Genomic DNA, 131,093 nt, shown 5'->3' with positions numbered 1-131,093 from the left:
TTTTATCGAATACATGTAAAATATTCGATCCTTTGGGTTTGCTAAGCCCAGCGGACATAGCTTCTCGAGGCATTGAACCCAGCGCGCTTGTTGATTCTGCGCTGTGGTGGAACGGTCCTCAGTTTCTGTCGAAACCTGAATCTGAATGGCCTCAGCAGCTAACTGGGCATTCAGAAAGTCAATTACCTGAAATAAAAGTCCATCATGTCCAAAACAATGATCAAAATATCGTAAAATTTGAAAATTTTTCTAATCCTTTACGGCTACAGCGAGCATTAGCATATGTATTCCGGTTCATAAACAACTGCAAAAATCATAAGAACAAAACTGTGGGTTCTCTTAATGAAACTGAACTTCATCAATCTCTTACCTTCCTTCTTAAAACCGCTCAGCAGGAGTCCTTTGGATTTGAGATAAATGCACTTCAAGAACACAAGTCGCTTAAAAGGTCCAATGTTCTGCAATTATCTCCCTTTATCGATGAAAAGGGACTGCTGCGAGTGGGTGGTCGGTTAAAACACGCGAACCTTAATTATGATGCCAAGCACCCTATTCTATTAAAATCAAAACACCATCTTACCAAAATCCTGATGTCAAGTGACCACTTAAGGTTATTCCATGCTGGTCCTCAACTGCTTCTCAGCTCTTTCAGAGAAAAATACTGGCCTATTGGCGGACGAACGCTAGCTAGAAGCATTGTGCATAAATGCGTCACTTGTGTCAGGATGAAAGGTAAGACGATGGAACCATTAATGGGTAACCTACCTACTGCTAGAGTGTCTCAATCTTATCCTTTCCAGGTTACTGGAACCGATTTTGCTGGCCCTTTCATGATTGCCAGCAAAACAGGTCGCGGCAGTAGAACCACAAAATGCTATCTGTGCATCTTTATTTGTTTCTCTACTAAAGCTGTGCACCTTGAGACGGTCAGTGATCTCACGACCCAAGCTTTCATTTCTTGCCTTAAGAGATTTATCGCTAGAAGAGGTAAACCTGATTACATCTGCTGTGACAATGGCAAAAATTACGTCGGAGCAAACAATGAGTTAGGCAGAGTGTTGCAGTCAAACCTAAGTAGCATAACTGACTTTGCGACTAATAGGGGCATAAAGTTGCTTTGCTTTGGTGAGTTCTTGTGGAAAGTATGACAAACTGTGAAGTTTTGATTGGTCAAGAAAGAGTTGAACAAGTGAAAGAGTTTGTGTATCTGGGAACCTTGTTCACTAGGGACGGTAAACATGATGAAGACATTGAAAGGAGAGTGAATGCTGGAAATCGTGTGAATGGGGCACTCAACGCTTTTATGAGCAGCCAGAAGGTGTCGCAAAAAGCACGGTTGGCTGTGCATAGAGGGGTGTTGGTGCCTACACTTATGTATGGTAGCGAAAGTTGGGTATGGCAGAAGAAACATCAGAGTCAAGTGAATGCAGTGGAAATGAGAGCGTTGAGAAGTGTGTGTGGTGTAAAATTACAAGATAGAATTAGGAACAGTGTGATAAGGGAAAAGTGTGGACTGAACGAAGATGTAGTGACAAAAATTGAGAAAGGTATGTTGAGATGGTTTGGACACGTGGAAAGAATGAGTGAAAGAAGGTTAACAAAGAGAGTGTATAAGGGAGAAGTAGAAGAGGGAGTTGGAAGGGGTAGACCTCGGCGGACTTTCTCTGATCAAATCGGGGAAATCCTGAAGAAAGGCCAGGTCAAGAGCACCCTAAACCGACGAGCGTGTATGAGGAATGTCATGAAAGTGAAGGAAGCGAAAGAGGTATTATATTAAAAATAAACACAAATAGGTGGAAAAACAATAATAGGTCAGGGATGATGGTAAGAGGCCTGATGGAATGACGTTGGTGCCTTGGAGTATGGGACGGCCCCTTGTCTGTGATGCTACATGCGTAGATACCCTGGCACCGTCCCATATTCCAGGCACCAAAGTTGACGCTGGTGCGGCTGCATCCTCAGCCGAAAGCCTCAAGCGTCGCAAGTATGTCAACCTCGGCAGTAGTTACATATTTGCGGCGTTTGGGGTTGAAACCCTAGGGCCGTGGGGGCCTAGCGCGCGCCGCCTCTATAAGGAGTTAGCAAAACGCCTTATAGAGGCTTCGGGTGATCAGAGGGCTGGCCTGTACTTCGCCCAGCGGATAAGCATCGCTATCCAGAGGGCCTTCTGGGCACCCTGCCAAGCGGTCTCGATCTGGGACAATTTTTTTATTTATAAGTTTTTTATTTAAGTTTTTAATTGTTTTTCCACCTATTTGTGTTTATTTTAGTATTTAATTTTAAGGCTAGTTTTTTTTTTTTTAGGTTTATTTTTTAAGTTTTGTATTTTAGTTAATTATAGTTATTTATTAATTTATTGATAATTGATTTTCCTTAAATTGTTGGTGGTTAATTTTAATTAACCTTTTTAATGTGTAATCTTTAATACCCAATTGCATTAACGTTCGGCCACAATTGTCACATAGTACGTTTTTAGTGAAAAAAATAGTACTTTAGTAGTTTCCTATAACAAAAATAAATTATAAAAGTCAGTGTTTTAAAAGTAAAATCTTAAATAATGGAGTCGCAATCTAAACTTAGGCTCCGAATCCGTATGTAACCTTAGGCTCTCAGCTTCCTTCATGATTCATTTTCAAACTTTTACCTTCTGCACTTTTGCTAATATTATCTCTTCAAGTGGCGTATGTCGTTCTTGAGTTATTGGAATATTGATTTTATTTCAATAAATCAAATTTGGAATTTAAAGGACAAAATCGGTTGGAAGTCGACCGCTTACCAGTCCAAGGGATATTGCCACGTTTTTATCGTCCAACTTAAGTAATGATAATAATTGAGTGTAGTAATTTAAGTGTAGAGGTAATTAAGTATAAAACGTTTCTGTAAATAATATTGTGTCAGGCAACAGTTCGCACTGACGTCCTGAAACAATATTATTTACAGAAACGTTTTATACTAATTGACCTCTACTCTCAACACAGTGTCAGATTTAAGTCAGTCAATTTGCATCTCAGGGTAATTCATTATAATTGTGATACCTGTAAAGCAGACAGGTCATGTTTTTGCAGCCTGTATGTTATTATGAGTAATACTGCATTTTAGGGATTAGTTGCATATTTGAAATGGTATTTCTCTTATTTATTGTGTAATATTTTCCATAATTTTCCCTTTGTAATATGTATCATTATCTGCTATTACCTCGTTTTCGTCGAGAAACACAAGACATTACTTACCACTAGATACTTTATGTACACCGCCACTTTATGGTCAAATGAATAAATAACCTGTCTGTAGTGCTTGGTGGGGAAATTACAGAAGAAGACAACGGCGTGAAACAGTATGATTTTTTATGAGACTCAATTGTCATATTTTAACTAATGTAATGTAACTGAGTAAAAGAGTAATCAGTACTTCAAAATACAACTCATTTCATTCATGAAACTTAACTTACATTGCTATACCTTAGAAGATAAGGAATATAGCGGCGCAATAATATAATAATATGTAATATAATTATGTAATAATATGTATATAATGACTATTTATAATAATTGAATAATATTTATTTATTAAGTTGTGACCTGTAAGTTATTGTTACCAATAAAGAATGTCTATGTCTATGTCAATATTTTACTAAGGGAGCGTTCCTATGAATGGTATCGCAGTGAGTCGTACTGCGGGATCTATTGGACAGTAATCTTTCCACGCAAATTATTCTTACGACGATAGCATATAATCTACCTAATCATTTAATTTTAATCATTGATGACACGAAGACGATTACGCAATTATTATGTAGTTTCATTACACTGATGTTTTTGCGTTTTAACATTACTTAGAACTCCTGCTGGGCAGGTACCTACTTGGAAAGTATTCGGCTAAATAAGTGAACGCATAAAATCTCAATCAATCTTATTCAATCAACGAGATAGTTAACATTATCACCAATTTAAAAGTTCGAAAGCCTCCTATATAGTGTGTTTCTTTAGGTATTGAACAACATGTAAACAAACCACAATAAGGTGATTTATTGGGCAAGAATATTCTTTAAGGCAATTATTTACAAAAAAAAACGAAATAGTTTTTTTGGATTAATTTATAATTAAGTATAACAATAGGTACTTGTGTCGGGAGACACCGCTTTTCCATTAGGAAGTACGTTCTTTTGCTTTCATAATAGTTAATCGTCCAGAACGCTCTACGCTGTGCGGCTGCCCTGCGCAAAGGGTTAGTGTCCAAGCTGATTCCCAGGAACACTAAGCTCCAGATATACAAAACGGTCATAAGGCCAATCCTTATGTACAGATGCGAAGCTTTGACGACACTAACACAAAAGGAAGAGCGCGCGCTACTACACTTACTTACTTTACGCGGTAGCGGAGAGAAAGACCAACCGAAAAATCCTAGGACCCACACGTGGAGAGGATGGAACCTGGAGACTCCGCAGGAACCAGGAGATTGAAGAACATCATTGTCTGAGCCGAACATCATTGGAGAAATGAAAGCCGCCAGACTGATGGCTCGGGCACGTAGTCCGGATGGGTGAGGATCGTGCAGTCTGGAGTTCCAAATGGCCGAAGACCGTCTGGACGCCCTAGGTGCCGCTGGATAGATGAAGTGCAAAAAGACCTTAGCGAACTCGGCACCGTCGACTGGACGGAAACGGTTTTGGAGAGCATGGCGATCTTTGGTGTCGGAGGCCAAGATCTACTTCGGGTCGCTGCGCCACAGCAATAAGTAAGTAAGTAATAGTTACTGATTTTTTTAAAAGCCTAAATGTTTTCTATTTGATTGGTTAACTGGTAAATGTTTTAAGTACCCGAAAATATAAAAACACGTCGCTTTCATTAATAAGTAGTTAACATTTATTAAGACAGGAAAACAAACACGAAAGTATTAGATTCGATAGATGAGCAGAGATCTCTGCTGAAAACGATTGAAAACAGGATTGAAATCAGTACTGCCAAATTCATTGGCAGAGAGAAGAACAGAATGGCGATTACTCCACCGACAAGAGCCAGGCTCTTAAAATTATGATGATGTTAATGATTACATTTATTTAACTAGCTAAATAAAATATTCTATCGGTCTTTTACCTCAGACGGTGAGTATTAACGAAGTTGGGAGGTGAATTAGCTGAGCACCTACCTAGCTGAGTTTTGGGACTAAAACTAATTGATATATTACAGTATTATTTACACACCATGAAACATAATTCACATAATGCAGTCAAGCCTTGAACCAGCCCGTAGCTGACCATAATATCTTACCGACCGCCTCAGTTAAACGGTACAGCTATAGCTAGACAATTATTTTTAATACCAACAATGAATAAGCAGAAAACAATGATATGACGTATTTCTAGACTATACTTTATGTTTTATGTTCTAAAAGATAACATAGTTTTATGTCAGCTTAGTTGTAAACTATAATTTATATCAATGCCAATTGAGCATTGAAGAAATTATGAATTTATGTATAATGCTCGTCGTCACTAAATGTAGGCAAATTCGACTTGCTTTTAAATTGTTTATTAAAATATTAATACAGAATCTCCTCCTTCATAGAGTATTCCTTATTAGAGTCATTTTGGTCATTAAAAAAAGATACAATTTATTTCCACCTTAATGTCAATTGTTATTAATTCTTCACTTTGTTCATTCTAGGCATGAGCACGACAATCGTTTTTTGTCAGAGATGTCATCTCAAGTAGGACTCAAATCTACAGACAAACAAACAATGAAGAGCGCAGTGCGTGACGTTTTTTCTTAGACCTATACTTACTTACGGCTGGCATTGCAATCTCACCACTCATCAAGCACGGGCGAGTTAAAGATCCCATCATAAGTGGGTCTTCGATGACACATAATGGTTACGGTTCTCGAGGTCGTGTGGCAGCGGTTTAATGGATTTGATCCACCTCTGCAGCGCGCCAATAAGAATACTCAGCGAGTATCCGGCCTTGTGCGCTACGTCCATAATGAATACCTAATTACGCAATGTTCTATTATAAAGTCAACATATTGTATTGTTTAAAACCGAGGGTCATGGATATCTTTCTTACATTTATTGGGAAATTATGGATAAGGTGTAAATTATTTGTTTAATTTTGTATTTCTAAAAAAGGTTATTTTATTTATACTTTCAATTACTACAACATAGGTACATGAAATTTTTGCCGCAAGAAATCAATAATGTTGTGACCTGCAAGATCCAAAATTTTGCACCATAGCAAAAAAACTGGAGAGAATTTATTTTATTTTATTTGGAGCCTGTCGTGTCCCACTGGTGGGCAAAGGTCTCCCCCCAATCTCTCCACTTATCTCTGTTCAGTGCTGTGTCTGGCCATTCCTTCAAGAAGGAGTCCAGTTCATCCAAAACAAAAACAACAAAAAAAATCGTTACTTCTGAACGGTAGAAGAGATTTGAATGCCTCTGAAAAATACATTTAAAAATAGAATCATAAATCGAAAACATAGATTTAAAAAAACTTTTTTAGTAATTTTTACTGGCTACGGCATTTTTCATACCCGCAAAAATTTTGTAACTCACAAAAAAATAATAAAAAAACAAAAATAGTTTATTTGGTATCTATAGTCTAAAATCTCTAAGAATGAACTTTTGACACATCGCAACGCCCGTAGAACGTAAACGCGCAAGACGCTTTGAAATTATAAACAAAATCCCATAACGATAACACCTTTTCATGTACGTAAACACAATATCTCACTTTTAATAAACATAACTTAATGAATATTACATTATAATTATGTTTATTATACCAGATATCATTATACCAGAGTAAGTGTAGGAGTTCAAAATAGAGTTCCGGTTACTCTGGTTATAATATTAGCGGAAAATCGTTGAGCATTAGACTTTTTGTTTGCCGCGATATCTACGAGTATTGTCGAGTACTGAGAGTTCCGCTACTCGATGCTAGATGTCGACTGGGTATATAATAAGCATTTTGGTTACCAAAACTGATGTGTGGTACTCCACTAGGTACACCTAGCACTCTATTTCTTTACTTCTTATTTCTCTATGCTAGTTTCTGAAAAAATAAAGAAATCTTAAAAAAGGGGTATATTTTCAAGGGTATAATTTTAAAAGAAAACAGGGAGGCCAAAGACTATGGGTGTCAAATTTCATTACTGTCACTATTGTTTAAACCCTACTTAAGGCCTAAGATAAGTTGTTTAACATCACATTCTTTGAACCTAGTGATTTCTCCCTCGATTATTATAGTAACATTAGTATTCCATGGCACTGGCATATTAATTAATTACTTAATAGTTTAAGCAGCGGAAAAAAAGTTTTGATTTTATATATGTAATTGGTGTCCTCTCGCGGCCACAATGATGAATTTTATTTAATGAAGTAAGCTAGAAAGTCTTTGTCCAGCAGTGGGATACTTCACAGGCTATTGAAAAAAAACTGTGATAAAAAAACCCAAAAAACTATTTTTTTAAAGAACCAGCCGCTTTCAAAAAACCAACCAACCAACTCAAAAGTACAAAATAATTTTTATATACCCCACCCCTATCCTTGTCCAGTCCCTATCCTGTCGTATCCTATCCTATTTTCTGCCAAAATTAATTAATACCCAATAATAATAAAAATAATAACCATCCAGGTAATTACTTAGTTTTTGAAGTCAGTGCCAGACCAAAATTTTAGACAATGAAAAACGCGGTACTTTTTTTTTGGTGCCAGCATGGAATGCACGCTGTTGGTGATGATGTTTCGCCATTACACAATGTTATCATACTTTCCAAACTAATTTTGACCTCAAATTGTTAATCACTTTTAATTACCTATAATTACATCATATTTTTATCCGCATCGCTAAATTATATTTACTACCTACCTATATTGAAACTGTTTAAGGGTACAAATATATAACAAAAAATACTTTGATAGGTAAATAAAAACCTAAATAAAAAAATGTTCTTACCAAAAAAAATTATACTAATTACCAAAAAAGTAAGGTCAAATATTACACGATTACAACGATAGCTCTTTTAATCACGACTGCACTTCAAATTAAATCTCATAAAATAAATAAATAAAACTTATCTTAGGTATTATATAATCTGTGCTTAGGTCCACTTCACATTGTATTGAAACACCAAATACAAGGAATGATCACCATATCATACTTATATCTTAACCTCTCACCTAACCTAAATAAACTACTATGATTACCATAAAATGTATACATATTACCAAATAAAGTAAAATGATCCTCACAGAACCGAACTGCTATCAGAAAAGTGGGGTAGGTTAGGTTACAACTGCGACCCTTACAGAAAAGAAATGCTACTAGAAAAGTGGGTTAGATTAGGTTTTAACTACGATCCTTACAGAATCAAACTGCTGTCATAAAAATGGATTAGATTAGGTTAGAACTACGACCCTTACATAAAACAAATGCTGCTAGAAAAGTGGATTAGGTTAGATTTTAACTGCGATCCTCACAGAACCGAACTACTATCAGAAAAGTGGTATAGGTTAGGTTAGAACTGCGACCATTTCAGAAACGAATTGCTACTAGAAAAGTTTTTTTTTCCTCCCTCTGATTTTTTCTCTCTGTTATTTCTTTTACCGAGCTTGTACTCTTTTCATTCTTTATAAACTTTTTACGATATTCTACTTACAATTTTTATGCTAACTATCCTAGCTTATCCTAAGGGGGGTGAGAGGCGATACATGCTATTCCTGCGGATACCACATGCCTCACCTTCCACACTTCCCTGTATATGTTTTTTCTGGGCTGGTTACCGAAGAAGATAGAAATGTAAAACAAAACTCTATTAAAAAAAACTATTTATTTTGAATCATACATATATATCCTCTTATCAATGTAACTTTTCTATTTGGGGTCCTTCTTCGTCATCTTCAGTCAGAACTTATATGCCCTTTGTACTCTTTCCAAGATCTCTCTTGGTGGGGCCTCGGAGGGCAGAATTTGTATGGGGTTTTGGTATTAAAATACCCGTAATAAGCGAATATTTGTGCGCTCTCATGGGCGCATGATCCCATGGATATTTTTCAGGTGTCTATGTATACTTCTTGACCTTATGGAATACCCACAGTCAATGCACTGCTGGTAATCACCCTCCATTATTTTAGGCGCACCAGTTGCTAGGGGGCCCTGGTAAAGGAGTTCCATCTCCCTCCATCTTCTAGTCGCAGGAGTGTCAGAGTTTGGGCTCACGGGTTCCATCTCAGAGGATCTATTCTCCTTCGGAGACTGGACGCATGAGCTGCCCGAGTCCTCGAATGGTTCTCCACCTCTTGCTCCTCCCCATTCTTCTCAGGCATCTCTTCCGTCATCTCCGACGCCGGCTGAGTTTCTCCTTCCTTGGAAGTAGGGGAGCCAGCCGCGCTTGGAGAGGAATCGGCCAGGCCGCCGTCTCCCGGCGGCGAAGACGCGAACGACGACAAAGAGGAAGACGAGGACGAGGAAGAGGCGGAATCGTCTGATCCAAGCTCTGCAAGTGGTTCCCCCGCGCCCATTGAATTCTTGACAAGACTCCACGGTATTGTTACCCGAATCCCCTCTCTTGCATTCGACCCCGGCGCAGGTGTCTCCCATTCCTCAACATCTGGTTTGGTTTGTTCCAGTCCGGGATTCTACCCTTGCTCCCCTGCGGGAGTAGGTTGGGGCGACAGCGCGGGTGGCCTTGTCTAACCCTCATTCGATTACAGAGTTCCCCGCTCCTGCTCTCTAAAAGTGGGTTAGGTTAGGTTAGAACTGTGACCCATACAGAAACAAAATGCTGCTAGAAAAGGTGACGAAGTGGATTATGTAATTTAATAGGATAACAAGGTGCAATCATTTAAGTATGTTTTTAATTAAAATGTTTGTTTGCATGTCATTTTTGGTTCTTCATTGACTATTTTGGGTTAACATTGATTAATTTGGTGTTATTTGCTTTAATACGATAGCAAGAAGTAAATATTTTGAATTTTACATTAAAATGGAGTTTTAAATTTGGTGATAATTTACTATTTTTTTGGCTTATCAATTATTAATTTGGTGTCATTTGCTTTAATAAGATAGCAAGATGTAAAAAAATGGTAATTTCAAATTAAAATGGAGTTTTCATTTTGGTGATCATTTACTATTTTTTTGGGTTAACAATGATTAGTTTGGTGTCATTTGCTTTAATAGGATAGCAAAATTAAAAAAATTTGGTAATCATTTCACATTAAAATGCAGTTTTAATTCTGGTTATCATTTACTATTCTTGGTGATAAATTGTACTACTTATATCTAGTGAATTTCTGATCAGTTAAATATCTGCCTTTAAGAAATAACATATATTTACTTCACTTACGTTATTCGCCATGCTACTTAAAATAATAACAATGCTGCCTGTCTGCTCATTATCTATTTTGGAGTTGCAATTGTGGAGCTCTGAAAAAAACTTGGTACTGAATTTAATATATTTTTTTATACTGACTACGTCAGTAACAAACAAGCATATTATACCTAAGCAGTAATCGCAGCCCGCAACTCCAGAAAAAAAGAAAATTTAATAAATGTTAAAAATTTTGATTTTAAACTTTATTCAATTTTGTTTAAAACAATAAAAAAAAACAGATAAATTGACTTTATAACAGTTTCAATGGGAATTGCATTGATTTTGGCAAAAATGACAAATTTTTGCCAAAATCAAATGGCAAATTTTTGCCGTGGCGCCTCGTCCGCGTGAAAGAAATCAGTCGTACGATCTATCCATCCATCCTGCTCGCACTCGTCGGCTCGCAACCGGGCTTGCTTTTTCGTCCCGCTCTAGGCGCTCTATCCTACAAACTGCAGTGCACGAGCGCGCGTTTACTAAACAACTTCAAGTGTATTATTAATATTATTTGACTAGTCGAAATACCTACTATTATTGTGTATTGAAAGTTTAATTTAATTTGTTTTAAGCGTATCAGTGAGTGTGGACTTGTTTGTTTGTTGTTTAAGTGTCTAATTCGTTAACAATATATGAAGTTGAAGAAGATGGGCATTGTGAATGTTATCTCGCTCTGTGTGGTAGGGCACAGCACAGCGGATGTCATTCCAGATCTAGAGCAGAGCCCAACTGGGTAAGTACCTCCACCTTACAGGAAATCGAAGCCAAACACTAAACCCTACTCATAGTGTTGTGTTCCTGCCGGTGAGTAGTAGTGCATTTGAGTGTGAAAAGTAAAGATTGGACAGGTTATTACGAAAACATATCATTCGGCTTGCCCTACTCCAAAACTCTAGGCACGCCACTGACTTTTCATTTATAACTACTCGTTTCGTATGAATTAGTGACACAATTTTTAAAAACATGTAGCTCCCTCGCGAGTTATAATTTATTTTTCATAATCCATAATTCCCACAGGAACAATACTTGCCTTTGGCCTTCAGTATACCTGCCTTAAATGAGATCTTTTTCGAGCAAGTGTGATGAAAAATATATCAATCTTCTCATAGCTGCAGTTCTTTATCTCTTAGATAGGTATTTAAATCGCGTGTTTCCTGGCCCCAAAGATTATAAACATGGCTGCCAAGGGTAAACACGGCTGGAGGCGGTGAGGAGCTAGTTATTAAGCCCGGGAGAAGGGTCTTGAGCATGTTTTTGTGTCCCAGGCTCCCAGGTACTTTTATAAGAGGTATTTATAGGCCTAGACAACCTACGTAAAACTCTAAAGTCGATGAACACTTTGTTTCAAAACAAAAAATAGAACAGAAGTACTAACATACTCGTACAGTAGGTTGTGTTTTGCAGTTTAAGTATCTACAATAGTGAAAAAAGGCCACTAATACATAATACAGGGTGGGCAAGAAGAAGTATACAATTTGTTTTTAAATTTTAACTATATTCAGTTCAAAGATTATTAATTATTGTTTTAAAAATATATTATTCAGGGTTGGCAAATACATGCGGAACATAATGTATGACAAATTGTCCATCACTAACAGCAGGCAAATGTGAGCCCATATCATCGCAATTTTCAGCACATTTTCGGCGTTATCTTAGTAAATTTGTGTCGGATGGTCGGTTTTAACTGTTTAAATTACATCAGCTTGTTAGCATAGACACGTTATTTTAGATAACCCCACAGAAATACGTCAGAAGCAGCAAAATTTGGGGAATTTGTGTGCCAATCACTGTCACTGTTTCACGAAATTAATCGAGCAAACTACGTGTTTTGAACAACACAAACATTTGAGAAAAAATTGCTTGCTGCTAGAGGTAGACATTTGGCATGAAATCCTCCGTAGATAATTGCCAAACCTGAATAATATATTTATGAAAAAATATTTAATAAATTTTGCACTTAACATAATTAAATTTAACCACAAAGTGTATCATACTTATTTGCCCAACCTGTACATACCTACTGCTAATATGGCAGGTTTTATTTATATTAAAGATAAGATAAAGATAGTTTATTATTCAAGTAGGCATATTACAATGCGCTTATGAACGTCAAATAAAGCTAGACCGGCTCTAACCCTACACCTCTGACCCGAGAAGATTTCAATCCTCCCTCAATTGGAGGAGGGTATCCCAATATGGACCGACAAGAAACTCGGCGGGACATATCTTTTCAAAACATACATCTTATAATTAACATGCATTAAATAAGAAAAATAAAATACAATTTAGATTACTATAGAAATCATGCAATTAAGAAAAAATATATATGTATGTCATATAGAATCATACAAATACGTAGCTCTTTCAGCGAATATATCGAATTCTTACAAAAGAAAAAGAAAAATGAAATTAATAAAGAAATGAGAATATACATTATATAAGTCTGACAGATTGCTATACCTACAAAAAATATTTGATGTGCTTTCTTACCTGAGCTGTGTCACCTATACAATGATTTTACATATACATATAGTACAATGATTTAACAATTTAACAAAAAAAAATTGAAAATTCGTGAAAGTAAATTGTGTATTTTGCAACCTATTATAGTTACTATACATAATTATCTTGCTGTTTCATAATTTTTTTGCGAGTTGATTATCGATGTTTTCTACGGACAAGTTGACTTTTTTTCGCAATATCGGAATTGGCTCCATATCACAAAGTTGTTTAGTACGACCTACACGTTCACTCATTAGTGTACGGCCCTGCGAGTCAAAGGGTTGGAGAGCGTGTATGCGTGAAGGCCCGATTGTTCCAAATAGCCACTGCAATGGCTTCTTTAGAATGCTAACCAGTAAAAAGCAAGTCTATTAGTAAGCGATGATAATAATAATAATAAATCCGTTTATTTAAGACAACATAGGTCAAATCGCATTACAATGTTGAAAAAAAAAACAAAGTTAAAAATAAATTAAAAACAGTATACACATTTAGAAATATTTAAACATTACTGATAAAGTAAAGTAAGTTACGTTTTTGTTTTTTATTTTCTTGTTCCTAGAACTTGTTACGCAGCTTCAACTGCAGAGTATCCTCGCAAATTTCAATATTATTTTCTCGTTTATAAAAGCTTTTATTTATCTTAGTTTTAAGCTCACCTACTTATCTAAATAATTAAATCCTAAATACTTAAGTTAAAATATATATATTTCACGTTCGTGTTTATGCTTACTTACAGCTTAGTCTGAGGTGACAAAACAAAAGTGCATACTGCTTTTATTGCCTAGTTTGATTTGTTACTTATCAAAATACAGATGACCTGGGCTAAATTGTCCGTTCAATTTTTTATTTAGTGGAAATCGCCACACTGTGATTGTGAAGGGCAAAATGGTGACCAAAATTCCAGAACAAATTCCCCTTCAAGCGCATGTTGTGCAAGCATCTGTTTGACAAGGTTCAAAGGTCGTCGTCATGATGTTTCACAATGGGTATATATTTATGTATATTTATTTATTTATGAATAATATTATTTATGTATGTATAAAATTATTTATGTATGTATAATATTATATAATTTTGTGTATGTTTTTTCCATTGTACTCTAACTCTATTCTGACCCTGCACCAACTAGATATTTCGGTTTAGCTCATGGTTGACTGGTAGAGAAGTCCGCCATTTGCACTCTTCGTGTATTGTGCAATAAAGTTTAAATAAATAAATACAATTATATATCACTTTTCATAAAATATTATTATTATTTAAATAATCGATTAATTTATAAATAAAACCCGAGGGTCCTTAATTTATAGGTACCAAAATTTAGCATTATATCTATAGGTATAAACCGAGCGCGACCTGGACCTGGACCTGGATCAGGTTGGTATGATCCAAGCATCATTCCCATCATTCCCAGCGGCATCGCATGAGACATAAATGCATACTCATTGCACTTACTTCCCCTGCTATTAGTAAGCTACTAACATAATGGTTGCCTGTTATAAATAAAATAACTAAACCATTGGTACTCAACCTTTTTTATGAGGGCCACAAAGACGGTTTTGCGGTTGTAGCCCCGGGCCGCAAGATTTAAAGACGTTCGGATGGCAAGGTTTTGTGTATATACCAGGATCACCTCGCGGGCCACGTAATCAAGCCCGGCGGGCCGCAGGTGGAGTACCTCTGAACCCTACGAATAGTACGACCTAAGGCTCCACAGTAGGCATCGGAGATTTTTTTCGCGCGGTAAGACTAATAGCGAGTTATGGAGTCGACATTAGCAATAAAATTTAACTCGTATAAACGATCCTTTTATAATGACCATAGCATGAGTCATGATAATCGTCAAATGGGAACTTGGATAGTAAATGCCTTTACCTTTCGTGATCTTAAAAGAAGTGTCGATTTAAAAAATATTAGTTATTACATTTGCATTTGAAAGTGCCACCAAAAAGGTAAAGACGAAGCAATTGTTTGAAACTGTTACATTTTGCGATATTTCGCTTATTAGAAACCGTTGCCTCAGCATGGTAACTCATGCCACATTCCATTCTCATTATCTGTTTTTAAAAGTAAATTGTAACACTTTATCGTATAGTAGCTTTGTTTATTACAGACTAGTCAGATTGCCTAGTTATCTAATGCGCACATTAAGTACTTCGTGCTATAACAGAAACTAGTTTTAATAATGCGCCTAAATTAATGCATAACTTGTTAATCTGCAGATTATTTGGAAGAGCACACTTACATGGATTGATTTTCAGTTCTTACATTAACTAAAGAATCTGCAGATTTACTAGATAATCTGTAGAGTAACTAGTAACGACCATGTATAGTCATAGTCAAGCTAGTAGAGTTAGGCTAGGTTCACACGGCGTTAATTTTTTCGGCAAAATTTGTATGGCTTCTTTCAAAATCGTTCACACGGCTAGACGGCTTTCCCGCATAGACGCCGTGTGAACGATTTTGAAAGAAGCCATATAAATTTTGCTGTCACTGCGGTATTCGATAAAATCCCGTATACGGTATACGGGAAAAATTAACGCCGTGTGAACCTAGCCTTAAATAAACCAAGCTACCATAACAATGATAGGCAAATCCTATTTCAATAATAAAAAAAAAAAAAACATTAAAATAACAACTTTGGTTTCTATGTCAATGGGAGTCGAATTTTAGCCCACATTGGAGCGAGCGGGCCGAGGCAACGAAACAGTGATTCACTCTTTGTATTTTTATTTACTTAGCACCAGTTTAAGCACAGATTGACTACATAAAATAAAACCCTTATACCAAATCTAGCAGGAGGCAGCTATTTGTTAAAGTGATATGGTTTCTCTCACTACTATTGGGTTCTTCTATCTAGAAGTTGATTGACCTACTGAAGGCCGCGGGAGTCCACCCTGTAGGAGTTGCAAAACCGACCGGTTATAGTATTTATAAGAATGTATATGTCATGGACCAAGTGATTAATGTGGGCATTATATATAATGCCCGGGCATTATGAATAATGGCAAGCTATATCGGGCCAAGTGATAAATTATTATCTGAACTTCATTATTTATCACATTGTCTCGTCATTATAAATATTGCTACGTGGTCGTTGATAATAAAGATACATTGGATGAGGTGCGAGGAGGAAAACAAACGCGTTACACGCGTTGACCAACCAGAGTCCGCGATAGCAACGTGCGGACTTCAAATGATTCACTGTTTACTGTAAAACGCTCACTGTTTTTATTTAGTTTTGGACTGAATTAAAACCGAATACTATAGGACGAATATAATAAGGACGCGGACGGATCTTATTTTCGTAATTCAGTTTCGAATTATAGTAAAAACCAACTTCATTTTTTTACTTCCCTTTCTGGGGGGTTTCAGGTGGCCATTTCTGGCCCTTTTTGGCGGCGCTCTAACAATCGCTTGGAGGCTCAGCGTCTGCTAGCAGGAGAGTCCTGGCAAGTAAGTCTTATAGATCCCCAGCTTTGTGCGTATGGGGGATGGCTGCTGTGGAGCAGTTGGTTGCATGGGCTGCTGTCGTGAGGAGCGGTTGCGTCTTGGTGACGTTCACCTAGAACCTCCGTTTGGTCAGCCACTCAGGTAGGATATCAAGCTAGCGCTGGATCTTTAGTGAGGCGTGGGTTGGTGTGATGGACGACGCGTAGTACGCTGCGTCGTCTGCGAACAGACCCAGCTTGACGCGGCCAACCACCGAGATATCATCGGTGTACCAAGCATAACAAGATGGTGATAGATAGCTTTCTTGTGGGACTCCCGCGAGGTCAACTGCCACTTGAAAGCGTCGCTTGGTGAGGAGTTGACAACGTGTATGACTCGACGTGGGGCCGATGACGTTGACAGCTTTGGCTTGCAGGCCCTCATGCCAAACCTTGTCGAACTCCTTCTCTGTTTCGAGTAATACTGCGACGACATGCTTCTTCAGGTTCATCCTCTCAACCATGTAGGAGGAGAAGACTCTGGTTAACTACATAAAAAAAACACTGGGTAACGCAGACAAGTGCACTGTACTTCATATAGGTAAAAAAACCCTAAGCACACATATAATATTGGCTCCAAAAGTTTACAGTGTTGCTTCGCAGCGAGATCTTGTTATCATTATAACTGATAACTTAAAATGGAAAGAACACATTTTGGGGTTGACCAAAAAAGCCAACTCTATATTATATATGATCAAGAAAGCTTTTCGTTATATGGATAAGAATCTTTTCATTAGGCTCTATAAGATATATATAAGACCCTTATTGGAATATGCCTTCCAAATTTGTAATCCATATATCTTATTGAAAAAGTCCAAATAAGAGCAACAAAACTGGTTTCATCTCTTCGCAACCGACCATATGAGGATAGGTTAAAGGAATTGGGCTTGACAACCCTAGAGCAGCGAAGACAACGCGGTGACTTAATAGAAACATACAAAATACTTACAGGACACTACAACGTACCCGCATTGAGTGATTTTTTCACTCGGAATATGTTTGACAGACTGAGAGGACATTCACTGAAGCTGACACGGATGCAGAGTAGTAGCAACCCAAGACGACACTTCCTGTCTAACCGCGTAGTGAAAGTGTGGAACAGTTTGCCCGAATCCGTAATCAGTGCACCCTCAGTGAATTATTTTAAAAATAGACTCGACAAACATTTTATAAATGGACAAAACACAAGTGCAGGACATTGATGTGCACATATCAGCTATAAGCTGCCTGTGCATTCATAAATAATAATAATAATAAACCTCCCTAACGCACGCCTCAAACCTCGTAGACCTATCTGGTCAGACTCCTAAATCCAGGGCCCAGTATGCTTCTACGTTAACCTGGAATAGATGGAAAACTGGAACTCATACTGCACACATACTCAGTTTTCCAACAGTATCGAGATCAATCCAACGAAATAACCACCTGGTCTAGACGAGCCACGAAAGATCTGAATTACAGTGAACAGAATAAGGTCCGACGTCAGCTGCTGTAAACACAACCTCCCCAAACTGTGAATGTGGCGCGCCAGACCAAACAACTACGCACATTGTGTAAGAATGCCGCAAGAGACGTTTTTCGAGAGGCATGAAAGTCTGCACGCAATAACTACGGATGCCAGGGATTGTCTGTCAAACTTATATAGAGCTATAGATGTACATATAAGATTAAACGCTGAAAATTTGATTTCAATAAAGCCTTACGATAATAATATTACAGCTAAATCCTTGTCACTTGCTGCTGGAGTTGGACCTGCGGCTTCAGGAGTTGTAGGCTTCGTCTTCTTTTTATTTTTCTTTGTAGCCTTTTTGGTGGTGTTGGTGGCCGCTGGTTGGTCTCTTTCGCCGCTTTGAGTAGAGGCGTTCGCCAGCGCCATCAGGGAGGCGGGCGCTGACTACTCCACCGTGGGTTTTGCAACGCTAGCCTTCGTCACCAGGCCTGGCTGTTTATGGACCATAATTATGTGTGTTCATGCCTGCCTTCCAATTATGGGCTACACTCAGATACACGGGGCATCTCCTGTAACTGGTTAGATGAGAGCCCGTGTAGTTGGCGCGTGTACGGGCTCTTAGGTCTGCACAATAGACGCACTTTTGCGGACTATGACAGTCCTTCGAATGGTGTCTGAAACCCTGGCAGCTGTGACACTGCGGTGGTCCAGATTTCCCCCTCCATGCTTCTATTATAAAGAGTTCAGGAAGAGAAACTAGTTCACCCTGTAGATCGCGGTATAGTCTCGCGAGGGGGGGGCGGCGAGCTGCAAGAAGTAAACGCAGCCCGGCTTGCCCTCTCTGGCGTTTATCTGCTTGATGTGCTCTACAGAGAATCCAAGGTCCACGCAAGCGTTCTTTATTTCGTCTAGTGGCGTGTCTGCTGGTGCAACTTGGAGCGCCACCTTCATCTTCTTCTCCGAGTCTAACTCGTATACGTTCCACTCTACGCCATTGTCCAATTTTTCGAGATGCTTGAGCACCGTACGGTACTCCTCTTCTGATTTGGGCTCGAATCGAAAGCCTGTCCTCACCGGATTGACGTTGATGGTTCGGCCCAACTCCGTGGTGATTCCCTAATTAACCACCGCTACCCAGTTAAGCAGCACCGGCGCCACGATGCTGCTGGAGTATCGGATCTTCTAGGGTTGTTGTTTTGTAGCAGCATCTTTAGGCTTCTTCTGGGTTATATGTCTAGTTGTATAATCATAGGTAAATGCATCTTAGGAAACGAAGGAATTTTACGTTCACTTTAATTTTAAAATTAAAAATAATAGTATTGAAAAATGTTTTTTTATTACTTTCTTATTTTTCTACTTATAGCGGTGCTCATGGTTTGATTAACAAAATATTTAATTATTCTTAACTGCAGTTGCTTTATTCGGTCCAAATACGATTTAAAGGTAAGCCCATAGCTACTGAGTCCATAGCTCATCAACGCGTCAGCGAGTGCATGGAAGACAATGTGCAGTGTGCGTCTATTAACTATTCGATTTAAATGGTAGAACTGACCCAATGTAGATGTTAGTTTATTGCATACTTGATTAATGTGTAAATTCCAGTTAAAGTGCTTATCAATCAAAAGTCCCAAATATCTAAATTCGTTAACTAATTCTATTTTATTACACATGCAGTTACATTTATTTATATATAAACATTGATATGGGTGTCCTATGACGTTAATATCATTAGGCAATATAGTTTTCGCCGCTTTATTATACGGAGAGTGTAGAATCATACATTTCGTTTTATTAATGTTTAGAAATATTCCATTGTCATGTGCCCACCTGGTTATATTCTCAAATCTAATTTACATACATATGTATGCAACCCCTTCATCGAAAACAAGAAAGTGGGTCAAATTTAACTTGCCAGATTTTGATCCGTACAAACATACATAGTTAAGTTTACATTTCAAGTTATTTTATTTCTTTTTGATGAACTGCGCGCCAACGGAGAATTATAGGATTCCGGATAGCACCCTTCAGATACGGAACCCTGATAAGTTTTAAGTTTTTGTCAATTATTTTGATGCAATTTTATATCGTTGACTGTACTTTTCTTTCTACAGGCAACTAATACTCATCGAGACAATTATAACAACTCCAAACACAATTAGGTTGCGTTGTTTTACTGAGTTCCTATGGTTACCTCCTGTCTTCATCATCAGATCAGCTCGATAGTAGCATAATATTATATTGTCGCTGTACTTAAATATGTATGTCAATTTTCAGCTTCATCAGAAACCAGGAAGTGGGTCAATATTTTGATACAAGTTTTTATCGTTGACTGTACTTTTCTTTCCACAGGCGACTAATACTCATCGAGACAATCCTAACAACCCCAAGTACAAGTAGGTTGCGTTGTTTTATCACCGAGTTCCTATGGCTACCTCCTGTCTTCATCATCAGATCAGCTCGTCATAGTGTCTATTTTAGATATAAGCTAGTTATAGTAATCATCTGTATATATTCATAGTGTTGTTAAAAGACTAGTCTTGAAGACTTTGAAACCTTAAAGATTCGCAAACCTTGAAGGTTCAAGCTTTAAACACTTAAGCGTTGAAGGTTTGAGATCAAAAACGGTTCAGAACCTTAACGACTCAAGTTTTTTACGAGCTCTTAAGAAGAAGTTTTTAAGACTCGGGCTTCATAGAGAGCTCAACGAACTTATTCATTTGAGGCTTATACGGTCGAGGCTTTAAGGTTCAAGGCTTCTAGACTCAGCAGTCGCGACTCGAGTCTTGTAGTTTACGCCTCGAAGCTTAAATTCACAACACTACATTGTCACCGTATTTATATATATGTATGTAAATTTTCAGCTTCATCGTAAACCTTAGAACACACATATAGGTACATTGCAAATTAAATAAAAGCTTGTAAAAAGGCGGTATTTAAGCTTAATTTATAAAATCCGACATCTTGATTTCTCCCAATGGAAAAGTACAAAAGAGACATAAAGTCGTATTTTCACTTGATTACACTAACATTTTGGTTATTTTATAGGCATAAAGTCTCAAGTTCAGATCCAAAATGTATTATTGTTACTAAACTTATAGGCAAACCATCGTATCTTATCTACTTATACACACCACACGATGTGTCTACATTTTAGTTTTAACCGTTTAACGTATAAACTAAAGTCTCAAGACACTTACCGCCAACCACAAAATCGGAACATTTGAGAAGCAAAAGTATGGAAAAGTCGGATGAGGAGAATCCTTTATGCTTCACGAAATTAAATAAAATCGTGAACTCCGAGTACTCCGACCTTATGCACTTTATGTATCCCGGAAACTAAAAATTATAGAAATACTCGTACTAGTCAGTTTTATAGAAAGATAATTCACTATTTACTCGTATTACCGTTATGTTAAAATATCATTTTGGTCGGAAGTTCACATCCCTCGTTATGGAATACGTGTCAAGATTTAAGTTAAAAAAAAAATACTACTTTATCTATGAATTCATTGATAGTTAAGTACCTTTACAAGGGGTTGATTTATTTAACACCATACTCTTTTCATTCTTATAGCGCAAATTTATTAAATGCCCCTCTCGTACCAAAGGTTAATTACTGGTGGCAGTCATACCTACTGACTAAACAAGTAGACAGTTAACAACATGACCTTTGTCCAAAGTTAATGGAAATGCAGTAAGTAATTACTATATAACAGCAAACAAGGAAAATATATTTTTTTGACCCATTATAGTTTATTGTCGTGAAAGATTAAGATAGTATAATAATTAAGATAAGATCTTAATCACGTTTCGAATGGATAAAATTACTAGAGATAGGACCATATTATAGTCTAAAAAAGCGCTTTTTTACAACTGCTGACTGAACACACTACATCCACACTTACTTTGGTTTAATCGAGATACACAGAAATCAACAAGTTCAATAACTGATGCTATTGTTACTGTGTTAATTGATATAAAAGATTGGAATTAAATGGGTTTTCACATTAAAATGTCTATATGTACTTCATTATGTAGCAGGACAACTCAAAGACAAATCACTTTTTTAATCTAAAAAAATAGAAGGTTGATTGTAAGTTTGAGCCAGACATATTAATATTTAAAACTAATACTGTAGGATAGGCTAGATGGCAATTTTTGGGGTTCCGCACCCTTATAGGATCATTAAGACAATGTTACTCGCGTGTTTTATTTATTTATTTAATCTTTATTGCACAATACATGAAGGTACAAATGGCGGACTTAATGCCTTAAGGCATTCTCTACCAGTCAACCAATGGGTTAAACCAGAAAGATTAAGTAGGTGCAGTGTCTTTTAAACTAAATGAATTTGTAACCGAGACTATATATAAATATAAACTATTAGATAAACTTACACATATACTTAATACAAATAAACATACATATATTAATACATACATAATTAGGTGTTTTGTAGTCAGGCGCGCGACATGTTTGGAGAGCCTAGTCTCCTAGTCTCGCACCAACAGAGCATGATCTCGATACAGACAGCCACGTCGCACTACCTACGATTCGACAAAGTGAGGTTACTAGTACGTGAAAAATGTTACGTACCTCGTTAAGACCCTTTATCCCAGGGACGCGTGGAGGTATCGAGTTGAAATTGATACCCCTTGCCCAGCCCCTTGACGCTGTAAAAAAATCAAACTTCTAGATAAGTTAACGTAAAAAAAAGATATGGTCGTTATCCCGCAATATACTTATATTTTGACACCTCAAGGGAATCAAAATTCATATGATACTTCCCGTCTACCTGGAACTATGAAACGTGGCAAGTAAGATCATCTTACACTACAAATATAATAACGACCGGTCTGGCCTAGTGGGTAGTGACCCTGCCTACGACGCCGATGGTCCCGGGTTCAAATCCTGGTAAGGGCATTTATTCGTGTGATGAGCATGGATATTTGTTCCTGAGTCATGGGTGTTTTCTATGTATTTAAGTATTTATAAATGTTTATTTATTATATATATCGTTGTCTAAGTACCCTCAACACAAGCCTTATTGAGCTTACTGTGGGACTTAGTCCATTTGTGTAATAATGTCCATTAATATTTATTTATTATTTATTTATTAAATATAGGGCAAAGAAAGATAAGTTAAATTTGTACGGAACCTTGGGTGGGTGAGTCCTACTCGCACTTGATAGATAGATAAATAGATAGAATCTTTATTGGCACACCTCAGTAAAAAGATACAATAAAATAAACAATTGATTAAATGTAGAGGCCGACAACAGGTGGTCTTATCGCTAAAAAGCGATTGCCTGGTTTTTAGGGTCCCGTAGTCCACTAGGAACTTTTATAGTTTCGCCTTGTTCTTCCGTATGTCTGTCATTTTAATTTTAAATAAAATATAAATAATATAAAATATAAATTAAAAAAAATAGATATATAACAGAAAAATTCTTGACCAGGCATTAAAATTAAATTAACTGAGCATTTGATAATTGATTAAAACTTTTTACAAAAAAAAGCAAACCGACTTCAAAACGTATAAAATAAAATAATACCTATCCTTTTTAAGTATATGCGTTACCAACTGATATGTTTGAAGTCGGTGCCAAGCCAAATTTTGAATCATACCATGATTTTGGTGCAATTCGATAAGGATGCGGCTATATAGGTAAGTATGTACAATATCGCAATGAACATAGTTTCTGTAGGTGGAACCCTAAGAACACACGGTCGAACCTTCTTAGCGCAGTTCGTACCATGTCGGTCGGTATATTAGTATAAAGCCATAGCTTTTATTTGCCGCCGTAATTTGTAAACAGCTATTTTTACTTATTTTCGAACTGTCCATAGCACGCAAGTGTGGAATTAAGACTGAGTTATTTTTAGTCCCTTATCCAAAAAACTTCGTTTCAAAATATAAAACAATTCAAGGAGCGTCTTAGGAGGAGGAGGCTTAAACTTTTTACCTTCATGCCAAATTTTACCTAGATCGATTCAGATGTTTAACCGTGAAAAGATAACAAAGAGACCGACAGAATTAATTCCAGTTTCCAATTTCCAATTATTATTACACTAACCAGTACAAAATCAGTCGCCTGAGTCCGAAACCGGCTAGGACGGGATGATGATGATGAATGTGATTTATAGACATAAAGCTGATTATTTTTGACCGGTATTTTTACTATTTGACTTGGCACCGACTTCAAACATATCAGTTGGTAACGCATATACTTAAAAAGGATAATATTGTATTTTATACTTTTTGTTCTTGTGTAAAAAGTTTTTATTTTACCATTTTTAGTTTAAAGGTTATGAGTGACGCGTGACGCATGAATGAAAATCACAAGCATGTTTTACACTTAATTCGTTAAGTTTCATAAATAATCAGGATTTTCCTGGGGAATTCATTCCTGCTACTACTCTAAATCGATCCTCCGCCCCGCCACTGATCACTGAAACCCTTGACCCTGAACCACCGAACATTCAACCACCATTCCCCGACCCCTCAACCCCTGACCATTTAACTCCTAATCCGAACCCCCAATTCCTCAACTTCCAACCCCCGGCCACTCATCTCCTACCCCCCGATTCCTCAACTCCCAACCCCTCAGTCCCCGACCCATCAACTCACCGCCCCCTCAACCCCCTAACCTCACAAACCCTGACTCAAGCACCAACCCCACAACCCCCAACCTCAGACCCTCGTCTACCTTTACTACCACCGTCTACCTCACAAACCTCTCACATCTACCCCTCACATCTTATTTCCAACACTACCGACATCAGAAATCATAATATACCCAATTATAAGGGGGAAGTTCCACATATCGCCCGTGGTCTTCATAATCAGTAATTAGTCTTACCACGAGTTTAACACTGACATATTCGCTAGAGCAACTTACTTTCTATGGATCTCGCTCATACTGGCATCCTATTTGTGCGAGCGAGATGTATCGGAAAGTAAGTTACGAACACGTCAGCTAATATGTAGAGTCAAACTCCTTACGGCTACAGTTGCACTACATCAAATTGGTAGTTTTCGAGAGGAAATGCTTGAGTTGCTTAAGAATACAGTCGAATCACCATACCTGTGCCTTTAAAAATTGAGGAGTTCCCTCTATTCCTCATGGATTCCATCATCAGATCAGAACCAAAAATATTATGCGACCACCTTGAAGGTAACTCACTTCAAACAAAAAAATGCTCGATTTGCTTAAGAAAACACCAACATCACCATACACGTGCCTTTAAAAAATGAGGAGTTCCCTCAATTCCTCATGGATCCCATCATCAGATTAGAATCAAATTAAATGGGATCAACTTGGAAGTAACTCCTTTCAAACAAAAAAAGAAAAACTAGTCGGTGAGCGTACATAAAAAAAATAGCCACAACCGAATACAGAACCTCCTCCTTCTATGAAATTGAAGTCGGTTTATAAAATAAATATAATATAATCATTAACATAGTTAATTTTGTTGTATACGATATTTATTTATTTAATTACTACTGTAATAATTTGTGTTGTATTTGCTGAATAAATGTTTTCAATAGTCTAAAAAATCTTAATTCATGGAGTTAATTTTAAATCTTACATAGTCTTACATGGCGTTGTCTTCATTTTGACTTATGTATTTGTATGAAAGGGATAAAACATAATTTAACTAAATCAGGCACGTAAAGTTTTATGAATAAGGGTGTTAGTATATAGTTTCTTGTTGACACTTGTAAAGGCCGCCGAATGAAACAAGTGAGGGAGTGTCATTAGAAACGTCATACTTTTGTTCATAATAAATGGAATTAAATTAATGGCATGGGATAAAATATAGCCGGTCAAAGAAGTTTGTCAGTAAAAAAAGGCGCGAATTTAAAATTTTCGATGGGACGATAACACTTCGCGCGTACATTTTTTTTCAATCGGCGCTTTTTTTCTACTGACGGTAATAGCTTGACAGACTATATTTAGCATGAATTACTTTTTAAAGATAAATGTTTCTTTTGGGAAAAACCTAAAAAGGGACACGTAAATCTAAAGCCCATTGTGCCATATTCAAATTGCTTACCCTGTATAAATATATTAAACTACAGTCCGCGGCATCCGGTCTTAACTGAAACTTAATAATACTCATCGAGACAATTCTAAAAACCTCTTTTTTGGAGAAATCGCGAAACGTCTGGTTGACGTAACTGGTGACCGAAGAGCTGGCGGCTTCCTCGCACAACATATCAGTATTGCGATACAACGAGGAAATGCCGCCAGCATCCTTGGTACAATGCCTCAAGGGCCTATTTTAGATATAAGCGAGTTATAGTAATCATCTGTATATATCCATTATGTATATTGTTATTGTCAATAAATAGATTACAGAAAAAAAAACCCAAACACAATTAGGTTGCGTTGTTTTATCACAGAGTTCCTATGGCTACCTCCTGTCTCCATCATCAGATCAGCTTGATGGTACCATAATATTGCATTATCACCCGACTTACAAAGGTATGCAAATTTTCAGTTTAATCGGAAACCGGGAAGTGGGTCAAATTTAACTTGCAAGATTCCAGGACACACATACAAAGCAAGCAACAAAGATACATACACGTGAAGTTAAATAAAAGCTTGTAAAAACAATCGTTACCACCAAAATTATAATAGTCATTACCACACCACCCCAGCCGTGACATGCGACCTAACTATATTTAATTACACAACAAACTTAAACTATCGTATAAAAATGCCAAACAATAAAAGGATGCTAGTGTCGGTTACGTCGTTAGTGAATAAGGGCTACAGATGTCATAGTCGCGACAAAATAAATAGTTCATTAGTTAAACTCGCGCGCACTGCTGCTGCGATCACTGTTGATACCGACATCGCCATGGCCGCTCGCGGGAGCGTGCTTGTCGCACTAACCTTAATTGTAACTATAGCCTGCGCGCGCGATTGCATAGAACTTACCCTACCAGAGTTTAACGACAGTATTCTAAACAGGACGTTTTTCAATGTCAAGCGGCAAGTTGACAGTGTGGGGGTGCTGGAGCTGTGGGACCGGTTCCCGAGGGTCGTGGTGCCCACCAACGGGACCAGCGAGCTGTGCCGCCGGGATAGCCAATTATACCTGGAGGGCTTGGAGCGCCTGGAACTTTGGGCTTTGAAAAGTACGTCGATTTTTCTATTACTAAGTTTAGTGATGTTAGTAGTGATGTTAAAAATACTGATTGTGAGAGAATAATCTTAAACAATGCATAGGTAATTTAATGCTTATGTAAAATAGGCCAAGGTGTCCAACACAAACCTGCAAGAAAAAATAAAAGGGGACCTAAGTAATTTATGCATTGTTGATACATTAGCAATGATAGTGTTGGTATCTACTTATATTTTCTCATCGTGTTGGGTATTTATTACATTGATCAAACAAAGTGTCACCTTTAAGTTTTCAAAAAACTACCCTACTAAATTAATATTATTCTTTCGGATATCAAGATAACATCAATTCAAACTTTAGTGACAACGTGAGATACAAGCTTTTACTTTACGAAAAAAAAAAACATTTTACTGACATAGGTATTTTTAAATACTTACAGTAGATATGATATGTAGTACGATTGTGGAAGCCATAAAGAATCAGTGCTAGGGCAAAAAAAACAATAAATTGGTGGATTGAATACAAACATTACTTAGAGGCTTCAAATAAATAAAGTACAAAATATCACTTAAGTCAGTTCTTGGCACCGTGGACAGGTGCCCAAGACTGAGCTGCTGGTGCTCAAGAGCTCATTACTCGAGTCGGCAAGCGTATCATATCATATCCCCTTCGTAATCTCTGAAATACTCCAGCCACTTGGATTCCTAACGAAATCGATTTCAAATATTGGTGGCCTTTTATCTACGCTCTACTCACCACATACGGTATAACGATCGAAACGTAGAGGTAAATTAGTTTTGTTCCGTAATACACCTTATTCAGTTTTAATAATATATTATTAAATAATATGCATAGATTACGAGTATACCCGTGTTAATATGCTGATGACTTGTAAATGTATGCAATAGGTTGAATGACATTATGTTACCTAATTGCAAAATTAATGCATACGTAAATAATGCCCATAACAACAGCTATGCAGACTGCGTGTTGGTAATAATGACAATACCGTATTGACCTTGTGATAACACTGATAACTGACGAGCGGCCCGATTCGAACTTAAAGATACGTCAAATATTAGGTCTACTAGATACTCATATTTGACGTATCTTAAAGGTCTTTACCCATCACGCACGGAACAACAGTGTTCCGGAATTTGAGAGGCGTGCGCGGAGCCGAAGCCAACACGTAGAGGCTCCTTTTGACATTTTAATGAGATGTAAGCGGTACACCGAGCGGATGCGGCCCTTGCCCGTGTCATGGAGCTCACGCAGAGGCAGCATCCGCCACGGTGTAAAGACTATTGGAAGCATTGAGTTATTATTACTAAGTATAGAGAAGCTATTCGCTATGTGCACGACTGTCACGCAACCTAGCGTCCGGAAGTCTAGGGAAAACGTCAATGCACTACATGTTATAAAACTACTCCAAAACTAAAAACTACGGAACGGATTTTCATACGACTTTGATCTATCAATAGAGTGATTCTTGGGGAAGGTTTAGGTATATAACCTGTTAAGGTATTGTGTAAATTGGTTGAAATATAACAATGTTGTCGGAAAAAATCACACTGGCTGGGAGCTTTAATCGAAAACGCTGCCTAATCCGTTTGAGCTATGACAACACAATGTATGGTGGGGTTGTCTCTCTTTCATGGGTCTACAAAAAAAGTCCGCGATGTTGAATGTCTATCTTTTAGGCTAACTTACTATACCCATCCCTAACTTTTATAAAAAGATCACATAGTATGTGGCATTTGCAAAGCTATTTACACGGCTACAGTATTAATAATTATCAAATTAAATACGTTATTTATATTAAGCATTTCATACAAATTACAATGGTCCCTTACACCATAAAATTTAAATGAATATTTCAGGAGTAATGGTAAATTAAAGTTTAATTTCGAGCCATATCACTTAACGAAATGCTAAAGACGCAGTTAGTTCTAATTTTTACTACCCTATGCGCTGGGATCGCTTTACTTAAATTGTCGCAATCACAACCTGTACCACGCGACCAAAACGTCGTAAGCGCTGCAAAATTCATGGCGTTTACGCGTTTAGGTCGCGAGATTCACGCTCCGCTTTATAGTTTGATGTCAAAACAACAACAGCTCATGGCGCAAAATACTGGTTCTCTGTGCCGAGAATCGGTATAATAATAATAATCGGGATAAGTAATAATAATAGTTCAGTGACTGGAAGTTGACCGGTTTCAAATCCTGGTAAGGGCATTTATTCGTGTGATGAGCATGGATATTTGTTCCTGAGTCATGGGTGTTTTCTATGTATTAAAGTATTTATAAATATTTATATATTATGTATATCGTTGTCTAAGTACCGTCAACACAGGCCTTGTTGAGCTTACTGTGGGACTTAGTCAATTTGTGTAATAATGTCCTATAATATTTATTTATTTATTTAAAATGAAGTAGGCTATTGGGTGAAAGCGATGGACTAAGTACTGGGCTACGGGATAAAAAAACCGGATGCCTGTTAATAAAAAAACGGTATGCAATTTTATTTCCACCAGACGATACACCCCCCACAAACAGCTAGGGGTAGAGAGATGTCACTGGACTTTAAACATATAGCCAACTCGCCACTTACGTTTTCTCATCTACACTCGAAAACGCAGCTCTCGCGACTCCTACAGAAAATCCTGTCCCACCCACTCCACTTCGGGTAACAGACTTCCTCGGAAGCACTCGGGTACATCGTTTGAGCTAAATAATTGTAAACGTATGAGACGCATGAGATTATGATAGATATTGTGTTTTCATTGAAGCTAGAATAACAATTGCATAATAATTATTAATTTAACAGTAAATGGTTGATTATAATTATGGTTGAATGTATTTAAGCTAATACCTTCAATCGTCTAAAAGAAAATAAACAGTCTGCAACATAAGCTTCAATATTCAAAATATTGCACTAATTACAAGATTCCTAATTCCTATGATCACTTTTATTTTGGGATGCATAATAAATAGTGAAGGATTTGCCACTTAATTTATCAGATCATTTAAATCAATTGCGAAATACCTCCTATAAAAGCCGGTCGGCTTTTTATCATTTGTCACCATGCCTGTCACGCTCTAACAAGTATGTAAGTGCAAAAGTGACCCTGTTAAAAAGCAGTGCTTAGTCGTTACAACACAGTCCAGCTTACCTACTGATTTCAATAAAACCATACTTTAAACAAGATTATTTATTTTTAGCAAAAGAGTATAAGAACTCAACTAACCCATCACCTGTATGCCGGTGATCTTTGCTACACGATATATTATTTATTTAATGTTAATCTTTCCAACTTTATTTATTACCCCATTTATAGGCAAATAGATATTCTGACATCGAAGGTGGGGCCCTATTATATGTATAATGTGGTATTTGAATGTCACCAATCAGAATATTATTCATGATAAGTAAGTAAATAATTATTGTAAAAGGAATTCCCCAATGTTTTTCGTTCTATATGGCAAATGTGAAATGTTTGCTTTTTAATAGTTATTTGTACAATAAGAGAGCAAAGTTTGATATTTCTTCGAGTGCTTGAGTCCCGTGCAAGCGAAAGATTCTATAATAGACACGAGCGTAGTGAGTGAATCTAATGTAGAATCTTGAGCGTAATACGGCGCTCAAAAGCGCACGAGATGTAAATAACTTTGATCTCGCATAGTAAGTACACAAAACTTTTCACATCAGCAGTGAGAACATATTTGGAAGGTAAAAATACAATCTGAAAAATGTAATCCTTCTTCATTACTATTTTACTCATGTTTTCTTAAGGTATTCTAACAATTAAGTTTAATTTAACAAGTAGTAAATAATTAGAACACTAATAATTCGGTAAAAAATAATAATATAAAATTTACATAATATAATTAACATAAGCTGCAAAAATTAAATTAAAGAAAATCCAAAAAAATAAGCACTATAAAAATATCGCACCCACACCTCGAGCGTGGTTGAATGCATGCACTTACTTAGCCACTTCCACGCTCTTTACATCCGCGCAATTCTGTTCGTCTTATCTACTGCGAGCTGACTGCGAGCACGTAAAAGTATGTGCGCTTGCATCGCGCAGCGCGGTACGCTCCTAGCAAAATGCGATTTTGCTCACTGTTTTTAAGCAGCAAATTACCCTTGTTCGAGCTGCTGAGGTGAATTTGTTTTTTTAATCTCTGGATGAAACAATCTATGCCTATAGATATAAAAATCTGCATTTTCTTAATATGAGATAAGAATGGTGTAAAATTGAGTTTTAATAAAATAATAACGTAATTTGTTTAGCAAAAATAACTTTTACGTTGTATGTTTTAAGTACCGATACCTTTGTCATAGTATTAGTTACCTTAAAATCTCAGCTTGAATTGTTATTGACAAGTTATTGATATGATTATGATACGAGCTTGAAACGACTCGCATAACACGCGTCAAGTAGCAACATTTGACAGATCGCTGATAACATAGACCTAAAGTCCCATTTAGACGGTTGAACTTGCATGTAATATTTGACACTAACACTTGCTAACTACAGAGTACAATTATTCAGTCGATTGACCAAACAACGCCATGTAACGAAAATCGCATGCAAGTTCTTGAACCGTGAAAATGGGGCTTAAATGTTATAAACTTGGGGCAAACTTAGGTAACGGACATTTATTGACAACGGGATATTAGCGACACTATGGAGAGTAGAGGTAAGGAGAACAATCTATGTGTATGACAAATTTCCATCAAAAAACCTTATATAGGTGGCGCCACAATACATCGCGAACCAATTATTGACTTGGATTTAAAAAAAATCACTGATAGCACTCTTCACTCCGTGTCCTTGTTCTACCTTAGCGCCACCGGAGAGATTTCGAACTAATATTTACAGCTGCCAGCTGGACACTTTAGCAACAGTTGTCCCATTGTATTTTTTCTTCTTACCTCTACTCTCCATAACCTAATACCCTTAGCAGCGGATATCAATACATCGTCTTTACGCTGGTTTTTTTAGGTAAAAAAAAAAAACATTTAGGCGGTGCGAAACCATGCATGTAATTTTCGTACCCCAGGTATTTGATTGATTTGAAATTAAAAAAATGTAGGCGCGAAGGATCGATTCCCATACAATTAATGAATTTCAAGGGTTTTACTACTATGTTGGGTTGCCAAAGTATGTGTATACCAGATGTCGGTATTGGTTTATTTATTTCATTCGAAACAAGAACAAAGCAAGGTTTATTATTAAAACATGATTGAAGTATTTAATAGATACGAGCATGCATTGTTTTTCAGCTATTATTAAGATGCAATTAATATAAAACGATTAGCTTATTATGGACTATTTAGTTTTGGAAATAAAGTTCTTAAACCATTCAACCAAAAATGAAATAAATTACCACCTTGACGCCCCGAGCGAGCGTTGCTTACCAAGATAAAACATTTTACAATATATTTTTAGTAATGTAACGAATATTGCTTTTACGAATACGAATAATGTACCTACGAACATAACTGACATGGCCACCAACTGCAAATATAACTTTGTCATCAACGAAGTATACCTAGAAAGCCTGACTCAATACAGTGGTAGAATCAGACATGGCGTTCGTGCGAACCGATTCAATTTGAAATTGAATTTATGTAAAAATAATGACATTTTAAACTACGTAACATAATTATGTATATTCCTTTCAATTTTAATTTATGTTGACATTGTACCTACTTGCAAGAAATAAAAGTCTTTTTTAATAATAATTATAAGGTTTTCGGATTATTTCCTTTACTTGTGTTATAAAACATTTCTTCTTCTCTTATTTCATGTTCATTCAAAATTTGTTAACGGGAAGCGTCCAATAAGTTTTTTTTTGAAATGTTGTTTTGTAAATGAAATATATTGACACAAATGAACATACTTTTTATTGCCTTGTCTTATAAATTTGATTTGATTACAGCTTCAAAGGTTAGTAGACCTGAGCATTTGAAATTAATTTTCACTTGATAAGTAACTGAAAGCCTATTGAAAAAAAATAACCAAAATCGCTTGCAAAACGTGTCTTTAATAAGTTTAATATCTGAATTTATTTAATTTTAACCCCCTGTGACAGTTACCTAAACAACGTACTTACGAGCTAAAACCTATACCGCAGGTTATTTTCAGACCCAATTTCTATTTAATAAATCCGAAAGATCTTTATAGAGTAGGTAACTTGACCGTGACGTAATTTTTCTGTATTTCATAGATATTGCGTAGTGGCTAATCGTTTTGACAGTTCGAAAAAGAAACTGATTTTATTTTACGTTACAGGCTGAGCCTAGTTTGGGGATCAATGTACTGCTGCTCTTGCAATGCCAAATTCTTGGAATAAAATAAATATATTCTTATTCTTAAGCAGTCAACTACTCTATAGGCGCTTGGCACACTGGATCCGATTCGCACGCGCTCCGATGTTAGAACGAGACAACGCTATTCGCGACATACCGCTCGCATATCGGAGCGACGTGCGAATCACATCCATTGTGCCAAGCGCCAAATATACACGATGATTTTTAATCGGTGATTAGGAACATTTTTTTCTAACACAGTGATTGATGTAAGTAGATCACGTTGAAGTCGTAGTTACATGGAAACAAACTTGTTTTTTTTAAATCATAATTTTAATTTAGAGATCAATTTTATCCTAAAATCCTTGTCACTGTACCTCCTGTGGGTGAGTATTATATTCTTTGCACTGTACTAATAGATATCTTTGAGTTATAGCCTCTTTACAAAGTTAATGGCGATTGATAATTTATGAGTAATAATAATAACTTGTCATTGTCATAGTCATATGCATAAATAAAGTCATAAGAAGTAAATATTGTATAAGAATGGTAAATTAATCTGTTACAAAAACCATCATGCCTGCACCATATCTGTACTCATATATCGAGCGTTACTATATTGTACGTTTATCAATATATACCAACGAACAGCTGAAGACGAACCCAAGAATTACTCGTATTTCATGAAATTCATCCTAACATACCCATTCCCACACATAATTTGATAAACCGCATGCACCAAAACCCAAAACCTACGTGACTTCGGACAGTTTACAGTTCCAAAACACGCTCAAGCACCCGGCCGATCTCGACGTCATCCTGACGATCTGGATCGACGCATCTTAAGATTCATTGCTCGGAATCCTCGATGGAACACTAGGCAAGCCGCGAGAAGATTTCGTGTAAGTCAATCCTTCGTGTGGCGGCTTCTTAACTCATCAGATTTACATGCCTTTCATTTTCGGCCAGTGCAAATTATTTTACCAGCAGATTTTGGAGGAAGGATTTAAGTACTTCTCTAATAATTCAGAAATAAGACTTTTTAGTTAAAGTATTCAAGTTATTCTTACGGCTGTTTCGAAAAATATCGCACCATCTAAATGGCCCCATATAACGCTGGGGGAGCCAAGGCATCAGTGTCAGTATTCCAAACACGCCGCCGAAGAGCGTACGCGCCAGGCATTCTACTTATCACTTTTTGAATGACATTTGACATAATGTTATTCAAAGGTCATTGACGCTTCGGGACTTTCTGAAACGACGTGCACTGGATTTCACACATGCCTAGAAAAACAATATATTTTTGTGGATTCAAGCTACAGCTTCGATTTTTTGACCGTGTAATTAATTAATCGTCAAGTACATTCTTTGCACTTTTATTTGGATCGAGACCCTGAATGTAGTGATGCAATGCATACGGTTTCAAGCTAACCTGGTAATGTGCATTGTCACTACTGTTACCAATAGGAATTAACCCCGACTGCTTATATTTTTTTCCTCCCCCCCCCCCCCCCCCCACCTCTCTTTTTTCATTTGCGGGCGCCATTTTCTAAATTTATATAGCCTATCCTAATTTATTTTACAATTCCGACGAATTCAATGACACCTCATATGTTAATACCCGTAGTACCTAAAATGTAAAGCATCATATAGATCGTGTCATCTACTATGACGCGCAGATTTGTCAAATCTAACCTTTAATAACATGATAATAGGACTCACAACACGCGTCTACATACTACATACGAGTATATGTACTTAAATAGTGCTTAAATATTTATTTTTGCCCATTCAAAAGCACGTGTCGATAGTAAATAAAATTCATCATCAAAATCAAAATCATTAAGTCAGAATGGCCGGTGGACCTTTTTCGTTAAATATCTCGTTTTAGGGAGAGGTACACTGGATTCTATTTAAGATACACTGAGGTACAGTTAGCGTCAAATACTTTGTAGCAGTCATCGTGTCCAAATAGTTCGGTACACCATACTAAATATATGGTGTACCGAACTATTTGGCTACTTTGGTTGCTACAAAATATTTGACGCTGACTGTACACCGAAGGTACAATATGTATATAAATATTTCGTTCAAATTTGCTAAGGTCCACCCGCCATCCTGCCGCTCATATTGAACTGTCATGTCATCTGTAGCAACGAAGCATACAGCCTGATAGTAAGCGGCTCCCGTAGCCTATTGACGCCTGGAAGGCCACTAAGGCCAGTTGTCATCGTCACACATTTCACCGTGGTGTCAACCTGACAAACAACAACTGCAATTGGCGGTTAGACACTGTGTTTGTTGCAAAACTGCAAATAATCAATTAAAAACTGTTTAAGTAGGTATTCGTTATTACCATTATGTGTCATTATAGCGCTCGTGCTGAAACACGCACTATTTAGTTTCGAAGACAAAGATTTAACACTTGGTATATAATCAAAATGTCATTTACATTAACACGACAAGTATCTTTACGCGACGAATTGCGTTATAGTACATTGTGCAACGAGGAGGGTAAGTGAAATATTGGATACGAGGGTGGTAAGAATATTGCAAAATAATTGGTATTACACACTCGGCGTTACACACAATGTTTTTCATCATACTTGTGAAGAAAAATCTAAATTTTAAGTGAATAATTCTTAAATACGGTGACATATCAAACATTCGTCCGCCATTTTGTAATTTCTTGATATATAGTACAAACTATTCGAAGGCACAGACTATTCGGCATTCCGCCACGATTGAAAATTATGTAAAAATATTTTTCACCTCAGCAGCTCAAACAAGCCTACTTTTTTCACTCCAGGGAGTGAGACAAGGAAGCTTTTTAATTTAGCGAAGGCCATGAATACAGGAATATTTCTAGAAGCTTTCGTCATAATGATGATGCCTTTCATTCATGAATGTAAATAAATGTGGTTAACTTGATGTTGAATTTTTTTAACCTTTAATATGTTCTCACTACTGAGGAGCAAAGTTATTTTACATCTCGTGTTTTTGAGTCCCGAGTAAGCGAAAGATTCTAAAATTGAATCACGAGCGAATCAACACTCGCAAGAAAAACCAACTTTCCTCTCTTGTTGCACAAATAACTATTAAACGGCTTTTAAATTAATCAAATCAAATAATTTTAAACATAAACAAAAAAAATTATAAACGTCAGTATTTTAAAAGTAAAACTCATTTATGCTACATGGTTTGTATGAATAAGTGATATAATTAAAAAAAAAAGCTATAACTCCCTTGGGAGTTCTAGGTTTTTCTTCCAAAATCCATAACTCTCGCGGAGACGATATACGCCTTTGACCTTCAGCTGCATGAAATAAGGTATTTTTCGAGCAAGTGTGATGAAAGCATATTATACTACATACTAATACTACTACTACTACTGGTGGTTTGTTTTTTTTTACCTACGCGTAAAAATAGCTTCCTACATTACATCTACTCTACTCGACGGAAAATCTATGTAGACCTTACTTTTTTCATCTTAATACTACTGTCAATTACGGATAACAAAGAGTAATATCGTTAAATAGGTCAAACACATTATCTCGCAACGAAGGGCTGTATTTGCCTACTTTAATAAGATATATAGCTTGGCGGAATCTGACGTGGATGCAAATGTTTAATCAAATAAGGTCGGAAGGGCTTTTCGCAAATTACGCCGCTTTTTGGATAAAACTCCGGCCTAACAAGGACGATAACAGGGACTGAAATGTGGATTTTGTAACAATTGTAATAATTAGAAAGCACAGGTACCTAAATAAATAAACAGGTACTTTTTTTTAATAGTACTGGAACATAATTATATACAAAAAAATAAACAGTATCTGTAAGTACTTACCAACAAGTAGTGTTAAGACAACTTAATATTAATTTAAAGTCAGATTTACGAGTAATCAAATATTAGCCTGTATTAAATATCTACACGGTATTTTTAACCGCCTTCAAAAAAAAAGAAGGTTCTCAGTTTGATGTGTTCGTGTTTCGTTACGTGTGTTTGATTCGTGTCATCTTAGGGAAGATGAAAATATTACACGATTAAATGACATACTCACAAGCCAGAACGATGAGGGACAGATCCAGGGCGTTTTCTATTTCGCTGGTTAACTGGTCAATGTTTCAAGTATCCGAAAATGTAAAAACACATTGTTTACATTTATTTAACTACCTACAGAAATAGACTATACTTCGTATTGTAGTTTGTTAGTTTGTTCCTGAATATCAATAGTAATTATTTCACAATACAATTTTACATCATCGCTCAATAATTTGTCTCTATATATATATATATATATATGAATCACAAATGACATAAACAATTTGTGTTAATGGAAAATCTATTTAGCTCGAAAAATCTATTTGTAAGGAATTTCCGTAAAACCGCGTCTAATCGATCACTACTTTTTTCGCCTTTTATTTTTTAAGAAAATCCATAGGGTAAAACTAGGTATAACCAATACTTGAAAAAGCCTGGCACCGTGCTCATGTTAGTACCAAGAGGACATATTTATTATGTAGAAATGTATAATTATTTTTTAATTGAATTTAATAAGCCAAAAGTACTCTCCAGCCTTCATTCAGAGTAGAAATGAAAACTGTCCCCTTCATCATGACGTTAAACCGTACAGCAGACATTCACGGTAAAGTATAAAAGCGCCCATTATAAATTGTTACATTAAAAAACGCAATTATTCCTACTAGTATCCAGCATGATGCGAAACTGTCCATCATAGTAGATAATTAATAAGGCAATTACCCTGTGACAGAGCTACACACCGGTGGCATCTCGCCTTTAAATTCCAAATCGGACTAAGGGCATCAAAACAGCAGTCGGCCAGTCAGTTCATATCCTTGCAATGTTGAGCAGATCGTCGGCATACTTGAACGATGCGTCTTCCACTACGTGGTGGTCACTCAAGAATCTTTTCGTCCAAAGACCCTAAGTTCAGAGACGAATGCGCCTGTAGTTGGGATACTTGGGGCTTGCAACCGGCTCCAAATTGTACAGTAGATCAAATAGGTGCGTCGTATCCGGAACCAGATCCGTAGAATTACATTCTAGTTGGGTCCGGATTGCAAGCCCTGCTCCACTAATTGGTAAGTACATTAAGATGTAAGCGTAAACAAACTGGTGGATTTATGTAATTGGTGACCAGTTTGATTGGTTTTAACGCTAAGGGCAATGTGCCACGCCCACTGTAATTTATAAGTATTCTCGGACCTAAGTCAAATCCAATTTGGGTTTTCTTCAATAATTCATCATTTTTTATTTTTTATTGTAGAAAAAATCCGAATATAGCTTATGTATTTAACTATCTGGCAGTTTTTTATATGACTTTCTTCGGGTACTATTAAAAAAAGTCCAGTATATATTTTTATACATAAAATAAGCGTGATTTCCCCATTTCCCCGCCGGGCACAGATGGGAATAGGCGCTTCATATAAATCATTCCCATTTGTCAGCGCGTCATATATGGCGAAGGTCACGTGAGACAAATGGGAATACCCTGAAATAAGCTATTTTAACACATCGCTTATATTTACCTACTACTATATTTGTAGGTACTGGTTACAGTAATAACATATACTAATCTATGGGTACTAAGATCATGTGAGTTTTTCTTTAAAACGTCTAAGAGTTGTTGCTGATTGTGCTGTGTTGCGTTGCTGTTCTAGAACCCTTTGAGTACAGATTTTCTTTACAACGTTGACACCGCTGATTTTAGGCGTAACCGTAGTGGTAAACGTAAATGGGCACTACCTAAACAGTCTTACTAAAGAAATACATAAAAAGCGGCCAAGTGCGAGTCGGACTCGCCCATGAAGGGTTCCGTACCATTTATGAAGTATTAAAAAAAAACTACTTACTAGATCTCGTTCAAACCTATTTTCGGTGGAAGTTTGCATGGTAATGTATATCATATATTTTTTTTTAGATTTTTCATTCTGTTATTTTAAAGTTACAGGGGGGGGGACCCATTTTTTCACTTTGGAAGTGTCTCTCGCGCAAACTATTCAGTTTAGAAAAAAAATGATATTAGAAACTTCAATATCATTTTTAAAGACCTATCCATAGATACCCCACACGTATGGGTTTGATGAAAAAAGATTTTTTGAGTTTCAATTCTAAGTATGGGGAACCCCCAAAATTTATTGTTTTTTTTTTCTATTTTTGTGTAAAAATCTTAATGCGGTTCATAGAATACATCTACTTACCAAGTTTGAACAGTAGAGCTCTTATAGTTTCAGAAAAAAGTGGCTGTGACATAAACGGACAGACAGACGGACATGACGAATCTATAAGGGTTCCGTTTTTTGCCATTTGGCTACGGAACCCTAAAAACCATTATCAGTGCGTTTTAGAATCGTAACTTGGTATAATATCACACTATTCAATTTGTCTACAGTCTGCATACTAATAACCATCTCTTTTGATATGAAGTAAGTGAGGAGACGCCAAATGAATGACAAGAAATTAAGAATAATTATGTACCTAACTCCAATTAAAATAAATGAGTATAAAGTTATGGCATAACCCAAATCTGTCATTAAACAAACTGTTTGTTCCAGTGTTCGACGCCACAGCAAAACCTCCATCTGGGATTTTGAGCGGGAACGCGAACCAATATGGCGACTTCGACGAATGCCTCGCCATCGACGGAGCAATACGGGGGAAGTACTGCCTTGCCTCGTTAGAAGTCAGTTTGGCGCGACCCGGATACATGCACCTCGACAGGATGATACACAGCGGACACTATCTCAGGAGCAATATTTCTGATGTAAGTACATAAAATCTACGTTTAGTCCATGTTTAGTCGTTATTTTAGATTTAGACCAGTGGTGATTGGACAAAGCAATACGCGGAGTCATTAACACGACTCGCAATATGTCAAGTTAGTATCATATATCGATAAATACAAATCGAAATTAATCACTTTGATGTTGATTTAATCCATAAATATCAGGAGTGAGTAATATAACGCTAAGATAGTTTATTTTCCAAGTAGGCATATTATAATGCGCTTATGAACGTCAAATAAAGCTACTAATGTATAATCTGTTCGGTAAGGACCATACAAAATGTGTATTACACATAGCCAATCTTATTCTAACGCTCTGGTGTGTCAGCGAGACAGAGATATGCACGAATCTGCATCCAATCTAAAACCGCCTACGTAATTATCTTCATGTTCTTTAAATATATTTAACTTTTTAACCGACTTTAGAAACAGGAGGAGGTCATCAATTCGACCTTTTTTGGATGTATTTTATCTCATTCTAAGTGATTCCTGAACCAATTGTTGTTTTTTTTTGTTTGAAAGTACATATATAGTTTCAAGTTGGTCCTATTTTTGTCAACGACCTATGAGGAATTGAGGTAACTCCTCAAATCTCATAATAATATAGCAATTTATGTATTTTCATCGACTAACCAAGCATTTGCAAAACGTGCCATTTGATGAACTGGAACTGCCGTTGAAGACCTGAACGGAATTCTTCTACGACGATAGCCAATTTGTCTATTTCGTTAAGTTTCTTACGCAACAAAGATTTTTAAGCAATATTTGTGTCAAGGTTCAGTTTGAAAATGTTTTTTCTTTTATTTTTAAAGGTATTTTTATGTATATATCTACAAATGTCGTGTCAGCTTTTATAACTACACGGACTAATTAGATGTGACAATGTGAGTTGAGAGGCAATGTAACATATTGATTCAGATGTAGGTAGGTATATTATTAATGTATAATCCGTTTGGTATAAGGACTATACACATAGCCATCTTATACAGTGTTTTGGATCTATTGCTATGCCACGCACGTTTTCTTTGAGATCAGTACACCATAATATTTTGATTTATTGTATATTCATTATACAAACATCATTGTAAACAATATACTCAAAGAATTAAATGATAGACTGTCCATATCAAAATTGGCTGCACTGTGCGTTGCCGACAAGTGAGCTATCCTAGATATAATCCATTACCTGGATGTGGATACTCGTAACACGCAGGCCATACAGGGAGAAACGGTGGTATCGGTTTAGCGGGTTCACTGCATCCTAAGTTGCGGGCAGAGGCTAGTCTAGATGCCTCTCGTCTACGGATCTTATAAATATAACTGAATCAAGTAATTAATGTCATTTATTATCTTCATAAAATAAAAAATACAATCATAAAAAATACTTAAGGACTAAAAATAAACTATCAATAAACTAGTCACATAAAAACTAGTCAAACAACCCACCCCACATCGCTCCCAACGCAAAGGTGCCCATCACGCTCGCTGCGTTTCCGCGTTGAACCGCGATGGACAACCTTTGCGCTAGGAACGACCCGGAGGGGGGTCAAGATCCCTCTCCTATGACGTAATGAGTAATTAATTAAAGTATGCGTACCTACTTATATGACTTTCTCCTCTATTCATTACAATTACTACTTCACACTTGCTAAAACAACCGAATGTCTGACACGTTAAAAAGAGATCCCTTATCGTGAGATTAATGGAATACATTAGCATTTGCAGGTTTCATGTAGGGGACGACCGTTCGTACTCATTTTTAGGTACCCTATTTGTTCAGAGATTATTATGTTTTCCCATTTTGTTAACATAACATAGGTCTAAAGCAAGTTACAGTTTGCAATACTACTCATAAAGGTTACTGAGCAAGGACAGGAGGGACAGACGAACTATCCTTATTCACTACGGAACCCTAAAAAAGCTTGATCATTATAAATCACGTTGCCTATCACAACACAAGCCTATCACATTAAATTTGCGAAACAATTATACCAATTACCAATACACCAATATTTATATTACAATAATATGTTATTAATATAATTATAATGAGGGATATTAGTTACCTACTTGAACCCGGAAACTCTGGTTTGCACAAAATACGGAATTGATCATTATTGATTCAACAGATTACAACATTTAAAAGGACGCGGTTCTTATATTTCGATTGAATGTTATTTCCCTCTGTGCATAACTATTAGGGCCGACGTTGCAGTTGGCGGGCAGTCGGCGTACAGTTCCCATACAAGTTGCAGTCGGGTTGCAGACCGTATGTCCCGGCCCTTATAGAAAGGCCCAGAAAGAAAAAATAAGAAAGGGAATCTATCAATTCACTATTTTAAACTAATTTTACGGTTTAACTTACGCGTTTTTAGTTTGTCGCGCGACAGGTTTGGAGAACCTAGGTGGCCGATTTTTATATTTGGATCGCTCGATTTCGTGTTCTCCCTTTGATACTATTTCCACTACGAGGCATTTCATCTTCATAAACTTAAAGAGTTATTCTCTTGTCGGTGGAGCATCTTCCAACTTTTTCTATCTTGCGCCAACTCTTTGACTTTTTGATACGACACGACCCCTACTCTTTCTTTCGCTTGGTCTAAGTAACTGCGTCTGAGCCTAGGCATTTAAATTCTACTAATAGAATTGAAAACGGGTGGTCTACCACTAGATTCCCAATTTCTGTCGCTCGTAATTCAAAAATAGCTTTTCTCCGTTGTCCATAGATTTTCGAGTGACGAAATCGAGCGCTTGAAATTCAAAAATCGGTCTCTAGGTGTCCATTTACAAGCACTAATTGTGCGTCAGTAGCGTTCACGATGGATGTATGGATGGTGATAGTGTGTTTCACAATAGTTTAAATTCGATCAATTTACTATTTTTCAAGCTGTGCGTTGTCGTGACTTGTATTTTATCCACCAGGGCCTTCACAGGTGTATCTTTTTAGGTATATCTTTTACGTGTATTGGCACATATGACATCGCTGTTTAGATTTTTTTTATAATGTATTTTATTGTTGACAATTCAGTAACCACAAAACATGGCACCGTTTAGCGTCATCTAGTTATGTGTGTATGATGATGATGTTTGAGAAAAGCACTATGTAACGGGCATTTTCTGACCCTCGGTGGGAAGAGGCTGCCGTGGCCTGACAAAAAGTCCGAGTCAGAAAATGCCTTTCTTGCCATCCCTTGCCAACAATGTACTATTACACGAAAAACGGACGGGAATATTTTCGGTAACGGCTTATAACTGTACGTGTACGTAGCCAATATAAAACTCAAAAAGTAAAATAGAAATATAATTAAGTAAAAATAACACTTTTGTTAAATATATATTTGTCATAGTTATTTTTACGATAGAAATTGAGATACTAATAACATCAAATACAATAAGGCCCAATCCATACGAAATATCTATACAAAACTTTTGTGGTCAGATTTTTCTTCGTCAACGCTGGCCGTAGTCTACGCATGCTGAATTTAATCACCGTTTCATTGTAAACATCATGCGCAAACAGGGACCAAGGCTGTGCTTAATATTCGAGCAGCACCTCTGGCTACTTTGTGAACATATTTGGTCGCCGATCGGATTTTGAATCACAATTATCTTGTGCAAGAGCGGCCCTTGACCGCATGTAAACTACGAACCCGCGCAGAAAATTCAGTCCACGTGCCTTTACTTGGTTAAAGTTTACCGTCGCCTATTTGAACCCTGGCCTAATTGTACCGTTATACCGAAGACGTCTGTCACCCAAATATAAGGCACTTACATACTTAAAAAATTAGATAAATAGAAACATACATGGGAAATATCCATAAGTAGGGCTCATCCGAATAATTTCATACAAGTTGTAGGTACTCGTATCTGGTTTGGAAGCCCGGGTCCATATTGGGTTGTATACAAGTTTAACTCATATCTTTGATACGCATAACAATTTGTACCATAATCATCATTGCGCATACAAATGAAAAGTCATATTATATTGTGTCATACATTTTTAGCAATAATATTTGATGACATACATAGCAGTTGTCATATATTTTTTGTGCATACCTAACGAACCTAACCTAAAATTATATGCGAATTAAATTAATGACTATAAAAATTATGACATACTTAACTAATTTATGACAAAAACCCAGTTATGCTCAGGAATAATTCTGACTAAAGATTTTTATGACTTACAATTTTATACATAAAGTGTTATATGACAATTAAAAATATGACAAAAGTTGTCCTGCGACCAGAGGCCCTATCCGTAGCTCAATGACAAATATTTCTTCTAACCATTTATATCTATGCCCTTACCGGGCGGGATATGAACCCAGAACCATCTGTATCGTAGGCAGATCATATTTTACTTAGGTACAGTCAGCATCAAAAGTAAGGGATCAGACTATGCATCAAAATTATTTCCCATTTTCTAATAGCTTAACAAAAATATTTAAGCCCCTTTATATAGAACAATTAAGTAGACTGTAACAGATATTTTAGAACGCGAACTGTAGTGATATATATTCGCTAGGTGCACAACTGTCAAGCCACCTAGCGTCAGCTAATTTTGCGGAAAACGTCAAACCACTACATAATTATTATAAAACGACCCTTAAATTCAAAAACTACTAAACAGATCTTCATAAGGTTTTTAACCATTCGATAGAAAAAATCTCGAGAAAGGTTTGAGTTACCGTCTTACCGTAAATTAAAAATTCCATTTCGTGCATATAATTTATACGAAATGTTACAGACGATAACCTACCTATAACCTTTCATAATTTTAAAAACTAATACGGGAATTAATCCTGCCTGACGTTTCTAACGTGACGTGACTTTACGTTCGTGGTCACAGGCAGACTGGCTAGGAATTGTATCAATATCTTGCTGAGCGGGTTTTGCGAACTACCTGCACTTGATCTTGATTAAGTATTCACTTGTACGCTAGGGTTGTCACTTTGCCTACACACAACATTCACGACATCTGTGTTTTCTGATTTCAATTGCTTCACGTACTTTCCTGTCGTAGTAAAGACATTCCGTTGAGAGGATTTTGGGATTGTGGAGCTCAATCCAGTGGTTTGGTCCCGATTGTAGCAAATATTCGGCTACCGCAGACTTATTTATTTGACGTTTTTTAACAGCCGCGATATGTTCCTTGACCCTTTCCGCAATGGTGCGTCTGGTTTCCGCAATATAGGAACTACCACAGCTGCATTCAGCTGTCAGGCCATATAATAAACGTAATTTAGTTTTAAAATTATGAATGAAAATCGTGTTGGTTTAAATCAATATACAACCTTTGTTAGTGCCAAAATGTACCACCGGATACGCTGCGATCATTTTATTATACCCCCACCATGCACTTCGCATGTAGCATATTTGGAAAATAATTCTAGAATGGCAGATACTTTTGGAGGATTTTCCGTACCCAAAGGGTAAAAACGAGACTCTTTTACTAAGACTCCGCTGTAACTCATAGCTAGCTATATCTATAGCTAGTTATGAGTTAGCTATAGTAGTTGAAGTTTTCACAGATGATTTTTGTTGCCGCACATCAAATACTAAAAACAGAATAACATAAATATTTAAGTATAGCTCCCATACAACAAACGTGATTTTTTGCAGTTTTTTGCGTAATGGTACGAAACCCATCGTGCGCGAGTCCGATTCACACTTAGCCAGTTTTTTCATCCGCTATTATTGATGCTGACTGTACCTACCTCAATATCACCAATAGTCGCATTAGTCGTAGACATTTATAATTCAATAGAATAGAATAGAATAAAACTTTAGTTATGGGCTATGGCCCGCCAATTTGTTATAAAAATGAATGCATTGCCCAACGAATGACATTTGTACTTTGCGGACACGAAACTTTCTGATAGAAAGCTTATTTTTATTTCTAGTGTTATAGTTATGGGTATCAGAATTCTTAGTGAAGGAGTCTAGATTCTTAAAAACATAAATAATACTATCATAGATGTATTGGGAAGCTACAGTCAAAATATTAATTTCTTTGAAAAGTTCTCTTAATGATTCACGTGCTCTTAAGTTCGAATGGCTCTCTTTTGTAAGACAAATATAGTCTGTATGTCAGCTGCTTTGCCCCAAACCAGAATACCGTATGACATTACACTATGAAAATAACTATAATAGACAAGGTGAGCTGTCTCAACATTGGTCAACTAGGTGTTGCAAGTACTTGCAGCTTCTGATTCTCATTGGAATTATTCTTCTTTTTACCTGTGTTCATTTTTGTGTACAAAGCTGCATTAGCTTCGTCTTATGTGACTTGTGTCACAGTCTGACCTAGAACTCTTTTATGAGCGCATAACTTCCCTAGTTCTCAACTGAGCATTTCTTCTTTGACCTAAACATCAAACTGAACTTCGGGTTCAAGATATTCTGAAGATAAAGTAAGGACAGGTAAAGTACACATTAGGAGAATTCCCGGTAATAGGGTTGTTTCCAATTTTTTGAAACGCTTGTATTACGTTCTATATTAACTAAAAGTTGCCCTACAATTCAACTTTTATACTAAAAACGGCTTTAAATATGTTAAATTAACAAAATATATTTTGACAGATGCTTTCGCGCCCAAAACGCTCTTTGAAATTGTGTGACGTCACAGTTTACGGTTTGACACAACTACATACACACGTAGAATATACGAACTGTCAACTGACATTTGTCATTTGTTGTTTATCGCCTAACTGTCAACAGTGTCAATCCGAGAGTTGTGACGTCATCAGAATCTTCAATGACGTTTCGAGTTTGGTCACGTGACGTGTGCGAAAAGATATTTTAAATTCAATATTTACAAAAATATGGTCATTACAGGTCCCCAAAAAGTAGTTTAACATGTTCTTATAATCAAAAGAATTTATTGGGATACAATTCTGCCCTATGATTTGTAGATGGAAACAACCCTATTTCGTCTCGCTCTGTAGCTCTGTAAACAATTCGCTCCAGATATTCTTAAAAATAAAGACATGAGGAATGATGTCTTAGTTCGGGACCTTCTTGTAGCTTTCGATGAATGTCAGGCATAGGACGTATGTCTTATCTACGCGCACGTACCTCCATAGATGCACTCTATCACGTCTTACTCGTAATTAGCAGAATCAAATTGCAAAAATCTTGGCGGTGTCATCGGCCGTGTTTGTCATTTTAAAGGTCTTTATTATAGTTAGCCTTTTCATCGCTGTATGAGCGCCAAGGATCGTATTTTCATATTACCTTTGAAGATATCTAAACCTCCAAGTTTTCTAACACTGGGACTATGTATTGGCATTCTAATTTCCCGATTTGAATTTTACACGTGTTTAATGCTTGCTCCGATTTTACTCTGCTCTGCTATGCACTTTAAAATTAATAGAGAAATAATAAGTTCATATCAATCATATCTCTGATGTTTACGATATTTATTTTTTCTGGTATTAAATAGCAGTTCAGAAAGGTACAAGGTATATGCAACCTTAATAATGTTGTATTCATGCCTTTAAATTGTATCAGTATTAAAGTGACATCTGGTGACGTAGTTTGCATAACCGGAAGGTAAATTTACGCAAAAGTATGTTGTCTGGAATTCGGGATCCAATTAATAGCCTCCATCTTAACTAATGTTAACTACATTTAATTTTCTAATTGTCGCCCCTCCTGGTAACTTATTACTATGCATCTGGCTCGTACTGACATATTAGTAAATAACCTAGACACTAGCGTATTCAGGGTGTAAATTTAGTCATCTGAAATGATTTACGATGTGAATATATATATAAACATACTGAGCAACTTTAATTATGGGTCAACCCCGAATACTCGAAAAACAAAAGACTCTCCTATAGAAAATGTCAACGTCAGGCCAGCCACATGTATGAAACAGACAAATTTTTTATGATTTCGGGGTTGGTTAACGTTAAAGTTGCTCAATATGACCTATATTTTCACATCGTAAATTATTGCAGGTGACTAAATTTACATTCTGTATATCACAGTGTTGATATTGTCGGTGACTCGTGGTACGGGTACAGGTCACTCCAATTACACCATGTATAGGTATCAATAAGTTTCAAAAACAGAAATTGCATAACAAATCCCGAGAAAACGTAAATGTGACTACGGTCATGTCGACAAAACGGAGATAGTTGGCAGATGCGACCAGCACAGGTAATAAAACCTCTTTTGATACTCGTCACATATTTAAAGTGTGTTCGTTATTCTAGATGGGCCACCGCGTGCCCCGCTACTCCAGCATCCTCTGGGGCGTGTGCATCCCCAGCTCCTGCAGCAGCTTCGACCTTGAAGAGGAGCTGTCCCACCGGGTCTCCGAGCTCGGCATCTCAGTCAGAGTCCAAAATACTATGTGTACTGTTAAGGATTTCAAACGACCTTATTCATTTGGAAAGACCCTATCAATGTAAGTACTTACAAATTTTAAAATAATTTTATTATGATAAGTTTATTGTCATCAAATAATAAGATGGTTACTACGTTTTTACCCTGCACATAATATTGTAAATGATAATAATTATTTTATTCATAACATATTTCAGTCCTTTACACTTTTGGCAACTTATAATACAGTCTGGTATTTTCTAGACCATTGTCTAACTAATTTAGTAAGTGTCGATAATATTCATCAAAGTATTCTATGACTGGAAAACAATAGGATTCCCATAACAGCCTTAGCTGTCCTTAAAAATAACTGATAATACATGCGCATAAAGAATACGACCAAGATGACGTTTATCGCATTACATTACACCGCAGTAGGTAATGCCGCCGTCAAAGATGATTTATACATTTTTTGCCTTATTCTACGGTAGAAAGGCGAGAAAAAAGTACCTAGGAACTTTTATTTATTACGTCAAACTTATCTACCTATGCGTAAAAGTTTTCTTACGCAAATGGTAGTATCCAAAGGAGATACAACTAAAAAAAATATAGGCATGGTTGTTTATTCCTGTACTTTGTTACTCTAATTAGTTCTTAATATATTGAAAGAAAATTTGGCACCGTTCCATATTTTTACAAGTGATATATTATTTTATTTACATTAATTTAGTATTTACTCAAAAGCTTTGTTCTCACAACCAAAGTTATTTATTTAACAAGCAAGCAAGTTTTTGTTTACCACTCATGATAATACTGAGACCAAAATTCTAAATTTGTGGAATCTTGAGTGAGCGAAGGTGTCAAAGCACGATAGGTACAGAATCTCTGCTTGTTTTTATTTTTATTAAAACCACAATTTATTTCTTTGGCTTAAATTAACTTGCTAAATATTTATATGTATCATTTAAGGTATCTGAATTAAAGCTATTGTTGCAGAACATTTTTCCTGGCGATCTTATTACTACTAAGTCTGGGTACGATCCTCGACGATGGTACGGACGGCGCGACAAACTTCGAGAAACTCCTCAATGCATTTTCACTGAGGCGCAATCTGAGAAAGGTATTCGAGGTATCGGATGAAACGCGGGTAAAAGGAGTCGACGCGTTCCGAGGAATCAATGCGTTGGCGCTTCTTATGGCTCATAAATCTATGGCGATGGCGCACAATCCGTACGTCAACAAGACGCAGTTCTCGGCGGTGAGTTATTTCATGTTTTGCGTGATACGCTTAAGCACTTAACGAAGTGCTTTTTCATCAAAATTATTATGTTGCTAGGATCGCTTGGATTAAGAAGATTTTTCGCAAACAATCATCTAATTGATAAGCCAATAAGTATGTTAATACGATTAGGGAAGATTATATAACTATGTATAAATTAAAATATTTTAAATATTTACTTATATAAAGCAGAATGGATTGAAAATAGTCAATATCACCTCTCGGTTGTTATATATTGAAAGATGTACATAAGTATTCGTTTTAAAACTTAATTGGAAAGCCGATCTCCTTTGAATTAAAAACATATAAAGCAATTAAGATTGTGTATTTTCGTTGTCGATTTCGTAGAAGTACCTACTGAGTTGACAATGGATTTGTGAATTGTTTTTCCATCGATTCCTTACTATCTAGGGCACAAGTACCTTGACAACTGACTCATTGATTAGCACACTCTTTGAAATTACAATCAGTACCGACAAATTAATTAATAAACGAGTAGAGAAGAGTATACACCGTGTTTTTTTTATTTCCGTTAATTTCAAGGGTGCGTCCCTTAGCTGAATTAAGGAACTTTCTCAAAGACACCGGTATTCTAATTAACTCCATTTCGGAGATAATCAATATTTATTTTTTATCTTATAAGGCCCTTACGAGCGTGTACACTTGCCTTAGGGCCTGTTTACATATTGATTAGTGACGTAAATACTATCGCGGACGATTGATGTTCGAAATGACATTGATATGTCACAGTCTTCAATTGTTTGGTTGAGTTAAATGTAATGTCCGTGTTACAACAGCGCTATATGCAACCTTTAATTACTGTTTATAAAGCAATAAAAATAAAAATAAAAGTTTTAAGAAAATTTAAAAGAGATTAACGTTAATTTATTTTTTTTACTGTTCAAACATTTTTTAATTATTTTAAGTACGACATTTATGGTCACCCACTTTGTTTCATCCATAATAAATGACAAATTAAATGTCATCGGAGTCTGATTACTTTTGAAAAATCGTATCTCACTCAATTGTGACATTTTATTGTCTTCATAATCAAACTGCTGTGTCCTCTGAAATAACTATATCAAGTAACTTATCATTTATAGTGAATGTTTTAGGGTATTTATATTTAAATACGAATTTAGGCTCAGTGATCACGTAAACTTTCTAGAGAAAACCAAGGGTCGTACAATTTGACCGGTTCCGGAACAGTCCAACTTGAACATTTAGTTAATAAATCATTTACATTTTGTGATGGAATATAAATATTAAGAGCATGTAAGATGTATTATCTGTTGTCTGTTGGTAATCCTAAATAAAGAAAATAAATAAATAAAGATTATGCCAATAGTTAGTCAGCAAGGAACAAATATGCATTTCTCTACTATACAGAATGAATTAATTTTTAACAAGCAGAAACGTCTGCCAGAGGCCGTGAGTTCAAGTCTCACCCAAGACAGTAATTTTTCCACTTTTAAATTTATTCTAAGCTTAATAGCATCGTTCGCAATCGCATCGTTTCTGCTTGTCAAAAATTAATTTAGTATGGGTAGCACATCGTTACTGGTGAATTTCCAATATGACTTTTTTTTTATACTACGTCGGTGGCAAACAAGCATACGACCCGCCTGATGGTAAGCGGTATCCGTAGCCTATGTACGCCTGCAACTCCAGAGGAGTTACATGCGCGTTGCCGACCCTAACCCCCTCCCGCCCCTCGTTGAGCTCTGGCAACCTTACTCACTAGCAGGAACACAATACTATGAGTAGCGTCTAGTGTTATTTGGCTGCGATTTTCTGTAAGGTGGAGGTACTTCCCCAGTTGGGCTCTGCTCTAGATGTGGAATGACATCCGCTGTCCTGTGCCCTACCACACAAAGCGAGATGACATTCACAATGCCCATACCTCTCTTGTGGACGTAGTTTAAGGACGTACCCGGGTACTTGAAAGTCCGGTAGCCGTCTAAGAAGTGTAACGTTCTTATCTCACTCAAGTGTGACATTTTATTTTCTTCATAATCAAAGTGCTGTCACAACGGTTAAAGAAGTTTTATCTTTGTTAATTAAGTGTAGTAATGTGTCCATGATTGTACATAATTTTGTCATTAAAAAAAGTTAGATAACAGTTAAAAGCGTAATTGTTTTACTTAAATATGACGGTGAACGATTCATTAACATTTACTGATTGTGTAGGCTTGGTCCTGGTCACGTCTCATGAATCATCCTGTATATGTATATATCCATCACATAAATAATGCCGGTTTCTTATTATTACCTACTTATATAACCTATACAAGTATTCGATAAATGTTTTTCAGGTGTTTGGTATGCCATGGGCAGTAATAGGACGGTCGGCCATCGTCTACACGGACAGCTTCTTGTACATTAGTGGCTTTTTGAACGCCAACAACTTGCTGTCAGAATTAGAGCGAAAAGGCACCATAGATATCAAAAACCGACTCATTTCCAGATGGTTCAGGTATGTCAAACTTGTTATTTATCATTTATTATCTAAATATATCATCATCACATCAATCAAAAGCGTCGCCGAGGAATATTCATTTAAGGCTGCGTTTCGACCAGAGATGTGCGATGATGCGTAGCTTAAGGAGGGTTATGTTTTTAAGAACGAAGAATAGAATCAGTGCACGCTGAGCGACGAAAACAAATGAAGTAATTCTATTGGTTCTTAACAAACACATCCCTCGCTATTACGCATCCTCGCACATCTCTGGTCGAAACGCAGCCTTATGTTGATCAGATCGTCGGTTGAAATGTTTTGCCAAAAACTCATTATTGAATTATGTATATGTATGTTACCTCAAAACATTTCTGGACCGATTTGGAAAATTATTATTTTGTTTGAAAATACATAGTTCCAACGTTCCAAGTTGGTCCTATTTCTGTCATTGAACTGTATTCCTTGAGGAACTAATGTATTTGAAGTCGATGCCAAGCCAAATACTGTTACAATATTGGCCAATAGTCAAGTAACTAATAGACAGTAAAGTTACATATCTTTATTTCTTATCGAACCGCACCAGACCTGCCAGTATGAGTTGCGCTCTTATGCGCGAGCGCGCGGCTCCATACATCTTACGCGACTATGGACTCGCGCGCAACGCAACTCGTGCTAGATGGTCACGGTTGGTATTCTGTTCGACAGTGTGACAGCTTGTTTTGGCACCGACTTCAAGCAAATCAATCGCTAACGCATATAAAAGGGATAACATTTTATTTTATCATATTTGAAATCGGTTTTTAATTTTTTTTAAACTTCATCTCATTTTTAAATAGATCTTAATAACAAAACCACAATAGCCAATGCCAATACACATTTACTATAATACCTTATCGTATTTGAAAATGCTGTAGAATCCTAAAGCAATGATGATCTTTGAACACGAATCCCATATATCCATTAAAAATCCATTACGAATATTATTGGCCTCTCGTTTCTGGCACACGTGCATAATCGTTATTATTTAGTAATGTCATTCATTAAGCATCGTTGTTTGTCTGGTTACTCTGGTTAGCCAGTCATACACAGTATATTGCTAAGCAGAGCTGGGCCCGATTTCAGTAGGTATATTTTATAGCCAGAAGTGGTTTTCACAAGTGCATCAGGGAATCTAGTTATAATAGACTAGGGCCCCGCTCGTATTGGCACAAAATCATTAAAAATTCTAGGAATGTATGTTCGAAATATAATTTGATAGGTATTTATTAAGTTGCTCTTCAGTGAAGGAGCAAATGATAAGGAAACAGAAGTACTTCCAATGAAAACTAGTCAGATGTATTATTCTAGGTTTTACACATACACGTTTATTCCTTAGACGATTTTTTTAACTCCGTTAATTTCGGGGTATTAAGTACATTGAATGAAACTGAATGGCATAGTTAATTTTCAACTTTTTTTTTCGTAAAAAGTAATTAATAGCGTTGTTGTAACACAGACATTATATTTAAATCCATCAAACAATTGAAACCTATGATGTATCAATGACACTTCGAATATTGATCGTCCGAGATAGTACTTGCGTTTAGTAGCAAAAAAAACTTATACTAATAAACACTATTCAATATGTAAACGGGCCCTAAGGCAACTTGTACACGCTCGTCCTATTAGATAAAAATAAATCATTGATTATCTCCAAAATAGAGTAAATTAGAATACCGGTTTGTTTGAAAATTAAGTAAATGTAAGCTAAGGAATGTACGGTGTACCCTTTAAATTAACGGACTTAAAAAAACACCATGTATTTAGATAGGTACTCGTTATTCAGCACAATACATATGTAGGTCTTCACATAAGAAATCTGACTATTTTTTTTTTCACATTCGGTATTTTTATACAATCGCAATTCATCACTTTCTTTCGCCTATCTCTAAGAATTATACTTCATTTGGCACGAATTAAAATCCAAGTACAATTTAAACTTATAATAAAAACATAAAACTAATAACGAAAAAAATAATATAAAAACTTCCCCCAATTCACCCTCTTCCAGCATGGTCGCAAGAACACTAGCGCCGATTCCCCTTTACATTGCCAGACTTAGCTTCTGGCTAAAGAAAGCGCCCGTCCTATATTCGACTGAGACGCCTATCAGCCGGACCAACACTTCTGTGAAAAAATTGACATTCGACCACGAGCACCAGTTCATTTGGTCATGTGAACACAATTAATTGTTTCAGATTATTCCCCTTGTTCCTGTCACTAATGTTATTCTGCACTTACGTGCTACCGGACGTGAATAATGGGCCGCAGTGGAACCTGGTGGTAGAGGAGCACAGCCGCATCTGCGAGAAGAACATGTGGAAGAGCTTCCTGTTCATACATAACTACTTCGGCTTCGAAGAAATGGTATGTTTTCTAATCTAGTTTACAGATACGAAATCCATAAAAAGGGATGGTTGAACAATGCCGATGGGCAGGGCGTTATGTATAGTTTTTCGGCTTTAGATTTGTAACATTGTTACTTGTAGCTTTGTTAAATGCGCCCCGGGTTTGGCTGGTCCAGCTGGTATGGACGTGTGTTGATTACGCTGCAGATTAAGTACATTATTATTGGTTAGTTGTGGTAAATGGGAAATAAAATAAAAATCCCATTCAAATAATGTTAAATTAGAAAAATACATTTATATGCTAATTACTTACATAATTTTATTCCCTAGACTAAACACTTATAAAAAAAATAAAACAAATATTGGTGGAAAAATTTGCTGCCTATGGATGAGGTCTTGGTGGCTCAGATGGCAGAGCGCTGGAGTATCGATCCAGATGCCGTAAGTTCAAGTCTCACCCAAGGCAGTAATTTTCTAAGCTTAATAGCATCGTTCGCAGACGTTTCTGCTTGTTAAAAATTGTAATACTTTTATTTCTTTTATCTACGCGTAAAGTGATCATAATTAATCCCTTTCGAGAATCGCGTTTGACGCCGCCGGCGGAGATATTTAAAAATTATTGTCCGTAATTTCCGAGAAATGAGTATGCCACTTGCAATGCAAATTGTAAATCAAATTATAATTTTAAATTATTAAATTAAAAATTCTTTCGTTTAAATTTGGCACAGGAGTGCTTTTTGCATACTGGGTACATATTAAAAACGAATGCTACGCTGCTAATATTATTAAATTACTTTCACAGAACTTATTTTAATTTAAACGTAGTACCTACAAGATTTGAATTTTGTGGAGACAAATTCAACAGCATACGGACCTAACAATTATCTAATATATGTAACAGTTCATACAGTAGATATTTTTTAACCCCAATTATTTTATGTACAAGTTAAAATAGGCATTTATATTAAAAAAAATAAGGTTTACTTCATATCTACTAATTTAAGTCAAATTTGCAGTTTTGACACTAATTTCCAATGCATACGGAGAATAGGTACAAACGTGATGATCCATTACACGGTTTTTCAAATAAAAGCCTTATGAAATAGTAACAACGCTGAAATTCCTTTGCAATCTATAATGCAGTTAAACTATTTCTTATTAGACGTAGTACTTAATCACTAACGAATATCTTGAACTATAGACTGCTGCAGGTGGTGCCGTAAACAATGAAATGCACTCCTCCAGTTCTCACCGGTATTACATAAATATCTCCATTACCGTGTCACGTACTTATATATTCAGATCTTAATTGAAGAACCTAGTTGAGCCGCTCAACCCTTGCTAAACAAAAAAATTAAAAAGTTTGTCCGTGCTCTGATTCTAAATAAGATGCTTAACATATTAAAATTCTTAGTGACCTAGTAGACATTGTGACTACAAAAAAAGCAAAGCCTGATTTTCTGTGTTTGTTTGGTTTGTGGACGTAATTATCCATACTATGAAATTCTCTGTCTATTCTTCCTGATTGTAACACAATCTACAAACTTTTACTATTTTGGAAGCCGTTTTTACAGTCAGGCATTTAAGCTATAACCAAACATCAGAATTTTGGGAGCAATATTAAATTTAATGACGTGTAGGGAGTACCTTTATCGATAAACCTAATTATCAGTGATCGGAATAGGTAATGCCATTTAGGGTGAATGATCTTAAATATTGTACATAACATGGATAAGACTTGAGATTATCCGACTCAAACTAAAAAAAATTGTCATTATAAATACATCATTCATTTAAAATTACTTTCGTTTAACAGTTACAATTAACAATAATACAATCATAAAATCATAAAATAAAACACGAAACATCACTATATTTAATGTAAATTATTAAATTATTAGTTATTTATGTAACATCCTTTATTCCCTACTTTCTTTGGAATTATAGTAACAAACCATGATTTTTTCTATATTTTCTACTGTCAATCTATTTCTTTTGACGTCTAATATCCATTAACATATATGTATAAAATGACCTTTCAAGCTCTACTTATGCAAATTTATAAAATGAAATATCATCAGATGCGGTTTCTTTTGAAATTATTTCTGCGAATTCTCTTATAGTATCTAAATCCGGATTTCGTGACATGACCGCTTCAAGTTTGGTTCCTTAGGGAAAACTAGTATATCAATTTATGACCATCCTAACTTGATCAAAATCTATTAAGGCATCGACCATTGACATATTACGTTCCTGTAAACAAGTTAAAACCACCTCGATTATATTAAAATTTTCTCTCTGTTAATGTTGGGTTTTTTAAGAACTTGTTTAGGCTTTTAAATCGAAACTGCAACTGAAGTTTTTAATCGTGACAAGACCGTATTTATTTCATTAATAGTACATTACTATAGAGGACAGGAAATGAAGGGTTGCAGACCAAGTAGATATAGACGGCCGAGCGAAGCGAGGGCAGATAGGGATACGCAGCCGGCAACTCCGTTTCTCGCCGAGATTTGTATAGTGCTTTTCTCAAATAGTCGCACGGTACTGTTTCCTAAAAAACACTGTTAGTTAACAGTTGCGTCCAAGGGCTTCACCAAGAAATAGACCACATATCTGCCTAAAAAATCTATCGCTTCATCAATCGATATCCAATTTTTAGGGTTCCGTACCAAAACGGGACCCTATTATTGAGACTCCGCTGTCCGTCCGTCCGTCCGTCCGTCTGTCACCAGGCTGTATCTCATGAACTGTGATAGCTAGACAGTTGAAATTTTCACAGATGATGTATTTCTGTTGCCGCTATAACAACAAATACTAAAAAGTACGGAACCCTCGGTGTGCGAGTCCGACTCGCCAACTCACAATATGGGTCCTCGAAAACGGCCGGTCGCACTGAGCGACAAGAGGACAACATTGTGTGAGCGGCTCAGGATGTGGAGAGGTGTGCGCCGCCTTCTATCCAGTGGCTGTAAACAGCCACTGTACCAATTCGCATCTTATGCATATCCAACTCGCGTCTCAGGCATATTCGCAGTTATTATTATTCCCTTTATTTCATTTTTTTTCTTACGTTAGGTTTTCTACAATATGTATATAAAAGTAAAATATAAAAACACTTACAAAACAATACATAAGATATAAACACATTATAAAAAACCTAACCTAGGGTGCCGCCAGCAGCGGGGCAAGGCCCAAGCTGCCGGTGGTCAGGGCCGCAGAGAGAGGAACCGGCGGACTATCCGCGCCGTGTCCAAGATCACCGCCTTCTGCATCTGACCCTTGATCCAACCACCTAGCGAGAGTCTCTCAAGGTGTTGGTCGAGACTCTTCGCTATGAGACCGTTCGCTGAAATTTAAAAAAAAATCTACATTTTATATTCGATCGCGTCTAAAATGCAATACTTAGGATTTTATGAATCCACTATAATATTATATAATTCAGTGGTTAAAAAAACTTTTTCAATTGCACATGTTTGGGGAATCACGAGTTCTCAGTTCGGGGCGAACTATTATTAGTAATAGCTAGTTAATTTTCTAACCACTCCTACAGTCAGTATTACCATTTGCAGTGCCTGACTCACACGCACCAAATCGGCATGGACATGCAGCTGTACGTGGCCACACTCCCGCTGCTGCTGGTGCTGTGGCGGTACCGGCGGCTGGGCTGGGCGCTCATCGCCGCCATCGCCGTTGCCTCCACCGCACTCCGCTGGCTTGCTATCTATTGGTACGACATCAGTATGTTCGTGTATTTCGGGATCTCGTAAGTATTATTCTTATTTTTATTTTTTTCTGTAGACAGTACTACTATAACAAAATAATACAATAGCAAAACAGCAATGCATAGGGTAGTCATCGATTATTATCTTTTTGAAGGTACATTAAATAATAATACTAATTGCAAATGAGGTTTTAAGCTGACCGTATGTTATATTATGTAACTTGATCCACTATATGTAACGGAACTATGATTATAAGTGTAGGTCAAGATGCAGATTCAATATGGCGAATTATTTGTAACCAAAAGAAAAAGGTACGCGACTAGACATGGCAACTGCAGGAAATTGATCATGACAAAGGCTCGCGTCAACGCCGCTGCAGAAGTGCCACTATTCAGCTGCAGTTCTCACCCGAATGTCACTTTTACGGCTACGTGCCCAAATGATTCTCAGCTATCTGTCTGTCTATCTATCTTTCGGCGGGTTGTAATGTAATGGATGTACGTCATCACCTAATAGTAGATAGTATACATACATATAATTAAAATAAGGGGGCACTACATAAACAAAAGATGTTTTCTTGGTGATAGGGTCTGTCAATTTATTAAGTCTCTATGTTTTAACAGAATAAGTATATATTTGTACCATTGTATTTAAATAATAATGAAATTATTCATTTCAAAGTATGGGGCCATTCCACACCGTGTTTGCTGTTTTCGTAATTATCATTGATATAGTATAATTAACTAGGTTCACAATAATCAGCCGAAAAAATGGCCCCACAAAAGTAATGCTCGGCTCGAACGGCTTGAGCATTACTTTTGCTCTCAGTCTCGTCTCATTCAAAACATTACGAAATGATTTGTGGAAAATGCGTTTATACATAATAGGTAACAAAAGAACAAGAAAAATGCATTGCATATATTTATTTCAGTGGGTTATATTGATATTTTAACAGAACTAATGTGAATTCATCGTGATTTCATGGTATTTAATAATTGTTTCCATGGGAGAAGGGGTTTTATGCTTATTTCTAGTTACGGAGATTATGAATTAGGTACCGTAAAATGGGGTGAGTAGGGACAAAACTGACATTCAAACTTCGATAAAACTTTATTTTTACATGTAGTAAACTTATTTTTATTCATAATAAATGTTCCAGTCGTTTGAATTTTAGTTTTTTTATGATTTTGTGTAGTTCCATTTCATAACTTTAAAGATAAATACGAAATAATGCTAAGGCGAGTTTTGAAAATTGTTGGATCGACACTTTGGGATTATGAACATTATAATAGCTTGATTTGTTATTAGCATATATGATTTACGTAGCAGTGGCCTGTAAAAACCAACTCACCCCTTTGTCGTCCCTCCTCACTCCATTGATAACCCAATTGCCCTCGTAATCCCTACTCACCCCATTTTACGATATACTGTAACTTATGTTTATAGCGAAATATTATTCAATAGTTTTTCTTCAATATACCTATACAAAAATCCTGAAAACATCTTAGACTTCTGTAGCTTCAATGATAAAACAAAATTATATTTATTCAAGCCGTAAGGCATGAATACAAGTTTACTTTTCATTTCCTCAGCAAACTTGAACAGTATAAGAGGTAATCTGGCTCTATTAAATACTACTGTAATGTAAGTTGTTACAAAGTTTGGGCAAAAATTATTTTATTTTCCTACCTATAATAAAACTGCGTTGTACAGCTGTGTACATAGGCTTGGCGCGATATTACTACTCTAAAATTCCGACTTCCTAAAATTTAACAATATTTTACTCGGTGGGTTTATTTTCAGAGTACAGAAGTTATTAGACGCAGCCCGGTACTCCTACATCCTGCCCACGCACCGCGCCACCATCTACCTCATCGGAGTGTGCATGGCGTACTGTTTGAGAACAAAGAAGTTCAACTTTAACCTTTCAAATGTAAGTTTCAGACTTCCTTGCCGGGGAGTGCATCATGCACTCCACTTAACTCTCATCTAACAAGTTTAATTTTACCTTTTCAAATGAAAGTTTCAGATGATCTCATTGGAGTGCCATTGGCGTTCTATTTGCGAGCTAAAATGTTAAACGTTAAACTTTGAGTAATTTTAAAAGCGTATTTGGTATTTCACGAAGATTGCGTTGCCATAAATTTTGATTTCAACGTAAGGTGTTCCTTCTTAAAATCGGTCACTTACATGATATTTTATTATGTAAACAGATTTATGACGAACTATCTTGATAACAAGTTATTTGGTTCTGTTTCGATCACACACCGAGTGATTTGTACATGCAGAGCTCGGAATTTGGTCTTTGGTAGATAATAGATTCTAGTAACTAGAAAATAATTCTGTCGGGCAGTAGTGGCAGTCGGTTTACAAATTTCAAACAGACGCAACGTTTAATTGATGTTAGCCCGAGCCAACTAGGCATATTAATTATTGATTACCACAAATTAGATCAATTTGGGTTTCACGTGCAGTCGACAGCCGTTTAGCCTTAGGGTATTTCAGAAATACCCGTAAACTGAACAAAAGCCGTTTACATTCGCTCATTTTGAGCACCTATGTATTTATATAGGTAAATGCAAATGCATTCTAAATTAAATCAACATTGGGTGCGGACACCTTTTAATCTACGGGTTAGTGCAACCATTTAATATTATGACATGTAGAAAAATAAAGTACCTAATTATCATACTAGGCCTTCGCTCCGTAAAACATCGGGGTTAACGAAAAAGCTTGAAAATATCTACGTAATATTATTCAGAGCAGTTAATAATCATGTAGGTGAATATACAGTTAAGATAGTATACTTAAATGAAATATGTTTAACGAGTTTTGAACCGGCATCTATTCTCAATAGTAAAAATAGCTACAACTTGATTGCAACGAACAGACTCCTACTTATGTGTATGTGTTTACTCTGATACGGATGATAAAGGCTGCAGCAGCGTTTCTGTTGCGGCGTTACTCGATACTGCGGCGTTAACGTGGGCGATATCACTATCAATTTCCTTAAATTAGTTGCTGATTTCTGTTGATTTAGTTGCCGCAATAATTATCATTAGAACATTCAATCCATCACTCATTTTATCAAGCAAATAACAATGACATCGCCCGCGTCAACGCTGCAGCAGTATCATTGTTACTGCTGCAGAATAGCAGCGCGACATTACATCATTGCTGCTGCAAATGTCAAACTTTCGCAACATCGATTTTGACATTAGCGGCACAAATGCAGTCGGCAGTAATGTCGCGCTACAATACTGCTACAGTCATCATCCAAGTCTCTACTACGAGGTCTACGAGTAACTAAATCTTATCAAATCACTTTGATTTTGATGTCGATCGTTTCAGCATAATATATTTTAGGTTTATAGGGGTCGCTGTAACGATTTTTTTTTTATTGTTTTACTAATTTTGAAAAAAAAGTTAAACCTATAAAACCTAGTTTTTTGTACGACATTTTTCGACACACTTGAGAGAGAAAAAAACAAACTTTCATACTAATCAAATTTTAATTGTTAAAACAGTTAGTAAAAGTGTAAAATATGTCATACCTACTCTGTCTGTCTGCCTGCCCTAGACCCTGCCGCCGGCTGGCCGGCCGGCGCTTGCCGGCAGCCGCCGGGGCGAGGCGATCCGGTGCTCCCGAGTTCTTGTTGTAAAATTTACTCGACCAATTTAAGAAGAGTCCGTCTCTATACATTATTAACGATTAGTAACGATATTCACTCGATCGGATTATCATACATTCCCGCACTAGTGCGATAATATAATAAAAAAACCCGGTCAAGTGCGAGTTCGTTTTACTCGCGCACCGAGGGTTCCGTACAAACTTTGAATCATCTCGTATAAATAAAAGCGAAAAACTTTTGATCACAAGTATCTACACTAAGTATTATTGTGTACAGCGCCATCTATCGGCAAATTGTCTAACTAATTTGCGCGATGTAATGCACGTATGTTCGTTTTTCGAGGATAATTATCATGTGAACCGATTTTAAAAAATGTTATATTATTTGAAAAAAGGTGTCTTAAATGTAATGTCAAAGAAATTCCAAGTGTAATAAACATTGGTTACATTGAAAACAGAATTCATAAATGTTTTTTGTTAATTAAAAAAAAGTAAGTAAGATAGAGATCTGATTATATTTTTCCTGTAAAATTTATAGTAATGTCAATATTGTGTAAAAAATTCATAATTTTTCTTCGGTAAACTTCGGAGATAAGGGGGGGGGGGATGGTATTTTTTTAAACCTTTTCCTCCATAAATCATTTTTTTTTTTCACTACGAAAAAAATGTTTTGGAACGTACAATTTGAGCTCTTTCAAATGATACCCCACTTGACCTAGTCACTAGACTTTGAAATTTTGCCCCCTCTTCATATTTTTGGCATTTCCCATAGTTGATAAAAAATAATACTTTCAGTGTTAGCGTTGTTCATAACTATTCCAAATTTCAAATCGATAGCTTAAGTGATTCTCGAGATATTTAGCGTTGTGACAGACGGACGGACAGAGATGCACCATAAGGGTTCATTTTGTACCTTTTTAGTACGAAACCCTAAAAAGCACGCGGATGTAATATTTAGCGTTATGAGCCTATAAGAGGTTCAGTAAGTTCCACGTTACAAGCAAGTTTATTGAAATAGTACATAACGATACAAATGCGAAATGTGTTTTAAATAGACACGACTTACGAATTACCTTTTCGCACGTGTATTGTACAACGTTTTACAGTTGACATAGGCATTAGGCACTTATAGTTCTAATTACCGCACTAGGGCGGTAAAGTAGTACCATACCTACAAGTAAGAATAGTATGAAAGTAAAAAAAAAATTGCCTTGACTATTTGACCTCTACACACGACTGTTGATTATAATTATGTGTTACCCTCTCTCCACGCTGCAACACTATTACAAAGGGCAAACAGATACATTGCGAACAGCCAGTTCTGAAGGACAACGTTCAGTGAACCCTGAACGCAAACCCTTTTAATAAATAATTAGATACGCAAGTAAGACGAGAAGCCAGCGAAACAAATCCTTAATAATGCTGCGAACTAGCTTTCTGCGTCTATTTCAGTCGCATTATTTATTAGCTGTCTCGGTGAGAAACCAACAAATTCAAGTATTTGGGATATATGTAGATCGGTTGTGTATTGATCTGTGGCGAGGCTGCAGTAGAACAGTCATTCGACGAATTGAACAATTTACCAGAAAAGCAGCAGCAGACAGTTCTAGGAAATGAGGAAATAAGTAAGTCCAGCTTTATACCAGGTAGGTATATACCAGGGGGGCGACACTTAGAAATGTAGTTAACATTAGTAAAGATAGCGGCGATTTCTATTAATGGGATCCGATAACCTACTTTTGCGTAAAGTTGACTACCGATTTTGCAAACTACATCACCAGATGTCATTTGTACCTATTTTTATTGTAACTTACCAACTGTCCAATTACGAAAAACATGCAAAAGACAACAAGTTCTCAACATATATTAGGTACATAATGTACCTTTGTAATTGCTGTAGGCAATTCTTTAAAGCAATATTCAGGATTATAATGGCAATTTTCATACTATGTAACTATTCCGTAGGGATGCAGTGTTATGTTCCTGATGATGAGCAAATTTCACTTGAGAGATGAAGTATATTAATACATAAAATATAAATCCGCAGTGGCCTCATTTTGTGTTAAAAATTACAAATAATCATTGACACGCACTTACAATGTATGGTCCTCTTTTAGCTACATTTTAGGTATATTCTGGTTCATGTCGCCATCATATTATAAAAAAGCATGTCGTTTTCAGAGGCAAGTCCGTCTGCTCTGGCTGTGCTGCTTCGCGCTGGCCGCGGCGACCATCGTCAGCCCGTACCGCATGGGTATGGAAGGCTACCAGTACGAACACGCGCCAGCGGCAGTCTTCGCTGCCTTTTCTCCGATCCTGTGGGGGATTTTCATGTGTGTCATGCATTGGGCAATCTGCAATGACTATGCAGGTTAGTTTGAATTTGTTCAGTATTCTATCTGCCCTATAAGCCAATCACGTAAACTATCCTTTATTTAGGATAAATATTTACTGAAATTTAAATTCAATCATATAAATAATGTTACTTTTATCTATTCCAGGCATAGGAACCGCATTCGTTGAATGGCGAGTGTTCAAGTTCTTCAACAAGATCGCGTATGGCGTTTACTTGACGCAATTCCCGATATTCTTTTACAATGTCGGCGTCCAGAGGCATTCGGAGCATTACACTCCGTTATTACTGGTAAGACTTCAGAGTGACATTACAATATTTAGTTCGTCTTTTAAGAAAAGGTACAGTCGATGTCAAAGATATTTTTTACATTTTTCGCCTTGTTACAAAGGAGTAAGGTGCAAAAGTGTAAATATCTTTTCACGTCAGCAGCTGGAACAAGGGTAATTTGCTGCTTAAAAACAGTGAGCAAAATCGCATTTTGCTCACTGAGTGAGACAAAATAACTTTCAAGTGACCTTCATATTCGAATGTCATTTCAACGTGCGGGGCCTAATACAAGTTCGAAGTATTTGGATTCTATTGTTTATGTCCCTTTCACGTCATTAGCAAAAAGAAAGAGACATAAAAGTGCATACGTAATTCAACGATGTATTGACGGTTTATAATAGACCCCCGAAATAAGTCAGACCGCATCGTTCCAAAACACCCTACGAGTCTTCATTCGTAATAATTAATTAATGAAATAAAAGTGTAAAATTTAATAAAAATACCATATTTTACGTATTTTATTATACAATCAAAACAATATATTTATACAAATTTACGCAATTGTTACGCAGTAAATAATTCTACTTAACGACTTTTAACGATCTCTACTATAGTTGACAAAAGTAGTATCCGCAATTCGGACCGTATCTTACAAAGTTTTTTTTAACAAAAAAAAGTTGACGATTGAAGTGTCAATTGATGTTCGTTAATTCATTATTTTCGTATCATTTTATTGAAATTTCTTTCGTTTTGTTTTATTGCGGTAATTAAAGTTAATTGTTAGAATACCTTCAGAAAACATGAGTGAAATAGTGATGAACACGGATTACATTTTTTCAGGTTGTATTTTATTATGGCTGACTGACCTGAAAAATTGTGTGTACTACACGAGATCAAAGTTATTTACATCTCGTTCGCTTTTGAGTCCCTTACTACGCTCAAGATTCTAAATTAGATTCACTCGCTACACTCGTGAATCTATTATAGAATCTTTCGCTTGCACGGGACTCAAAACAAGCACTCGAAGAAATATCAAACTTTGCTCTCTTGTTGTACAAATAACTATTGACGTCAACAGTACAACGAAGCCCGCACTTGAGAAACAAGTGACTATAATATACGCTACAAGCATACTCGTAGTATAAATAAGGAAGGTGTCTTTTTAGACCCAGTAGACCAGCTTCGAACATTTTATGATTCTCGTTCGAAATTCAAACTCTCGGACGCAGGGCTGTGCCAAGGCATTTTTTTTATTTTTTTTTAAATTCCTTGATTATTTTAATTCCGGCACAAACATATAATGGTAAGTATTTTATATGTATATAATAGGCACCTATGATGTAATATACAAAGTGTTAAAAAATACTGACGATATATTTGAGAGGATAATTAGTAGGTATCATATTCCGACAAGGAAAAAGTAAAAAGAAATATTTTAGCGTCAGTTCAAAAACCCGACCGCAGCGCCACCTGCCGAGTCTAAAAGTAAAAAATAATTAATAATAAAAACTTTTTACAAAAAAAAGTACACAGACTTCAAAAAGGACTTAAATCTTGACTCCCTCAAGCGGGCCATAGTTAAGACAGTGACGGAATTAGACATGACAGTCGTGCGTGCCGCTATTGATGACTGGCCTCGTCGTTTGAGGGCCTGTGTCAAGGCCAGAGGAGGCCATTTTAAATGATATTGTCATATGTAATTCCTGATTTTGTGTACTTCATTTTAATATATAGTTTATTCAACTTTCGTTCGTATATTTTATGTAGATAAAGATTATTGCAGTAACAGAATTTAGTAACCAACTAGGTACAGAACCTCCTCCTTCTATGAAATTGAAGTCGGTTAAAAAATTACATTAGTAAGAAAAAAAAAGACATAACTAATATTTCTAATATTTTTTGCTCGGTGACGGTCTGCCCGGGCGCAACCCTTAGCAAACATGCTTAAATCTGTCGCGTCGTCACTTGTTTTACCCGAGATATGCACTTTTTTGTTCGAAATTGGAAGACTACACGTTATAAATCGGTGTACACTGCTACAAAAGCTCTACTCGTACTTTTTTAATAATAATATGTATGAAACTTGAAATTAGACTAACATCATTTCTAAATTCTAAATTAAATTAAAATATTATAGAATCTTTCGCTTGCACGGGACTCAAAATAAGCACTCGAAGAAATATCAAACTTTGTTCTCTTGTTGTACAAATAACTATAACAGCGCCGAACTAACTATTTGTGTTATTATTACACTGCAAAGATAGTGTTTTAAATATATTAAGTCTCTCGCAGAAAAGATGAAGATTTAGAAAATTTTCGTTGTATTTTATAAAGGAAATTGACAGTGAACGCGCCCGCGTCAACGCAGCTGCTGTAATGCTGCAACAGTAATGCAGCTGCAGTTACCATCCGAATGTCATCTTTACACTAAGTTGTTACGATGCGAATTTATAAATTTGTTTTTACAAGTATTAACTTGTATACAATTATTATTCATTTTCAGTTTCATGTGCCGGAGATGCTGGCAGTACTGGTGACTTCCATCATCGCCACAGTAGCCATTGAGATGCCTTTCAACAAAGTTTATAGGATATATTTCGGTAAGATTTTTTTGCAGCGTTATTCGACGTAATAATACGTGAGTATGCGTCGTCATAATAATAATTTTAATGTATTCTAGTCTCACGGGAGTTTTATAGTGACAATTCGATATTAGTACTTTGTAATTATTTGATTACTACCTATATCAATTGAATTTAACAATTATAAATATCGATTAAAATACCGTGTCAGTTTTCTGCAGAAGGTACTCCAATCTTTAATAGAAATAACTGACTTCACTAAACAGTTTTAAATGTCATTAAAAGTATTGCCAATCATATACTTAAGTATGCTTACTTATAAGATTTGAGTTCCCTGAATTTCTCGCGGAATCGAACTCAACCTTAACAAAAAAATTAATACCTAACATTCTAAATTAACTAAGATGATAATTTTTATTTTAAATGACAATGCTCCATATGATGGTGAAAATTAAAAAGAAACATTAGTATGATTATTTGTATGCTTTTAGCAAAAATGCGACCAATCTATAAGTAGGTACTTTCTAAGGAAATACAAATAATTTTCCAAATCGCTTGGGAAATTACGGAGTTCGGAGGTAACAAACAAAAAAACATACAATCAAACTGAGGACCTCTTTATTTAGAAATTTTGAAGTCGATTAAACATAATACACTAAAATCACAATTACCATAAAGTTATAAAACTCGTGTAGCTTCTTGTACAAATAACCTTCATTTAATTTCTTACAGGTAAACCACAAACGAATAAATTAAAGGACAAGTGAAATGAAGACTATTAGTTTGTAAGGACTCTGGACTAAAGAACTGTATTATACTTAGCTGTATCTAGACATCACCTAGGTTTAAGTTATGTTAGCATTTTATATCGATAGTGAATAAATAAAATAAGTTATTCAATAATTTCGTATTTAATTTATAAAATTCTGATACGTAAAGTTGAAACGACAATTTTGACATGGTTGACGCTAGACCAGTAAATTACTGTGTAGGTCTTAGGTGCAAGAACCTAACCCCCTTATTCATAAACGTCTACTAAAGTTAACAAGCCGCTAATGATCGTTTGTACCTTTCCATCATACTAATACGTCGGAAAGGGACAAACGATTATTAGCGGCTTGTCAACTTTAGTATAGGTAAAAAACTTAAGTAAGTCACCTGTTGTATGTAGTTGTGGCGTGTTCGAATAGACAATACATGTTTAAAAGACACACACAAACAAAACAAATGTCTATTCGAACACGTCACAACTACATACAACAGGTGACTTACTTAAGTTTTTTACCTATAGACGTTTATGGATAAGGGGGTAAATGTTTGCGTCAAAGACCGTTGTTTTATTTGTGTCACGCCCACAAATGAGGCAAATCTAATAAATAACACATCATACTTGAAATCAATCAAACAAGCTATAGAGCTTGCCAAAGATTTAGACAGAATATACAGATAGTGTCATTCGCGTTGAGCGTGTCGTGTTGCTGTATTTTTATTTATTTAGATCATGTCATTCACGACGAGGCGAGCCTAGACTCGTATTGTCATGTTGCTACAGGTTAGATTTGACAAATCTGCACGTCGTCGTGGATGACGCGAACTATAACCCTCTATTGGCAGTTGGGTAAATAGAGTGGGGCATTCACAAAATATATATAGGACCTGCAGCTACTGGGTTTAAAAAAATCAAACCTTTTTAGTCAGTAATTCTTCCAAATTACATATTTTATTCACAAGTATAATGAAACGGATTAGGCAATATTAAAGAAAAAAATGTGCTACGTGACATAATTAATGACACAATCACAATCTAAGTAGTTCGTTTGAATCTGTTTTTAATGATATATTTCCTAATAACAATTAATTTAACTAAACTACTTTAATCTATGACTAATCGAACCAGCGATGACAATGTTTACCAAGAATCTAATAGATAACTTTTACTTACCACACATGTATTAACATGTCTAATAAGTTTAGTAACTAACAAAAACGCCTGTTTTTATATTAGTGGACTTGTAATATATTGTTTTGAACCGATAATTTGTTGAACTTTCAACTTTTCCGCATAGGGTTGAAAAACTTTTTACTACATGTTCATATTCAGGATATTGTATTCTTAAGAGGGAGAAAACCTACCAATTGTAGGCCAACAATAGGTAGGTACCGAAAATTCCTTGATTTTATAAGATGTAGGTATTATAAGAAAAATATAGTGCCACCGAGTTTGTCAGTTATGACAGTACCTAATAGATGGCTCAGTACGGCGCCTCATGTTTTGTTATAATTGAATGTTCAAATGCCAACTTTTGACAACCAGTGTTACCGCATAATGTACGGAGCTCAACTGCGCCATCTACATTAGCTATCAAATCCGAAGCACTGATCAGTACCCCTAGTGTAAATTTTATCGACATCATAACGTGACGAACGCGTTTGCGTTAAGTCTCATTTTGTATAGGATTTTGAGTTTCCAAAACGTCCCGCTTGGCGCGCTCTTTCTAAATCCAATACAAAATGAGACTAAACGCAAACGCGTACGTCACGTTTCAAAATCGAATTTATTTACACTAGGGGTACTGTTTAAAACTTTCCACATCTTATACAATTAATGAATCTGTGGTAAGTATAACCTAAAATCATTTCACGTGGATATAGTGGCAAATGTTGCAATTATACGTGTAAATTATTGGTTATTTTTTAAGCCCACGTGTTACTTATGACTCAGTGGAGAGTTGGAGACTGGTGTAAAATAGCATATTTCAAATAATGATTAATTTATACATTAATAAACAGATTTAAAACACCAGATAATATAAATTATTTTAATAACATTTGCATGGACGATATACATAACCGTATTTTATTGCCTTCTTACTTAATACAGAAGAAAAAAAATTTTTTTTTCACTGAATTAGTTTCAGAATGCCTATGGAACCTTTAAATGATTTCATAGTTGTTTAAATTACTAACTAGTCCAAAATTAGACATATTGTATGCTTAAATACTACCTACATCATGCTAAACATCAGTCTTGAGAAATAATAAAACTACTTTTATAATAATCTCAAATCTGTATTGCCCTCAACTCAATGTAAGGTAGGGTCGCCTAAGATCGGACGCTTTTTCGTCGAGTTCGGACCATGATAAAAAACATTGCTTTTATCATTTCCTATAACTATTTTACAAATGGACTGCTAGAGGAAATTATTAGCAATAAAACAAATAATCTGGTCACTTTTCGTTTAATTCGATACACGCTGTAGATTATACGAGACACGCCTTCAAAGTGACAGAATAGTTTTCTTGACTACTTTTCAAAAAAACCTGGCGAAGCCAAAGTTCGGACTACTGCTTAATTTCACACTTGAAGCTGTGGCATTAGAGTGCACAAAAGGAAAATATCCGGTCTTAAATCGAAAACAACATACCACAAAATCGTCCTGTAATTTTGCTTGGTGTGGCAAACACAGGTAATTATTATTTTTTTGGCATTTTTAGTCCGATCTTCCCTCCCAAGCATAATATGAGCAAAATTGAGTTTCTCAAACTTTACTCAGTCAGCGTCGGGTAGCAATGTAGCATTCGGAAGATAGAGATTTAAGACCGGACGTAATAGTTGGTATGTGCTAAAATAGGGCTGAACTGAACTAAACTCATAGATAAATATAATTACACTATATACCTAATTCAGAACCCATGCAGATAAATGATGGAAGTAAAAATGGCTGCCTGACAGGTTTAGTGTTCCAGCGCTATTTGAAAATTTTGAGAACCACTGCATTTTTTTTAGTGCTTTAAGATCGGACTATTTTAGTCCGTACTTTGGCAATGGGAGAAAAGTCCGGATCTTTGTTTACAGACGTCCTAGGCGTAAACCAAGTATACAATCCTGGAGAGCACTTGCTAATTCTACACAGAATTCTACTTAAAAAGCAATAAAATGATAAATACTCACCATAATTTTGCAACGAACTTTTGGATTGAAGACCGGATCGCCAAAAATTTACTAAAAATGGCAATTTTTTTTGTCAGCTCCGCTACACGCGACCTGTCTTTAGCAACGCCATTCGCGGTATGAAGGGAGGGGCAGAACAAAATGGTGGACAAAACTATGTTGCCAGCCGCGAAAAATGTCGCTTCTTTCGTGCAAAATTGTATGTATCCGGTCTTGTGGCACATCCGCTCTTAGGCTACCCTACGTCAAATACATTCACAACACATCAAAAGATGAAAATGAGAGCCTACCGCCAATATCAAAAATCTAAATCTGCCTGCAAATAGACAAACGATCGAACGGAGTGGTTTGAGGTTCCATTCTGGTCACAGTGTGTAAAAGGTTACGAACCTAACCAACGAAAATATAAGTACTTAGTTTGACTGCATATTGAGGTTCTTGTACATGCTTAAATCTAAAAAAACTACATTTGATTTTTATCCGAGTCGTATCATCATGCGAGTCACAAATATCTTATTCAAAATTATTTGAGAAATATCTACAATATTAATATTAGGTATCTCTCTCACGTTAGCGCTCAATATCGTATTAAGCTTTTATTCGATTACTTAACATGAGCACACATGAAACATTGTCAAGATTCACAAATTGTGCTAGTATGCTATTATGCCCGAACTTTTGCTTTACTCTAGACACTAAATATCGTTCATGAAGTCCCGACGGCGAGCTGGTAGCCGGCAGAATGCACGAGACGCATCGACGTCCTGCTCAAATCATACTCGAGCGTCAACTTTTGACAGCGAGCCTGGTGTCGGGCCGGCAGTCGGGCGGCACGTGTCCGGGCCGGCAGCGGCACGTGACGGGCCCGTCACGCACCAGCCACGAGTTCTGCGGACAAGGGCCCTGAGTGTGCAGCATGTGGCACGCGCCACCATATATCGCGGCGCCTCTCCGCGTTTCACAGGCGTCCACCTGCAAAGAAGAAAAATAATTACTAGCCTGTGTCTTGTGTATATAGTCTGCTCTTGATGGATGGGGGCAGCGTTTATTCAGAAGTGGACTATTTATAATTGATGTGATACTGATAAGTACAATACTGTAGGGCTAAGATGGTCAGCTCTTTATCATTTGTCACCATGCCTGTCACGTTCTAACAAGTATGTAAGCGCGAAAGTGACGGGCATAGTGACAAATGATAAAAATGGAACCATGCTGCCACCGCTACTGGCCACAGGTCTCATGCAGGAGATAAAATATGCTACAGTGCTCTCGTGCGTTCATTGCAGTTAATTTTACGAGTGTAGTATATACCAGCTGAGCAGTTGCAATATACGAGTATGGCCGCGCCATATAAATGACGTAGCACTTGGCATGCAGACTTAGCGTAGATACGAGTCAATTAGGTAGGGCTTTAGGTTTGCATTTCATTCCTTAATTGATATGATATGGAACTGGAATTTCGGAATAAACTAATATTTTCACATACATTTATTTTGATATGTTAGCTCTAGTTGTTCCATTTTTCATTTTATTTCATTTATTTCAGGATATAATTATAATATAAGAGATCTACCAAAGCGCTTACGCCTTACATACTAGTCACATCAGATAATTTAAGATTCTAATAAAGATATAGGTTAAATATTTACAATAGAACCCTCAATAAACATTGTAAACCTCTGTGAACTCAGTAAGAAAACAGCTAGATTAGTTTCAGTCGAGATCGTAAATATGTAGGTATTGCTGTGAGGTGTGTAGCCAAGATGTCAATCGTTTACACTCCGTAGCGAACGAAATGCAACTGTCTACGTCGCGCTAATATGAAAGCTAAGACACAAAACGATTAGAATCTTGACTAGGCACCCATCGTTGCTCTAGCGAGTAAGTTGGTGCTTGCGGTCACTATTAGATTATACTACTACGTCGGTGGCAATCAAGCATACGGCCTGCCTGATGGTAAGCAGTCTCCGTAGCCTATGTACACCTGCAACTCCAGAGGAGTATTAGATTAGCCCCAAGGCACCCAGCACTTCCGGCTTTTACACGCCAGCAATATGTCAAATATGTAGGTACGTTGCTAGCGACACAGAAAAAAAGGTTCAGAGCGTTATTTATAATATTTATCTATTATTTAGCGTTATTTCTATGACCCTAGGCACTAGGTTACATAATGAAGTGTAACAGGACTAAACTGGTTGACACGCGCCTTCTAAGCGGCCGTCATTGCTGCTGGTTACCTAAATAGTACAGTTTATTAGGTATCATCATGCTAGGGCCAGACAAATGACAAACATTAAAAGCGTTCTGAACCTTTTTTACGGTGCCTCCTGTTAGCGGTTTCTAATACAATAATTTCCCCAACGATCTCCTCTCGAAAACTGAAGACTACCTCCCGCCTGGCGCAGTTGCCGCCGCCACACGCGCACACGCCGTTGTGGCTGAGCCCGTCCAGCGCGGGGCGCGCGTCGAAGTCGAACGCCACCACCTCGCCGGCGGCGCACGGCTCGGGCGCGCCGGGCCGGTAGCAGCGGCGCCGCTCCGGCACGTACAGCCGCCCGCGTGCGCACGGCACCTGGAACGGATTCAATGTTCCATTTCAACGTGCTACTTTCGTTCCGAGTGATAACTGTGTACCTAATGTGTAATCCTCCAAATCTGAAACGATAGCATGATTCTCATTGTAACACGGTCACGGTAGTCACGGTTGTCAAACCTATAACTATAGGGATTATAACAGCACATACAAATTAGCAAATAAATAAAAATTAAAGGTTTTTTAATTTACCGCTTCATGCAGGATTCGAACTCGCGACCCTTTCGGAACATCGGTCCGATTGCTTTAACCAACTCGGTTACCAACGCTATCTTTCGCGATTTTTTCTTACCTTTTAAGGGTTCTTTAGTTTCATTGGTTGTATAAGTAATGCCGTTGACTATTGGCAGTTTTAGAACGAAAGAGTAAAAAATTAAAATGTGAGGCAATTCCGCTAATTATATATTCATATTCGTTTATTTTATTGCAATCATTTACAATGCATTATGTCTAGGATTTATTACTATACTTTACACCTTTAATGAACAAAATCATTTTAAAATTATTGCAGTTTGTCTTAATAATTTTCGCTATGGGATATTTATCTTTAGACATGCAAAGTCTCCGATAGCAAGTAAGTCCTAAGGAAAGAAACCGGTCCAGTGCAAGTTCGTTTCACTCGCGCACCGAGGGTTCCGTACCAACTTTGAATTATCTCGTATAACTATAAAGGCGAAAGACTTTTGATCAAAGTCTAATTATAGTTGTGTACAGCGCCATATGTCGCCAAGTTGTCTAACTAATTTGCGCGATTTAATGCACGTATATTGGTTTTTCGATGATAATTCTATAATTCTTTATCATGTGAACCAATTTCTGAAATTGTTCTTTCATTTGATAAAAGGTGTCTTTAATAGAATTTCATAGAAATTTCAAGTGTAATGAACAGACGTAAAGTTGGTTAGATTTCAAACTAAATTTTTTTTTCACATTTGCCTTCATAATTTTTTTTTCCACTACTAAAAAATAATAAAAATATATTTTGGAATGTTAAATTTGAGCTCTTTCAAATAATACCCCGCTTGACCTAGTCACTAGACTTTGAAATTTTGCCCCCTCTTCACATTGGGCATTTCCCATAGTTATAAAAAATAAAATAGAAAAATAATACTTTCAATGTGTCTGGGTTAGCGTTGTTCATAACTATTCCAAATTTCATACCGATAGCTTAAGTGGTTCTCGAGATATTTAGCGATGGGACAGACAGACAGACAGACAGACGGACGGACGGACAGAGTTGCACCATAAGGGTTCCTTTTGTACCTTTTTGGTATGGAACCGTAAAAATCACGGCCATACGTCTAATACTTTAATAAGGTACTTACTGATTATGCAAATTTGCCTAACATTTGTTTAACTCGGGTGAAAGGTTATCCCTTGGTTAACAATCTACTATACTAATACAAGGTTCATCCCTTGGTTAACAATCTACTATACTAATAGCTCCAGTTTAGCCTATTGTGACGGAAGGGTAACTACGGTACCCTACACTGAGCATGGCCCAACATGCTCTTGGCCGGTTTTTTGTTTACACGCGTTAGATATCGCTGTGCTCTTCCCTTCCCCATAGCGATATCTACCATAACAACGGTAACGGTCGGTAAATTTTAAATTTTTCCTTTAATTTAAAAATTTGGCCTTGACTGAACAACATTAAAACATGGGCCGCTTGTCACAATAACCATCAAATAAAAATGAAACGATTAGAAGGTTCGAGCGTTATCACACTGATGCGAATTCGCATGCGGCTGCAGTGTGTGAGCGAGACAGCACTATGCACGTATATAAGGATGTCCGGCTAGCATACCGGAGCGGCGTGCGGATCCACATCGAATGTAAAGATCGTTTTAACCATGACCAACAATTGAGGAGAGAACAACTCACTTTAGTACACCGTCCGCCCCTCGCAATCATCTCATCGTTAGCGCAGGGCCCTCTAGTGTAGAGCCTGTAGCACGCCCCGTCAGAAGCCCGCGCATGGAAAGCCTTGCACTGGCACTCGGCCTTGGAGCCTTGGGGAGAAACCTCAGAGATGGAGAAGACGTGACCTTTAGGGCATGGACCGATTGTGTCTGAAAACACATAAATTAAGAAATAAATGCATTGAATGGCGTCTAAGTTGGAATTGACAATCTTATAAAATACGTTTATTTATTCTGTAACTTCGTGATGCATGCTACACTAATGCAAGTAACTATTTCATTCAAAGCTATTACAATAACAAAATATAGTAAAAAAATCCCTGTTGAATGCTGAAATATTCATTTCTAGTCGTAGAAACAATGGAAATATAAGATTTCCAATGTGAAAAGAGTGTTTTCACATCACACATTGTTTGTCCGATCCTATAGCCGGTGTCAGAATTGTTGGATACGATCACAAAACGTTAAAAAATAAAAAGTATATTTATTTATTACGTAAATAATTGTAAAGTGTTCTCAATAGAAAACAGTGATGCAAAAATAAAAGGACATCTTGCAGTAGGGCACTCTCTAGCAGCTGTTTTTCTCCAAGAGTCATCCGACATACGAAGTCGGATCGGACAATGTGCACAGACCATTAAAAATCCTTGTCCCAGTACCTTGGCAAGTGCAAGTTCTCGCAACCGCACCGGCCGCCAGACAGGAATAGCTTCCCGCTGCCAGCAATCAAAGAGAGAAGTGTGCCTACTAAGTCAAGTGACCGGCCGCACAGCCCGCCGAGGAGGAACAGTTCTGCGCGCTCGCAGAGGCCCCATGAGTAGTTCGCCTAGCAGCCACCGGAGACACCGTACCTCCTTACCTAGCTGATAACACAGGCCGGTCCCAATGTGGTAGTACTTAGTGGTCGTTGCAACTGCACTGACCGCCGGGCAGGAACCAGCTACCCGCGCTCGTAGGATCCCCGTGAGTAGTTCGCCTACCAAGTCAACGTGGGGGACCCAAACTCTTTACCTAACTCATAGCACATGCCGGTCCCTTTGTGGTAGGTACGGCAAGTGGTCGTCGCAGCCGCACCGACCGCCGGGCAGGAAGAGCTACCCGCGCTCGCAGAGATCCTGCGAGTAGTTCGGCTACCGAGTCACCGTCGCGGACCCAAACTCCTTACCTAATTCATAGCACATGCCGGTCCCTTTGTGGTAGTGCGGCAAATGGCTGTCACAGCCGCACCGGCCGCCGGGCAGGAAGAGCTGCCCGCGCTCACAGGGGCCCCGCGAGTAGTGCGCGTAGCAGCCCCCATCTGCGGCCCAGTAGTGGGGACCATCGGAGGCACACTGAAACATGTTAAAGTTTGTATGAAAATTTTACTTAAGACAATCTAGATGACTGCGTCTGTTCGCGTTATCAAACAACAGTGTACCTGTACTGAAACTTATTTCAATGTGTTAAGGACGCATACACCCGAATATTAGCCATGAGATAGCACGAGATTTCCCTCACTGATTACACAGGCGCGAAACTCACCGTGCAGTTGGCGACGCCGTCGCTGCCTACGTCAAGTATGGAACCCGGGTAGCACGGTCCCTGGCTCAGCCGGTAATAGCAGCGCCCGTCAGCCGGCCAGTGCAGCAAGGTCTCATCGGCACATTGTTGCGGACGCACGCACATACCCTGCCGTTCGCTGGAATAGTCAATTAATCTCGTTGACATGTAAAGTTAAAGATTGAAGAAGGACAGACAAACTGACCGCGTGATTCTTTATTGCTTTGTAAAAATAGCTAACTTGCCAGTCCTTTACCTTGATACCTGATACCACTTCACCACTGCGACCTCACGCGGCCACGGCACTTGATCAATATTATGTAAATAGCAGTAAGTACCATCGTCCACATTCCACACACTAATCTGACAATCGTAAACCATATTGCAAAGTGCAAAGTGCGGTTTACAGTTCAATTTGTAATGGTTAATGGTCAATTTTAATATTAACGTTCGGCCAACACTGCCAAAGGGTCAATCAACGGTCAATTGAGAGTGTGGCTGTTAATACTTACTTTGTGAAATTTACAAAGTGTTTGTCATTTGGTCTCAGGCTTGCAAACATCTAACGTCCTTCGGTCACTAATACAATCAGAAATGGACGTTACGTTTCAATCGAGTATGTCATTGAATTTTGCTTAGCGTGGAATATAAATGACGATATTACAGAGAAATATGGTGTAACTTAGTTATGGGGAATTAAGGAAAAACAGGTATCCAAAAGACTGGCATAGACAAATAGGCTTTTATGTCAAGAAATTCAATACAATTTCACTACAATTTGAAGGGGTTAATAGTTGATTATTAACCAAGGAATGAAAGGCACCCATTTCTGTAGAGGTAGGGAGCTCAAATGCAATGAGAGCGCCAATAGTCCGAGACTGAACTGGTGCCTTTCACACGAGTTAAACACTCTACTTTTTATTTCAAATACGAGGAAAGTAAATAACTTGTGCATTTCAAAAAAAAAACGGCCAAGTGCGAGTCGGACTCGCACAGGAAGGGTTCCGTACCATTATCTATCAAAACGGTCATAGCGGCAACAGAAATACATAATCTGTAGAAATTTCAACGGTTCATGAGATACAGCCTGGTGACAGACGGACAGACGGACGGACGGACGGACGGACTAGTACTTCTTGAAGGTACTTTCAATTAACATTTTAGGTAAAAATATCGTTATTTATGGAATGCGGAGATAATTATCAGAATGGAAAGTATACAACAAATCCATTTTTCATTTCTCATGCTCTGAAAGTGGGTAGTTGTTGTTCTAAAAACTGTGCAGATAATGACTCGTTTCTGCACTTTACTTTCCCAATACGTTTATTTTTTAATTTATTTGCTATTTTGACGTAAGTAAAACTCATTTAGCAGTTTAGTGATTCGTAGCCCAGATTTGTTTTAGAATAGAAATATGCCATCTGGATTCTGAAATCAGTTATACAGCGGCTTACGTGAGCAATGACTCGCGAATGCGACGCGGCGCGGTGTAGCGGCCCAACGGCATTCGGAGATCGCCCACGTAGGACACTTCCATAGGTATTAAAGGATTGAATTCACCCGCTTCGCGTTCGCGAGTTATTCGCTCACGTAAGACACTGCCTTACATTGCCTACGAAACGAGCTACAGATAAGTAAGTTAAGGCTCCGCGCACGCCGCCCAAATGGAACACCATTGTTCCGTGTGCGGGAAAAACGTACAAATAAAAATAATGCTTCATACGCGGGATCTAGTGGATGGTAATCTTTGCATTAATACAAGTGGGGTGTTCTTCAAGCTCGTGTGACGTGTGGCCAGTATAATGGCCAACATTTGTCATTTTCCTTTGAAGTAACTCTCTGTTGCAACGATTTGTCGGAAACTGCTTAAAATTCAAGATGAAGGTGATGAGAGACCGGTATTTCTCTCCTACGACATGTACCATCGTCTACGATGTTAGCTAGCAATTCGTAAACTTTATTAAAATAAATAAGAAGACATAACCCACCGATGGACAATTAAGAGGGTTGATGTTAATACGAAAGAGCACAAGCACGAATTTAAGATAACACTAATTTTAATTTTATCAGCGTAGTGTTTTAAGGTGTCTGTATAAATTCTACAAAAATGCTAAATACTAAATTGAATTTGACTCCGAGAAAAGCTTTTAGATCTACATCTACATGTATTTGTAAATACGAGAATGAGATGTATATTTTCAACAACCGGACACATAAAGGAATAACTTAAACTAAAACTTATAAAGAGAATGAGTCTGTATTCAATTGTAAGACAGTAGTTGAGAAGCATCGTAAAAACTAACTGGTCTGACTACACTAACTAGCAGAGATTTATTTAGTACCTATCCGGATTAGTTAGAATGCTAGTTAAGATGACGGAAATTGGCCAGTATGCATATTAATCAGTCGATAGCAAAGGTTTCGATATGTGCCTAATACAAAACATGTAACAACATTTTTTAAATCTAAAAGTCTAAGCCGTCTAAGGTATTAGGTACCCAGAGCGGATTTAGGGGAGGACAACGGGGGCTACAACCCCGGGACCCCCACAATAGAGACTTCGGAAAATTTACCATTTTATTTGGAAAATAATTTGGGGCCAGGGGGCCTCCACTCCTTTATTGCCCGAGGCCTGCAGACCTCTAAATCCGGCATTGTAGGTACCTATTATTTAACACAGGTAAGTATAGTTTAGTCTGAATATGACAAAATTATATAGGTGCAACTCTTAATCAATATAATTATGAACTTACTAAATTAAATCATAATAATACAAAATTAAAACTAAAGTTAAACGTTAAACTAAAATCACAAACTATAAAAAAATAACCTATAAAAACAAAACCAACTACAAAGAGAATACTCCTTCTAACAAGTCGTCCTGCGTCATGGATCCCATCACACTAGCGCAGTTACCTCTCTGTATCGCGAGGGCAATACGTTGAAAGAGGTACGCGCCAACCATAGGTACCGTGGTGTCGACCAGCCGCGCCGACAGTGCATGAATATTTTCAACCGCAAAATTTCAAGCGCGAGCACCGCAAAGTCAAAGTCGCTGAGAAACGTCGAATATTTGCGGCGCTCGAATATTTGGGCCTTAATGCTGGTCCCTGATTGTAGGCCTGTGCAAAGGTGTCGAAAGATGACTGTAGTAATTAAGGTGTAAAAGGCCTTTTAGATAAATTACTCAGCTTACTCACCCTCTCTTATTGAAGGATTCCTCCACCGGAGCAAAGTATTCTCCGGGTCGGCAAGGTCCCCTCTCGAAGAGCCGGTAACAGGTTGTGGAGAGGGGCAACTGCGCAGTGCCAGGGGGGCACTTGCATTCGGCGATGGTGCGTCCTCCCCATCGTCCAGGGCTTAACTCTTGCGTATCTGGACAGGGATGGCCTTTCTGAAAAAAAAAATACCTTCAATTAGTCTTTTAAGGGCCTATGGTTTACAACTTTACGGAAAGAAGTTAAGAAGAGTCATACCAAGAGGCAACTCGGTGTACAGAAAAAAGAGCTTGTAACGAACATTTCATAATACAACTGCGTCCATATTAAGGATTCCCAACAGTTTGACAACTAAATGCTTCGATTTTTTCATACTTTTTATGACCATAAACGAATTTCAGATTAATGAATTTTGTCATCCCATATGTTTCAGTTATTATTAATTAAAATAGTTACATAAGAGCACCTGAACGGCACAGGTGAACCTATAGACAAGTGACACGGAAAGTAACCGGCTCTTCTACCATTACCATTACCCTACCCGCCATCATGGACTTTACTATCAACGAAGTATGAAAAACAGAAATGTTTTCGCTTTACGCAGGCCGGGCCACAGATAAATCTGTGGGCCGGGCGACTTTAGTCACTGCTCGAAATCTTAAAATGGTCTATTTTGATGCGTAGCTGGCACTGCTCATGCCATCTAAACTCTATTAGAAAGTTAAGTATGCCCCTTAATGTTGACGATAACATCTAGGAGTTACCTCGGAGACTTGTGCGCCAACAGAATACCGATTACGAGCTACAACAGCGACCGTAGTTTGATTTATCTATCGCAAACTTATCTTTTTTATAGTACATGCTAAGACTCACGGTGTTTCCAGATTAGACATTTTTAGGGTTTCGTAGTCGCCTAGAAACCCTTATAGTTTCGCCATGTCCGTCCATCCGCGGTTTTGCGCCGCGATTGGTAATGCTATAAAGCTGCAATTTTGCATGGATATATAAATAAATAATAATAATAATAAATAAATAATTGCAGGTGCGACTCTGTCCATCCGTCCGTCCGTCTGTCACATCGCTAAATATCTCGAGAAATTTTAAATTTGGAATAGTTATGAACAACGCTAACCCAGAAACATTGAAAGTATTATTTTATTTTTAATAACTATGGGAAATGCCCAATATGAAAAGGGGCCAAAATTTCTAAGTCTAGTGACTAGGTCAAGTAGGGTAACGTTTGAAACAGCTCAAATTGAACATTCGAAAACATTTCATTTCATTATTTTTTATTAGTGGAAAAAAAATATGGAGGAAAATGTGAAAAGAAATACCATTCCCCTCCCCCCTTATCTGCGAAGTTTACCGATGAAAAATTAGTACATAATATTCACATTACTATGAATTTTACAGGAAAAATATAATCAGACCTCTATCTTGGTAACTTTTTTTTTAATTAACTAAAAACATTTCCGAATTCAGTTAGCAATTTAACCAACTTTTTAAATAAAATATCAATTTTTGAAATCGGTTTACATAATAGGGACTGTGCGCGTTGGAGGGTCTGCCATCTTGTGGCCTGAATCGGAACAATAAACATGTAAATTTAGACGTCACGTGTTTTGTCGTGCATGGTAGGTTCTGCCATCTTGTGGGCTACATTGGAACAATAAACATCACATTTACGCCTCGCGCCAAAAATCTGAAGGCTCTGTGCTGCCTCCTATAGTTCATGCACGCTCCCTATAGAGAATTATCCACGAAAATCCAACATACGTGCATTACATCGCGCAAATTAGACAATTTGCCGATAGATGGCGCTGTACACAATTATGCATCAGATCAAAAGCCTTTCGCCTTTATAAGTTACAAGAGATAATTCAAAGTTTGTACGGAACCCTCGGTGCGCGAGTAAAAGGAACTCGCACTTGACCGGTTTTTTTTTTAATAAGCTATTGCTGAGATACGAGTAAAGGGCAAGTTTACGCTTGTGAATTACGAGATATTCTCGTTTATTTTTCACTTTAATAATTAACAATTTTTTTTATTTTTTTATTTATTGATATTTAGGAAAACAACAGCCGTAAATAAAAGTTTTACATATGAGTGATTACATAACAGATGGCCAATGACAGTTATCCACTAATTACATTTTACTTAGAATAACGTAAGTCGTATCTAGGTATTATCATAATAAACAGTTTTAATAAGACAGTGTGCTATAAAGTAAATAAAAATCAATAAAGTACAATTAGTAATGGCGCTTTGAAAAACCAAATTCCGTTCAGGAATATAAACCGACCAATTCAAATAAACAATTGGAGCGGAAGAAAACCTATACATACTGTTTGTTCACGTAATTCGGTCGGGTTATCCAACGCGGCCGGGCGGCTCGTCGTATCAAAACATATGTACTACTAAAGTACCGTTTACACAATGTATATGTCTAATACACATAGGCACACAAAATGTGTGTGCCATCATCATGTATTAGTTAGTAATACCTATGACCTATCTGCCGTGGTGTTTTGTGATATCTTTCCACCGGCCAATGTTGGTATTAGAGCTGGACTATTCGGACCAACCTAATTCTGCACAGACTTTGTAACGACAAATTGTTGAAATATTAATATAAATGCCCAACTTTGTGACATCGAAACCGGCGCAGAAGTAATACATATGCTTCATAAAATAGAAGGTGTGGTGTGGAATTCATAATATCTGCAAAACGTAGCACGTGTGCAGTAAGATACAGGAGGTCACGTCCAATTGTTAAAGTTAACATAGATTTATATTCCTGATTTATGAAGGAAAGTTAAATATGTTCACGCACTTTTGTCGGTTGTAATGTTTTAATGAAATCGAAATAGATCACATCATACCCAGACCATACCTACATATTCGGTTTAAGTGTTTTAAATAAGATGGTTTAATTAGATAGTTATTTTCTTTCCCGTGGATCTACCTACTCCATACCTATACATTGACTACTATTTAAAATTATAACCCTGCCCGTAGTCGGATAAAAAGATTGCAAATACCGCCCTCATATCAGTACAGGTTCAGGCCTTAATGTGGCAACTGAGCTAAAGCTAGGGAGTTTATCCATAAGTCGTGATGTTCAACATTGTGATGATCAGTGTTGTTGTGAATTTGTTATGCAACTTGTTATGGGTTGTGGCATTGCAGTGACATAGACGAAGTTTTATTTTAGCTTATGGTGGACTGCACCATCAGCTAATATACACTCGCCTGCTAGGCTGTGATTTTATAATATACTCGTATCTCTGATCGCAGATACTAAAATGTCTAATGTTTTAAATGTATTTTCTCTACTGCTAAGGTCAACTCGGCGAAGACCGTCTGCCGGCGAAGGCCGTCTAGCAAGAATTACAGCAAATTCTGTACAGCTACGAGGATGGCAACACAATTTACGTAATGATAAAACAGTTCTAGTTCTTATAAATTTACACAGATGGCGCTACCTCTAGCATGAAGAGAAAAACCGGCCTTTCAAGTTTAGTCAGGTTGGCAACTCGTATTGGGAGTACAACACGCTGTCGTTAAATTTTTTTTTAAGTGATTAAACTGCAGTGTTTTTAAGATCGATACAGGTAAGTCTATTCTTTATTAATGTATTTATATGAATATTATATTACAATAACCTTAAACTGGTTATTTCACGAAGATATTTCTGGTGGAAAAAAACTAACTTCAAAATGTAGTAGTGTCGAAGTCCGTCAAAAGTTTGGAGGCTAATATCGTCATATGCCGGTCTTCACCGTTTTCAGAAGTTGCCAACCTTTTCTGTATATGTTTTTTTTTTATTTATTATTGACCGTAGCGTTAGCGAAGATCTACGTTTTGACTCGGGCATTTTGCATCCTCTACAGGTCGCAACTCTCAACCGATTCTCGTGAAATTTTGTGACCAGATTTTAAGATTTAATAGACTTTTGTGTCGATCTAATTATAGATTTTTTTTTAAATGTAGAATTTCATAAAGAACTTAAGCGCCAATAATGTCTATGGCGCTTATGACTATTATGAGTTTAACTGTGATAATGATATTTATCATTTTTACATTTTCTAAACTTAACGCGTCAACAGCTCACAGAGCCACTAGTATATAATATATAGTTAACTAGTATACTTGCTCAAAATGTGACAAGAAAAGGTCGTGGACAATGGACATACTTATAAAATTCTTGATAGAGCAGTCGCCATGGAATTTAAGATCGTGAGACTAAAAATGCCATATCTTAAAGGTGAAAACAGTAAGGGACCAACCTTGGTCAGCTGTTAAGCATTTTGTGTCTGTCTACCTCGAAATAGTTTATATGAATCAGCAGTTTATTTCACTGATGAATGTTATCACTTCCATTTCAATGCAATATACATTTGCTACTTTTTGTGGTATTCTTGGCCTCAATTTTTAAGAGTACTTAAATCAATACTCGTTTATTATTTTACTTAAGAATTGTATTGATTAAAATACATTTGTATTGATCTCAATGTTTGATCTCATTGTTTTATTAATACTTACCTGCGTGTTTTCGACCCCTGTATGGCGATGTATGCCGGTCTTACCCGACAAACGAAACTTTGCATGAAATCAGCCATAATAAACCCTATTCTTGACATATTAGAGTCTACATTCAGTTGTTATTGTAGTTCGCACTCGTACAAACATCTATAATTACGTAGGTTGCCTATGTGTAGGTAAATTCGCCATTAGACGATCTTAGCCGACATTGGCGCTGAGTTCGTCCATTGCGACGTGTTTTAAAAACGAGTGTTTATTTCACTATCCGATGCCTTAAATGAGAATTTGGCAAGTTTAATTAGAAACCAACGAAATATTTTATCAACTAATTTCAGAAAATTTTACTTTCAGGCAACAGGATAGCTAAAATTTGTCAATTAAGTTCTTTTTAAATAAAGTATGCCGGTCTTCGCCGAGTTGACCTTATCTAGTTTTAATTAGTTAAATTAAGAGTTTCATTTCTCCACTACCTAAAGTTTGTCTGGAAAAGATCGCTCTGTAACGATAAGGCCGCCTGTTGTTTACTTTATTTTATTAATGTTCATGTATTATGTAATAAATGTTTTTTTTTTTATATCTGTTTCCATGTACATTTATTCTGAGGTTGTGCAATAAAGAGGATTTATATTGTATTGTATTGTAAAATGTCAGTTCTAGCCATTCATCCTTTGCTTTTGCACCAATATGGGCACTAAAATAAAATTACAGATTGGTTGGAGAAATTGGGGCAATCTAACATACTCGTACTATTTAATTTGACTTTCTTCACAGATGTATGCAGACGAATTCCGATATATGCAGGTTGATATAATAAATATTAAATAATGTTCCCACTCATTAGTACAGTCAGCCCAGAAAGTGGTTTACCACTTTTCGACTCTATTTGTCAAGTAATAGAGTCGAAAAGTGGTAAACCACTTTCTTGGCTGACTGTACAAACAACGGTACGACCTTCTATGTGCAAGTGAAAGAGAATTATTAAACAGCCTACAGTTACGTAGTACAGTATTTAATTTCAAACTTATCTTCTACGAACTATATTACCTACTTGAACACAATTTGTTTCACACTAAATATCAGTAAATTCTATCAAATGCCGTTAGACGGTTAGACCGTGAATCACTATGTTACTAACGAACTGTCATAACGTACAATTCAAAGACAAGCCAATTATAAAGACTGTTACTCCATATTTTCAATCCTACTTCTCGTTAATAGTTGTTAGTGGCGCCATCATCTGCTACTTCGCAAGATTTCGACGTATTATATTTACGCACGTCGCTTTGATGTACAAGCGCCGCTATAATACGCGCATAGCGTTGTCTCGCTCAAACATCGGAGCGGCGTGTGAATTGCACACAGTGTGATAACCACCTCAGTAAGCAATCTGTGAGTAAAAACAGTAGAGTACTAAATAATAGGCATTTTAAGGGCTGACTAACATGATGTCAAAAATTAGGCTTATAATTTTTGAGGCAACTAACTAGAGATAATATAATTGAATTTGGCTGCAAATTAATATTTTAGCATCAATTCATTTAAGTAAAAAATCGGCAGCAATAATTTTTGCCTTCTACATAATTAATAAACTTGAGATTATACGTTGCCTTCTAAATTAATGGATTGGAATCTAATATTGTAAACAGACGCAGCGGGGGCCTAGCAGTAACACGTGCAATTAGACTTTAATATACTCTTATTTTCTTGCAACGAGGTTATCTTCACGACCAACATTACCGTTACTACTCATTTATTTACATTTTTTTAAGCAACCCTAATTCGGCTACTTAGCTACGTGATTAAATACATACCTTTAAATTAATGATGAGAAACACTACTATTAATTTGCGATTTTTACAACGCCAAATTAATGCTAATTACGATCTATAATTTATCAGTCAATCATATACGAGTATATATTCTGTTTGGTTCAGAGTCACCAAACGTCTGATGGTCAGTTTTAATTTATTTGCTAGTCTCTGGTTCGATCTCTAAGATTGTTGGCTCGTGGCCTTACAGTCGCTCTGTAGGAAGTATACGCATTATCTAATCAGATTTGACACATCTAGTGGTCGTAATGAACGCTTCTTGCACAGAAATACATTTTCAAAAATTAAGTATAATAATTATAATTTTAACAATTATTGTTAAAAAAAATTACGATCCTTTTGAACTCATCTGTCTACTGTAATTGCTTACCTATACATACTTAGTTAGTAATCGCCCTTCTTGTTACTAGGAATCATATACATAAGAGGGAAGAATCGCTTTTTGAATCTAACGAAGTAACGGTAATTTTTCTATGAAAATCCATTTCGCGAGAAAACGGTTTCCACTAACTAAATCTTAACAAATCAATTTGTTTGTTTTGATGTCGATTGCTTCAGCAGAATAGGTATATTGCAGGTTTATAGGTTTGGTTAAAAAAAAATGAAATTTAACATATTCGTTCGTCGCGAGCCGTAAGCATCTCTGTCGCACTTGTAAATTCGTACATAAGTGAGACAGGGAGGCAACACGTCGAACGTGGTGCGCGGTAGGCCCTCTGGTTCTATATGGGAATGGATATTTAACGGGATACGGTATTTCTTGACTAGACTGATTGTGGGGCAATTAAACTTCAACGCACCCATTTACACTTTTTTATTACTCAGTAGCGACAAACGCTACGTTATTACACAACTTCAGATAAGCATCGTTTAATTCAACAAAATACCATAACGCCTACTTTCTCCAGAGTCCAGAATTAAGCAAACTGTACACGAATCCGTTGAAAGCAATCATTTAGAATATGTTTATTATTTTACAGTACTCTAAATGTCGGCGAAGATGGCATTTACATAATATCAAATATAATATAGGTACAAGAAATTATAAATCTCTAAATCTAAACTAAATCTAAAGTCTAAGTCTATTTTTAGTCTAAGTCTAAATTGTAATTTTGACATGTAATGTATGTGTACATTATTAATAATAAATATGAATATGAATATATAAAGTATAATTTTATTAAAATATAATACTCTACATACATTCAATAACTAGTACCTACTTTATTGAAAACGTTAAAAATGTTAGGGTATTACGCTGTACAGAGAACTCAGAAAACTGCTAACTGCTGATGTTATCCTCATGTCGTGGTCATCAGTGTCATCACGTGTCATGGTCATGTCATGGATCATGGACATGAGGATAAATTCGGCAATAATGATTTTCTCACTTATCTGTGTTTAAAAATGTACTTACGAGTAGAGTATAATACCTAAGCTAACCTTGATTACTTGTAAAGGTGCGACCAGACCGCAGCTTAAAAAACGGTGACGGTACGGAATCGCAGTGACGTGCTTCACGCGAATCTTTTTTGTTCGCAAATCTTTGCGTAAAAAACGCTGCATTTACAAAACAGTTGCGTCTTTTACGTCACCGGTGTGGTGTCTGCCATAGGATCTCCGTAATATTTTTTGCGATTTTTACGCAGATCAATTTACGGTGCGTCACCGTATTTTAAGCAGCGGTGTGGGGAGCATGCGTCAAAAACGGTACGCATACGACGCGTCACTGCGATTCCGTATCGTGACCGTTTTTTAAGCTGCGGTCTGGTCGCACCTTTAATCTTGTAATACACGTAAGTATTACCCGGTTTAACGGTACACCGGTTTTGTTAATTCAGGTTTTTAACAGTGACACAACATTTATGAGCATAATGAACTTGGCCTCATTTTTTACACAATTAAGTACTATATATATTATGATACTTATATGCAGGTGATCAATCTAAAACGGTCAGTATGGAGAAGTCAGAAACTATGAGAGATAGCCACATCTGTTCTTAGGAAACATGGCTTCTTTTTTAAATTTAATAATAATGATATTCAATCATCATCTGTATACTCGTAGTACGTATTGGAGTGCATTATAGGTAATAGTGTAAATACAATTGGAGGTTACCTTCTTCTGGTTGTCTAGATACCATCAGTGATGCCCCGTCCATTGAACTGAATTTCACCGGCTTGCCGAATTTTCAGAGAGTTAATAAATTTTCTCTGTGGTTATAGGGAAAAGGAAAGCCATGTTAGCACCGGCTTGCCTACGAATGAATTTTGACGCGCCGCCACAACTAGGTAAGTACGCATATGCATCTACGAATAATAACTAGTTAACGTAATCTAAAAATCTCTTTGTGATTTAACAGCTGCATTCATAAATCTAATCTATAACAACCCGACTCATCTTTAATCGATCTTTTGTGTCGTATTACATCTTCAAACCTGTCAAGCAGTAAGTTATAGATGAAATTCAATCCAATTTGAACCTTGGTGCAAAAAGTTAAGGTGAATAGATAGATAGCTCTCTATTTACTTATACCGTATCGGCAGGATATTTTAATCGTGACTTGAAATGTATTTCGAAAATATTCAAGATCTCTATTTTTCCGAGCGAGTGTAAGCAGTCTATAGTCTGGGGGAATTCCATAGACGTAATTAGGGCTTTTATTAGACAAAAAAATGCATTCGTGCTATAGCTAATATTTCAATCACCGAGAGCGCTAGGCCCATCTTTAAAAAACTAAATATTTTACCGCTAACATGTATATACATAAAAAAAACATTCTGAACTCTTTAGATGCAGGTCTGATGTTTTTGCAGGTAACCAAAGAGCTCAATGAGAGCTCAATACATGGGACTATTGTACCAACCTCCTTGTCGTACTGCGATCTATCGTAAAAATGCATTGTATTGTACAACAACCTTCCTCAAGACATGAGGCAAATGGAATATAAGAAATTTGCATTAGTGATCACTAAATGGCTAAATGAAAATTACTATACTACGGTAAACCCTCAAACAAAGTAACAAACACCCTCGAAACACCCTCAAAAACCCTCCAACAAAGTCCCTCAGTTTACGATTACGACTTCGGAAGTAAATATTTTGCTTTTTTTATTCTCTCTGATTTGGGAATTTCACGAGACATAAAATATTGAAGCACTTAAGCATTTGTACCGATCAACCGGGGTGATCGTAATACAGCGCTTTGATTATGCAATAAGTTAGTTGCAAAAATTAACACGTTAACTTTTATAATCAACATTAGGTACAATTTTTCTTTGCACTGTTGTCAAATCCCTTCCTAGTCATCGACGTTTCGTTGTCACCGAGGTTACATAGGTGCTAATATCTCATTACGATCAGACATGAAATTGGTCCAAATCCTGCTTGCAAGATCTGACTTAACAATTAGGGCGATTGGCAACGAAGCCATTTTTGGTTTCGAAACAAATTATATTGCAAGTAAACATCTTTTTAGGGTTCCGTAGTCAACTAGGAACCCTTATAGTTTCGCCATGTCCGTCTGTCTGTCTGTCTGTCTGTCTATCCGAGGCTTTGCTCCGTGGTCGTTAGTGCTAGAAAGCTGAAATTTGGCATGGATATAATAAATCAATAAAGCCGACAAAGTCGTACAATAAAATCTAAAAAAATATTTTTTTTAGGGTACCTCCCGTACACGTAAAGTGGAGGTGAAATTTTTTTTCGTTTCAACCATAGAGTGTGGGGTATCGTTGGAAAGGTCTTTCAAAACTAATAGGGGTAATCCGGAAACATTTTTTGATAAAGTGAATAGATTCGGAGATAATCGATCCGAAAGAAAAATTAATTGTGTCCCCCCCCTCTAACTTTTGAACCATAGGTCCAAAAAATATGAAAAAAATCGTGGAAGTAGAGCTTAAGAAAGACATTAAATAAAAACTATAGCGAACATGATCAGTTTAGCTGTTTTTGAGTTATCGCAAAAAGTTTTCCCTTCATAGTAAAAAGACTTACTTTAATTAGGTACTGATTATGCAAATTTGCCTATTTGTTTAACTCGGGTGAAAGGTACCGTTTCATCCCTTGGTTAACAATTTACTATAGTTTAAGCTCCAGTTTAGCTTATTGTGACGGAAGAGTAACTACGGAACCCTACACTGAGCGTGGCCCGACATGCTCTTGGCCGGTTTTTTCTGCAAGCTTTCGGTTCCACTCTTCTATAGGAATGTGATGGTCGTCGTATGTGTCTCTATCAATCTCTTATAATATCTCTTTCAATCCATCTTTTTAAAAAGTGACTCTTATTTTATCATGCGGATAAAGGCATCCATAATTCGTCTACCGGTGGTTTGTTGTTTTTATTATACATTTGTTTAACATTTAGAATTTATTCTAGAAACAATCTAGACTAGTATTTTTTATATTCATTTGTATTATAATAAGTACTCGTATATGGAATAATATTTACAACATCAATAAATTGCTCTGATAATTAACTTAAGATAATTATATGTAATACTGTCTTACTATTCATAAGTGCTTGTTGCTAGGCCTACATGAATAAAGTATATTTGAATTGAATTGGTGTCTTTAGACAAACCACCGTAAAGTGGCCAAATTCAGTTATCAAAAATGTCTGCTGTAATGAGGTTGAGGTTCGTGCCCTAACTAATCGTACAGAACGTCTTTCTTCATTGCCGTGACATTTGAACACAATGGTTAATAGATGTCTTAGTCGCTGACGAAATTTCAGTGAAAGCCAGTGACGCCAGTGTGATGAAGACGAGTTTCAAGATGATCTTACAAATGTTATAGTTTCAGTATCGTTTACAGTAACAAAATGTTGTACTTAACCGACAATGAAGATAATCTTGACTGACCGACGACTGCTCTACTGCTTGGCTGCAGCTTGGTTGTTTGATAAGGGAACGGAACGAAATTAGAAATGCCGCGGAACCACTCCAAATACAGGAAAAATAACCGAAGCTGAATGCCAACGTTCACTAGTCAAAGAGACACTTGCACTAGAAGAAGAAGGTACCTATACCTACTTATACTGATCCTAGTGTTCCTGGCGTTGCTCCTTACCATAAAAATTAAGACGAAAACACTCCTAAGACTTTTAAGTCTTAGACACAAACCACAACGTAGAATTTAATAAGCTTATGTCAAGTAACCGATTATCCAATATGAAGCCCCTTAGAAGGGCACCGGTATAGTTCCCGAGGTGAGTGACATTGATTGCGCAAGCGCGTCAGGTTCTGCGGGACGACTGGTCTTGTCCAACAACGAGTATCATTCCAATATCTTGAGCGTAGGAGAGTTGATTTGATCGCTGGTACGAACCAATATATAAACGCCCTCAAATCGGGCACAGTGTTTAAAAAAATTTGCTTACAGATTCCAGTATCATATTTAACACTTGTTAGTCTAAAATTTGACCTACCATGCGCACTACCATGTGAATTATTATCCAATATCCATACGCTGTGTATCTACGGCCAAAAAGCGATGGAAAGCGAAAAATTTAAAAATTTAAAAACCCTAGTGCGCTGCGCTATATATGCCAAAAAAAACCATTTTATGTCAAAAATGCCTTACATCCTTTTGGAAAAGAGCTGATACTCTTCAAACTGCTAGATCGATTTCTATCAAACATAGCTAAGAACCACCGCAAGGAAACTAGCTTTGACGTAAAAAACGAAAAATGAACGCATTGGAATGGGTCCATCAGTTGGAGAACTACGATGCCACAGACAGACAGACAGACATCTGCGTCCAACATATAACACCCCACTTTTTGCGTGAAGGGTTAAAAAGAGCTAACGAAAAACTACTTATAATGAACTAATAAAAGTCTACAACCGGCCAGTGTAGGGTTCCGTAGTTACCCTTTTGTGACAATAGGCTGAACGGGGGCTATTAGTAAATATTTTTTGTATGATACAGGAGGCAAACGAGCAGACGGATCACCTGATGGTAAGCGATTACCGCCGCCCATGGACACCTGCAACACCTTTATACTAAGAAGTGAAGACTTTTTTCGATAACTCAAACCGATAATGTTCGATCTTATTTTCATTTAAAGTAATTAAGCTTTACTTTCGCGTTTTTTCATATTTTTTGGACCCATGGTTCAAAAGTTAGAGGGGGACGCTTATTTTTTCTCTCGGAGCTATTATTTGCGAAAATACTTACTTTATAAAAAAAACATTTAAAACCCCTATTCGTTTTGAAAGTCCTATCCGACACCCCATACTATATAGTTGAAACAAAAAAAATCATCCCCGCTTTATAATTATAATTATGTAGGGGAATTTTGGGATACCTAAAAAATATTTTTCTAGTTTTTATTTTACCACTTTGTCGGCGTGTTTGGTACCGATCACGATACGATTTATGTCAATTTGTAGCATTCTAGCATTAACAATCACAGAGCAAAGCCGCAGACGGACATAGCAAAACTATAAGGGTTCCTAGTTGACTACAGAACCCTAACAAAAACACGTACATTTGAAGAAAGAGCGATCCCATAAAAAACATTTTCATGCAAAATGTTGCCCATACGAAACCATAAGGCTCGCACTGTCAAAAAGTTATCAGATCTCATGTAGAGCCAAGCTTCTAACTCTACAAGCCCTAACTTCACAAACTCTACATCTTAGTCAAAATATATAGCTTGGCCATTTCGCCACCGTCACATGTATTAGTAAGCATCGGCGTAAGGTGAGAATTTTATTCATTATTAATTATTTTTTTATTATAAAATAATTCTTGTAGTAGGTAACGTTACGTTGTTAAAGGGTTGGGGGTGCTTTACTATTAAAAATCCTGAAATACGTATCTGGGGGCATCTTACAATCTGTTTTTTTTTACTGATTTCCCATACAAACTTCCCCGTAACGCCCCTTTCACCCTTACGGGGTGATTTTGTGGTTGAATACTATTCTATATCCTTCCCCATAAAAAAAAACTATCTACTTACCACTAAATTGGTTCAGTGGTTATTGATTCCCCATACAAAATTCCACCCGCCTTTTCACCCCCTTAGGGGCTAAAAATTTCACGTTTTAGATTTTTTATGTTGTTTGCGAACGAATACTATCCTACATACCAAATTTCAGCTTCCTAGGACTTCAGAAAGCATCCTGAGGGTTTTGATGATCATCAGTGAGTGAGTGAGTCAGTAACGAAACTGTTTTTTTTTAGATATGAATAAAATCTAAAGTATGAGAGCTATGCAATTGAATTTTTTTGTGCCTAATAAGTCTACTATTGACATTATATCCCGAGAATTTCGTTTATCTGGTAGGTATAACCCAAGCCCAAGTTATGAGGGTTCAAAAAAACAACGAAGCGCTTCGAGAAAAGGTAAGTAGTGTCCTTGCGTTTCGCTTAGCTTGTCTTGGCGGAGGCACTACCGTGTCCACAGATATGGAAATCTTTGTCTAGAGTTAATAAATTTTTTTAATAACTTGTGCGAGTGGAATATATAATCTGCCATTCCAGCGATCTATGACAAAATCGCCATTTTGTATAAAAGTATCAATCGATACCAATCAGCATATACATTTCTCCCATAGACGTATTTTAATAATTAAGAAATGTCCATTGTTGTTGGTTCCCACAGATAAAAAAAACCGATGTAATTAATGAAAGGCAATGGATCATGGTTAAGAAACCACGATTTCATACAGCTCTATATGAGTTGTGCAAAGGTAGGTAGAAGAAATGACAGGTTACCAAAGGTTAGGTACATTTACTTACTGTTTTACATATGACTTGATCTAATAGGTGTTTCTCGAGACCTAGTTTGTTCATTTTATTGTCTCATTACACCTAAATACACCGTCTATCCAAAATATTATTTACGTTTTTTAATCAGTAAGTTAATTTCTGCAACCCAAACTTCAATCAACAGCTGCTTTCACATGAAGATCGATCATGTTTATTACAAATATGACTATTACTAAAACATAGTGTTAAATCAGAGAAGTACCTAATATTCTTTTCTGACTCTTTGAAAGATCGTAATTTGAATGCAACTTCGTCCTCGTAGCAGTCGCTATAAACTTTCATTTAAACCAAGTGAAATTTAAAAAAAAAATTAAAAAAAAAACCCCATTCTCACTCATATATTACGTTTTTTTCTAAACATCGTTTCTCAGTCTAGTAGAGCTCTCCAACATTAATAAGTAACGAAACAGTTTTTTTAAATATCAATAGAAGATTGGTGAATTCAGGAAGTAAGTTTGTACTTATTTGTTTTTTTTTTCACTTGGACTCATGAACAATAACAACATTACCAAAGTGAAAAAAAAAACTTTGGTAATGTTGTTACTGGTTTAGAGCTCAACGAGGGTGCGGAGTGTTAGGGTCGGCAACGCGCATGTAACTCCACTGGAGTTGCAGGCGTACATAGACTACGGAGACTGCTTACCATTAGGCGGGCCGTATGGTGGTATAAAAAAATACTAGTATATACTCGACAGAATTAGGACTTAGGTGCTTATCAAACAACTAATACCCTTAGACAACCCGAAAGTCTGCCAGTCAAGTGGACTGCTCCTTGACTTGAGATTAATTCGGCTTATACTTTGTAGGTATCTATGTATACTACTACAAGATGTGTACTTAATTGTAATGCTCACATTACATTGTATCATTTCTTAATAATAGTGGGTCAGTGGGTAGATCGATCGGTCACGGTCTCTCGTGCCTCCGAATGCACAACTGGTTACGTTGGTATTGAAATCGACACGCAATATTCACTTAGCTCACTATATATATTGGAATTGTACAGTCAGCATCAATAGTAGCGGATAAAACAACGCGCCAAACTTTTTCAAATATAGATAAATCTCTAAAATTTACATTCAAAAGTAAATGTTTTACCGTCTTAATTGTTCTACACATAAAACCACCACATTTTGTTAAGCTGTTACAGAATGGTAGATACTTTTGAAACTTTGTTTGATCCGCTGAAAAAAAAACACATTTCTCTCATAAATGCAGTAATTTGACCAGAATGGTTAGACTATGTATGTACGAAACGCGTAGTAATTAAACTGCATGGTTTTAAACTTGTGGATTGAAACTTGTGACCTACTGCGATACCACACCAGTTCAAACCAGCAACAACAACCGGATCCTGCTAGAAAGCGATGAATCTTTCCATCAGTTCCCTGTTATTACTATACAGCTCTGCTTGGCACAATTTGTGTAAGCTTACCTTATAAATCATGTAGCATTTCCCATCCGTAGGCCAGTACAGCATCAGCCAGCCCCTCGGATGCGACGCACAAGGGTTCTTCCTCACGTCCGCCCACGGCGGCGGTAGCACTGCCGCCTGCGACCCGCAGAACAGAGCCGCTAGCCACAACCACCTAACCATTTTCAAAAATATTCCACGTTCAAAACACTGGCCACATCTCACTGCCACTTCTTTGCACTTAGTTCATATTTCTTGTTGTTATTGCACTTTCAAGCACATTTTACCTATTCACTTCATGTGTTTTAATTCAGCGTTGGGAATCCGCCACCCAAATGGTAGAAATGGAACCCAGTTGCGTCACTTCAGCTGATATGCTCATTTTAGTCAAAAACTAAAATGTATTTGTTGCACTTTCAAACACTAACCTAAGCCAAGTTTTGATTGGCATTATGAGGTTGTTGTAAACCATTTCAGGCTATATTTTTTTCTGCTCGTTATGCAAATGGAGCTACACAATAAAATGTAATGTAATAGACAAATTAAGCAAGAGTTTAGATCTGATAATTGATATAATACTTTTGCTTACAAATGTCAAAGCAATTAATCTTCATCCCAAATGTTGCATTATCATATTCTTGTTGTTAGACGAGTACGTTGATGAATAAAAAAATGTACTTTGGCACAGACGACTCAATAACAGTCGTTTTGCTGGAGGTCAGATATCTGTTATCTATATTGTCTTAACCCTTTTCCAGGCATTCGCACGATTTACCACATGCACGGCATCGCACCAATAGAATTTCCACCTTTAAAACTTAATCCGATTTAAGGTACAAATTAGATTGGACTTTCGGGGAATGTAACTTCTTCTTCTTCTTCGTCTTCAAATGAATCATCAAACCTGGATTAACTAGAATATATTTGCATTTTTTTGGGAAAATATCTTAGATTGGTGCGGCCTGGAAAAGGGTTAAATTAACTAACACGTCCCCGCGACGACATGCGATACCTACTTATCGCGCGACCGCAGCTCTTAGCTTTGATAGTTGATAAACAAAATCTATTCAACGCAGTCTAGATGCAATAAATAGTGGCAGTTGTCTGATACAGTAATCAAGATCAAGAGTTGACTTTAGAATACGAGTATAATAGCAATTGGTTTAATTCTTATTTTCATGGTGTTCGTTTCTGTTTCTTGTGAGCTTTCTGTACCCCTAGTGTAACTAAATTCGATTTTGAAACGTGACGTACGCGTTTGCGTTTAGTCTCATTTTGTATTGGATTTAGAAAGAGCGCGCCAAGCGGGACGTTTTGGAAACTCAAAATCCTATACAAAATGAGACTTAACGCAAACGCGTTCGTCACGTTTCAAAATCGAATTTAGTTACACTACGGGTACTGGTTCCCATAAAAACAATATAAAAGTCAGAATTGCGAGTCAACATAGGATGTTTTGCCCGTCAGCGTCAAAATATTATTTTTACAAAAATAGGTACCTTTAAAAGAGTATCTCTAACTTTTAGAAATACAATAGGTATCGACACTTGTTCATTTAAAAAAAACGAGCTATCGCTAACAAATTTAATTAAATACTATTTGGCGCTTTTTGATTGTATAACCAAATTACCCCAATTATACTTAGTTAACATTTTATCAGTAACGCCCTAGTTCAGTTCCCACTTCTCACAAGTCGATGTACCTACTTAATTGATTAATAAAATTGTATCCAATTACACGAAATTACCGACAGTTAATAATCAAAGGTATTATTGATTAGTCCCTTCGAGACGTTTGAATAGAATTCTGTAACATCCATGAAGATACACCATAATTACATCTTTACCTTGTCGCTTTTAGGTAAACAACATCTCATGTAGTGTCGTCTACTGCCCGTTTAAATTTTTATTATTATTACAAACTTGAAAATTGAAATATATTTATTTGCATTAAGTGTGGTAAACATTCATGGTCACCTTTACATATGTAAAATTAGATCACACACTTACCTAATAATATGCATGCGAAAAAAATTCTACACACTAACAACTAAGTAAATTTAGAATATTTACAAACATGATATGATTTAAGAATAAAATTAATACAAAATTATATTACAAATATCAAACATATTGTTCATGTTAAATGCTAAATAAGTTAATAAGGACATTACATTTTATTCTTCGTTATAAGATTCTAAAATTTAATTCGTTATTAGATGCCGCCTAATCTGGGTTATCGATGGTTGTTGTCTTATTATGAGAGGTAAATTGCCCTGTTAGTACCTATGTATTTTAATGTGGATCAAATCTTGGAAGCTAAATGTGACTCACTTCCCGATTTCCGATTGAGCTGAAATTTTGCATCATGTAAATCGGATAACAATACAATATTATGATGACATGGAGCTGATATGATGATGGAGACATGAGGTGGCCATGGGACCGCTGTGATCAAACAACGCGAACTAATTGTATTTGCTGAGGTTAAAATTACCTCGATGAGTATTAGTTGCTTGTGGAATGAAAAGTACAGTCAGCTATAGAATTTTATGCCAAAAACAATTTTTTTGCCAAAAACTTATTTTATTTCTTACATACTTGCCTAATATTGAGCTACAATCGACAACCAATCCACTAGCAAAATACAAAAAGTAAAATGTAAATTTGTCAACGTTTTTCATTTTGTAAGATTTTTTTTTAGAAAGATATAGATGTAATTTGTAACAAAAGAGATCGATTAGGCATTCTAAATTTTTGTACTTTCCAAAATCGGTGTAATAGTAATTCATTGAGTAGGTATATTCATTTTTATTCGTATTTTGGCTTATATACCCACTAACCAGTCCTAACTCCCAACTCAATGGTTATCAAACATTTGCACGCCATGATTGCTTGTAACGCGTGCACAGGAAAAATTTGCCCGACATTTGATTGTTTAGCACAATAGTACACGTTGTACCCGCTAGAAACGTTTCCCATGAACGATCCGCTCTTATATCCGCTTTTTTCTCATCACCGCTCCCGGATAACGGTCAGTGCGCCCGCGCCACTAACGGTTCGGTTACCGTTTGAAAGAGCAGCCGAATGTTGAAACACTCCACAATTATTATTAACCCACTTACTTCTTACAGAGATTACGTGTAAGCGATTTGTCAGTGGTGCAAGTCAAAAGAAATACTCGTGGATATAATATGCTCACTTTCTTATTGATCTTATTCTGACAAGTTCCTCTGTAGAAAGAAACTTTTCTTACCATTGTATTACCTAAAAGGTATATTACAATGAAAATATTACAGATAAAATGTTAAGTTTTTTGTAGATACAAAAAAAGGACAAACTGATTCAATGTGTAAATACTACATACTGCACTTTCCTGGACACGGAAGAATGAAGTTGAAAATCTACAGATCGTTAGGAACCCAAAAATAGTATGTAGTCTGTGATTTACGTTCCTTAGGATCTACATGTCCAATGACAACGATTGCAGTGCCATCTACGTTAAGCGTTGTGTGCTTTATATCCACATTCAACTGTTAGCCTTAAAACCTTCAGAAAAAGAAGACCTCTAAGTAGAGGGATAAGCATCATTAAAACTTTATTTATATTTTGGCAAAAAATGCCAAGTACAATTAATTTTGAAACGATTACTTCGCCCTAAGTATCATTTTATATTAAAAGATCGATATATCTGCCTGAACTTTGTGTGCACGTGAAGCACGTGAAGTTTTATCTGGAAGGCAGAATACGCTATCTCAAATGACTTGCGACGTAATTCATAGCAGTTTGCTTGATGCAAAATAACACTATAAGATTGCAATAACTGCAACTTTAGATACCGTAAATTCATTAGTACTTATTACCATGTATGAGTACTAAGAACATATGACTGTTAATCACATGGTAATTCACTCGTGAGTATATTTGCAATATCGCGCAAACAGCACGGCAAAGCAATTGATCTTGGCTTTATAATGCTATACAAATTGAATATGTAGGTATACAATTTTTATCAATAAAAAAGAAATTATTAAAAAAATATATTTACATATATACTTAAAAACAGACTTTTTTCAAACTGAACGATTTTTACTACAGGACCAAGCCCGTTGTCGCGAAAAATTTAGTACCTTTTTTACGATTTCGGGATTGGGCCCTTTGTGAAAATTCACCTGAGTGTATGGCTAAGGGTTGTAAACGCATCCAGTACTCATATCTTCAACACCCATCATAATCTATGTCACTCCCATAACTGAATAATAACCGCATTTTTAATGGGTCATTTTTCAAGCGTAAGTATTAACGCACAGTTGTAGCTTACTTATAGTCTGTTTTTTTATTCCGTAGATTAAAATGACAACCATAAATGTCAAACGCAGAAATAATGTGACCAGCTTAAAACAAATAGTCTGATCTTTAATATCGGTTTGTGAATAACCGATAAATATTAAATTAATTTTAGATCCCAAATAAACAATTAATGAAATCTACTCACTACATGATAGGAAGTAAATAATAAATAAAATCTACTCACTAATAATCCACTCAAAAATTCGCTTTTAAATATTAGAAATATTGTGTTTAGACCTGGATACAAACTTTCTAAAATGCCTCAAAATGGTGTTACATGCCTATATAAGTAACTGCCAATAGTTTATTTTCGGTTAGTACCGGTTGTAGCACATCACTATTTATAAGACGTAAAAAACCAGCAACACATGAAATGTCATTTTAGTGTACGGGATAAAAAAATAGACTATAGTAACTTTTACGTGCGTGGTGGTTCATTGGAACGTGAGGGGCATTGGAATTTAAAATTCTAATATCACTGTTTCGCTACATAAAAACCTTGAGCCGGAGTTCGCCAGCGATCGATGTCAAAATCAAATCAATATTTTATTTTAACATAGCTCACCCTTGGCTCCATGTAGTATTGTACTGACTTTCATTTTGGGATCAACTTGTGATTTCGAATCGGCCTTCATAACTCACTCAATCGCGTGTCGGACCAAACAAAATGGAACAGGCGTATTCTAATGTTAATTATAGGATATAAATTCAATCTGGATTAGATTTGGTTCGGATCTGTCAGTGTCAAAAGTGACTTTTTGGTTGAAGAAATGGCACTTATGACACTGACAGATCCGATCGATATCTGATCCAGATCGAATTCATTGAAAGATTCTACTCTTTCAAACAATACGATAAAATACAGCAATGTCATGACTAGGGTTATCGTTTCTACCCTACCTGCTTATCATCGGTTATTTCATTTCCGCTCTCAGGGTATAGACAAAAACGGATGAAGCAAGACGCCTCTAGTTGCAGTTGTTGCAAAATGTATTGGATAACGATCCTCTTACATTTAGTTTTAACAAAGAAAATAAAAGAGGACGACGAGATTAGTAAGGATTAGAAACACTTATGGTTCAAGAGAGAAAAATAATCCTGTACTTCCTATCTTCGGAGTTACTTAATTAGATTAGATTAGTCTTTGATATAGTTGACGACCCGTCTGGCCTCGTGGATAGTGATCCTGCCCATGAAGCCGATGGTCCTAGGTTCGAATCCCGGTAAGTATATGTGTGATGAGCAAAGATATTTGTTTCTGAGTCATGGATGTCTGAGTATACCCACAATACAAGCCGTCTTGAGCTTGCCGTGGGACTTTTTGTGTAAGAATGTCCCCATAATATTTATTTATTTAAATTACTTCATTTAAGCTCAAGAATGTACCCTTGAAATTAAAGGAGTTTGATAAACAACACCGTGTATTGTGTACGCAAAGATACTAAACTAATAGATTTGCTGGCTGTACATAGTTTGTCTATGAAAATTGTTTTCTACTATAGACACACACCTTTCTGATGATCATTTAAAGTTTAAAATAAAAAGTTGTAAGTATCAAAAAATACGTAAGCATAATAAATAGAATGACACAAAACAGAGGAGATGGTAAAAGTTTTGGATGTGTCATGTACTCATGACACTGGAATTCAAAAAACGAGGACAAGGACACCCAAACAGCCTAAAGGATCCTGTTGTAATGTTTCGTTTGTATTTAAGTAGGTAAATCTGTCTCGGCTCGGCGGCGTGAAAACTAACACATACTGTTTGATAATTTACACGAAGATTACAATAGAATATAACAAACATTCGATCACGATAAGGTTTAGGTTATTTGGAAGAGATTGTTTTTTAGAGATAAGGCTGCCTGTTGTTTACCTCTACTTATTTAACTGCATTTTCTGTATTGTTTTATTTATTGAGGTGTGAAATTAAGAACATTTGAATTCATAACATAATATTTAATATTCACGGTAATTCATTACTTTAAGATAAACAAAAACCATTATAAAGACAAAATTCTTTTCTTGGACCTTAACCTAAACCTATATTAAATATTTAGTCAACAAACGCCACTTTTCCCGTACCTAACTGTAAATATTTAATTTTAAGGTAAGGTTTAGATGGGTTATTCCCACTAGTTACCACCAACATTTGGTTAGCATTCAATGCTAATAAAAACAGTATAAATGTTGAGTGCTTTGATCAATAGTGAATTATAAGTTAATTTGTTCTTAGTTTAATTATAAGTTGATTAATGTTTCAGGAAACTGCCTTAAAAGTGATCAAAAATAGCCGGCCTTATACTGATTTATTTGTTCGTTCGTATTATTGTGACGTTATTTATTGAAAGGAACCTTATTGTCGATGGCGCTTACGCCATTATCAACGATGCTCCTTTATAAATACAACGCTGCGCTACACAGTGTGGCGTAAGCGTTCCGACAAAAGATCCAGGTTTCACCGATAACGACACAATTAATTCAATTTACAATTAATAAGAAAAATTTCATCAAAAAGTTAATTACTCTGTAACTATTTTTTTTTTTCACTTGCATCGGTTTTATTATTTTTGATCACTTCGACTTAAAATTATTTATTAAAGCACTCTTTAATTTATTAATTATACAATTTCTATTTTTTATTACTATTGTACTCTAACAACATTTTGGTGGTAACTGCCGGGAAAAAAATCCCAGTAGTTACCACCAAACCGAGTTGGTAATTTGTATTCCCAGTTATTACCGCTTGGTGGTAACTAGTGGGAATAACCCTTTGGAAGAGATCGCTTTTTGAGATTAGGTTGGCTGTTGTTTACCTCTACTTATTTTAATCCATTTTCTGTCTTGTTTTTGAGGTGTGAAATGGAGATCATTTGAATTATAGGCATACCTATTCATTACATTTAACATTAAAAAAAAATAAAAAAAAATTAGACAAAGATTTTTTTTTGAACCTTAATCTAAACCTATATCAAATATTTGGTCAACAAAGGCCACTTTTCCGGTAACTGTCAATATTTAATTTCCTGAAACCGTTTCAAACAGTGAAAAGCAAAGTAGCAGAAAGATTTATTTCATGTTTTTAGCTTCACCTTAATAAATTATCATTAGCCCGTTAATTTATTTATTTTCAACTTTATTGCACATGAAATACGTATAACAAGCGGACTTAATGCCTCAAGGCATTCTCTACCACTCAACCATAGTGGCGAAACAGAAATACGTCAAAATGGGTGCAATAAGGGGAAAAAAATCTTAATTACCTAAATTAATACATATATTATTTCCAGATATTTTACGGATTGAACAAATCTACCAGATTAAATGAATTTAACAATTACCTACACTTAAAACCTAATTAGCACATTGCCCTCTAAATTTATATTGTCGTTTCATTAAAAAAAAAACACTGTGAACCATAAACAAAACAAACTCCGCGTGTTCGGCCCGAGTGGCGATGGCGCGCCTCAACGACAGCGCGTCTGTGCGCCTACTGAGGCGACTGAGGCTTTTGAGCTTTGGACACAACACAACAGACCCGCAGATAGCTTAGTAGATCTTACGATATCATATCAGAAGACAACTCTATAGGTACACACAAATCACCAATGAATAGTGCTGGCTTAGCTGTATGTGATAAGCCCGCATTTTATGAAACGTGCCTTATGCAGAGGAAGTACGGACAAAGTGACATGGTATTTGGTTTTCGAGATGTATTTCTTATCTTCTTCTTAATATCGGTCTCTCAAACCATCCAGCATGTTAATAAAATGACACAAATACAAAAAAATATATATATTAGAGTTGGGACTCTTTGGGACATTAGCGCCTGTGAAGCATGTGTCTAGAAAAAATACATAGTAAACACCCCTATAATGGAACAGCCACGAGTAATGGGATGGTATAGACAAATCCTGTAAAACAAGTATTTATGTATTTACCATCAGTTTTTAAACGCTGACAAAATTTTACCATAAAGAAGAGCCAAAGAGCTGCTTAAATGTCCCATGATCGGTGCCGTTAACATATGAGGCCAATCCGAACTTACATTTTGTTGTAAAAAATATGTCATTTTATCATTCTCCCGTTTGTCTCGCTCATGCCAAAACATGTACGGCCAAGGACGAGTGAAATGCACACGTGAATTTGATAACAGAATGACATTATTTTGATATCAAAATGTACCTAAGTTCGAATTGGCCTCCATAGCAAAAACCACGGGAAGTGGTGGAATTATTGATGTATATCTCAGCTTAAATATTTTATTTAACTCACTTATACTCGATATAAACCTTTGTTTGTTGTTGTTGTATGTTGTGTTGCTAGCTGAAAGTAATCTAAAGCCTATGTAGGTACAGTCACCTGCAATAATATGATAGTCTTCGAAATCCGCAAAAATATGTGACACGCTCTTATGGCTCTTCAAATACTGTGTCAAATATTTTTGGGCCTTCGTTATACATATTATTTATTGCAGGTGACTGTACCGTACCTATCATTTGAATTTAATCATTATCGGCTACATTACGAATGGTTAATTATTGGCTTTTCTAACCAGTTTAAAGCGTTATCAGGCAGTCTTTCTTACTTCTAGCTTATATAGATGTAAACATATAGCGATTTCTAAATGCAATCTTGGAGTAAACTGGAAAGATGTTGGTATAAATAAGTAATGGTGATAGATACTGCAAAGCTTAGATTTGCTTTTCATTGTAGAGTTTTTATTAAATATTAAGATTACACAAATCTCTCAAATACAAAGAACTTAGTACCACACGTCGGAGAAAACCTAAAGCTGCCCCCATTCCTAAACTAAACTCTGTGTTCGCAAAGCGGCAGTATGTTTCTCAAGCAGCCCACTTGTATAATTTAGTTGATGCCACACAATCTATCTATCCACTTCAGACATATAAATGTAAAAAAGTAGTTCGGGATTGGTTAAATAATTTAAACTATGAGCAAACAGAGTTATTATTACATTCTAATGCTAGGTAATATACATAAATTCAAATCATCATATAATCTAATCACAAATGTATTTATCATAAACATTCTTTCTCTCACACACACACACTCACTAATACAGACGAACTAACACGAAACACTCACACCCACATACACTCACACACAATATTAACATAGTTTAACATAGTTAACATATTTTCTTAATGTTAAAAACTTTATGCTATATTCTAAAATAATTATTTCCCCTTTACTCTGAGATTATTACATTGCTTTAATCTGTTAACTTAACTATTACTTAAGCCAAATTATAATTTAATTCATTACTTTCTGTACCTACATAATTAACGTGCATTGTATTGGTTTAATATAACCTTAACTTGCTGCTGGAAGAGCGGGGTCTCCTGTCACAAGTATTGATATACTTACTAGGAGGTCCCAACCCTTTCTCAATTTGTAACACAATGATTGTGACCAATAAACGATTTTTCATTTTCATTCATTTTCATTTTCATATTAAATAAAAACTTAATATACGAGGGCAAATTGATATTTTTTAAATAGAAAAAACTGTAATAATTGGGCAATCATATCTTTATTTCAATGCGTGCTTAACTCTTTCTGATCACTTGTATATCATTAGGATGGGATCACCCTGAAACGCACACGCCTCATTGAATACATACTTGTCACTTTATACATAGATAAATATAATATATATATATATATATATATACATGAATAAATACCTATAACAGTGCCATGCGATTCAGCCATTGAGGAAGAGTAATCATCATATAAAAATATCATGGAGGAGATTAAAAGTGTAGTTTAAGGAGTGTCTTGAAAGAGTAAAGAAATTATTATAGAGTTATAGTAGGAAGACGGGACAGAAAGAATCAAATTCTGAGCGGACCTAGTAGAACAGAGATAACTGAACACGTTCCTGAGATAGTGGGGAGTTGCGGGGTTAAAAAGAATTGAATACAGAAAGGACAAAATGTGGGAGTTACGACGTAGGGGAATAGGGAGGTACTTGTGCTGTGAAGTGAGTTACTTACATATTCATATTTGCGTAACCCAAATATAATCCGTATCAAGATCCGTGTGAGACCGAGATAAGCCACGTCAGCCGCGTTAGCGTAATCTAGAATGGGAAGGAGAAGAGTCTTCGTATGTAGGTATAATAAACACAAAATAAGTGCGCTGTCTCAGATTGAATGTATTAGATGTAGTTGTGACATCTCTTGAGGTTTTATTACACTCTAGTTCACCCGAGAATCCGACTCATCCGAGCTGCTCTTGCGGTCAAGCAGCAGCTTCCTAATGGGCTAGCGATCGAACGATTTCATCGCACGATCAAAAATTATGTGCACGATGATTCGCGAGCTCACTTAGGACACTCTAAGGAGATTTTATTAAATCTCTTCGTGCGAATAGAATGCATTATTTGCTCGAACAATGCCAATTAGGACTACGACTACACGCCCTGTCAATCCCATTGTTTAATAGACCTACAGCCCGATTCTGCTTTTAATTTATTTTTTACGCCACTGTTCGGAAATGTGGCAATAGATGGTCTTAAACCAAGCTGGAAAGTAGGCAATAGCTGTAGCACCTGAACCACCACTACTACAATGTTTCATTGTTATCATCTTCTGTCATTGGTGATCATTGATACCATCATCTCTCATTGGTGGTAAAATAAAATTAGGTTATTTATAGGACCAATTACTTGTTTAAAAAAAAGAAACATCAAAACCTTCTCGGTGTTTTTACTTTTGTAGCTATTTGTAGTTTTTTAGCAAAAACGCTTCTAAATTTAGAGACGGCTTGAAGCAAACAACAGAAAAATGCCTCTTAAAAGTGATAAAAAATTTAAAAAGGCGAGATCGGAAAATACTTACTGAATTGGATAGTGTAAATTGTGTTTGACTAAAAATACAAGAAACACGTATCTACGCTATAAAAATGAGACCTTCTAGAGAAGAAAATATAAATGTTCCTGGTAAAAATACTTCGCTTTATTTCAACAATTGTCCTCATGCCAATATAAATATTAATTTCTATTAAAGTACTTATAGTTATGCAAATGTTTTCTTATTTCCTCGCAGTAGTCGTGAAAAGCACTATGTAATGCCTCGGCCAGAAACGCCAAAGATGGACTCGTATTATTTGAGGGCCTCCATTAGCGTGCCAGCCCTCAAACTCATTCGTCTATCTTTGAGCGGTTTTCCAGCCTCTCCTACAATGTACTATTTCACGCCACTGTTCAGAAATATGGCAATAAATGGTCTAAAACCAAGCTAGAAAGTAGGCAATAGCTGTAGCACCTGAACCACCACTACTACGAGTATGATCTCTTAGTGGCTTTTACTGAACATGCAGTGTTGCCTACGAGTATGTACCTGTGAGATATTCATTTAAAATAACAAAAAAAAAATCGTTGAAAAAAAAAATCTAACAAAAAAAAGAAGTATAATGCTCTTACGGTAGATGTCAATAGATGTCGCTAAGCCTCTAAGGTGCATATGGGTGATATGGTGGAAATATTCGCTGTCATCGAGTGAAATCTGGATAGCTCAGTTGGCAGGGCGATGGACTAGTGATCCAGAGTCCCGAGTTCAAGTCTCGCCCGAGATAGTGATTTTTTCCACTTTAAATTTATTTCTAAATTTGTGGTATCGTTTGCAGACGTTTCTGCTTAAAGGATGACTCACGCTACACAGTGCCAGGACCGGGCCGGGGCGGACCGGAGCGAGCCGTCACACGGACTTTCAGGAGCGCCACCGTCGCCGGACCGTTCCGGGGCCGGGGCGACCGGGCCATCATCTCTATATTATAGTATCTCTATGCGTTGACACTATCGTTGAGTCTCCGAGCGCGAGACAGGCCGGGCCGGGCTGTCCGAGCTCACCGAGCCGTCCAAATAACGGACTGTTCATGACAAATGTCACAAATGTCAATCATATTGAAAAAATTGGTTCGATGGGAAGCAAGTCGATATAGAAATAAATAATAAAATCAAAATATTGGCCCTGGCTGCCATAATAGCTCATGAAGAGAATACTGCATACTCTGGGTAATTGTGCATTTGGACATTTCGCGGACACTTTCGGAAAAACATTATGTGAAGAGCTTTATTTCCACATGACCCGAGACTCTTTCGAAGCCACCGTGTTCTCTGCTTAAGGTAATGGAAATACAATGCGTGTATATTGTCTCAAATAATCATGTGCCGAAGCATATTAAACTATTAAAAGGAAAAGGGATGACCGGTTCTCCATACAAACATAGTCCCCATTTTCCTCTCTGGATATTGATATTCCCTTCGTTCTACATCCAATTTTGTAATAGTACATTACGATACAAGTGCGAAAAATAGGAAATTCGAAACAAGTGGCGATAAATTAAAACACGACCGAAGGGAGTGTTTTAAATCGACACGAGTTGCGAATTACTTATTCGCATTATGTATCGTACAACGTTTTACAGTACATGGCTCTTTAAATGTTCGACTCAGTAACGTAATATGCTAATTTTCGCACTAGTGCGGTAAAGTAGCAACATATGTACTGTAAAAATATTATCCGTAATGGGGACTACGTTTGTATGGAAAAGCGGTCTCGTTTTGAGGTAGGTAACTAGGCAGATTACTTAGAGATTGACTCATCACAAGCTGCCCTAAGTGCTTCTTAGCGAGTAGACAGGCCTATTGTTTTTCAGTATTATTTTCTTCTATTGAGGTGTGCATTTGTGTTGTATTGCAAAAATATATCCGTTGGGGTTCAGTGATACCCGATAGATATTAACCCTGAATCACAAATGATCATTTTGCTTAATGCCGCGTTTTTGCATTATTTTCTCCCATCAATCCTATCATAGACTTGTTCCGTTTCAGGAATGCATGAAAAACTTAAGTTTAAAAGAGAAGATATTTAAAATGGCTGTAGGAATACCACAACATTTTAAAGCATCGATATAAGATAATCATCTACAAACATTCAGCTATAGAGAAATACGCGTACACCACTAAGAATGTCGGTGGTGCGCTCTCAAAGTAAAAAAAATAACCTTTAAGTTCGGTACACTAAGATAGAATTGTCTAACAAGTACAAAAAATAAACTACTTACTGGCTTACTTACTTCTTGCGGAAAAGGAATTTTTGATCTATAATACGAGTGGGTTAGGTAGTTGAAATTTACAGTGTGCATTTTATGGTTCCGTAGCCAAAATGGCAAAAACCCTTACAGTTTCGTCATGTCCATCTGTCTGTCTATCTGTCTGTCCGTATGTCACAGCTATTTTACTCAAAAACTATAAGATAACCAAAAGAGAAAAGTGGAAAGTAGGTATTTTTTATACTACGTTGGTGGCCGGCCTGATGGTAAGCTACTACTTAGTTTAGAAGTTCAAATGTATAAAAATATAATTTTTAGGCACGCCATACATGTAACTAAAAGTGAAAAGGTTATTCAAGTAAAAGAGTATTAAATTTAAGATTTTTTTTAAGTAAGTGAGATGGCAAAGGAGTCTTGCGTAGCCCGTCATGCTAGCCCGAAATGATATGAACGCTCTGACGTCGGGCTACAGCGGCGGCCTCATATTGAGAAAGTCGGGCGTAGCCCTTGTGCTATGCGTGCTCTAAGGCCGAGGGCCCCCTCATAACAAATGAATCGGGGGTAGCCTTACGTACCTAAATAGCTTCCTCATACTAAAAAGTCGTGCAGAAGAAGATAACAATATAATTTTTTCAATATGTCAATTCCAGATTTTCTATGTTTCTTAAATGTATAGTAACATGGCAGCAGTTTTCATCTTTAGGGTTTCGTACCCAAACGGGACCCTATTACTAAGACTCCGCTGTCCGTCCGTCCGTCCGTCCGTCCGTCTGTCACCAGGCTGTATCTCATGAACCGTGATAGACAGTTGAAATTTTCAAAGATGACGTATTTCTGTTGCCACTATAACAACATAGTATTGTGTTCCTGCCGGTGAGTAAGGTTGCCAGAGCTCAACGAGGGGAAGGAGGGTTGTTAGGCTCGGCAACGCGCATATAATTCCTCTGGAGTTGCAGGCGTACATAGCCTATGGAGACTGCTTACCATCAGGTGGGCCGTATGCTTGTTTGCCACCAACGTAGTATATAAAAAACCAAATACTAAAAAAATTACGGAATCACGTTGGGCGAGTCCGACTCGCCCTTGTCCGGTTTTTATATTTATTCGTAAGCTTGCATTAATTGCCATGGCACTTTAGGCTTAGCTTGTAAGTACAGTCGAGGAAATTGATTCTTTAGCAGTTAACGTGTCACGTTACAATGGACAGCTCTTACCATAAGTATGTACAGCCAAATTTACTTGAACCGCAAGTTGCTAAAGAATCAATTTCCGCGACCGTACTAATAGGATATTCTTTGCTAATAGGTCTAATAAATAATATGTTGCGGACTCTTTTCTTAAACCTTTTTACTTGTATACTTTTTACGACATTTGACGCTGTCATGTTATTCAAATAGTAAAATAAATCTGACAAGAGAGAAAATTGTGATCTTATTTACAGAAAGATACTTAATGTATGAAAAAATAAGCAAAAATAAGAATGAATGTTTTGTGAGTGTGAAACAATTTTATTTTCTTTGACAAATAGAGCACTGCATTGCATTAACGATTATTATTATTTTAATTTGTATGTCTTTCCCATCACGGAACAATGGTATTCCGGACCTTTGAGAAGCGTGCGCCGAGCCCTAACCTAACGTAGAGGCCCTTTTGACACGTTCATGAAATGTAAGATGTACACCGAGCTGATGCTGCCCTTGCCCATGTCATAGGACGCACGCAGAGGCAGGCCCGACAGGGTGTAAGGACTATTGAGAGTTGTTGGAATCTAAAATAAACTAGGTTATTGTGTGAAAGCGATGGGCTAAACACTGAGCTATGGGATAAAAAACCAGACGCCTGCCTAATAAAACGGTATACAATTTTATTTCCGGCAGACGACACAAAAAGCGACATCTGGGATGGCTCAAGAGTAACACTGGTGTGAGCGGCTCAGGGGTATCGAGAGGCGTGCACCGCTTTCAACCCAGTGGCTGTAACAGCCACTGTGCCAACTCGCGTCTTGCACTTCCACCCTTGGAACTTATAGCTCTAACGACTCCACCCTGGCCGGCCGGCCAAGGCAACCCAGAAGCAGATAATCCTGTCCCACCCACCCTCCTTCGAATGACAGAACTCCCTAGGAACACTCGGGTACGTGAGATCGTTACTCCCCAACTGCATGCCACAAGCTGCCCGAAGTTGACTGATTGCACTGGTAAAATCAGCGGGCCATAGATTATTAGTTTGCAGTTCCTAAAAGCCATTGCTGAAAGGATGTGTAGCTGTCATATACAAAAACAATGGGTAGACAGTCTCAAAGGGTATGTCTTATGATAAATAGTTTCATGCCGCAGTAAAATAATGTGATTTGTAGTATTTAGTTTTAAAATATATTTTTATAATGTGTTTGCTAATCTTAAGGTATTTATCTATGGGCCGCTAGTTGCCTGAAATAAATTATGATAGATAGACGGATAGATGGGGTGTTCTAAGAGAAAGTCGCTTTGAAAATGCTTTTGTCTTGTATGGCAGCTTCCTCAATCAACTGCGTAAAGCTCGAGAAAATACTGCCAAAAGGCTAGGCTAGATAATAAGTTTTTATAAAAGAAACATGTCTTTATGGGACCCATAACATTGAAGCAATACAAAAGTTAGAAATGAGAGTCAAATCTGACAATCGTTATCTACGCACGAAACGCCCCTTATTAAATGATACTTGATCGTGACGTCATGATTAAGTTTAATGCGTTTTATTTGCATTGCATTTACAAAAAGAGGAGCTTTCGAGTTTCGAGGATTATGTTTTTAAAATACGTGTATATTACGTAGGTTTGTTTGTATTGATTTTTTGATTCTAGAAATAATAGTTGTATAACCTTAATATGTATGTAGGTAAGTACTAAGTACATAAAAGGTACCGAAATAGGTCAGAAGAGCAGTAAATTCAATATTACTATACAGTATATCCAAAAAGAGCGCTATGATAAGTAAAAGTTCCTTTTTAGGGTTCAGTACCCAAAGGGTAAAACGGGAGCCTATTACTAAGACTCCGCTGTCAGTACGTCTATCCGTCTGTCACCAGGCTGTATCTCGTAAACCGTGATAGTTAGTTGATATTTTCACAGATGATGTATTACTGTTGCCGCAATAACAACAAATACTAAAAACTACGGTACCCTAGATGGGCGAGTCCGGCTCGCATTTGTCTGGTATTATTTAAATATAGGAGGCAAATGAGGAAAGCCCATGAACAGAGGTCGTACCTATCATAGGATAAGTAGATATATATGTACAAAGAAACAGCGGTATGTTAAGTAGATTTTTTTATATAGTAGGCAAACGAGCAGAGCCCATGAACAGAGGTCATACTCTTATCATAGAATTGGTAGATATGTACAAAGAAACAGCGCTATGTTAAGTAGAATCGATTTTTTTTTAAGTAGGAGCTAAACGAGCAGAACTCATGAACAGAGTTCGTATCATAAGATTTGTAGATATGTACATAGAAATGGCGCTATGTTAAGTAGAAGTATTTTTTTAAATATAGGAGGCAAATGAGCACAGCCCATGAACAGAGGTTGTATCATAGGATAAGTAGATATGTACAAAGAAATGGCACTATGTTAAGTAGATTTTTTTTTTTAATATATGAGGCAAACGAGCAGTGCCCGCGAACAGAGCTCGTATCAGAAGATTTATAGAGATGTACAAAGGAATGGCGTTATGTTAATTAGAAGTATTTTTTTTTAAATATAGGAGGCAAACGAGCAGAACCCATGAACAGAGCTCATATCATAAGATTTGTAGAGATGTACAAAAGAATGGCGTTATGTTAAGTAGAAGTATTTTTTTAAACACAGGAGGCAAACGAGCAGAGCCCATGAACAGAGGTCGTATCTTAAGATTTGTAGATATGTACATAGAAATGGCGCTATGTTAAGTAGAAGTATTTTTTTAAATATAGGAGGCAAATGAGCAGAGCCCATGAACAGAGGTTGTATCATAGGATAAGTAGATATGTACAAAGAAATGGCACTATGTTAAGTAGATTTTTTTTTTTAATACATATAGGAGGCAAACGAGCAGAGCCCATGAACAGAGGTCATACTCTTATCATAGAATTGGTAGATATGTACAAAGAAATAGCGCTCTGTTAAGTAGAATCGATTTTTTTTTAAGTAGGAGCTAAACGAGCAGAACTCATGAACAGAGTTCGTATCATAAGATTTGTAGATATGTACATAGAAATGGCGCTATGTTAAGTAGAAGTATTTTTTTTAATATAGGAGGCAAATGAGCAGAGCCCATGAACAGAGGTTGTATCATAGGATAAGTAGATATGTACAAAGAAATGGCACTATGTTAAATAGATTTTTTTTTAATATATGAGGCAAACGAGCAGTGCCCACGAACAGAGTTCGTATCAGAAGATTTATAGAGATGTACAAAGGAATGGCGTTATGTTAAGTAGAAGTATTTTTTTTTAAATATAGGAGGCAAACGAGCAGAACCCATGAACAGAGCTCATATCATAAGATTTGTAGAGATGTACAAAGGAATGGCGTTATGTTAAGTAGAAGTATTTTTTTAAATACAGGAGGCAAACGAGCAGAGCCCATGAACAGAGGTCGTATCTTAAGATTTGTAGATATGTACATAGAAATGGCGCTATGTTAAGTAGAAGTATTTTTTTAAATATAGGAGGCAAATGAGCAGAGCCCATGAACAGAGGTTGTATCATAGGATAAGTAGATATGTACAAAGAAATGGCACTATGTTAAGTAGAATTTTTTTTTTTAATATAGGAGGCAAACGAGCAGAGCCCACGAACAGAGCTCGTATCAGAAGATTTATAGAGATGTACAAAGGAATGGCGTTATGTTAAGTAGAAGTATTTTTTTTTAATATAGGAGGCAAACGAGCAGAACCCATGAAAAGAGCTCATATCATAAGATTTGTAGAGATGTACAAAGGAATGGCGTTATGTTAAGTAGAAGTATTTTTTTAAATACAGGAGGCAAACGAGCAGAGCCCATGAACAGAGGTCGTATCATAAGATTTGTAGATATGTACATAGAAATGGCGCTATGTTAAGTAGAAGTATTTTTTTAAATATAGGAGGCAAATGAGCAGAGCCCATGAACAGAGGATGTATCATAGGATAAGTAGATATGTACAAAGAAATGGCACTATGTTAAGTAGAATTTTTTTTTTTAATATAGGAGGCAAACGAGCAGAGCCCACGAACAGAGCTCGTATCAGAAGATTTATAGAGATGTACAAAAGAATGGCGTTATGTTAAGTAGAAGTATTTTTTTTAATATAGGAGGCAAACGAGCAGAACCCATGAACAGAGCTCATATCATAAGATTTGTAGAGATGTACAAAGGAATGGCGTTATGTTAAGTAGAAGTATTTTTTTAAATACAGGAGGCAAACGAGCAGAGCCCATGAACAGAGGTCGTATCATAAGATTTGTAGATATGTACATAGAAATGGCGCTATGTTAAGTAGAAGTATTTTTTTAAATATAGGAGGCAAATGAGCAGAGCCCATGAACAGAGGTTGTATCATAGGATAAGTAAATATGTACAAAGAAATGGCACTATGTTAAGTAGAATTTTTTTTTTAATATAGGGGGCAAACGAGCAGAGCCCACGAACAGAGCTCGTATCAGAAGATTTAAAGAGATGTACAAAGGAATGGCGTTATGTTAAGTAGAAGTATTTTTTTTTAAATATAGGAGGCAAACGAGCAGAACCCATGAACAGAGCTCATATCATAAGATTTGTAGAGATGTACAAAGGAATGGCGTTATGTTAAGTAGAAGTATTTTTTTAAATATAGGAGGCAAACGAGCAGAGCCCATGAACAGAGGTCGTATCTTAAGATTTGTAGATATGTACATAGAAATGGCGCTATGTTAAGTAGAAGTATTTTTTTAAATATAGGAGGCAAAAGATCAGAGCCCATGAACAGAGCTCGTATCAGAAGATTTATAGAGATGTACAAAGGAATGGCGTTATGTTAAGTAGAAGTAATTTTTTTAAATATAGGAGGCAAACGAGCAGAACCCATGAACAGAGCTCATATCATAAGATTTGTAGAGATGTACAAAGGAATGTATGACCTATTATTCACCTCGTAAATTATTTGCAGGTGACTAAATAAACACCCTGTATATATTTGTTGTTGTATCAACAAATCAAGCATTTACATTAAAAAAGTGAGTGACATTTAATTAAGTGGAACTGCTGATGAAGACCAGACGGAACACCTCAACTACGCGTATTTCACGTTTGGCGATATCTTCTTCGTTGAGATTGTTCTGCAAGTTATTTTTTAAGCTTCATTTTAGTCAAGATCTATTTCTGATAATGGATCCCAGGAATAATGGATGAAACTTCAAATATTTTACATATAGTATATTTTTATATTTGCATTTAAACAGTGCTATTTGGTGAAACGTGTTCATGAAGATTAGAATATAACTTCTCCTTGACAAGTATTTTACGAGTTAGGGCTTAGGTATATTATATGGGCTTACCTATGGGCTATTGTTTTTCATTCAATAGTTTACATATGTGAAAGAGAAAGTATAACAATATGCTTGTTAGACTAAAATAGCTTTAGTTTTGTTAATTTCAAAAACTTAGTAGGTGATAATTATAACATAGGTATAGAATCTTCAAAAATAAAACAGTAGATACAAAGCAGGTGTTATTGGCCCGTCTTTATATATAGAAAATCGATGGCATGATTCCTAGGAACAGATCTTCGTATGTGTTATAGTTTCAAACTTTCCCATACTGAACGATCTAAATAGGCCACCATGTATACCCTACGGAACATTTTATTTCGTTGGATGAATTTAGGGTGTAGGGGAGAAACTACCCAATTATGAGCTACTTACTGAAAACTATCATTAATAGACAATTGTAAGGATATTTAACATTGCCAAAATAAGGTTAAAGGTGCCCTCTAGTAGTACTTAGTCGATATTGTGATACAATGAATGGTATTATAAACATTTTTCTTTTTTCATATACTATGGACATTCCTCGATGGCACCAAGCTGCAACTGGAAAGCGATGATCACACGGCAAATAAAATCGTGAAGACTGTAGCAGCCACGTCTAAGGAGGATGAATGTATCCACATTCAATATTTTTTATTTATTTTTTGTTTGATATGTAAAAATGCACGTCAATAAGGTGGCAAACTATTATTAACAGAGGCCGGAATTATTGTGGCATTCTTGAACTGTCATAGAGAGTTCTCATTTATCGACTTCGGGTACACATATATCGATACAACGTAGAACACAAAATATTAAAAAGTTATAAAGTTAATGGATATTTGACTGTAAAAGAAGTAACTGCTTTTTTGCATTTCTTTTTACTTATTAAAAAATAGCTCTATAGTTAGGGAGTACAAGTCCAGTAAGGGTTGCTAGATAGCATCTCTCCAGCAACTCTTACTGAGTTTCAACATAATTACTTATATTTTCAAGAAATGAGAGGGGTAAAAAATTATAACTAACCATATTATTCTCAAAATGTTGGATTGTTTTAAGCATGACATCAGTGGAATACGCTGGGATTCGGTGGTTAACAGTCATAGTCGGTCTTTCGCATGTATTGCCGTTATTCTTTAAAAACGGATGGGAAAGTTACTTACATTTTATTCACAAGAAATGCAAAGTAATTTAATCATTCAAATTTTGAAATATTTTATCACCTAGGAATGTAAAATTAACGACGACGACGACTTGTGATGATTTTGAAGTTCAAATATTTTTTGGCGTTGGTGTGGTAATTATAAATTAATTCATAACGAGTTCAATTATTCACAACCAGTGGCAGTAAATTAAAACACGATCGAAAGGAGTGTTTTAAATCGAAACGAGTTGCCAATTATCTATTCGCACATATACAATGTTTTACAGTACATATGGCACTTTAAATTTTCGACATAGGCGCGTAAAGTGCTAATTAACGCCCTAGTGCGGTAAAGTAGTACCATATGTACTATAAAAAATGTTGTGTTTCAGTCGTTAGAAAAAATTGTTTAACCCTCGTGTCTTCAAACCCCCGAAACGCTCAAGATTTCCACTTCTCTAAAATACATAACTGTTTTAGCCAAAAATATTAACTGTTGAACTATATTGAAGGCCCGGTTCACATTGAGTGGCTGCACCACTGTGCACATACAAAGTTTATTCTAACTGTAACTTTTTTGACCTCATTATTTTCAATATTTCTCGATTTTTAGCGAGGTAAAATTTTTTTGATGTCATGTACCAAATAATACAAAAAAGGTACTAAAACTGGGAGTAAGCGTCAGGATGTCAGGACCATGATAGCTATTTATATCGTTATAAATAGTTATCATGGTCCTGACATCCTGACACGATACTACAATACAGTAAGGGCTATAACCGCGAACCACTTCATTAGTTCATCTATTCGCCTCTCTATCACTGCGCGATCTTTCTTTGTGCGAAAGAGAGGCACATAGGCTTCCCCTTCCCCCTGACGAAATTATGCGTTCCACGTCTTAATCATTAATTTAAGAACAATAAAACATACGAAGAGTATTATTGTATTATTTCAGTAGTTACAGTAATAATAGGCATAAAATAGGGAATATTACGCAAAACTCTGCGTAGAGGGCGTTACTAACGCACACGGGGCCTACCGCGAAATGGAAAATCTAAATTGTGGTTTCTGCCTCCATCATTCTTGCATATTCGATAGAGAGGCAGATAGGTAACGAAATTTCGTTTCGCGTTAGACCATCTGTAACCAAAACGCCTTGATGCATCAATGCCATAGTGAAAACTTGTCAAAAAACTGTTTAAGGCATAGTATGCATAAGTTACTCTCAGGTTTATAATACATGCTAGTGCTGCTCTCTACAGCCTGAAAAAATGTATGGCCTATCTATTTCAGGAGAATGCATCGTACGCGAGCAGTTAGCAATAATATCGCCAACGACAGATTGCAAATGAAATATAGGCACCTTTATGAGTAATTCAATAACTGCACTGAAATATGATGTTCGTACTCTCTGCAGGCAGATTTACAGAAGATCAGTTGGACTCTAAATTAAGTAAAAGAAATAGTTTCCCGTAATCTACAAATTTATTAACGAGATATTTCATTATATATAACTTCGTACGAAATGAAAAGTAATACGTGGGAATATGAGAAAAAATTAGTATATTTATATTAATTTATAACCTACATGCTCATTAATGAATAATTTTTACAAGCAGTAACATTACTAGATATCTCATTTAATATAATCCGACTAAATTACATTTCCGCAACACCTCCGTATTTCACAAAATAAATCAAGACATTATGCAACTTATATAATTTTGACGTATATATCCGAGTCGCCCGTGTTGCGACCGTCGCGACTTTCATGTAGTAACACCTAACATGGAAAAGTAAATAATAAAGACTGAATCTTCACGGATACCGCGTTGTTCGGGAAATATATATAGGTCAAATAAATACTTAACTAAGTCGCTTGTAATAAACCTTGCGTAGATAGATAGATAGATAGATGTATAAATAGAATACTCTTTATTGGAACACCTCAGTAAAAAGATACAAAAGAAAATAAAAAACAAACAATTGATTAAATGTAGAGGCAGACAACAGGCGGCTACGTAACGACTTATATATACTTATAGTACGTTATTCTTTTGTTATATAATTTATTTCATTGTCAATAATATGATAATCCGACAATATGTACGAAACGGCAGTATTTAGTTCTTAAAGCTCTGCTTCTTCTGAACATTTTTTTATTCAACTTCATTTACTATTAAAATTGGTAACAAATTCTTAGGCAACTTGTCTGGCGCTATCAACTATCTCAAGTAAAATGTGGAGCCAGCGTGACTAAAATAAATATAAGTACTATTTTTTTATTGCTTTCCACAAAACCGGCAATATGTAGAATTGTGTAGCTTTATTTACAGAAATTTGGTTTCATATAGAGATTGACAGTCATTGTTAATTAACTTCTCTCTGCGCCGAGTAAAATATAACCCGACCAAGTAATGTATTGGCTATACCATCCATATTTAACAAACAAATTTATGACGTTTTGTAACCTTCTTATTTTGGCAAATATATACCGACACATCCGAGCATGCACATTGCGAAGGGTGGTATTCTGGTTTTTCATCTTGGTCCAATGTGTATTTGCGTCTGACATTTTGCTTAATGAGAGAGTGAGACGCAATGCACATTGGACAAAGATCTTAGACTAGTGGAATATCACCCGAAAGGAAGAATTGAGTCACCGGGTGGCCCGGAGGCTCCGGGAAGTCCGATTTTTGCTCATAGCATGACCGGCTAGTCTCCGGTCCGAGCCCGCACCGGGCCACTACAGAGCTCCGGTGATGACGTAATGCTTTCCATAGAAAACGAAGCGCCGGAAGCTCCGGCCCGGCCCTGCCCCTGTGTAGCGTGAGTCAACCTTAATACAAAATTAAAATCCGATCTATGTACCTACTGTTTGTGACAATGTCCGAATTTTAGAGGTCACTACAGTTAGTGCGTGCCTAAGGGCGATGCCACTGTCAATTGCTCAAAGAAGAAGGGTGAGGGTGCTAAAGTAAAAACCTCTTTCAGCCTATATTGGTATTAAATCACATACTTACATTGATTAAACAGGTAGGTGTGTAGTACAAGCAGGTAAATAAACAAAAACAGGCTACAATAAAGCTACGAAAATTGCTAACTCCAAGAGTAAGATGTGAAAACGGAAACGAATCAATATGACACCTGTACCCCTAGTGTAAATAAATTCGATTTCCAAACGTGACGTACGCGTTTGCGTTTAGTCTCATTTTGTATTGGATTTCGAAAGAGCGCACCAAGCGGGACGTTTTAGAAACTCAAAATCCTATACAAAATGAGACTTAACGCAAACGCGTTCGTCACGTTATGATGTCGATCAAAGTTACACTAGGGGTACTGACTGCACAACGGATCTCGGGTGCGTGGTTGGATGAGTTTTTCACGGTTCATAAAACATTTCACTGGAAGTAGACTTCGTTTCCAGAGCTCAGTGCACTGTATTGTCAATGCTGTTATTGATATTGCTATTATCAAACACAGATTTTATTTGCGACCTGAAATGATGATGAAATTGATATTTCGATGTAGGTACAATACCTATATGTATTTACCTTGGAGCAACGCCGGGAAGGGAGACGGCATTCGTACTATTTCCCCTCTGCTGAAGCATAGGCACAACTGTACCTATGGCGGTGCATGTTGTGACTCGTCCGTACACAAAAAGAGATCGAGGTGTGCAAGATTTGTCTTTGACGTGTGTCATTTTCTATGTATTTGTATCGTCATTACAGATTGGATTTGGTATGTCTTCAACAAACATTTTTTTATAAAGTGAAAATATTCGGAGATAATCGCTCCAAAAGAAAAAAATGTCCCCCCCCCCCCCGTAACTTTTGAACCAAAAAAATCGTAGAACATTAAATGAAAACTATAGCTTCCCTCATAGTAAAAAGGCGTAAGTACATCCACATCCACAGTTAAACGTTATTACGAGAACGATATTAAATGGGTTCTTAAAGTTATACTTAGGTATTTTGCATTATTCATGTAAACAAAGTAAAATTTAAGATAAAAATTGCTTATTTTACTCATTATATTTTTATTTAATATTTAATTTCTCTAATACAATTTCATTGGCTGTATGAGTAATGCCGTTGACTATTGGCAGTTTTAGACCGAAAGAGTAAAAAATTAAAAAGTAAGAGGCAATAGGTACCGCTTTCTTTATATTCAATGCATCATGTCTAGGACTTATTGCTATACTTTACTTTTACATGCTTTGATGAACAAAATCATTTTAAAATTACTGCAGTTTGTTAAAATATGCAGTTTTTCATCTATATAGCAATCTAAATGTTTTTCGCTATGGAGGTTAAATGGTTTCGCTTATCTTTAGACATGCAAAGTCTCCGATTGCAAGTCCAAAAGAAAAAACCATGGCCATACATATTTTAATTTGATACTGATTATGCTTCATTTGCCCATTTATTTAACTCGGGTGCAAGGTACCATTTCATCCCTTGGTTAACAATCCACTATACTAATAGCTCCAGTTTAGCTTATTGTGACGGAAGGGAAACTATGGAACCCTACACAGAGCATGACCCGAGATGCTCTTGGCTGGTTTTTAGGGTCCCGTAGTCGACTAGGAACCCTTATTTTACATTTAGATTTTATTCCAGCTTCCTAAGGCCCAAGGTCCTAGATAACTATAGTACTTCTTCAGTTCGATGTAAATCATATTCGATTAGAACAGTCGCTTTTGCATTGTTTTGTTCAATTTTGAAGCAAATCAAAATCAACTCTGTTTCCTACACAATAGCTTAGGAGGCTAGAAGCATTCTAGGGTAGTTCTACCATTTCGTGCAAATCAGCGAAATTTTGGAGATTTTTTTGTTTTTGTTTTTTTTATGTTCCAATGGGAAGAAATATGAAAAAGAAACACTACTATATAATGTATTTTCAATTATTCGCAAAACTGACCGAAATATACGGAATTTAGTTTTTCCAAAAGGAACGGTAATTAATTAAGTAATATGGTAATGATAATAGATATTATGGGAATGAAAATGCCTCGTTGGTAATGAAAGGGTAAGTAAAATAACCATATATTATGAGATAGTTTTAATTACTTTATAATAAATGTTTAATAAAGAAACTATTACGAGATCCGGTAATCAGCCTTAGGACTTAATCGAAAATATAAAATTTACGGAAGTTAGAAATTTTAATACCTAGTACTAATACGAAAGTATAATCATACGGATAACGGCAAGCGCAGCGTAGGACGTCCACCCACAAGATGGACAGATGACCTCATTAAGGTACATGCAACCGGTACATGTGGAGGTCCAAGGGGGAGGCCTATGTTCAGCAGTGGACGTCTTATGGCTGAAATGATGATGATGATGATGAGTCATACGGATATTAAACGACATTTATCTGTTTCTGACGATACTCATGATTATCCATTACCAACGAGGGATATCATTCCCATAATATCTATTATCATTACCATATTCCTTATTTCATTACCGTTCTTTTTGGAAAAAATAAATTCCGCATATTTCGGTCTGTTTTGAGAATAATTGAAAATATATTATACAGTAGTGTTTTTCATATGTCTTCCCATTGGACCATAAAAAATCTAAAATAAAAAAAAATCTTTAAAAATTTGCTGATTTGCACGAAATGGTAGAACTAACCATTGAATAAGCCATTTTTTGGGAATTCAGAGTAGTCCCCATATTCAAACTTATTCAGTATGGCCTACCTAATGAATTCACACAATTTGGCTTGATGACCACCCAGTGCCGGATTAAGATATTTTGATGCCCTAAGCATTTCTAGACCATGGTGCCCCCTCATCAAGATTACATTGAATTTTCTTAGTAAATTGAGTGACGTTTATTGCCGCATTACTGCTGAGAATAGACTTTCAATCCGTCACATCATTTTATCACGGAAATTGACAGTACTGCAGCAGTAATGTAACAGTAGGTAAGGTCAAGTGTAAGCAAATTCGAAGACCGTGTTTCGCATGAGGCCGGAAGCCAAGCCAACCAATATCGATGTGTAAGACAGGCCGTACTCCGCACAGGGTTTTGCAACCTCTAGAGCTTTCCTGCGAAGCTCATTCATGTGAGACTGGACGTACCATTGGAAAAATGACTAAAATTGATATCTGAGGATCCGAAATGTAATTTAACTATGTTCTTGCAATAAAACTTATTGATTGATTGAAGATACCTTAATATGTATTCGTAGTAAATTGTAAAAAAAAGATCGACATTTTTTATTTTTGGTAAAATCATGTAATAATCCGAATACGCCTTACCAGTGTCTGATCCACCAAGTGCTATGGTTTGGCAATCCAAAGGAAAAAAATATCTCCTAAGTATCCCAAAAGGTATGCACACCTCTTGGGATGGAGCAAACTCGGATTACACGCATTTAAGACCAAATGAAAGTATTAAAACAATTTCCAGCTTGCTGGGAATTAATCATTATTTATTATTATTTTTCGATCTAATTTGATTGGCCTGAATCATGTTGGAGGTCACGTAGATCGAGTGGAATGAAGATTTGCAGGATACGTACAACGATGACAGGAGCCGGGAACCGAGAACGGCGCGGGATAGCGGAGCTTTTAAATAATACAATTAATCACTCATGACTTTTGGTATATTGAAATAAATTTTCATTTAGAAATACATGACGAGCACAAAAGGTAGACAAGACAGAAGGAAGTGGCCACAGACAAAAAAGACAATCAGCCATAGGCGACGTTTCGGTATTGCACCATAAAAACTTAGTTTATGGTTATTATAATGCATACAATTAATATGCTAAACGCAATTTAACACGCCCTCTTATGCTTTATAATGGAGTAACACTGACAACATGCATAAGTAACGGCAAGCAGAACATTAAACATGTATATAAATTCACAGCAAGAATTACAAATAAACAGTTATACACTATGCTTATTATACACATACATTCTAAATTTGTTTTACATTACAAGCCTCAATAAACTTTTTATGTTTTGTAGCACCCAGAGCCTTAGTAAAAACATCAGCGATCATATTTTCAGTAGGAACATATGTGACACAAACAGAATTATTTCTTACCAAATCTTTAACATAATGATAACGTAAATCTATGTGTTTAGTTCTTTTATGACAAAACTCTTTGACTTCTAAAAGCTTTTGAGCACTCTGGTTATCATTATGCAAGTTTATGCACAGTACAATGTTTATAATCTCTGATATGAAATTTTTGATAAAACATATGTCTTTACAAGCATCGCTCATTGCCAAATATTCTGCTTCTGTGCTAGAAAGTGCTACACACCGCTGTTTCCTGGATTCCCAGTTGATTGTATCGTTACCAAGTTTAATTATAAAACCGGTGTAGGACTTTCTATCGGTACAGTCATTAGCCCAATCTGCGTCTGCAAAGGCATTCAAGTTCCAATTATTATGTTTTGTAAATACCAAACCATAATTAATTGTCCCAGACAAATACCTTAATATACGTTTCGCTGCCAGCCAATGACTTAAATCAAAACAATTATTAAATTGACATAGCTGACTGCAGGAATATGCAATATCGGGCCTTGTACAAACGCACAAGTACATAAGAGAACCCATAAGCTTTCTAAAGTTATACACATCATCATCAAGACCTTCTTTAGGCATAACAAGCTTACTATTTGGCAACATGGGTGTCGAGACAGGTTTACAATTTTGCATTCCAAATTTGACAAGTAATTTCCTTATATATTCAGACTGATCTAAAATTAAAATACCCTTGGACCTATCCCGAGTGACATTCATTCCTAAACAATTCTTAAGAGGACCAAGGTTCTTTATATTGAAATTACTTTCCAATAATTTTAACAATTCTTTATAATTGCTGCTGTCTCTACTATAAAACAAATAAAAATCGTCTACATACAAGGCTATAATGACAAGATCATTTTGTGACCTTTTAATATAGACACAGGGCTCACATTTGCTCTGCACAAACGAATTGGTAGAAAGCAAGTCATGTACCTTATTGTTCCAAATTCTACTGGCTTGCTTTAAACCATATATACCCTTAAGCAGTAGACATACTTTGCTTTTATCCCCATTGTTAAAGCCGGGGGGTTGCTCCATATAAATGGTTTCATGGAGATCTCCATTAAGGAAAGCAGTCGTGACATCAATGTGGTCAATATTTAAATTTAATTTGTTTGCTAACGAAAATAAAATGCGCATACTAGAATGTCGCACAACTGGACTAAAAGTGTCAGTATAATTTACTCCGTGCACTTGTGTAAAACCTCTGGCAACTAGACGGGCTTTGTGCTTGTCAAACTTACCAGACGCGTCGCATTTTGTTTTGTATACCCACTTGCATTTTATGACTGGCTCTCCCACCGGACGATCTACCAACCTCCAAACATTATTTTGAAGCAATGAGTTGTACTCATACTCCATGGCAGCTTGCCAGTAATGGCTGTCAGTGCCAGATACCGCTTCCTCATAAGACTGAGGCTCATCAAGTGATGAATGAGCCATGAGAGAGAGATCAGTTTCAAAATCTTCATACCTGGTTGGAAGCTTTGAGCGAGTACTACGCACCGGGCGCTGACTAAGTACAGGCGTCAAGGGATGATTGATGTCCTCCCCTCCAGCTGACGCCTCGGACGATGCCGTCACATCAAGATGCGCGTCACCACGGAGCGAGTCAGCAGAGTTCGCCTCACTTTCGCTGCCTGTGCAGTACTCCAACTCTGAAACTATTGATGAATCAAGATTAATATCATTATCTTTATTATTTTGATTAGATTTAAAATTATTTAAAATTATTTCACGACTAGAATTTGATAAACCTAAATTATTTTCATTATTATCTAGAATGACCACTTCATCATTATGACTAGAATTTATTTTATTAATAATGTTAGAAGAATTACTGTCATTAGGGTGATTTGAATAATTATTATTATCACACCATTCATAAAAAGATAACTCATTATAAATTTTATCACATTCATCATTAGTCTTTGTATAAAACTTGTCTTCTAAAAAAGCTACATTCCTGGAAAAAACCACTTTGGTAGGGTTAGAGGGGTCAAGTAACCTATACCCTTTCGAGTTTTCGCAATAGCCAACAAAAATATATTTTTTACTTCTAGCATCCAATTTTTGGCGTTTTTGCGCAGGTATTAAGGAATATGCAACACACCCAAATACTCTCAAATGACTGAGATCTGGCTTAGATTTAGTCCAAGCGCCCTCTGGAGTCAGTCCTGACAGAGCGCTTGTAGGACTCCTGTTTTTTAAATAAATAGCACACATAACAGCCTCTCCCCAGAATTTTTTATCTAAGTTAGCATTTTGCAGCATAGACCTAGTTTTATTTAAAAGGGTTCTTCCGAGACGCTCAGAAATACCGTTCTGCTGGGGAGTATACGGGATAGTTGTTTGATGAACTATACCTTCTTTACTTAGGTATTCAGAAAATTTAGAGTTGCAATATTCTCCACCTCCATCAGAACGTAAAACTTTTATCGGCAAACCTAACTGCTTCTCTACAAGAGATTTGAATTTTATAAAACTAGAGAATACCTCAGATTTATTCTTGAGTAGGTACCCAAAGGACTTCCTTGTGCAGTCATCCGTAAACGTGACCAAGTACCTCGCACCTCCAATACTGCATTCTTGCATTGGTCCGACCACATCGGTATGAATTAATTCCAAGGGCTGGCTAGCTCGTGATGCTTTACCCACGGGGAATGGTTGAGCGCTCAACTTTCCCTCCAGGCAAGCCACGCAGCTTTCTAAGGGACGTTTACTCTGAAACATAACACCAGAAGCAGCACCATCTTTTAAGGAACACATGCCTTGCAAATTCAGATGACCAAGCCGTCTATGCCAGGTTTCAGCTGACACAGACATAGCAGCAACATTAGTACTCTGTGCTTCCTGCCTATCACACAGGAACATAGAAGAGTACACTTCCTGCGAGGATACACCAGACTGACACACACCTACATTCAAATCCAATTTGTATAAATCATTAACATTAGAAGCAGTGCCTATACAGTTGCCAGTAGCCTTGTCTACAATTAAACATTTAGTGCTGTCAAAAATCAATTTAAAACCTTCTTTGCATAATTTACTAACTGACACAAGATTTGTCGCAACATCAGGTACATATAAAACATTCTTTAAACGGCTTAGTACAATATGAGATTCAGAGATGTCACCCTTTCCTTGACATTGTAATTTTTTGTTGTTTGCAATAGTAATAGCATTATTACATGTTTTAAAATTACATAATATATTAGGATCATTTGTTAAGTGAGCAGAACATCCAGAATCTAAATAAAAATTATTATTATTATGTACAGCCATAAGTGCAGTAGCTAAAAGGGTTTTATCATCGTTACCGCCACTAGCCACATTTTTATCACGTTTCAATTTGTAACACTTTGCACGCACATGTCCACTTTTACGACAATAGTTACACACTTTCTTCTTAGATTTGGATAAAAAAGCAGCATTAGCCCCTGATGAGTCATTGCTACCAGTCTGCTTTCGGAACTCTTCTTGTAATATTCTCGACCGAACCAACTCACTGCAGAGAGTACCTGTGATGCAGGCGGTTTCCAAATTGGAGACTAAAGCATCATATTCTGAGGGCAAACCGCTCAGCAGCAGCTCGCCTACCTCACCGTCGTCGATATTCTTGCCAATATCAGCAAGTTGTTGGACTACAGTCATCACAGCCTCTATATATTCACTCATAGATGAAAATTGGCTGGACTCCATGTGATGTAAGCGCCTGAGCAGCAACACCCGTCGGTACAGGCCCTTGTCCTCAAATACTTTTGATAAGCTTGCCCAAGCATCCTTTGCCGAGTTACATTCCCTAACATATTGGTAGCATGACGTTTTAATAGCTAAACAAATCCTGGCCAAGGCTCGTTGATCGCGCTGAGCATCATTATCAGTGCCCAGTACACAACTCCATAAATTTTCCAAAGTAAGGACCATCTTCATGGTAAATTTCCATGTATTATAATTCTGGATTCCTTCCAATTTATCAATATGAACGCCAGAATTATATGCAGGCGTAGGTAATGTAGAAATAGGTTGATTTGACACGCCGCCTGCGCCTCCGCTAGCGCACGCGCCAGCGCCACCGCCGACCGCGTGGCCGCCGCCGTTCCCAGTCACAATATTCGGCTCTGTTTCGTCGGCCATCGTTACAAATGGCGTTAAGAATTAAATATCAAATAAGTGTACGTACTTTTCTTATTAGTTTTCGCTGTTCTTGTAGTTTCTTCAATAAAACTGGGACCTAACCTGTTGGAGGTCACGTAGATCGAGTGGAATGAAGATTTGCAGGATACGTACAACGATGACAGGAGCCGGGAACAGAGAACGGCGCGGGATAGCGGAGCTTTTAAATAATACAATTAATCACTCATGACTTTTGGTATATTGAAATAAATTTTCATTTAGAAATACATGACGAGCACAAAAGGTAGACAAGACAGAAGGAAGTGGCCACAGACAAAAAAGACAATCAGCCATAGGCGACGTTTCGGTATTGCACCATAAAAACTTAGTTTATGGTTATTATAATGCATACAATTAATATGCTAAACGCAATTTAACAAATCATGAAACTTTAAATCAGTGTTTTTAAAAGCAAAGGCTGAGCTTTCCATAAGGCTAAACGCGCGGCGCGTTCGATCGGCGCTTACGGATAGGCCAAAGGTCGAGCTGGAAGAAAGCCAGGCTTGAATTTGACCAATGACGAGGTAAGAATGGCTGGACGTCTGGAGCGTCCGATCGCGGCGCGTTATCATACAATACAACCAACGGCGAGGTGTGAGCAAAACAGAAGGCCCAGCTGCGAGAGAGGACTTGGATTTGGATTCATAGCCAAGTGAAAGTGAGGCAGTTTGCATAAAGTACAAGGCCTAGCGTCGCATAAGACTTAACGCCGAACTGCAAAAGAGTGGCTTGAAATCTAACCTATGTAATCACGGTTCTCCTACTGCTCAGCCTTTGGCTTACCTCGAAAGCGCAACTTGATAAGATACTTTTGGTTTTCGGCCTTCGCGGGGCCCTTTATAACACTTTGACAATTAGGTCGCAGGATCGCGGCTCTGCAGAAATTCGGCCTGGCCGACACATCTGGTGTGCAAGAGAGCAAAATTCGCTACAAAATCGGTAATCAAAAAAATAATCGTCGAGAAAATCAGTTGGCCACAAGCCCGACGGTAAGATTTTTTGACCATGAGCTTTGAGGGCCTCCGCGTAAGGTTGGAGATATGCTAACGTGTCCTCACTCTCTTACGACCCTTCGTTATTAGATGGGTACACACATACCAAAAAGTTTCGTGTACATAAGTACTACACTACGACTGCGATGCTGATGCAGCCTGTGCGTTTTTTTTCCTACGATTTTGGTGCCCCCCTAGACGTGGTGCCCTAAGCAAGTGCTTATTTTGCTTAATGGTTAATCCGGCACTGTGACCACCCCATATAGTTTATTAATTTAACACTGAAATTCATTACCGTTATTTTATGTTCATTACCATTCTTCTTATAACGAATGGTAAATAACGGTAATGAAACGAATGGTAATGAACATTCTTTACGTTTTGAAGATTTACTCTTTAAACACAAATATAATCGTAGATGTATTTATTCCAGTAAGTCTTCGAATTGAATATCGATTAACTAAGTACCCATAGTAAAATCAAATATTTAAGCATTATATCAAAACAGCATAAATGGTAATGAAAAAAAAACGTACCAAATCCGAAATTCCGCCACGAATAATTATTTTTAAAGTGTTTTGCACGCGTCCGTTCCGTTCACTGTTCACTGGCTGACTGAGGCGGGGAATGCGGGCAGGGGGGACAGTGCGGGGTGTAACATTTCGTATGCCTGCCGGCCGATTTTGTTCTTGCAAATATGACTCATGGTAATGAATGTTTTTGTCTTTACAAAAATAGTTTGCTAAATATAAAGGAAATAACAATTATGATATTGTTTGAACCTTCACAGTTTTATTCCTTAATAAGTATTTAACGCAAAACCAAAGAGTAAACTAGACGCGGTACATGTAATATTTTAGTTTTTCGCTCTCAAACTACAAATTTAAAGTTTTGACCGATCATGGTAATGAGTTTTTGGCATGTTTATATTTTATTTATATAATTTATGTTGCAATAATATTATATATTATATATGCCAAGTCTACATTTGTATCTAAGGAAAAATATAAAAAATACGGAGATTTAATTTACTAGTGATTTTATGTATTTTTTTCAACGAACATGTGTTTTGCACGAAATGATAGAACTACCCTCTAGAGTAGGTATAATTAGTAATTTTTTTTACCGCCTTCAAAAAAAAAGACGGTTCTCAGTTTGACCCGTATGTTTGTATGTATGCATTGACATAAATGTACTACGCAAAGAGCATATAATCACTACGTGTACTACGTACTCAGATCCTATTTCTATGTACGTACTAGACACGGTATCGAGAATAACTTGTGTCCGCCATTTTTGGCGTTTGACGTCTGTCACTAAGCTTAAGAATAATAGCTAGTCAGAAGCGAAACTGTTATGACAACTTTTCATTTTCTGCCTAAATACGTACTGTAAAGAATCTAGATAAAATGTATTTATTTCCATTAAAGTGTAATGATTTTTGTTTGTTTTGTGACACTGTCGATATTAAAATTTATAAAAATAGTCTTAAAACCTTTTGTGTTTGACTCTCGTACTCGTAGCAATTTTTATCAAATCGCGCTTATAAATGACATAATACTTAATATATTCTTTAAACATAATAAAAACACTTCAAAAATTACAAGTTAACAATTAAATTATCATTTTTGTGTATATATTCAACAAACAATAAGGTAGAATCATTAGTACCTTCATGTTGCATCTGCGAAATGTAATCTATGCGCCAAAGAAAATGGCGTACCAACCGCTAGTGTTTAAAGTGACGTTCCAAAATAATATAAATAAGCTTAAAACAAAACATTTTTCGCAGTGGACTGTTAACATATTGTTTTTATTATGTTTCCAGATATTATTAGAATACATTTTCATAACGCATAAAGGCATTTTCAACATTTATAATTTTTTAAAATTTT

At 36.6% G+C, this 131,093-nt stretch overlaps 2 protein-coding genes across 2 annotated transcripts; one reads left to right on the top strand and one right to left on the bottom strand.

The window, feature by feature from the left end:
• Nucleotides 1-26,519: 26,519 nt before the first annotated feature.
• Nucleotides 26,520-68,000, top strand: LOC133517070 (nose resistant to fluoxetine protein 6-like). The gene is made up of 12 exons (XM_061850214.1): nt 26,520-26,958; nt 39,846-40,054; nt 48,301-48,494; nt 49,409-49,670; nt 52,007-52,167; nt 54,387-54,555; nt 58,109-58,302; nt 60,065-60,194; nt 64,074-64,263; nt 64,394-64,536; nt 67,019-67,115; nt 67,830-68,000. The coding sequence occupies exons 1-12, from the start codon at nt 26,535-26,537 to the stop codon at nt 67,862-67,864; spliced, it is 2,208 nt and encodes a 735-aa protein (XP_061706198.1). The 5' UTR covers nt 26,520-26,534; the 3' UTR covers nt 67,865-68,000.
• A 2,726-nt stretch (nt 68,001-70,726) lies between these two features.
• On the bottom strand, nt 70,727-104,453 carry LOC133517071 (uncharacterized). The gene is made up of 8 exons (XM_061850215.1): nt 103,579-104,453; nt 95,907-96,396; nt 80,304-80,497; nt 77,086-77,242; nt 76,730-76,895; nt 75,527-75,714; nt 73,439-73,621; nt 70,727-72,021 (listed from the first exon to the last, which is right to left on the bottom strand). The coding sequence occupies exons 2-8, from the start codon at nt 96,066-96,068 to the stop codon at nt 71,836-71,838; spliced, it is 1,236 nt and encodes a 411-aa protein (XP_061706199.1). The 5' UTR covers nt 96,069-96,396; nt 103,579-104,453; the 3' UTR covers nt 70,727-71,835.
• Nucleotides 104,454-131,093: the final 26,640 nt, after the last annotated feature.

The sequence above is a fragment of the Cydia pomonella genome, chromosome 4, assembly GCF_033807575.1.
Source record: "Cydia pomonella isolate Wapato2018A chromosome 4, ilCydPomo1, whole genome shotgun sequence".
NCBI classification, from domain to species: domain Eukaryota; kingdom Metazoa; phylum Arthropoda; class Insecta; order Lepidoptera; family Tortricidae; genus Cydia; species Cydia pomonella.
The sequence above is the reverse complement of the archived record's forward strand: the minus strand, read 5'-3'. Positions and strand labels throughout refer to the sequence as shown.

Excerpts from the sequence above, each read along its gene's own strand:
- LOC133517070 (XM_061850214.1), top strand. The coding sequence starts at position 26,535 with ATGCCAAACAATAAAAGGATGCTAGTGTCGGTTACGTCGTTAGTGAAT. Across the intron at positions 52,168-54,386 it reads CTCATTTCCAGATGGTTCAG|ATTATTCCCCTTGTTCCTGT; the intron begins GTATGTCAAACT and ends TAATTGTTTCAG. Across the intron at positions 64,264-64,393 it reads AATCTGCAATGACTATGCAG|GCATAGGAACCGCATTCGTT; the intron begins GTTAGTTTGAAT and ends TATCTATTCCAG.
- LOC133517071 (XM_061850215.1), bottom strand. The coding sequence starts at position 96,068 with ATGGTTAGGTGGTTGTGGCTAGCGGCTCTGTTCTGCGGGTCGCAGGCG. Across the intron at positions 77,243-80,303 it reads GAATCCTTCAATAAGAGAGG|CGAACGGCAGGGTATGTGCG; the intron begins GTGAGTAAGCTG and ends TGACTATTCCAG. Across the intron at positions 72,022-73,438 it reads GCAACTGCGCCAGGCGGGAG|GTGGACGCCTGTGAAACGCG; the intron begins GTAGTCTTCAGT and ends TCTTCTTTGCAG.